We start from the raw sequence: 144,179 nt of genomic DNA on the forward strand, positions 1-144,179 counted from the left end.
AAGCCACATTTTCTCTTTGTGTGCGCAAACTCCTCCAGAACATCTGTCAAATGACTGGCTGACTACTCAGTTCATTGTGTTTCGAGCCCAGGCTACCTTTCTGGGGCTACCGATTCTTGTCAAACCACAAATTCCTATTCCCATGTCACTGTCACAATCAGGGGTTACTAAAATGTCACCTGCTATCCTGTGTAGGCCTTCAAAAAATCACTTGACATTAAAACAGTATGTTCATATTGAAATCACTGATTTGGACACGATGGGACTCAAACCCAAGTCTGAGAATGGTATGTCATTGGGATCAGCTGGGGAGATGTTTTTTTAAGTCCCCAAGTGTGCTCTTAGTTTTTTTTCTTTTTTTAATTTTTTTTTAATGTTTATTTATTTTTGAGACAGAGAGAGACAGAGCATGAATGGGGGAGGGGCAGAGAGAGAGGGAGACACAGAATCGGAAGCAGGCTCCAAGCTCTGAGCCATCAGCCCAGAGCCTGTTGCGGGGCTCGAACTCACGAACCGTAAGATCGTGACCTGAGCTGAAGTCGGACGCTCAACCGACTGAGCCACCCAGGCGCCCCTGCTCTTAGTTTTTAAGAAGGTCCAGGGATGCGTCTGGTGTGCCAAGGCTGGGAACCATTGAAAACATTTCTCCGTGGATCAAGCTGGCAACTTCTAGAAAAAGCCAACAAGGAGTATGGCTCCATCAGATATTGCTGTGACATGCATGAGACCAGGAGGGAGCACCCCCAAATAATTTGACAGCGTTGTAGATAGTGTGGTTTCTTCCTCAGTGGTTTGTTAAGGCCAGACACTGTTCCAAACAGGGTAAGGGAGTTGGTGCGAATAAGGATGGACTGAACCTTATAGTGGGAGAAGACAGGTAAACAGGTTAAAAGTGCTTTAACACATGCTGAGTACCTACTAGGCCCTATGGATACCGAAGACGGACTGGCCAGCTCTGCTTGAAGTCTTCCAGGAAGCTATACAAAACTGGGGACTACTTAAATTGTATCTTAGAAAAAGGAATTCATCTCTTGGAAGCAGCTGGGCAAGAGGCAGGGAAGAACGTCCTGGGAAAAGAATGGAAATGAGGAAGAGTCAGGCCCACCGTTCCAGGAACTGTAAATACTTGCCAGCCTGGGGGTGGGGGCAGGATAGGCGGAAACTAGTGGATGGAGCAGGGGTTAGAAGTGGGTCAGGGGCCCGCCCCCCGAGGAGTCTTGCATGTTAAGTACTTTTTGGGAATCTATTTTATGGAAATGGAAGGCTGCTGAGGAGTTTAGGCAAAGCAGTGACTTGAGGGAGCAATCTGCTGGAGAACCAGTTAGCAGGGCACCAGCAGAGGCAGGGAGAGGGTTGGGGGCTCTGGGGATAGCCCTGGAGGGGAGCTTCAGCAGCCTTTAGACTGATGGGGGTTGATGAAGAGGCTGATGGGATGTCATTGGGAAGGGGAGGGAGAGGTTATAAAAAGACTTCCCAATTCCTGTCTCGGTGGCTGGGCGACAGGAGCTGGGTCCCCAGACAGGAGCAGTCCAGGAGGAGGATCACACTGGGTGGGGACGGTGAAGAGTCCAGCTTTGCGCTGAACTCTGGAAACACCAGCAATTTAAGGGAGGTCGAATCTGACAGGTGCAGCCAGAGGAATGGGAGGAAAACTAGCAGAATGAGAGTCATAGAAGCCCAGAGAGGGGAACACTTCCAGGAAGGAGTCTGGAACCGAGTGAAAAACAGTGAGAAGTGAGTTGAAAGCTGTCAATCGCTCTGGCCTCGGGAAAGACCGAGGTACCTTCAGCAGAGACTGGGTGGACGGCCCGGGCTGGCCAGGGGTCTGGGGAGCCGGGGAGGGAGGCGGTGGGCTCTCTGGAAGACCAGGAGTGCAGATCCCACAGGCGCTCCACGGGGCTGACACCTCTCCTGTGGGTTCCCGAGGAAGGGGCTTGAGCAGGCCTTCGTTCGCAACGCCTTAGAGATGTCTTCTGAAATTATAATTGGGTTTAAGTTACTCTGCGTACAATTTGATTACAATGGTGAATAGGGATTAGGAGTGAGTGAACGATAATCGGAAGAGTGACACCGACGAGGAAGAAAATATTGCCCGCGGCACTTGTCAAATTGCACCCCTTTGGAGGCCAGAGGGAGGGGGCGGAGGGCCGCTGAGCGCGGTGATTCGCTGACCCTGCACCACACCCACCCGCCCGCGCGCGCCCCGCAGCCTTCGGGACTGGCCCCCGCCCGCCGGGGGGGCGTGGCCACATTCCGCCCGCCCCGTCACCCGCGGCCACGTGATCTGTCAGTTCGCGGAGATGGAGGAAAATGGCCGCCGGGTTCGTTGAGGGCGAAGCGCTGAAAGCCGCCGTCTCTCCCTTTCCCGTCCTCTGACAGCGCCCGCGGCAAAGCGGGTCCTTTCCGTTCGAGCTGTAGGCGCGGTCCTCGGGCCGCGTTATGAGACGGTCAGTGCGGTGGTCGGCTTCGCGGGATGACTGGGGCGAGCAGGTGGGGGCGAGGCCCAGCGGGGAGGGGGCGAGGCCGGGTGTCTCGCCGGGCGACGCCGTGTGCGGAGGGCCCGCGGCCTGGTGAGGAGGGGGCGAGGCCGGGTGTGGAGGGGCCCGCGGCCGGGTGAGGAGGGAGGTGGGTGGGGAGGGGGTGAGGCCGAGCGCGGAGGGCCCGCGGCCGGGCGTGGGGGAGGGGGGAGGGGGGAAGGGGGAGGGGGAGGGCCTGTGAGGAAGGGCCGCGGCCGGGCGGGGAGAGGGCCGGGCCGGGGGTGGGGGGTCGCGGCTGGGAGCCGGGGTGGGGGCGGGGGGGGGGGCTCGGGGTCCGGCTAGCTGGAGCGCCGGGAAGGTCTGGGACTTGGTGGTCCGCGGTGGTCAGTCCGCCGACCGGCGGAGAGGTGCTTGGCTGGGGGCGGGGAACCTGAGTGAAACCATTGTTTTTCTTTTGTCCAGCTGGCACGGCCTCCACTGGGGGACCCGCCGTCGCTGGTACCGTTACCGCAGGCGTTCCAGATTTCTCTCCCCGGCCTTCCAAGGGCGGGGTGGTTGGTTTTCTTCCCTTGCTTTCTTACCGGGCTTCATCGCTCCATTGTCCTGTGTGGGCCTTTATCTGCCTGGCAGAATATCGGCAAGCCATTGATTGCGACGCGTCTGGGACTTATTTCTAGGGAAGCGATTTCCTTGGCAGCCAGCAATATTGGGTTATTTTTCTTTCAAGTCGTTGTTGACACAGGGGTTTAAACCGATGAGCAATGTTTTCTTATTAATAACCGTTTACGGAAGCGTCTCTGCCGGCCGCTAGGGGCGCTGGCTAAAAATGTGGTTTTCCTAGCCTTACCGCTGGCCTGGGGTGTGGCTCTGGAATCACCCCTTCCGATTATGGGGGGCGGGGGTGATTCTGACGTCTTGGCATTGCCCATACTTGGGCAACACGGAGGACCAAACGTCTAAAAAATTAAAGCACCTTAGGGGAGTTGATGGAGAGTCAAGGTTGATAAATTCTGCGGGCAAGACTGCGTTCTTTGTTCTGGAGCTTTAGTAGCACGGACACGCTCATGAAAATCATTCTGGGGTGCTTGTTAAAATGTCGGTTCTGGGCCCACCCCAGATCTACCCAATGGGATTCTCTGGGGGAGAAGCCAAGGAATACGTGCATCTGGCCCACTTACCAAGTCACTCCGGTGGACGCAAGGATGAGAATCCTTGTTGGGCATTCTTTGTGTGAATGATTTCCAGATCTGTTTTTCCCAATGCCGGGTGGATTATCCAACCCAGCTCTTCTTGGAGCACCTCAAATTCAGCCTGCCAAGGCACCCCAGGGCGGGAGTGGTGAGGAGGGAGGGGGGCACTACCCTGCAGAGAGAACTCCTGACCCCCCCCCCCCCCCCCCACTTCGAGTTCCCTCTTCCCTCTTTTTGTTAATGGCTGCACCCTCCTCCAGCCACCTATGCTTGGCATCTAATCATCTTTGAGTTTTCAAAGATTTCAAAAAAAAAAATCTCCAGTCGCATGGTTTCTTTGATCTTACATCCAGAATCTCTCTTCTCAATATTTTGGTAGGTGAAAAGGTCAAATATGGAGGATCTTACGTTGCTCAAGCTCATATCTGTCCTTTCTTCGTCATCCCCACCGCCCGTCCCCTCTCCCCTGGGTTGTTTTGGTGGTTCCCTGGCTGGGGAGTTCTCATTTTTTGTGTTTTTCTAGTCGGGGTCACGTACACCGCTGGGAGATTACCTTCCCCAGGACCATGCCAGCGTGCCACCTCCCTCTTCCTGCCTTTGCTCAAAAACTGTCAGTTTCTCAGCTTTATCTGCCACTATTTAGGGCTGTTTTGAAGGCAAGGGCTGGAGACTTACTCTTTTACCTCAGGGAAAAGGAGATTTATGGGACTTAATGGGAATCAGCAAGAAGTCAGCATCCAAGGCAGCTTCACCTTCTGCCCCTCTCCCCGGGGGCCACGTTTGTCTTCTTCCTTATGAGGAGTCGTTTTCTCTGTTCTTATCTGTTCGGTTCTCTCTCTGCTGACTGGCGGTCTCAAAACTGTATCGTTTTGAAAATGGCCCATAATAACTGAGTCTTTGTCTCTAATTCCCAGTTCTCAAGGGAGGAATCTCGTTGGCCTGGCTTATGTTTTTGAGCATTCGCAGGTCCCAGATCACGTGCCCATCCTTGGTTATGTTGACGGTAGAAAACGGGGCTGTTGAGGGAAGCAGAGCCTGTGGGCAGCAACGACCTACGGAGGAGGCACGTCTGGTATACCTGTGCATGCACCCGGTTTGACAGCTGTCTGGGATGTTGCTGCCTGCACTGCTCCTGTGGCAGGTTCTGGGGAGATGAGAACGAAGGAGAGACAGCCCTCATCTTTGAAGAAGTTAGGATCTAACCAGCCACCCTCACTTTCCAGTCTTAGCTCTCACTTTTACTTAAAACTACCCCCCCCCCCCCGCCATGCTATTCATTGTTTCTCGGGTATACACTACACGGTCACTTGGCTGTCCGTGTTTATCTTCACATGACAGTACCAGGGTCAGGCTGTGCGTGCCAGGCCAGTTCCTGACAGCCAGGGGCTGCTTTTCTCTTTCTCGGCCCCAATTTTATGGGCATTGTGTTAGATACCAGGTGGTTCTTGCAAGAACTTGGAGTTTAGAGCTGTGGACAAGGATAGGTAAAATGGTATATAAGCAGTGAGAGTTTAGGTGTATGCACAGAGTGTGGAGTCGGAGAGTCAGGGCACTGGCCCAACTCAGAGTGGGCAGCCAGCCAGTGGAGGCTTCCAGAAAAAGATAACGTTAGAGCCACGTCCAGAAGACGAGTAGAAACTGTCTGGGCATATCTGTGGAGGATGGGCTTTCTAAACTCAGGGGGATATGGGTGCGGAGGCCTAGCAAAAAGACAGTGTGGGGCGGTCAGATTAGTAGATTAGTCTGCCTGGACCTGGGAGTGGGGAAGCAGGTTTGGGTAGAGGGTGGGAGGGATGGGTCTGGAAGGGGAGACAGAGGTGGGGCTGGAATGGTCAGATGTGGCCAGACTGTGAAGGATCTACCTGTCTTCACCATCATAATCCAGGAATGCGTGTATGAGTTCTCACTGCTCTGCACAGAGCAGAGTTTTCCATAGGAATCGTAGAATTGAATAGTGAATATTTACAATGGCGTTTAAAGGCTTCAGGGGCTTCAATTCCTTGAATGACTCGTGAGTAATAAAACCACCATCTTTTGTTCTCCCGGCATGAATTTATGGGGAACTAACAGAAGGATTTTAAAAAGGAAGTTATTTTAGATCCCTCTTGCTTCGCTGTGGCAGTTTGGTTGAGGTGGGGGAAGACTGGAGACAGGAGACTTAAGTTGGGGGACTCTCACATTGATCCAGGTGAGAGATGGTGCAGTAGGAGTTTTTAGGACAAGTGCCTAGATTATAACAGTTTTCTCTTTTCTGAAAACAGTGCCAATACTATGTGACCTTGTAACCCCCTCCCAACCCTGTGACCATAGTTAATTGGTTCTGGTTGGCACTTGATCCAAGCTGGGACTTTTGAATCTGGGAACAAACCACCATCTGCTTTCTCTGATTTGAGAACCTGATTTGGGCCTAGATAGCTCTTGGCAGCCATTTTTCCACTTGTGTAGAAAAAGTTGGTCTGTAATAGAGAATGAGAATTTTCCTGGCATTTGAGGTCCAGGGACACCCACCTTTCCCACAGTGTGCTTATGGGAAATAAATCAGTATCCTTAAAATAAATCTCCTGTTTGGCTGAAGCTGGGTTAAATTTGTGTCTTGTACCCTCAGGAGTCTTGATTAGCATATACGGTGAAGGCCCTGAACTAGGGCACTGAGAGTGGGGTTGGCCGATCTCAGATGTTGGGAAGTACATTAGACTGAAAATGGTAACTGTTGCACACTGAAGAGAGCAGTCAGTGCTTTGAAAGGGTGGATGTGAGGATAGTGTTCAAAATGGAGGGAGTAAGTTGAGCAAAAGGGAGGGGTGTGTGGAGCAGGACGCAGGTGGGGGCAACTCTGAGTGCTTCAGCTTGGCTGGGCTGTGGGGTTGAGGGGGGTTTTAGCCTTGATCCTAGAAGATGTGAGAACAAATGGAGGCGTTGGATGTTGGTGATGACTTCAAAAAATTTCTCTCACTGGTTTGCAGTGATAAAAGTATCATATTCTAGGGGGATGTAGTGTACGGCCTGGGGAGTACAGTCAGTAGAGTCGATAGTATTGTAATAACTTTGTGTAGTGACAGATGGAGATAACAAGGTACACTTGAAACTAATAGGATATTGTATGTCAATTATACTTCCTGGAGAGGGGATAAGCATTAGGAAATAAGGTTTCTAAAGAAAATAAAATTTACATTAATGCCATCACCATTTGATCTGTTTCATTTCAGTACTTTAAAATGTATATATTTAAAATAGTTGAGATGTTGTATAGTTTTTTTGTTTTTTTTGTTGTAGTTTTTTTTCTGCCGCTAAATATATCACGAACATTTTCTTCGTTAGTATATTTTTTTGGAAACATGTCGACGACTCTATCTGATTCCACTGTGTGACCATATCATAATTTATGTAATCTCCCATATCTGAGTTTTTGTTCTTATGAATAAAATTGTGTTGTATTTAAAATCTTTGTCCATGTTTTTTGTGTTTTTAGAATTGATTCTGAGGAGTGAAGTTACTTAACTTTGAGGATTTTTTAAAAAATAAGGTATTATTGAGGTACAGTTCACACCAATATTATTTACCTTTTTAGTGTCCAGTTTTGAATTTTGACACATGCATATAATCATGTGACTACCACCACAATCAGAATATAGAATAGTCCAAGAACTCCCCAAATGCTCTTGTACCCCAATGTAGTCACCTCATTCTTCCCCCTTAGACTCTGACAGCCTCTGTTCTATTTTCTGTCCATATAGTTTTCCTTTTTCAGAATGTCATATAAATGGAATCATATAGTGGAATAGTTTGTCTTCTGGTCCCCAAAGATAGACTTCCATCCCACATGCAAAACACATCAACCTATCCCAAGGGCCCCCAAAGTCTCAGTTCAGCTTTAACTCAGAGTCCCAAAACTCATTTGAATTTCAGCTCTCAGGTTCTAAATCTCATCATAGAAATCAGGTATGAGTAAAGCTCGGGGTAGAGCCATCCTGGGGCATGATTCCTGTCCGTCTGTGAACGCGTGAAACTCGAGAAGTCAGGAGCTATAAAGTACGATGAGGGGACAAGCGTGGAATACCAGTAATTGACATTGTTCAAGAGGGGGGGGAATGGAAGGAAAAAAGACATCACTAGTCCCAGGTAATGGTATTCTCTTAGAGAAAAAGTTTGTAATTTCGGTGAACTGATTTATCGATTTTCTTTTTTTGAGAACCATGCTTTTAGTGTCATATCAAAGAAATCTTTGTTTAATCCAGAATAGTCTATATTATCTTCTAGAAGTTTTGTGTTTTTTAGATATTTAGGTCAATTTTAGTGTATGCATTTTGTGTAAGGTATGGGTTGAGATTTGTTTATTTGTATTTGGATGTCCAACTGGATACAACATCATGCCTACTTTTTTTGCATTTACATTCTAGTAATGGTAGATGGACAATAAACACAAAAGATGTCGTATTTCCAATGGTGGTAAGGGCCACTGAGAAATTAAGGAGGGCAAGGAGGTGGGAATGTGGGGACCCCTGTGGAGTATGTGTGAGGTTGTTACTATTTCACATCACATGGTCAGATTAGACTTTCCTAACAAGGTGATTGAAGGAAGTGAGGGAGGGAGCCATGTGCGTTTCGGTGGAAGAGATTTAGGCAGACAGAATCCCTGGGGTGGCACAGCACTTGAACTCTTCAGGGAATGAAATGGATAAGGGAGAGTGGTAGGAGATGAGGTCACTTAGAGTCATGGAGACCAAGGTAACACCCGTGATTTGAGTTCCTGGCGAAGCCATTGGAAGGCTTTGAGCAAAGAAGGATGTAATCTGACTCAGTGCTCTGCCAGGTGTGGTTCTTCAGTCAGCAGCAGCGGCTGCCGGGACCTTGTTAAAGATACAGACTCAGGGGCTGCACCCACACCTACCAAGTCAGACTCTGGGGGCGAGGCCCAGGCATCTGTGTTTTACAGACTGTCTAGGTGATGCCGATGCACGTTATGCGTTAAGAAGCTCTGGTCAGACTTATGTTTTCAGAAGATCGCTGTGGTTGCCTCGCGGAGGATCGATTGTGAGGAAGGCGAGTGGAAGGAAGGGGAACAGTTAGGATCTAGATGAGAAGTCACAGTGGCTTGGACCAGGGTGGTTGTGGTGGAGGTGGTGAGTAGTGGTTGGATGTGAAATATGTTTTATAGGTAGAGCCAAAAGGATTTGCTAATAGATTGAATGTGGAGTGGAGAGGGTGAGACAAGGCAGAGAGAATTCCATGGAGGAACAGAGCTGAAGCTGCCATTTCCTGAGGTGGAGGAGAAGTGGAGCACTTCCTTTTGTGTAGGGGAGGTGATGAGGACGGCTGGGGGGATGAGTGTGGAGTTTGGGACTTGGATGAGTTAAGCCCGAGTTGTGTGTGAGTCTTGGCAAGGGAGGGGTGGGCGTTTTGACAGCTGGGCTGTGGGGCCTTCGCTCCTGCAGGTGGAGGTCTACTTGTACAAATGTAAGGTGAAGAATGATAATATAGTTAGTAGTAAATTAGTTTTTTTTCCCCCTCAGTCACATCTGTGCTTTCCTAATCAATATGTGTGTTTTATCTAATCTGCTTTTGACAGGTTTTGCAATAAAGAGAACTACAACTTTTCGTGAAAATGTCAGTTCTGATATCACAGAGTGTAATAAATTATGTAGAAGAGGAAAACATTCCTGCCCTGAAAGCTCTTCTAGAAAAATGCAAAGATGTAGATGAGAGAAATGAGGTAAGACCAAGTTTCTGAAATTAAAATCCTTGAACAAACATTGGTTGACTACCGACTACTGTGTACAAGGCGTTGTGCCAAGGAAAAAATGTAAGAAATAGGAAGTTCTTAACCTTGGTAAGATTGTTAAAAGTACTTGAAGCGCCAACTCCCTATTTCTTTCTCTCCCCAGCCCCTGGCAGCTACTCCTCTACTTCTGTTTCTAGGAACTTGACTGCTCTTTGTACCTCATATAAGTGGAATCATACAGAATTTGTCTTTTTGTGACTGGTTTATTTCACTTAGCATAATATCCTTAAGGTGCAATCATGTTTTAGCGTGTGACAACATTTCTTTCCTTTTTAAAGCTGAGTAACATTCAGTTGTACGTATATACCACATTTTGTTTATGCATTTATGTATTGATGGAATTTTGGGATTTTTCTTCCTCCTGGCTATTGCCTAAATAGCGCTGCTATGAACATGAATATGCAAATATTATAAATGTTTTTAAAGCTGTTGAATCAACAGTTATTAGTTTATGACTATGATTATTTTTGACATAGGGTACCTAAATTTCATTAAATGTTAGCTCTCATGAGGAAATCTTAACAAAAAAATTTTGTTACTGCAATAACCTTGTGATAGTTAGTGTTTTTATTGAATCAGCTCATGCTGAGGGGCACCTGGGTAGCTCATTTGATTAAGTGTCTGACTTTGGCTCAGGTCATGATCTTGAAGTTTGTGAGTTCGAGCCCCACGTTGGGTTCTGTGCTGACATCTCAGAGCCTGGAGCCTGTTTCAGATTTTGTGTCCCCCTCTCTCTCTGTCCCTCCCCTGCTTGTGCTGTCTCTCTCTCTCTCTCAAAAATAAATAAACATTGCAAAATAATGATAAATAAAAGAATAATGCTGATACTTATCTTGATTTACAGGTAAAGGACTTAATCCCTCAGTTTCCTATCCAAGATATTACCTGATAGAACCCAAATTTGAACTCTGTTCTATTTGATTTCAGATCATAATCTGTTTATGCTCTGTTGCCATTCTTTGAGTTTTCAGAATAAGTTCATCCAATGATGTACCGATACATACAGTGTTTCTATATTGAACACAGTATGTTTTGGGTAGGTGACTCCTCTGTGATTGTGCATTGTCAATAATTGTTCTAAACAGATAAGAGAAAATTTATAATTGGAGATTGTTCACCGTTATGAAAGAATTACTTAGGGACACCTGGGTGGCTCAGTCGGTTAAGCGTCCAACTCTTGATTTTGGTTCAGGTCATGATCTTGCAGTTTGGGGGTTCGAGCCCCATGTTGGGCTCCACACTGAGTGTGCAGAGCCCTCTTGGGATCTCTCTCTCTGCCTCTCCCTCTGCCCCTCCCTCACTCTTGTCTCTCTCTCAAAATAAATAAATAAACTTAAAAATATATTTAAAAAATAAAAAGAATTACTTACAAAAGTGGTCATTTTAATTAGTATATATTAACATACTTGGAATAATAAAATGATTATAGTTTAAAAATAGTAAGTATTACTTCATAGACATTTTCTATGGGAATACTGAAAAAATAGCCTCACATGCAAGGACAAATATAGCACATCAATGAGCACAAAATTTTATTAATCTAATTCGTGTAAAGAATTAAGCATATTTGGTATAGAGCTTAAGTTGACATCATGCATGAGGTAGCATTTAACTGATATTAGTAGTATTTATATCTAGTGTAGTATTGTATCCATTCAAATTTGAGTTTTAAAATAATGATTTGAAACAACCTGGATTGTTAAACTATGGCTCAGCGTGAGTGATGGAGACAAAGTAGCTTTCTCAAGTCCTTTTATTGTATTTTGCTTCTACAAGTGTTTATAAAATTTAAATTTTATAGAATTCTATAAAGTTGTGTGGATTTCCTCTCTTCTTTGTTGCCCCTGAAAGTATGTAATTACCTTATGTTAATGTGTTTTGGTTATCAGTTTTGAAAAGGTCTCAAATCAATAAAATACAGTTAAGCCACTGGCTCTTGATCTCAGTTCAGGTCTTGATCTCAAGGTCATGAGTTCTAGCCTCATGTTGGGCTCCATACTGGGTTGTAGAACCTACTTTAAAAACAAAAAGCAAGAAGAACTTAGCCTGTGTGGGATGCCTGGGCGGCTCAGTCGGTTAAGCATCTGCCTCCTGATTTTGGCTCAGGTCATGATCTTGTGGTTTGTGAGTTCAAGCCCAGTGTTGGGCTCTGTGCTGATGGCGTGGAGCCTGCTTGGGATTCTGTCTGTCTGTCTCTCTCCTCTCCCTCACCACCCCCCCCCCCAAATAAATAAACCTTAAAATAAAATAAAATAATGTGGGGGAAATTTCTGTATTTAGCATACAATTGGCTGCCATCAGTAAATGCTAATTTCCTGCCACCTTTTCTTTCTGCTTTATTTGTAAACTAGATAAATCTCAGCCTGTGAACATTCTCAATGATGGCAGGTCTTCGCCCTTTGTAAAGTAGTGATGGGCTTTTATTTTTAGAAAAGAACAGAAAGTTTCTCTGAGGTCTTCTTGGTATAAGATTTTAGTGCTGAGGTGGGACAGTATTCTCCAAGAAAATGAAGTGGGACTGTCAATTCAAGGAGTGGATTTTGTTATGTGCTTAGAAATAGGCTCTGAGGCAAATTTCAAAGGAGAATTTAAAAATGTTTTAGTTTCATTACAATTATTGGAAGAAGTATATATTCTCCCAAGATGTGCTTTAAAGGGCACTGGTTATTGAGGTCTGGTACACCTAAATAAATTCAAGTAGGACTACCTAGGATTTGGGAACAACAAAAAGGGATCCTGAGTAGGAAGTGTTTTTGCACTGTAGTCTTCTGGGGAGCTGAGATAAAGTATGGTGACCTGTCGGGGGAACGTCCCTTGGTGCAGCGTTCTGTTCTAATGTGTTCCGGCTTGAGGTCATCGTAAGTGGAGTAAGGGTTATGTGAACAGGTGATCCTGTGTAGTTTGGAAAGCAGTGGGCTTGGGGTTTGCTGGGATGCGTGGGATTAGGTATGGAAAGGGCCTTTAGTGATTCGTTTGAAAATAGAAGGATAAAGTCACGGCTGTTTTAAGTTACTCTCTCTCCACAACTGTAGTTAGAAGATTGGTTAAGCAAGAACTAATAGAATAAACGAACGTTTTGTTATAAGGCCCAGCTTATAAGGTCACTTTTCTTCTATCTTTTAGAATGTAATAACTTCACGGCAACCTTTTTGGTAAATTATTTATCTTTTTGAGTGGTGTAGTTGTCAAAGGTGTATCAGTTAAGGATCGCTTTGGACTGCGTGCGACAGCTCCTACAACCATGTCTCCATCAACTTGAGGTCTTATTTTTCTCATGCGATGATCAGCCGGAGGAACCATTCCAAGGTTGATATGACGGCTTCAGGAGATCTTCCCAGGCTCCTTCTGCCCTTCTGTCCACTTCTCACTGTGTGCTGGTCACTGCGCGTTGGCCGTCACAACGCCGGCATTGTGTCTTGTGAGGCAAGAAGCCCAGAGACAGGCCGGCCGAGCTTGTCTGGTTCCCGGGCCGGCCTGGGCCACTTAGCCGGGGCAGTGTCCTGGGATCATTCCGGCTGCAAGCCAGGCTGAACTACGTGGGCATTTTGTTTTTGGTTTTGTTTTTAAGCTGAGCACGTTGCCGCCCCTAACACAATCCCGTCACTCGATATTGGGAGACAACTAATAGTTTCTGCAAGAGAAACTGACGACTATTCAAGTCTTTCGTCTGGCGTGTTTCTAGTTAATCACATTTATATCATCTTTCGTGTTTGTGTTATAGGTATTTTTACACATCTACGTTATTTTTCCCCCTCATATGCTAGAAGCACCTGTCTCTGTGAACTATCTGACGTGACTGTGACCCCCAAAAGTAAACAAAAAACGTCTGAATCTCTGGAGTTACTAATCTGAAAATTCTGATGTAAAATTCATATATCCTTAGGGCCACAGATTCAGGGTTAATTGGCTTTAATTTATATATTATACCAATGACTTTGTTGTCTCACTTTTTATCCTGGTTGATTAGAAGGGAGAAGGGTGCTGCAGAAAGTTGGTCAAAGAGGTTAGAGCTGACAGAGGCAAGCTGGGTGTGATAATTGATGTCTGTAGTTGTGACTCAGAATTGTAAACATGATGTGTAAAGGTAATCTGTTTAATAAGTAGTAAGTAATGTGTGCATTGCTTTATAAATTAATGGCTATCATACAATATATAATCAAATTTAATGTTTAAAGGATAAACTTTTTCACCTGGAAAATCTATTTGTGGATAATACCTCATTCCCTAATGACTTTGGTTGAATGACATGTAATTTAGTATCCGTTGTTCTGTAAGAATGTCTGTGTTCAATGCACTTTACGTGTGTGCTTTGTTTAAACCAATATTTGTGTTTAACTCTTATGTTCTTCTTATAATAGCATCTGTTGCATTTTTGCCAATTATTGTAATTATTCGCTTGTTTTTTAAAAAAATGAGAGAGAGAGAGAGAACAAGCAGGGGAGGGGCAGAGACAGAGAGGGAGACAATCCTAAGCAGGCTCTGCACCCCCAGCACAGAGCCCAATGCGGGCTCGAACTCATGGAACCGTGAGACTGACTTGAGCCAAAACCAGGAGTCAAATGCCTAGCTGACTGAGCCACTAGGTGTCTCAGGTGTCTGCCAATCACCCAGGCGCCCCCCAATCACCCAGGCGCCCCCCCAGTCACCCAGGCGCCCCCCAATCACCCAAGCGCCCCCCCAGTCACCCAGGCGCCCCACCAGTCACCCAGGCGCCCCCCCAGTCACACAGGCGCTCCCCAATCACCCAGGCGCATCCCCCCAATCACCCGCCTGACCCATCCCCCATCCCCTCCACTCCTGTAACTATCAGATTGTTGTCTATAGTTAAGAGTCTGTTTCCTGGTTTGCCTCTCTTTTTTTGGGGGGGGGGGGATATAGTATTAAATAAAAGAACAGACATGCTTCTTACTCTCGTGGAGTTTAGAGCCTTTAAGAGAAAGGATAATAATCAGGTGTTAATCCCACAAATGTAAGTAATTACAAACAAGGATTAGTATAGTAAAGGAAAACTAGAGGAGTTGGTAAGGCTTCCCTGAGGGGTTGATGTTTGACCCAAGAGCTGATGTGACCTTATAAGCTGGGCCTTATAACAAAACATTTGTTTATTCTATTAGTTCTTGCTTAACCAATCTTCTAACTACAGTTGTGGAGAGAGAGTAACTTAGAAACAGCCGCGACTTTATTCTTGGTAGTTAATTGGGTGGGACTGAGGGAAAACTTTGTGTGAGGGTCCAGAGGTGGGAAAGAGCCTACGGGTTTGTTGGTGAGGAGGGAATGGCCCAGAATAGGTTTTGAGGTAGTCCTGCCACAGCCACTGTCAGTATTTTGGTTCTGATCCAAAAGAGCAACAGGAAACCACTGAGGATTTTAAGCAGAGAAATGATGTCATATCAGCATTTTAAAAATCACGGCTATTCCCCCACCCCCCACTGATATACACATAATAAATAGATGCTTAGATAAATATTTATCTACTTGAACTTAATTTTCGGTGTAAATCTTTTCTCGTATACCTTAAGTATGTGGTAACACCTTTAGTACCGTCACCGTTAGCCCAGAGCCGCTAACCTGTTTCACACCGTGGCCCTTACAGAAGGTGCCAGTGTGTGCGTTGCCCTTGCTGTAGGTGAGTCTTGCTGCTGGAGGCGAACCCATCCCCGGATCTGGCTGCCCGGGCCCTGCCACGCTGTCTCAGGGCTCAGGAAGTACTGTCCCTTATTACTGTGTCTTATTCTAGGCACACAGGCTGGGCAACTGTGGTGTAATGAGCAGAAGCTTTAGTTTAATGAATTAAGATTAGAAGGGAGGTCTTAAAAAAACTGTTTATGTATATTATATATATAGCACCTAGATTGTTTTTATTATTTTACTTTCCTCCCCTTTGCCCTTGACAAACATCTTAAATATATTAAAACCACATTCTGTATCATATTCTATCTGCTATAGTTAGAGAATTTGGTTACCATAAATATGCTAAGAGTTTTTTAAAAAATGTTTATTTTTGAGAGAGAGAGAGAGAGAGAGAGAGAGAGAGAGAGACCGCGTGAGTGAGGGAGGGGCAGAGAAAGAGAGGGAGACACAGAATCTGAAATAGGGTCCAGGTGCTGAGCTGTCAGCACAGAGCCCGACACGGGGCTCGAACTCGGGAACTGTGAGATCATGACCCAGGCCAAAGTTGGATGCTTAACTAATTGAGCCACTCATGTGCCCCAAATGCTAAGATTTTTATATACATTGTGGTGATTACTTTTCAGAGCCTAGTATTATTCATGTTGACTTATTTGTTTTTTAAGTTTATTTATTTTGAGAGAGAAAGCACAAGTGAGGGGCAGAGAGAGAGAGAGGAAGAGAGAAAGAGACAGAGAGAGAGAGAGAAAGAATCCCAAGCAGGCTCCACTGTCAGTGCAGAGCCCATTGTGGGGCTCGGACTCACGAACCATGGGATCATGATCTGAGCCAAGGTCAGACGCTTAACTGACTGAGCCACCCAGGTTCCCCTCATGTTTATTTATTTTGAATGAAATTTAGCATCAAAGTAGACTACTAATGCTGTAGTAAAAAAAACCGTTTTGTTTTCTCTTTGACTTTTATATTATTAGTCAACTGGAAACTTAAGATTTCAAAGGTGTTTGTAAACTTAGGAAATTCTGTAAACAATGTTTGACATACCATTGTGATACGCAGGGTATATTTAACTGTGGCATTTCAGTTAAAGTACAGCATCTTGAAAAGCTCTCTGTGTCTTTTATATTCTCTAGTGTGGCCAGACTCCACTGATGATAGCTGCTGAACAAGGCAACTTGGAAATAGTGAAAGAATTAATTAAGAATGGAGCTAATTGCAATCTGGAAGATTTGGTATATATTAAAATAATCTACTTCTTTGTTGTTCTTGTCTTTTCCATAACTTTGCTCTTTGTTTTTGAGAAGGGATTCAGAATTAGTAGGTTACGGTTGTGCTTTCAGATCTGTCTTAACTTTGCCTCCTATCCCACCCAAGTCTGCTTTTTAAAGGGGTGATACAGGAGAGGAATTTTTATTTTCAGTGAAAGGTCTCAGCACTTCCTGTTTTTTATACCCAGATGGCACTGGCTGAATAGGGAGCACATATACCTGGGCGCTTGTAGCCTTTATTTGAAAACAAAGCACAGTAGTTCTTTATCACATAGTTTCTAAATCCATCATATGGGATTGCGTTAGTTTAATAGCCTGTGAGTGTGCTCTTAAATCTGATGACAAGCTCTTTAATTTCAACTTCTAGCAATGGTTGCTAGCCACAAGGATTAGCTGTGAAGTTTTGATAGTCATCTTTCCTTTTTCCACGAAACCTCAGAGTGTGATTAGAAGGCCAGTGACAAGACCAAGCAGCTGTGAGAGCACTTGACACACTGCGGTCATGCAGGCAGACGGATAACTTCTTGACAGAGCTTATGCTGCGGTGTTGTTTTAGACTAGTTCACAGTGGGGTCACATCATGTCAATTTGGTATGATCATTTGGTATGTGAAGTCGAACTTATTTTTCCTCACTTTGGATTTTTGTTTTTTGGTTTTGAAATGGTAACATTTGTGACTGTGTGTTCCAGGATAACTGGACAGCACTGATCTCGGCATCAAAGGAAGGGCACGTGCACATTGTGGAGGAACTGCTGAAATGTGGGGTCAACTTGGAGCACCGCGACATGGTATGTATGAGGGCTATGGTACGTTTCATTAGCCGGAGTCTTATTAACAGTAGTAGATATGTCTGGGACCTTGGCTTCTCGTGCAGGAGGTGCTATTATAATAACGTTCTTAGGGTCTGGGGCTGGGCACTGAAATGACTCTCAGGAATGTGTTAAAGCCCAGGTGATACAATGAACCTCTTTTAGAGTGTTCTTAGTTATTGTTATTCTTGGTTTATTTCAGAGTTTAAAATTCTGAAATATTATTAAAAACAACTCATTGACTTTCAATGTAACAATGTTTTGAAACAAATGTGAAAGAATTGTTTCCTTTAAAGAGGAACTTCAAGAGGGACAGTATAGTCTTATAAATATTTTTAGTTCAAAGTGATAATTTCCAGAATAATATTTATAAATTTATTTTAAAAATGTAATTGTGTTCGGCCATGCCATCTGTACACATTACAAGTTTAACAAGATGTGATTCTTTATTATCTGAGCTCTTACTGGATCTTGGCCTCTGCTTAAAGCATAAAGATGAAGAAAGAGATCATTTCTAGCCTATTTATCCTGCAAAATGTTAAGCCTTTTCCAAAGTTAGCTTTAGTAGTGGAAGAGAGGAAGGAATTGATCTGCCGCGGTGTCTAAAACGTGCATTACTTTGCTGGCAATGTGAAGTGCAGGTGGTCTGAGTTTTTAACAAACCGCAGCGTTCTGCTGTCTTACGCTTACTATGATAATTTACATGGTGTGTTTACTTCCATAAGCTTAGTTGTATTCTCACGCTTAATGAAGTGGGTGGGATACTTATTTTTATATAAAGATACAGAACCATTTTTATCCTGCTTATTTCTGAAAAGGACTTGAAGTATATTGCTCTAAAAGTTTAGGGAGAGAGGGGTGCCTGGGTGGCTCAGTCGGTTGGGCGGCCGACTTCGGCTCAGGTCATGATCTCGCGGTTCGTGAGTTCGAGCCCCGCGTCGGGCTCTGTGCTGACAGCTCGGAGCCTGGAGCCTTTTTCAGATTCTGTGTCTCCCTCTCTCTGACCCTCCCCCGTTCATGCTCTGTCTCTCTCTGTCTCAAAAATAAATAAACGTTAAAAAAGAAAATTTAAAAGTTTAGGGAGAGAATTCCATGATGTCAGTAACCCAGGCAGAGAATGGGTATGGCAGGCAGGAATAAAGTGTGGTCTTCTCATCTTACTGACATATAAAGTAGAAGGGAAACTTATGGAGTTTCCTAGTTCTCAATATCTTGTTAAAGGCACCAAACCTGTTTATCACATGGATTAATATTAGGTTCCCATTCTGTGCCTGGTCCCTTTATACTCGTTAGCTTCTCTATGGTGAGTTGACTTCTCAGAACAATCCCATGGGCTGGGAATTCCTTTTGTTCTCAATGGATATAGTTCAGGAAATTGAAACTGGAAGAAGTGCCCTGTGCCCAAAGAAGTCAGGCCAAGGTTTGAACCCAGGTCTGCCTTACTCCAAAGGCTTTCTCCTCTATCGCTGCTCCCCTGTTTATTAGCAGGGAGTGAGGAGCTATAGAGTACATGTTACTGAATGTGTCAAACTTAGCAAGATTGCACAAAATTATCTTAAGCTTTTTTAGTTCTCCATATTTTTTATTTCCCCTAAGTAATCACCACAACTTGTTTTAACATATCTAAAGGGTCTTTGCGTTTGGCTTTCAAATGCCAAAAGTTGGGAAAACTGAGGACCGTGTCTCCCTGAGTAGTTAGTATCGAGGGACCGAAACGTGACAGGATCGGGTGGGTGGCAGTAGCTGAGCCATGAGGGAAGGCAGAGTCCTTGGGACTTGTGTAAGGAGAGGAGGGCGACCGCCAGGCGCTGCTGGGGTTCAGGAAGAACTCCGGGGTGTAACATCTGGGAATCTAGTGAGGGTTTTTCCTTGAGAGGACCTTTGTGGGCACTGAACTACAGCTACTGCTGTAGGTATTCGGTTCTGATCTTTTCATTTGCAAATTTGGGTATCGTTCTCTCAGGATTAAATGTTAATCTCCTAGATGCTTGCATAGGGTGACATTATACAAATTAAAATGAGAGCATGATGTTCAAACAGTTCTGGGAAGGCATTTTAAAGATTGAAATATTGGTATATGTGAAACTTGACTAAATATTCAGCTCTATAATTTGAGCTAAATTGTCAGCCTTTCCTTGTCTTTTATGACCTTGACACTTTGGAAGATCACTCCTGTGGCATCTTTAGAATCTCCCTCAACTTAGATTTGTCTGATGCTTCTCATGATTAGGTTGAGATTATACTTTGCTGGGGAAGGATACCATAGAGACGATGTTCCCTTCTCCGCGCATCTAGGTACATGCTAGCAGAGTTTGTCACTGGTGAAGTTGACCTTGGTCTCTTGGTTAAGGTAGTGTCTGCCAGATTTCTTCATTGTAAGGTTACTATTTTCCCCTTTGTAATTGCTAAATATGTTGGAGAAGATACTGCTTTTGATTAAACTTTCACTCATTTGTTTTAACATCTATCAGTATATCTTGCATGCAGCAGTTATTAATGTGGTGTTATAATGGTGATTTTCCTACTCCCCTCATTCTCTGTACATTGATCAATTGGAATTCTTCCGTAAGGAAGAGTTCTTTCTCTCCCCTGCACACCCCACCCCCCCCACCCCCCACGTATCTGTATGTAGTTACATATCTATGGATATATATGGTCTGATGAATATTTATTTATTTATTTTTAAGTGTTTATTTATTTTGAAAGAGAGAGAGCGCAAGCTGGGGAGGAGACGAGAGAGAGAGAATCCCAAGGGGGCTCGAACCCACAGACTGAGATCATTAGCTGAGCTGAAATCAAGAGCTGGACGCGCCTAACCGACTGAGCAACCCAGGCGCCCCTGATGAATATTTATTTTGTTCTCCGGTTTATAATTCGGTTCTGTACGTGTTTTCCTGGTCAGGTTGTTCCAACTTTGGCCATGGAAGCTTCTATACCCTTTTAACATGTGCTGTCGTTATTTTCTGGCATCACAAGATGCTTCAGGCTCAGGTTCATCTTGTATTTTTCCTGGCTTATTTTCCTGATTATTAGCCCTGGAATCAATCAGTTTTCCATGGAAGCCTGTTTTCTTTTATTGGAAAATGGTATTGAGAAACCAATATCTTGGTGTTAGGTATGCTTGTTATTACTGGGGTGTCACTGCTTATAGTCCTTCTCAATGGATAGACATAGAAGATAGATGTCTTTATGCTAATTCTTGCATATACATGCATCTATTTCTAGATCTATTTGGGTGTGGGGGGGGGGGATGTATCTTTTTTTTAAAGAGACCAGGTTAATACTGCCAACCAAATTCATTATAGACTTTTCCCTTTCCTTAATTTGTAACCCTTCTCTGATAATGAGAAATCTGGCCCTATTATCTGCACAACGTATTCACTTATTTGTTCAACTCTAGGATACAAATTAAAGTAGCTACAGAATTTCTAATCGATACTCTGAGAGAAAGAGGTTTGCCTACTTAGTACAGTGTCTGTGCATAGTTCTTTCTGTCTTTAACAGTACAGTATTCAGTCAAAACATTGCTTTCCAAAGTTACCTACAGTTAGCTTCTAAGTAGTTATGTGATTATGTGATTCATTTGTAATACAGTTAGATTCATTTGGCCCAGTCTGTATTCTATTTTTTCTCTCCACGTTCTGGTTGATTTTTGAAAAATTTGCATACAGTACAATTCCCTCTTGTGCTGTACAGTTCTACGGGTCTGGACAAGTGCATCATGTGTACGTCTACCGCCACATTTTAAACAGAGCCGTTTCACCGCTAACAGTGCCCCTATGCTGCCCCTTTATAATTCCCCTCCACCCCCTCCTCAGCCCCTGGCCACTGCTGATCTGTTTTCCCTTTTACAATTGTGCCTTTTCTAGATTAGGGCAAGTATTTTTTTTAATCTCCTTTTTAGTGATGATGAAAGAGAATCAGAGAAGGATTAAGTGATTTATATTCTCAAAACCAAATGTGGATTTAAATGCCAGTTCAAAGACAAAACGTTCATTTCTTGGTATAATTTGATTACATTGGTCTCTTTTACTGAATTGTGTTCTAGCTGAAGAGAAAATTGCTTAAAATAAAAAACAGTAGAAAAGAAATTGCTCCTGTAGTTTAGAAAATAGAAAGTTATCATGCTGGTAATTCATACTTGATGACTTCGCCCCTGGATATCATGATCTACAGATCATTACCTTAGCGTCCTGTCTTTTTTAGGAAGAGGTGCCGTAATGATCTGGGATTTATAGGTTGTGTTTATTGTTAAGTTTTTATTTATTTATTCTGAAAGAGAGAGAGAGAGAGTGAGTGTGTGCGTGCACACGAGCAGAGGAGGAGCAGAGAGAGAGGGAGAGAGAGAATTCCAAGCAGGCTCCACACTGTCAGCATAGAGTCTGATGTGGGCTCGATTTCATGAACCATGAGATCATGACCTGAGCTGAAATCAAGAGTCAGACACTCAACTGACTGAGCCACCCAGGCACCCCGATAGTATGTGTTTAAATGCAGGAGCCAAATATGATTGCTGGAATTCCTCTCTAGAAAAACTCTAGGCTCCTACAAGGAGAATATATAGGGACATATAAAGTGTTCTGAAGCAAAATTTTTAAGGAGCCAAAACAAAACTTGGAAATGTGAAAGAATTCAACATGAATATTCTCTATTTCAGTTTCCATGATAGAGTCAAAAATTGGAGTAATAATTTCTGGAATTAAGAGATTTGACTTATTTCTGATACTATTGTATATTTCTCCGGGGAGCTTGGGAGTTTCAAACTACATAGTAGTGCCTTCGTAAAACAATGGTTTTAGAGAAAAATATTCAAAGGAGGCACTTCATTAATGCCATTTTTGTGCTTGGAAGTGATCACGAAAGTTTTCTTTCCACCCGCTTCCCCTCTTTTTTTTCCTTAGGGAGGATGGACCGCTCTCATGTGGGCATGTTACAAAGGCCGCACCGAAGTGGTCGACTTGCTGCTTTCTCATGGCGCCAATCCGAGCGTCACTGGTTTGGTGAGCATTAGCAAAAACGTCACTGTGACACAAGTGGGAAGTTCTCTTAGGGAACACTTAAGACTGATTACGTTTTAGACTTCATATTCAATGGAAATGATCTAGATCTTACTAAAGATAATAATGCAGGATGTGATTTCAAAGCACAATGAGAATTTATTTCTCAAGCTAAGCTTGTCTTTCAGTTCTTGTCAACAAAAAGGCAACTCTTAGAGCTTAAATGTTAATTTAGGATTTCAAAATCCTTAAGTCATATTACCTGTTTTCTGTGGGTATGCATTCTTAATCTAAACTTATTTAAAGGAAAGGGGTGTTTATATATGTGTGTGTGTGTGTGTGTGTGTGTGTGTGTGTGTGTGTGTGTATAAATCTATCTATCTCCATACCATTTTTCTATACATTTCTTTAAATGGTAATACATGCATCACTACTCTACTTGAGACTGGGTCTCAGACTGCAGATTGAGAAATTGTCTATATTTTGTATTATATACATGTATGTCACATCATGTACTCTTTTTTTTTTTTTTTTCATCATGTACTCTTTAACTATCTTGTGATTTTGTCAATTATACCTGAATAAAGCTGAAAAAAAGAGAAACTTATTCAAGTTAATGGAAGGATTATATAAGAATAGTTTCACATCTCTCTTACTAGTCTTGCCTGTTGGCTAGAAATCACATTAAATGTATTAATCTGTAAAAATAAATATGTTCATAATATGTATTTAAGGTTGAGTGCATTTTATTTGATGATTATGTTTTATGACTGTTTTTTAAGTAGAGAATGATCTGTAACTTGATTTTTTAAAATTATTACTTTGTATCACTCCCTTTGTTATTTACTTTTCTTAGCAAACGTGTGTTGTAAATATCCACCTAAAAGATTTTTCTTTCCCCCCTCCCTTGCCCGCTCCCTCCTCATCTTTTTTTCTGTCTACTTACATCCCCACCTACCTGTCTCCCAGCAGTACAGTGTTTACCCCATTATTTGGGCAGCAGGGAGAGGCCATGCGGATATAGTGCATCTTTTACTGCAAAATGGCGCTAAAGTCAACTGCTCGGATAAGGTAGGTCAGCAAGACCTTTCCGGGTTCCGGTCCGTGTTATGTCCGCGCAGCATGTCTGAGTATAGGTTTCTTTATATGATCGCATGAGATTGCGCTGATGAATCTTCTCATTGTGTTTATGAATGTGTTTTATATAGTCAGGTATGTCACAGGCAGATCCCTTGTAACTACTACCTTCTGAGTGTCCCTCCATTGATTTTTTTTTACATCACATTCATCATTCTCTGGAAAACAGATAGGGATGATTCCCTGTTTTCATTATTTGAAATTTTCTATTGTGACTTCAGTTCTGTCTGCTTCCGTGTTGTTGCCAGAGTGGTTTTTCTAAAAGTCAGGTTTAGTTTTCTCTCTCTCTCATGCTTAAAATGCTGAAGACACCGATCCCTGGTGTGATGTGGGAAGATAGGCCTTGTCCTCTCTCTGCCTTCTGAGCCCTGTAGCTGCCTTGCCTGCACGAGGCCAAAGGATGTGGGTGCCTCAGTTCTTGTGTTCTTGGTCCTTCCATGCCTTTGCATGTGCCCTTTGAGCGTGGGGAGCCCTCTCCTCCTGTGCTTTACTTTCTGTTCATCCTTCACATCTGCTCATTTGCCATCCACTTCAGAAAGCTTCCCAGAATTTTGTTCTGTTCATTTTTTAAATCCTTAATCGTCATCGCAAACATTTAACAAGTATTTATTTAATTAGAACTTGATACATTGTGGCTAACCGTATTCTTTTCAAATTAATAACAGTTCAGTGAAATACAGGAAAATAGTATTAATCAGACATTTTTGATAATTGGAATACATTTTGAGCATAAATTTAAGTCAGATAGTATTGCTTAGCCTGAGGGGAATGTCAGAAATTGTCCTTTTCTTAATCTGGATGGTACTTGTTTGGGTGCACACGTATGTAAAAAAAAATCGTCAAGTAGTACAATTTAAGATTGATGTATTTTATACACTTTATGCAGGTTGTGCTCATTTTTTAAAAAGTATTATCTAAAATTATAGCTTAACAAGGACCGTAAAGAGACTATGGCAAATACTTACAATATGGCACTTAAAAATCTTGTATTTGGGGTGTGTGCCTGGGTGGCTCATTCGGTTAAGCATCCAACTTTGTCTTGGGGCATGATCTCATGGTTTGTGGGTTTGAGCCCTGTGTTGGGCTCTGTACTGACAGCTCAGAGCCTGGAGTCTGCTTTGGATTCTGTGCCTCTCCTCTCTCTGCCCCTTACCCCGCTTGTGTGCTTATTTATTTTTGAGAGACAGAACATGGGGGGGGGAGGGCAGAGAGAGAGAGGGAGACAGAATCGGAAGCAGGCTCCAGGCTCTGAGCTGTCGGCACAGAGCCTGACATGGGGCTCAAACCCACAAACTGCGAGATCATGACCTGAGCCGAAGTTGGACACTCAACCGATTGAGCCACCCAGGCGCCCCATTGATGTTTTCTGATTGACACTTGAATGTGATGGTGAAAGCTTTAATTTCTCCTTCTGACCTATTGAAAAATGCTTTATGGGACCTGGCATTCAAAGCCCCTCCAAAATCAGGTATTATGCTACCTAGTCTGTCAGTCTAACATTTTGAGAAAATGTTTAGTACCTACTGTGTGCAGTGCCCCATATAGGTACTAAACACAGAAAATATAAAAACAAAGTTCCTCAGTCATATTTGCTACATTTCAAGTGCTCAATAGCCGTATGAGACTAGTGGCTACTGTATTGGCCAGTGCAGAATTATAGAGCATTTCCATCAGCACAGAAAGTTTTGGACAGAGCTGTTATAGAAAGCAGGCGTTTATTACATGTTTATTTTAATCTCTGGTCTCATGTAGTTAAAGATCACTGTGGATATTCATGTGTCTCTTGATTGGCAGGCTCCCCAAAGATACAGCATTGTTTTTATGCATAATATATATTCTCTGATGTCTTTTGAATCACGTTCCAGCAGAAGGTGCTTTTAATACATGCAGTTTCTAGGCTAGAGTTTATTTTATCAAGTTCAGAGGCTGATTTGGGATTGGTGGCTTAGAGCACGGACTGAAGCCAAGCTTGTTTGGGTCCTGCGTCTTACTGTACCTCTTAGTAGCTTTGTGACTTTAAGCCAAAACTTCTCTGGGCCTCAGAAGTACTTAGAATCGTTTGTCATTTGGTTGTTACTATTTTTGCCCGTAGTCATACTGTTGAACTTTAAATTGTATTTCACAAGATACAGGAAGCACTGAAAGCTTGTTGAAAATTAGAGGCTGTATGACATTATGGTGGAAAAATTGTCACTAATTATGAAAGTTAAAGTTGAGTAAAAGAAATTTCATACAGTGGTTAATCATCTCTTCAGGAGAGAGAAAGTGGGAAAAATAAGATTTATCTAGGATTAAAATGATAATTTCTATAAACAGTAATTTAAGAATACTCAAAGTATGATTTGTATCAAAATTCATGTTGAGAATTTGTCTCTTTTACTACAGATCTGAAAATAATTTTAAATTTATTATTATTATTATTATTATTATTATTTTAGTATGGAACTACTCCTCTGGTTTGGGCTGCACGGAAGGGTCATTTAGAATGTGTAAAACATTTATTGGCCATGGGAGCTGATGTTGATCAAGAAGGAGCTGTAAGTATCTTTTCTGTTTGGTCCCTCGTGTGTGTTTTCAGTTTGAAGGGAGAGAATATTTTTTCTAAGTATATGCCTAGAAAATTTTCCCTACAGTTCTTAAATAATAGGTAGACAAACAAGCATTTTTTTCTATTATCCTGACAAATATATTGTAGATATGATATGTTATAAATATATGCCCTTAAGGAACCATTGCTAATGCATGTAAATTTTGGGAGGCTAAAACTGTAAAGAACATCTTTCAGTAGTCTTACTCTTGATTGAATTCATATTGAAATACTCTTTAAGTCAAATAGTTTGAAATACTATTAATTGTGGAAAAAAGTTATGTTCTGTTAAAATACCTTTTCCTTAAAAATTTAAAATAATGTTGTAAGTTTTTGGATAATCTTGAGCTGTGGCTTGTTTTCCTTCTCTAGTAGATTTAAAAATGTCAGAAATTGGTGGTCAAAACCTAGAACGCCTAAACGCTGGTTCAATACATTATTCCGACTAGCAGGTATTAATTCCTTACTGAGCACCTGCTGTGCATGCAGCCCTGTGCCAAATGTGCTGGAGATACTGGAGAGGCCTGACAAATTTCTTTTCCCTTGAAATTTTGAGAATATAGTTAAAGGAAATTATATTTATGCGTAAGAAATGATTAATACAGACTATTATTTGCAAAATGCAGTATTATGTGAGATGGATCATGGAGTATTCTGAGGAGACATACCACCAAATCTCTGGCTGCAGTGTAACAAAAGTGAACTCTGTATCACACTTGACTTCTTGACATGATATCAGCCGTTCCTCCTATTTTCCATATTGGCAGATGCTGCTACTTGCTGATCTTTTTAGTGCTGTGTCAAGAAAGAGTGTGATTCTTACATGAAATTCATACCTTTCACTCTCCTTTTTTCTGCACAGTTTATCAAGTGGAAGAGTGGCTATTTCTATGATTTTTGACTTAAAGAATTTTAAAAGGCTATTTTATTTTATTTTATTTTATTTTTTTTCAACGTTTATTTATTTTTGGGACAGAGAGAGACAGAGCATGAACGGGGGAGGGGCAGAGAGAGAGGGAGACACAGAATCGGAAACAGGCTCCAGGCTCTGAGCCATCAGCCCAGAGCCCGACGCGGGGCTCGAACTCACGGACCGCGAGATCGTGACCTGAGTTGAAGTCGGACGCTTAACCGACTGCGCCACCCAGGCGCCCCTGGGCTATTCTATTTTAATATGTGAAAGAACTATGACTTAGTTTTAGGGGCTGGTCTAATAACTGAAATATTTCTATAAGCAAATTACATGACGTCTCAATATAGATCAATTTCTCAAGAAACAATTTTAATACTTTTGGTAACGGGTCAGTTTCTTCTATCAGGTAATTTATTGTTATAAACTATAGGTGCAGCTTTTAAAAGAACCACTAAAAATAAGACCATTTTTGAAAAATGTGGTTCCTAGGTCACTGTGAAAGGAGAATGTATTACACTTTATTGAAATATCCTGTAGCTATCAGTTCATTGTTTTCAATGAATTTCACTTCAGTTTTTCGTATAGGTTTTATTATAAACAATTCTTTGTTTGAAGCCCAATTAACCTTATTTTGGATTATTTAATTTAGAATGTGCTTAATTTTGAATCATCCCATCTCATCTCATTATATAGTGAGAGGGTCTGTTCATTGTCAGCAAATCCAATGTCAGATTATCATTTGAAGAATTGAATGTCATAACAGTCCTCTTGACTCAAGAGAATTAATGTATCTTCAAAAACAGAAAATGTGCTTCCTGACCAATTTTGGTATGTGATTGGTTATTTATATTGGCATTTTATTATCAGAAATAACTGTTAATGATAGACTATCTTTTTGAAAATACCAGTTTTATGATTGTTGCATAAGTCATGTTTTCTAGAATGTACTGATTTCTTGGGCTTGTTTTTATTTTGTTTTAGAATTCAATGACTGCACTGATTGTGGCAGTAAAAGGAGGCTACACTCAGTCAGTGAAGGAAATTTTGAAAAGAAATCCAAATGTAAATTTAACAGATAAGGATGGAAATACAGCTTTGATGATTGCATCAAAGGAGGGTCATACGGAGATTGTACAGGATCTGCTCGATGCTGGAACATACGTGAACATACCTGATAGGGTAGGTTACCTATTTCAGATTGGTCGTCTAGTGGTAACATGATGGAAGATTACCTTAGCTTCTCACACCTTTCAGGATTCTTCGTGTATGTCATGCTTTTGTTTTAAGATAAATTTTATTTCTGCCTTTAGAACTGAGGAGTTAACAACTATTCAATCTTTGTGGAAGGTGTTCTTTTTGATCTTTGTCAAATAATATTGTTACTGAAAATATCACATGTACGGTAACTGTCCTTGATGTATATTACTGTCGTGTTGTTCATGGCTGGTGTTACTTCCCCAAGTTTTCAGGTACCACCTTTACACTTAGAATTTTCAAAATTGTACTTTTGTTCTACCCTCTTCTCAGAACTCTACACTTGTATATCCAACTCTGCTTGAACTCTGCTTGAATGTCTGCTGGGCTTTTAAGACTTAGGGCAAAGCAGATGACTTGTTTGTTTGGTTCATCCCAAGCCTGCTTTTCCTCCTGCCTCCAGCTCAGGAAATGGTGTCCCCGTTCCCCCCCCCCCCCCACTGTTGTTAAAGCCCCAAGTTCTCCACAGTAGCCTTGGCTTCTCTTCCTCACCTGCCACATCTGATTCTTCAGCGAGTCCCCTTGGTTCTACCTGCAGAGCGCATCCTGTATGTGTCTGCTTCCTTTCATTCCCCCTCGTACCTCCCGAGTCTCAGCCACCGTCTTCCCTTGTTACAGCAACAGCACCTTAACCGGGTTCTCTTTTGTCTCTAATGTATTCTCCGTGCTGTGCTCAGAGTGACCTCTAAAGCAACAAATCTCATGTGTACTCCTTTATTTAAAGCCATCCACGGCTTCTCTTGCACTTAGGATAAATGTTACTTCTTTGGTTTGTGAACACCATAAGACATTGTCCTTGCCTGACTCTCTGTCCTCGTTTCGCAACACTTTAACCCTGTTTTAATAGGTTGCAGGCATATTAACGTTCTTCCCTTTCTTGAACACGCGATCTTGTTGTTGCTCTGGGACCTCTGCACCAGCTATGCTCTGTTGGGAATGCTGATCATCATGATCACTGTGTAGCTGTCTCCTCCTTGTCATTCCGACCTCAGCTTAACTATGAGTTCCTCAGAAAGATCTTCTCCAGTGACCCAATCCAAAGTAGCTGTCCAGTCACTTTCTATCATATCACTGTTATTTTAATTTATTTGCATAGCATTTGTCTGATTGTTTGTTTGTGTGTATTGTCTGTTGTCTGTTTGTCTCCTCTAGCCTGTCAGTTCTTCTAGAGCTGGGACCTTGTTTGTCTTGTTTCCCAGTACCTAGAACAGTACATGGCACACAGTAAGCAATGAAATATTACAACGTTTTATTAATTTACTAGTCTGGAACCGTATTAATGCTGACATTCTCACCTAAAGTTGGTTTGCCTTGGGTTTGTTTCTGCTTTTAATGTTGTAAAGATACTACTACACAGGGCGCTAAAGTCGGTAATCCTCAAGGACCTGCATCTTGATTTGGCCCATTGAGGCCCACTAAGGATTGAGATGAGCCCCAGCCCATAGACTCACCCAACTCAAATCCCTGCAACTGATACGTAATTTAGAGTAAAAAAAAAAAACAAAAAAAAAAACTCTGCCCATTGCCAAAATAGCCATTTTACATTTGAAGTAGTAGAAGGGTAGAATTAATACTGATCGTGGCTTGGTGAATATAATTTCAGGGCAAAGAGATGTCTTTATGAGGTAATGAACTTCATCTAAGCCTCATCATGGGGAATGAGTCAGTCTTAGGCACTGTTAGTCTGTAATGCCAAATTGCCTAGAATGTAGATACTGGTCTGGGAACCGGCCTCTCCCTTAATTAAATGTGGTCGGTTATAGACCCACTGATGGCCCTCGCCCTACGAATCCCTTTTTTACAACCCATGACTTTTGTCACATAGAATTACTCCAACAATTTTGTATTATGTCATTTCTAAGTGTTCATTCGGTTCGTTGACAGCTATGGTGTCATTTTATTTAATTTACACTTAGAATGGGAGGTCTTCCTCAAAGAGAATGGCTTATCGTTCTGGGTGACTTGTCTTTCTCAACTTTTGTCCTGGAATTTCAGAGTCCTCATTTTGAGGTATAACCTTCTCTTGCTCTCAGGGCCCTTAATGTTAGGTGTTAATATTAGTTAACTAAAATTTTTCTCTTGAGTTACTCTTTTATCCAAGAAATTTTCAGAGCAATATCTGTTAGTATGCGATGAACCTTAACTTCAAAGCAGTGTTTATTTGTTCTCGTCAGTTTGCCTTTTTTTTTTGTCTTTTCAGAGTGGAGATACCGTGTTGATTGGTGCTGTCAGAGGTGGTCATGTAGAAATCGTTCGAGCACTTCTCCAGAAATATGCTGATATAGACATTAGAGGACAGGTGTGTGTGTGTGTGTGTGTGTGTGTGTGTGTGTGTGTGTGTTATCTCTGCTGCTACCTCTGAGCATAATTAGTTGTACGTGTCGACTGATCCTAATGTCATTCTTCTAATTTTTCTATGAAGATAAACATCTAGACCCTACGATATTTAATGGATGCCTATATTGTTTCACTGCCATTCTTACAGAATTTCTCCATTAACGTCATATTAGATGACATTAGAGCATGTTAGAAGCTCATATTTTTCAAACACGCCTCTTTTATTAATGTGTAAATATATTCAATCCTGAAATTAGTAGTTTACGAGACAGTTGCTGGTACTTTGAATGCATGTAATTTATTTATTCTGTTTAGTACTTTCCCTCTGTTCTGCCTTTTCCCTCCATATGTTGTTCTTCTATTCTTGCTGTTTCTCTTCTCCTTCCCTGTTCTGTTTGCCTTTCCTAGGACCACTTGATAGTGCCTGTGCACTTTGCTTAAGCCATTGCTCACAGAGCTACAAATTACAAATTACTAATGCTAGGTAAAAGCTCCCCTAAAGTTGTGAATTTAGCCAATATTTTAAGAGATTTAGGTTAAAAAAATCTGTACTTAACCCATTTTGTTGTTGGACAGTCTACACTTCTGCTCAGTTTTTCCTTGTATCCAAACCCATTAAAAAATGTTTATTTATTTACTTATTTTGAGAGAGAAAGAGAGAAGGGAGGGAGGGAGAGAGGGAGGGAGGGAAGGAGGGAGGGAGGGAGAGAGAGAGAGAGAGAGAGAGAGAGAGAGAGAGGATCCCAAGCAGGCTCCACACTGTCAACGCAGAGCCTGACTTGGAGCTTGATCTCTCAAACCGTGAGATCATGATCTGAGCCGAAATCAAGAGTCTGACGCTTAACCAACTGAGCCACCTGGGTGCCCCCAAATCCATTAAAATTTTTTTTTTACCATTTGTTTTTGAGAGACAGAGCATGAGTGGGTGAGAGGCAGAGAGAGAGAGGGAAACACAGAATCCGAAGCAGGCTCCAGGCTCTGAGCTGTCAGCACAGAGCCCAATGTGGGGCTTGAACCCACAAACTGTGAGATCATGACCTGAGCCGAAGTCAGACCCTTAACTGAGCCACCCAAGCGCCCCTCCATTTTTAAATCAAACTAATAAATACCATGCCAAATGCTGTGAGGGACTTAACATGGAATCCTTGGCTGTAAGAAACACCATATTTTAGGGAGGTTTTACTTTGTTTTGTTTATGTTTTTGTGTTTTGCATAAACATATAAAGTGATGCCTTTTGATAGAAGATGGTACATGATTGATTGCTTAATGAAAGGTTCAAGTGTAAGAGTCTTGAGTTGGGGAAAGAGGGCATTAAGGCTTTTGAGAGCAGGTAGAATTTGAGTAAGATTTGAAAGATGAGTTGGATTTAGATAGGTAGAGAAAAGGAAGACTGGTATTTCAGGCAAGGACAGTGGAATAATAGGATGAGAAAATTCAAGAAAATGAGCAAGTGAAAGACTACTTCTTAGCTGCTGAACAGATAAGTGTCGATATTCTTTCCTGTTTGTTGGTAAGATCTATTAATGCTTTCTGGCAGAAATGTTAAAAATGATGTTTTATGTTTACAAGTAGCAGTTTCCCAATATTGTATCTTATATGAAGTGATGATTTTTTTCTATTTTGTAGGACAACAAAACTGCTTTATATTGGGCTGTAGAGAAAGGAAATGCGACGATGGTGAGAGATATCTTACAGTGCAATCCTGACACTGAAATATGCACAAAGGTATCAAGACCCAGTGCAGAATGTCAGTGCTGCTGATTTTTTTCAGTCATTGGTGTTTGATGTTAGAATTATGCTGATTTTACTGGCAATAGTCTATATCAAATTAGGCAGTAATTTTGTATCCTTTCGGAAGTTGTGTATTCACAGGAAAATACAGTGTGTAATTCGTTACTTTTTAATTAAACACTTTCAGAAAATACAATATCAGCTATTCACAAATTGTAGACAGGTCATTTCCTCAATCCTTTTATGCTCTTGTTTGGAATGCAGATCATATTTCCTTTTAAAAGACCAAGGTGGGTGGTTCTTGGTTCCCCAAACCAGTTGCTTTAGTCTATTTTACTTAAATCATGTGAAAAATATAAAACTTGATAAGACTTTAGTGACTGTATTTGGCTTTATGTGTAATAGTTTTCCATGGGGAAATATATCTGGAATTCTGGATCGAGGTGGCAGGCCTTCCTAGTGAATAAACACACTTTGGAGTTACTACCCTTATACTTCTATTTTATCTGCTGCGGATTGGGACCCAGCCTCTTTCTGTCCTGATTTTGGTAACATCATTGCCCTAGGACAGAAAGTTTCCTGGGTTACCTTTTGATTTATGGGTGGCTCCTAGATAATCTTTTTTTTTTTGGACCTATGTGACGACCACTGTGACCTTATGTGGGTTCTGACCAAGCTTCTGTTTTCCTAATTCAACGCTGAGCTATGTATGGTCTCTTCTTATTTCCCTCGATTTGATTTTGAAAAAAATCATGAACTTTTTTGAGGTTTTCCAGACGCATGCTGTTTGTATCGAATTGTTATCCCTGTTACACACGAGTCCTTAGGTGCATAGAGATCTGAAGTGATGCTGGTAAAGATTTCTGGAAAATCTAGACACTGGCGGGCCTGGACACTGGCTGAGCTGTGGGTCAGTTGGGAAGATGGTGAGAACGGGACGTAGTCTCTGGCGGTGCTGCCCAGATGTCAGTGGTGGAGCCTGGGGTACGGCCACATCAGCGAGGGGCAGGGCACTGTCGCCAGAAATGGCTGACGAGTCACTGGGCCATATTCCCATTCTCGGCTGAGTGACACCAGATGATTTCGATACAAATGATTGGTGGTGAAAGGCAGTTTTCTTACTAGTTTCTATGGCTACGTTTTTTTGAGGGCATTGGCGATATGGTCTGGTACCACAGTCAGACAGTTGAATTCTTACATGTGCATTTACATGACTTTAAACACGTAGGAGTAACGCTGTTAATCTGGCAAAACTTCTTATCTGTGCCTGCAGGATGGTGAAACACCGCTTATAAAGGCCACCAAGATGAGAAATATCGAGGTAGTGGAGCTGTTGCTAGATAAAGGAGCTAAAGTATCGGCCGTGGATAAGGTAAGACATCTGCGCAGAGAACGCTCTTTGGAAGGCTGTTGCTAGCCTGACCTAAATAGTTGCTGGACTTAGAGGGGGGCTGGTTTCATTTTGCGGAGGGAGAGGTTACTTGCTAGGGATATCTCTTTGGGGTTTTGGTGCCGTGATCTCTTCTTGGCTGTTCTGATAGTGTGCTGCAGAGTGGGCAGACCTAGTGTGCTGTTAAAGAGGCCGCTTCAGATTTTCCTTCCGTTGCTCATGCCGGTTCTGGTGAGCCGCCGCCGACCACCATCCGAGGAGGACGTCATCCGATGTAGAGCCTGGTTGCGGATAAACAGGAGGAAAGAATTTAAGGGGCTGGAGAAAATAGACTCAGAGCAGGCTGGCATTTATGTCCACTAACAGGAGGTAACAGGTGCTGCTGCGTCCTCACCATAATTCTTTTAGAGAAATGTTCGTAGTTTTTTAAAGTTTATTTATTTATTTTGAGAGAGTGAGAGGCAGAGAGAGAGGGAGAGAGAGAATCCCAAGCAGGCTCCACACTGTCAGCACAGAGCCCGATGCAGGGCTCAATTCCACAAACCGTGAGATCATGACCTGAACTGAAATCAGGAGTCAGACACTTAACTGACTAAGCCATCCAGGCGCCCCCATAGTTTGTTTCCTTTTACTCTTTACTTATTTTTGAGAGAGAGAGAGAGAGAGAGAGAGAGAGAGAGAGACAGAGTGCGAGTGGGGAAGGAACAGAGAAAGAGGGAGACAGAGAATCCAAAGCAGGCTCCAGGCTCTGAGCTGTCAGTGCTGCACCTGATGCGGAGCTTGAACTCATGAACCGCAAGTTCATGACCTGAGCTGAAGTCGGATGCTTCACCGACTGAGCCACCCAGGTGCCCTCATCAAGTGCCCCCATAGTAAATTTAACTTGAAATTGCTTAATACTTTATATAGAATTAATCCCCAGTTTGAGTTTGTTTTCATTTTAAATGGAGTTCTTTTCTACTTTCAACTGATTCCCTCCCATAAAACGAGTGAATTGATTTCTGTACAAAGTAAGAGATATTATAAATTTTTCCATCTAAATGTATGATATGATTTGGGCTCTCCTAATCCATAATAGACTGAAGTTTATCTTCCTATTATTCATGAGACAATTAAACAAACAAAAAAAAAACACAGAATCAATATGTATTAGTATTTTATTTTATCAAGAAAACACCACTGTTTCAGGAAAAACATAACAAAAAATCTTCCCACCCATCATTACCACATTTATATAATGTCATATAAAAGGAAGGAAACTTTAATGTTGAAAATTAGGAATGACAGAAAGTCAAAGAAGAGATTTTGAAATTGAATATATTTAGGTTTATAGAAAACTTCCTGTATTGGCTGTTTTTCTCATTCTGCTGTTACTTGTTTCTGGCTCTGATTCCCTAATTTACAATAAGGAACCCACTGGATTAAGTGCCCTTTAAGATTCCACATGGCCTCATTAATTCTGTAACATGCCATTTATAAATATTTGTTGCATACTCACTAATAGATTGCCTGAAGTTCTCGGTCTCGACATCCTTGTGTGTGTGCCCTGCCTCGAGTCAGCACACACTTGTGACAGGCACACGTGATACTTGGGGCGGTTGTTCACTCATTCAGCACACACTTACTGAGGATGGGTAAGGTGGTGTTGTGCTAGAATTTGGAATACAAACCTGTAAAAGTCTTGATCCTGGCTCTTCGTAGAGGATTTCATAAAGATACACTAAGAATGAAGACTAATGCTATTTCCACCTAGCCTATCAGAGATCTCAGTTTTTCTTCTGCACATTGGCTGTGGGTGTTAATATCTTCCCTGTCTTCCCTGAATTTTCAGAAACCTTGTGTCTGGCAGAAGTGACACAAATGATATTTCTACCTTCTCACAGATTTGGGGATAAGAAATGGGGTTCAGGTGGGGAAATAAAATGATGAAATCTGATGCAGATGTGTTTGGTTTGAGGGCTGATAAGACATTCAGGACGCCATGACCAGTAGGCATTGGGAAGTATAGGACTAGAATTTGGGCAAGAAATCAAGACTAGTGGTCAGAATTTGGCAGTTAGTTACCAAGAGATAAGAATTGCATGGGTGTGACTAAGGTCATCAATGGGAAGAAAGATCAAAGCTGAGGTCAAAACTTTACTTACGGAGTGTGTCACATCCTACTTAGTTTTATAGTTTGGATATTTATCTGATTTTTCCTGTTACGTTGTCAGCTGTTTAAGGTCAGGGGACCTTAAACATTTTGTCTTCCAACCCCCCAAGTGCCCAGCTGGTGCCTTACTTACATGGAGTGAGTTCAGAACATAGTTATTGTGCCATGTGTTTAGGATGTAGAAAGAGAATCTAGAAATGGAAGAAGGAGACCCAAAGCAGAAGATGAAAGTCAAAATCAAGACAAGGTTGTGCCATAGAAGCTATAGGAAGAATACTGCAGGTCATTTTCATTTAGTGTTTCTAGAGAGATCAGGGTTGACGAGAACTGAGAATGTCATTTGTTAACTGGATCAACGTCTTTAAGAGATGGTGTTTGTGAAGTAAAAAGTGGGAGAACACATCACGGACCTAAGGTTTTTGTTTTGTTTTGTTTGTTTGTTTTTACACATTTTCATGAGTGTTGGATGTGAGTACAAATGTGATTAGAGATTCTAATATGGGAAGAAGGTAGGTTGATGGGCTGATGTAGGGAGGAGAGCAGGAGAGGTTGCACTGGCCGGAGAAGGGCGCACAGAGTATGGTAGGGCTCCAAGGGAGAGAACTGCAGGACAGGGTTGAGGGCTTAACATGATGGAGGCTGGTTGGCAGAGGGCATGGGAGCAGGTGAGATCACTCGTGTTAGATGGGGTATCAGTATAGGCTGTGAAGCTTTCTAGACAAATGCAGAAGAAAGTTGTGCGATAGGGTAGAAATTAGTTGAGGAAAGTGAAGGACGTTGTGGACAAATAAATGTTTGGATGAAGGCTGGCAGCGGATCGGCGAAGAGAGCCTGTTGCTTCTCTCTCAGTGGGTTGAGGGGAGGGGAGAAGAATGACTTCGTTCTCCAGGGCTGTGGGAGAAAGGCTACCCAAGAAGAGCTAGGTAGGGAGCTAGAGAAAGAAATTACAGAGAAGGTAGAGATAAAAATTCAGATTTATTCACTCTGAAAAACAGGAGAAGTTCAGATTTTTCATTATTTTACAAAACATGAAAATTGTTACTCTGTATGTGTTACATGGAAAATACATGAAAGTTCAAGTTTCCTGCCTATTTTACAGAAAGGAGACACGCCTTTGCATATTGCTATCCGTGGGAGGAGTCGCAAACTGGCAGAACTTCTTTTAAGAAATCCCAAAGATGGAAGGTTACTTTATAGGCCCAACAAAGCAGGCGAGACTCCCTACAACATTGACTGTAGCCATCAAAAAAGTATTTTAACTCAGATATTCGGAGCCCGTAAGTATTGGGTTTTGTTCCTGACTGAGCTTTGAAAAAATGAATGTTACGTGAAAGTTAAGGGGCCCATAGCAGTTTGGCATTTATCACTTCACTGGAGATTGTGAAAGTTGAGGAAGCTGTTATTTTGCTGTGGAAAAATACTCCTTTCTGCCTAAAGCTCTTCTGCATTGTCCTGCAGTGTCTACATCGAGTACATCCAGAGTCAGCAGTCAACGTTTAAGACCTCTGAAAGTCTAGCCTGCTTTTCTAAAAATCTCCCTGTTCTCCTAGGCGCACTTCGTGTTTTTACCAAAACATGCCCTGTTTTCCGTGCAGCCTGACCGCTTAGAGTTCCCCGTGTTTGCTCGTGTTCTGCCTGCCACAGGTCTGTCCTCTCCATTCCCAGGAACGTCCCTTACCTGTCAGTCTTCTTTCTCCAAGGCTCCTGTCATTTCTCCCCTTCTCAGTGATGTTTTAACTGATCTGCCTCACCAGGCAAAGTTTTTCCTAGTTTGAATACTTAGGCATTTTTATGTTTCCTTTTTTAATACTTATTATACCTGGCCTTTTATTTTATTAGAATTTTCTCCCTTCAGATTCCAAGTTCTTCAGGATAGGAACTATCTCTTCTTATCTTTATGTCCTCTGTAACATCTAGCATAATGCTTTGAATATTGTACTAAAATAGTTTTTGATTGAAAAGAATGTACATGCACATATAATCATTCATATGTGGTGTTTTGAAATATGGAACAATTTTCTACTAGAATTAAGAGAAACAAGCAGGAGATAGTAGAATCCCACCACCTTCTAGTTGAGCTTCTTACTTAGATACTATTTTTACGTATGATTCTATTGTATTATTGAGTTCTTGTATTTTAAAATACTTTAAAAAAATATTTTTATTTATTTTGAGAGAGAGAGAGAGAGAGAGAGAGAGAGAGACAGAACACAAACAGTGAGGGGCAGAGAGAGAGACAGAGAATCTGAAGCAGGCTCCAGGCTCTGAGCTGTCAGCACAGAGCCCAACGTGGGGCTTGAGCCCACGGACCGTGAGATCATGACGTGAGTGAAGTCAGACGCTTAACTGACTAAGCCACCCAGGCGCCCCTAAAATATTGTTTTCTAATTATAATAATGCACACACATTAAATTTCCAGAATAAAGACACAAATATAGTAGAAAGTATAAATTTCCCATTGTCCCCTATCTCTTAATTCATAACTGTTTGAATGACTTAACAGGATTTTCTATACATTTCTAAAAATGTTTTATGCTACATATACAGCCTTAAAAAGTAATAATTGGGTCATACCATATTATAAAAGTTTTAAATAATTAACTATATTTAAAAGCTAATGTATATATATTAAAAGCTACAGTAAACATCTTTGTACACATATCCATTAACTTTTATTTTTAGGATTATTTTCTTAGAATAAATGCCCAGAAGTAGAATTGGCAAGTCAGTGGAGGCTCACAGTGTTGGTAGACTTTTCATATGGTTTATAACAATTTCTTCTGCCTCAGGCCATATCGTGCAGTTCCCCATAACCTTGCGAATGCTAGATATCTCCAGCCTCCTTAATCTATGCTAATCAGATCAATGAGAGAAAAGAATCTCCTGTAATTTGCATTATAAAATTATTAGTGAGATTGAGATCTTTTCTTATGTTCATAGGCCATTCGTAGTTTTGCCATTTTCCTCTTTGTATCCTTTGCCTACTTTCCTCTTGAGTTTTTGATAGTTTTTAAAAATTGGTTTTAAGTGTCTTTGTATGATATAGATATTGACCCTGGGTCCATCCTATATGTTGCACCCCTCTCCCAGCTTCTTCCTTGTTTATAGTGATGGGGTTTTTATTCCTCGTCTAACAGTTACGCAGTTTTGTAGTGTATTTGTCAGTCTTTTCCTGCAGTTCTGGCCTCAGTATTATATTGAGAAAGGCCTTTTCCATGCACTGATTTAAAACATTTTTACCCTATATTTTCTTCTAGCATTTTTATGGTTTCACCTTTTGCATTTAATATTTTAATATTTCAAAAACTTACTTTTATGAGGTATGAGATGTATAGAGTTTTCATTTTATTTTTTAAAAAATAGATGGCTCATGCACTGTTGGTTTGAATGCAAACTGGCGCAGCCGCTCTGGAAAACAGTGTGGAGGTTCTTCAAAAAATTAAAAATAGATCTACCCTATGACCCAGCAATAGCACTGCTAGGAATTTACCCAAGGGATACAGGAGTGCTGATGCAGAGGGGCACTTGTACCCCAATATTTATAGCAGCACTTTCAACAATAGCCAAATTATGGAAAGAGCCTAAATGTCCATCAACTGACGAATGGATACAGAAGATGTGGTTTATATGTACAATGGAATACTACTTGGCAATGAGAAAGAAGGAAATCCTGCCATTTACAGCAACATGGATGGAACTGTAGGGTATTATGCTAAGTGAAATAAGTCAGTCACAGAAAGACAGATCCCATATGTTTTCACTCATGTGGAACTTGAGAAACTTAACAGAAGACCATGGGGGAAGGAAGGGGGAAAAAAAAGTTACAAACAGAGAGGGAGGGAGGCAAACCATAAGAGACTCTTAAATACTGAGAACAAACTGAGGGTGGATGGGGGGGTGGGGGAGAGGGGAAAGTGGGTGATGGGCGTGGAGGAGGGCACTTGTTGGGATGAGTGCTGGGTGTTGTATGGAAGCCAATTTGACAATAAATTATATAAAAAAGTAAAAATAAATAAAAAATAAAAAATAGATGGTTCGCCTCTCCCAGCATCACTTGCTAATTCCTCCCTCGTCCACTGGTTTGAAATGCCACTTAGCTCTACGGTGCTCTAATTGTTATAGCTTTGTCGTGTATTTTTTATTCTCCAGAAACAACTACTCTTTCTCTGGTAGTCTTTTAATATTTTTTCTTAGCTATACTTACGTGTTCTGACTTTTCAATTTTTCAAAAATTTCTGTGGGATTTTGATTGGAATTGTCTCAAAGTGATAAATTAATTTGGTGAGAATTGCTGTCTTGAAGTCATCGAACCTTTCTGCCTGGAGCCATACGATGTCTCTCTTTCTCGGATTACTGTTTTCTTCAGTGACTTTTAATAGCTTCTTTCTATAGGTATTGCACATATTAAATTTATTCCTATGTGCTAGTTTGTGTTTTAATCATTTTATTGATTCTAAAATGTACATTGTTCCCCATTTTAACATCTCTGAAATTGAAATGTGTCTTACAATTGATGGATGAGAGAGCATTGTGTCATAATTTGGCAACACGTTTTTCTTTCTTAGTTGTACATGATAATGCATCTTTTTTTTTTCAATATATGAAATTTATTGTCAAATTGGTTTCCATACAACACCCAGTGCTCATCCCAAAAGGTGCCCTCCTCAATACCCATCACCCACCCTTCCCTCCCTCCCACCCCCCATCAACCCTCAGATGATGCATCTTACAGTAAGCAGGTAGGTATCTTAAGTTCAATGAAATACGGTATTTAAGAATTAATACCTTTGAACCTATTACACAGGTCTAACCATTTAAAATAAGGCTTTTTTCCTAATGAAATCAATAATCGATAAATGAGACTTAATGTTGCTTTCTAGTGGTAGTGTCTGTTTTTAATGTAAGGAAATGGTGTGTTTATAATTACAGGACACTTGTCTCCTACTGAGACCGACGGTGACATGCTCGGTTACGACTTGTATAGCAGTGCCCTGGCAGACATTCTCAGTGAGCCAACCATGCAGCCGCCCATCTGTGTGGGGCTGTATGCACAGTGGGGAAGTGGCAAATCCTTCTTACTCAAGAAACTAGAAGGTAAAGGGCATGCTTGTACAAAGTCTGTATGTATAGTGAGGTTTCCTTCGGTGTTTTTCCTGAAGTAAAGACAAAATAGATTTTTATGTATGGGTGTGTGTGTCACACAGTTTACTACATTGAACATTTTATTGTCCTCCAGTTGATCCTGCACACAATCATCTGATTTCTCTTCCTAAAACAAAATCCGGTTGTGTTATAATACGCTTAAGACCCCTTGGTAGCAGATTTTCTGCATGTGCTATTTATTGTTATTTTTATTTTTATTAAGTAAGCTCCATGCCCCACTTGGGGCTTGAACTCACGACCCCGAGATCAAGAGTTGCCTGTTTCCCCCACTGAGCCAGCCAGGCAGGCGTCTGTGCATGTGGTATTTATAATCGTCCTATTCAGAGCCCCTCTTAAACTTGTCAGTTAGCATGGCACACCCACCAGCACTGCCTCTCGTGGGGCCCCGTGCTGTGGGCACAGTCACAAGGGCTGTTGCTCTTGCAAGAACAGCCTAGACACTTTTCCTGGGTTGTTCCCTCTGTTAGGAGCTTCATAGACAACCCCCCGCCGGCCCCCACCAGCCTTTTGATTGGCAAAATCTTACTCATTCCTCAAGGGCAGGTTTCAGTATTACCTATTAATTTTTTACCAGGTTTTGTGGAAGGAATGACTTGTTTAGGGCTCATTTGGGCTCCGCACACACCTTGAAGAGCAGTGATTCTTAAATGTGATTGGAGGGAGAAGGGGTGAGGAGGAGAGAGGAAGGGTCATGATGTGTAGTTTGAAGACACATAGCAAAGTAATGTTTTTCAGTTTTGGGTGTGGAAATAATACCTTGTTGCTTATGTAATACAAACCACAAAAAATAAATATCAACAACATCTTGACAAATGGGAATATATGAAAGGATGTGTGCACCCTCAGCGTGCAGCAGGAGAGCAGGTGAGACCAGGGTGGGTGTGCCCCTAGGGAAGGAGGCTTGGAGGCTTATCTGAGGAGAACTTTGACTAAAATGGTTAAGTAGCAGCACTCTATATAGGGGTTTAGTAAGTGCCCGATATATGTCTATACTGAAAATGTGAACATTTCAAATTCAGTTTGAAGTTGTATTTCTTAAAAAACTTGGAGGGAAAGAAAAAAACTACACCTGAAGCAAATATCACACTGCATGTTGACTAACTGGATTTAAATAAAAACCTGGAGGAAAAAAAAGTTGCGTTTCTTAAACAAAACAGGACTGAGGCTTTCTTATTTCTCTTTCAGATGAAATGAAGACTTTTGCCGGACAACAGATTGAGCCTCTTTTTCAGTTTTCATGGCTTATAGTATTTCTGACTTTGCTGCTCTGTGGAGGGCTCGGTTTACTGTTTGCTTTTACAGTTGACCTGAATCTTGGGATAGCAATATCATTGAGCTTCTTGGCTCTCTTATATATATTTTTTAGTAAGTTTTTGCTTTTTGTTTTTTTTCCAAAAATAGAGACAATGTCAAGACTCACTGTTTTATTTCAAAGAGTATCTGTATCTCTTAAATATATCTATATTTATAAAATATAAATATTATCTATAGTTCTTAAATATTATCCATATCCCTCCTCTAAGTGATTTTCATAATTAAGTGAGAAAAGGGATCTTTTTGCTATTTTAGAAGTTGGCCTAGAGGAACATTGTCCACCACCTGGCTGGAGTAGTTGTAAACGCTGGTGGAGTGCTCGTTAATATTGAAACAGAACTATAATTTGTTATACTCGCTTTTTAATATGTTAATGAATTACTGTATTTAAGTCTTTTTTGAAAGTGCGTCTTCATAGCCATCACTGCCATGCTCTCAGGCATTTTGATCGTGACTGTGATCTTTATTTTATCTAAAAACAAAGTAAATAAAATGTAGTCCTGTTCTTGGGGGATATCATCAGTTGTAAAAGAGGAAATAGATTCCCTGTCAGAGGAGCTGGTGGTGTAAAAAAATGATAAACCCCAAGTCATGTACATTTGAGTCTGAACTAAGTGATATGTTTCTGTTTAAGGCATTATCTTTCTGATTGTGTTTCTTATGTCATATTTGAGTGAGTTTACTTTTCCGTTTTCCACGTACCTTCTCTATGTCGGTTACTCGGTTGAGGACTCCTTTGAGGAGGCTAGGAGATAGCCTGGCACCAGGGAAAGTCATGTACGCCTACCTCCCGTTGCTTGATATTTGACAGTTTGAGAAAAAGAGGCTGCTTGAGTAATGACTGTCAAATAATTTCTTAATCGTTTACTTTTCAGTCGTCATTTACTTTGGTGGCCGGAGGGAAGGAGAGAGTTGGAATTGGGCCTGGGTCCTCAGCACCAGATTGGCGAGACACATTGGCTACTTGGAGCTGCTCCTCAAGTTGATGTTTGTGAACCCGCCTGAGCTGCCGGAGCAAACCACGAGAGCTTTACCTGTGAGGTGAGTTGGTCCCGTGATGAAAGTAGCTTTGGATAAGATGAAGCAAAAATGAAGTGTTTGAGCAAAAATGCCTCATTTCTGGGCGTACGTTCCAAAAAACATTGGTTTCATGAATTTTTTATGTGAGAAATAAAACAACATGTCCTGGTTGAGTGGATTTGAGAGACACTTCATGTCGTACCTTCCTCTTGTACATAAAAGGATTGGAGACCTTTTATCCTAAAAAAATCTGGTTAACTTTGATTTAGCAAATTTTATCAGAGCATAAACCTTTTCCCTACCCCCCCCTCCCCACCGTTTATGACACCTTTTCCATCCTTTGGGGACACTTTGAAGAGAGTACAGGACCTAGGATGGGTCCTGGCATCCCCTTGCTTTAGCACGTAACCTTGGCAACACAGCATGCTCTCTGAGCAGCTCTTTTCTCGCCTGTAGAAATATATTGACTTGCCTGTCTAAAGTTATTACTATCAAATAGGAAATGCATGAGAGAATAGTTCAGAAATGGTGGAAAACATGTATGTCAAGAATAAAGGAAAAGTGGAAGGCTCCAGGGGAACGTCAAGTGAAAAACAAAGTACAGAATTGAAAGCCAAAGGAATTCAATAGGAATCAGCAGAATATTTAAATGTATATAAAATGATTAAGAATTTTAAAATTATTTTAAGATAAAATGTGTAATCTAAGAGGAAAATAATTAGGCCAACCCAGATGAAACATTGAAGCTATGAATATAAGAGACAAAAATAAAGACAAAAACTTATGTGTAATTAGCATATATGATTAGGTATTAGGAGAAGGATTTATAGATGAAAAGGTAAAATTAAAAAGTTAAGAAAACATACAGAGTAGAATGAAATAATTGGGGGAAACATTTTTTACAGAAAATATATTTTAAATTAATGAGATGGTATTTTTTTTTAAAGTCTGAACAATTAAAATAGCATAAAACAAGGTCACACAGTATAGTACAGTGGGGTCTTAGATTGTATTTGAAAGCACTGCTTATCTACTGTGTTGAGATGGACATTTAATTTAGGGATGGCAGGGGAGAAAGGAACAGATACAGAAATCATATCCACCCAGAGGGTCAGGAGGCAAACAACTCAGTTATTTCAAAGAACAACTGTGAAAAGCATATTTTACAACTTATTTTTAAATCCCTGGTAAACGTTTAAGCTGTAAATAAAACATTCTAAAACTTGAGTTTCGAAATGGCATTTAATTCTTAACAGCTGTAGGATTCTCTCCACTTTCTGATCTCTCTGTTGGCGCTTAGCACACTTTGTGTGGGCAGCTCTTTTGGCTGCGTCCTTTTCAGTCAGCGTGCCCGCGACCTGTTGAGACAGACGTCTGATGCTTTGTCGGAACTCTGTCGCCTCTTGCTACCCTGCTGCTTTCAGTGAGAATTAACGTCCTATAACTCTGCTACATGTAGCTTTGGTTATTGTCTTTTCCTGGGACAAGTATGTAAGATGTTAGAAGTGGTCGATCCCTAATTACAAGTCCTTTTTCCTCTCAGAACTTTATTTTATTAAAAAATTTTTTTGTAATGTTTATTTTTTATTTATTTTTGAGAGAGAAGAAAGAGAGAGAGAGAGAGAGAGACAGAGTGAGAACGGGGGAGGGGCAGAGAGAGAGGGAGACACAGAATCCGAAGCAGGCTCCAGGCTCCGAGCTGTCAGCACAGAGCCGGATGTGGGGCTCGAACTCATGAACCAGGAGGTCATGACCTGAGCCGAAGTCGGACGCTTAACCGACTGAGCCACCCAGGCGCCCCCCTCCTCAGAATTTTAAACAGTATTTTAAAAGGGACATTAAGAAAATGTAGGGTAAGTGATACAGAGATGATGTATGTGGAAATTATTTGTTTCTTTAGATACCCGAGTAACAGTTTATTCCCCTTTTCCCCCCAAGGTTTTTGTTTACAGATTACAACAGGCTGTCCAGTGTAGGCGGAGAAACATCGATGGCTGAAATGATCGCGACTCTGTCGGATGCTTGTGAGAGAGAGTTTGGCTTTTTGGCAACCAGGCTCTTTCGAGTATTCAAGACTGAAGATACACAGGGTAGGACGTCCCTCCTACATCTTTGTGTGTGTGTCGGGGTTGAGGATGGGATGAGTGTTCAGGGCATTTCCGTGAAAACATGAATGAACATCAGAAATCCCTATGCCATGACTGTAATGGTTAGGACTTTCTAGACACTTGGTGTGTAAATAATTGTTAAAACCGTCTGTTGTCTTGCAGGCAAAAAGAAATGGAAAAAAACGTGTTGCCTCCCATCTTTTGTCATCTTCCTTTTTATCTTTGGCTGCATTATTGCTGGAATTACTCTCCTGGCTATCTTCAGAGTTGACCCAAAACATCTGACGGTGAATGCCGTCCTCATATCTATTGCGTCGATAGTGGGGTTGGCCCTCGTGCTGAACTGTCGTACGTGGTGGCAGGTGCTGGACTCTCTCCTGAATTCTCAAAGGAAACGCCTCCATAATGCTGCCTCCAAACTGCACAAGCTGAAAAGTGAAGGATTCATGAAGGTAAAGCACTCGTGGGTCATTAGAAGGTAATTGTAGTGTGAGTGTGCTCCCCTAACCATGATGGTGGGGCTTTAGGGAGTGGGCTCTCTAAGGGTCACAGTGGTGCACTTGTTTTTAGTGTTATTCCTGATTTGCCCTATGGAAATGTACATTTAAAGTGGAAAAAATGAAAACAATACAGATTTTTATAAAATAGACTTTTATAAGATACTCCTAGGAGTTAGGAGATTGCTCTACAGGTCACCTGCCTAATAGTAACAAGTGTCCTGCCTGATGATATGGGCTCCCCAGAGCCCGGTAGAGGAAGCAAGCACCACTAAAACATAGAAAATAAAGGGGCGCCTGGGTGGCTCAGTCAGTTCAGTGTCTGACTTCAGCTTAGGTCATGATCTCATGGTTCATGAGTTCAAGCCCCACACCGGGCTCTGTGCTGTCAGCGCAGAGCCTGCTCGGGATCCTCTGTCCCCTGCCTCTCTCTGCCCCTCCCTGGCTCATGTGCTTGCACGAATTCTCTCTCTCAAAAAGAAATTAAAAAAAAATTCACGTATGTATGTATTTATTTATTTATTTTTGAGGGAGAATGTGTGCATGCACCAGTCGGGGAGGGGCAGAGAGAGAGAGGGAGACACAGAATCTGAAACAGGCTCTGGGCTCTGAGCTGTCAGCACAGAGCCCCACGCGGGGCTCGAACCCACAAACTGTGAGATCATGACCTGAGCCGAAGTTGGACGCTCAACCGACTGAGCCACCCAGGTTCCCTGATTAAAAAAAAAATTTTTTTAATAAAATAATTAAACAAATAAAATAGGGCCATACTTTTAGAACCAAAAGGGACTTTGTACAATGTCTGTAGCCCCTTCCTGTCATCAAGGTCACTTGCTATCAGGAGCCAAGTGTAGTGTGTGAATCCTTTGAATTTGCATTCAGTTCCTAGCCTTTTGGCTTTCAGAGCATGTGATCTTGGCAAGTAAGTCACTCAACCCAGTTTGTCCTTTTAAAGTGGATGTGACCATGTCCCTTGTAAGAGTGAAATGCTCTAATTTATGTAAAGTCACTTGATGAATTGTGAGGCACTCGCTGCAGTTTCATTGGAGCCACAACTGGCAGCGAGGACCTGGGATTTCTTTTCTTCCTGTCAGATGAGTTTCTATCAGTGTTTTTAAGAAATGTGCTTAAATTTCTCGTATCTTCAGTGCTTCTATCCTTTCTTTCCTGCAGGTTCTTAAGTGTGAAGTGGAATTGATGGCCAGGATGGCGAAGACCATCGACAGCTTCACTCAGAACCAGACGAGGCTGGTGGTCATCATCGACGGACTAGATGCCTGTGAGCAGGACAAAGTGCTCCAGATGCTGGATACTGTATGTCGTGGTCATCTTCAAACTCCTGATTGTCACATACGTAGCGGCTGAATGACTTCGTGAATTTCTCAAATGGAATTTGAATAGTACCTTTTCTTTTGTAAAAACAACCTTTTTTTTAGTGTAGAAGCATAGCCAGTCAGTGCTTCATCACAAACAGATTTAAACAACTTTGGCCTAATGGCTGTGTGAGACAATGAAGAGAGTAGCTGTGAAGTCCATGGTGTCACTCCAGTTGTGGTTAGAATCAGAGACAACAGTAGGGAGTTCTGTGGGCTTGTAGTTTATGTTAAACTCCATAACTTGTAGTTTATGTTAAAGTAGGGCACATCGGTGGCTCTGTGAGGTGCATGACTGCGGAGAGAGCCAGTGTGGCCAGCACCTCATGTGTTTTCACAACTGTTTCTCATGTATGTTGATCTTTCCTTTTATGTAGACCATAAATATTTTAAAATAGGACAGGGTTAATTATTTTCTTTGAAGGTTTTATCACGGTCAGATGGTGAGAAATTGTCAGATGGTAAAAAATCACATTAAGACTTCAATGAAATTTGTTTTCGTATGGAATAATATTTTAATAAACAATTAGTATTTAAAAATATAGTCACTAAAGGATAGATTTGGAAGAGACTTTTTGTTACTTTGGATAGTATGAAATTTATGTCATAAATACACATTTCTTCTACCACAGGTCCGAGTTCTGTTTTCAAAAGGCCCATTCATTGCCATTTTTGCAAGTGATCCACATATTATTATAAAAGCAATTAACCAGAACCTGAATAGCGTGCTTCGTGACTCAAACATAAATGGACACGACTATATGCGCAATATAGTTCATTTACCCATTTTCCTTAATAGTCGTGGACTGAGCAATGCAAGAAAATTTCTTGTAACTTCAACAACAAATGGGGACATTCCGTGCCCAGATACTGCAGGTAAAGATCAAGTTCCTCAGGTGCTTCGGGTTTGAAGTAGTTATGTAGTTTTTGTGGTGACTCGCCTTTTACCTTGAAAAGTATTGTTAGTATTTCACTTCTCTTTCAATATCACGTACAACAGAATTCTGGTACAAATGATGCTCTCTCAACAAATTCTTTAAGGGATACAGGAAGATGCTGACAGAAGAGTTTCACAAAACAGCCTTGGAGAGATGACTAAACTTGGTAGCAAGACAGCCCTTAATAGACGGGTAAGATGCCATTTGTTTTGAGCCAAATGTTTGTACTGCTGTTGTTCAAATAGAACTAGGGTGATGCTGCTTAAATTATCTTCTGTAGATAGTGCATTCAGCTCGGCAGATACATTGGATTATTGAGTTTCCTTTCGGCTTCAGGTGTTTTTGAGGAAATGCCTGACCCTGGAGCCCATCACAGCTGTGCAGCGTGCAGCAGCCCCTGTCCTCTCCTAACCTGTCCCCAGCTGCCCTTCCGGACCTCTGGCCCGCGGAATCAGGATCTCTCAGTGAGATTTGAAAGCTCCTCAGATGATCTCCTCCAGGGTTTCATTCCACGTCAGGCTGTGTCCGTCCTGGGTGCTTGTTGCCACCATCGCTGTCCGGGAGGAAGCGCCCCGTGCTCCTCCTCTTGGCCTTCCTCCTTCCCAAGGGTCTGTGACATGTGACCCTTTCTTTCCACCCACGTAGTGATTTTGTGTCCTGTCCAGCCACCTTGGGTTTCCCCTCGAACGCTCTTGTTTTCCCTGTCCTGCCCCATTTCTAGAACCCTCTTTTGTACAGATCGAGGGAGTATCACAGGAAGATGTCCGCTTGCAGTAACTTACAGCGATAGTGCCGCTGAAGGACGGCTGAGTTGGGCTAGCGCTGGCACCGTTTTCTTTTTCTGAAGAGAAAAATCCAAATCCACAATTTGGGACATTTTATAGAAAAAATGTGTCTTCGGTGGTATTTTGATGTTTTGATTTCATGTCTCTCCCCTACACAAGTATGAATACAAAATGAACATGAATGACAATTGATAGCACCAAATTAAGAGGAGGGTATAGTTTAGCATTTTGAATTTGTCTCCTGGGAGCCCATCACCCGTCTGGGCTCCGTGTGCTCGCATCCACCATTGCCTTGTTTCCTGACCTCAGAGGAGGGCTCGCTTCTGTTGTGCCCGTTCCTCCTCGGATTAGAAGGGATTCTCTACCCCACTCTGCCCACCTTGGTGCCTCTAATTCTTACGCAGATGTGAAGGTAGTTGTCACACGTTTAAACGTTACCTCAACATGAAAATGCTGAATCCTTAAAACTAGACAGAAGGTTGTTTGCTTTATTATTTCCGGGTTCCTACAGGAACTCTGAGTAAGATGGAACTTCTGTAAGAGTTTGATTGGATTCTCTTTGCATAATTCTGCTTATTGCAATCTTTAAGGCATTTGATTTTCTGTAACTGTACAACCATAAATCAAAATACATCTGAAGCTAACACACAGCATTTGATGCACTTGCTGCTGCTATTACTTTATAACTGTCCTGTGAAGATTCTGCCTCAGAATAATAATAATAATGCCTATTATTACTGTACACGCTTCCCCTTTGGATTATTTCTGTTGTCATCATACACATATACTAACTTCTTGAAAGGCCTTAAGTTCTCAGACAAGTATTGGTTCATTCTCCTCGTGATATACTCCTTCAGGATACTTACCGAAGAAGGCAGATGCAGAGGACCATCACTCGGCAGATGTCCTTCGATCTTACGAAACTGCTGGTTACTGAGGACTGGTTCAGTGATATAAGTCCTCAGACTATGAGAAGATTGCTTAATATTGTTTCTGTGACAGGTAACTTTTCTTCCTGTCTTCTGGTAGGTAATAAGCTTTAACACATCAGCAGAGCAATTCAGTTTCAGAAACAGAAGGGTGTACTGTGTTCATACGTTTACACCGTTGTCTAGCACTTTCGTTTGCATGGAGTGTACCTAATAAAACCTATATTAATTTTGACAGTGAAAATCAATCATTAGTTGGGCACTGTTATTTTTAAAACTTGATTTAAAAAATTTTTTATTTCACCTTAATTTTTCTCTTTGTACGAAGGTAATTTTATGCTAATTTGTATGACTGAATATAATCAACTTATGATTTAAATGTTGACATTCAGATTTTGTATGCTGCTCTTCTGTTTTATTTTCAATGGTATTTTCTTTTTTATTGTGTTAAATATAATACATATAACAATTTACTGTCCTGACCATTTTTGTGGGTACACTTTGGTGGTGGTACATACATTCATGTTTTTGGGCAGCCATCCCCTCCATCCATCTTCGTAATTGTTTTCATTTTCCAAAACTGAAACTCTATACCTGTTATATAATTGCCCACTTTCCTCCCTCCCCCAGCTCCTTGCGGCCACTATTCTACTTTGTCTCTACAGAATTTGACTACCTGAAGTACCTCATATATGTGGAATCATACAGTATTTGTCTTTTTGTGATTGGCTTATTTCACTTAATACAACGCCTTTAAGGTTCACCATGTTGTCGCATGTAGCACGTAGAGTCCTTTTTAAGACTGAATAATATTCCATTGTATGTCTATACCACATCTTGGCGTATCCATTCACCTGTTGATGGACATGTAGGTTGCTTCCATGTTTCCATGTTTTAGCTATTGTGAATAATGCTCTTATGAACATGAACATATCGTAATATTTTTTGAGACCCTGCCTTCAGTTCTTTTGGATATATACCCAGAAGTAGAATTGCTGGGTCACATGGTATTTCTATGTTAATTTTTTGAGGAAACTTCATTTTGTTTTCATGGCTGTACCATTTTACATTCCCACCAACAGTGCACAAAGGTTCCAATTTTTCTACATCCTTGCTAGCACTTGTTTCTTTCTATCGTTTTTTTTTTTTTTGATAGTAGCCATCCTAATACATGAGAAGTAGTATCTCATTGTAGTTTGGATTTGCATTTCCCTAATTAACAATGTTGAACATTTTTGCATATGCTTGTTGGCCATTCCTATATCTTCTTCAGAGAAATGTTTATTCAAGTCCTTTGTCCATTTTGAATTGGGTTGTTCGGGTTTTTTATTGTAGAGTTTTAGGAGTTCTCTGTATATTGTAGATATTGATCTATTGATCCCTTATCAGATATGTGTTTTTTAATTATTTTCTTCCATTCTGTGGGTTGTATTTTCCTCTGTGGATGGTGTCCTTTCACGTACAAAATTTAAAAATTTTCATGAAGATCAGTTTGTCTGCTTTTTGTTTGCATGCCTTTGGTGTCACATTCACGAAATCACTGCCAAATCCAATGTTGAGAAGTTTTTGACCTATGTTTTCTTTTAAGTGTTTTATTGTTTTAAGTTACATTGATCCCTTTTGAGTTAATTTTTATATATGGTGTTAGGTAGAGGGTTCAGCTTCATTCTTTTGCATGTTTTCATAGCACCATTTATTGAAAAGACTGTCCTTTCCCCACCTAATGGTCTTGGCACCCTTGTCAAAAATCACTTGACCATACATATGAGGATTTATTTCTGGGCTATTCTATTTTATTCTACTGGTCTGTATGCCTGTCTTTATGCCAGTCCACATTGTTTTCATTACTGTAGCTTTGTAGTAAGATTTGAAATAAGGAAGTGTGAGTCCTCCAGTTTCATATTTCTTTTTAAGGATTGTTTTGGTTCTACAGTGTCTCTTGAGATTCCATATGAATTTTAGGATGGATTTTTCTATTTCTGCAAAAAAAAAAGTCATTGGAGTTTTGACAGCGATTGCATTGAATCTGTAGATGACTTTGGGTAATGTTGCTATTTTAACAAAATTAAGTCTTCCAATCCATGAACATGGGATGTCTTAATTATAATTTAAAATGTTGAAATTCAGATTTTACATATGTCTATTGTTTTAGTTTTCAAATGACATTTTATTTTAAATGTTTATTTTGAGAGAGAGAGAGAGAGAGAGAGAGAGAGAGAGAGAGAGAGTATGTGCATGTGCACATGCAAGTGGGAGAGGGGCAGAGAGAGAGAGGGAGAGAGAATCCCAAGCAGGTTCCATGCTGTCAGTACAGAGCCTGATGTGGAGCTCCGTCCCACGAACTGTGAGATCATGACCTAAGCCAAAATCAAGAGTCAGATGCCTAACTGATGAGCCACCCAGGTGCCCCCAGGTGATATTTTAAATAAAAAATACTGACAATAAAATTGAAGATTATTGCCCTGTGACTGAATTCTTTGCAAGGAATTCTGCTCTTCACCATGTTAATGCTTACATGTAAATGTAAATACTTATAATTTAGTTTGTAAGTATGTATTTCTTTCTTGGCATGACATTGAGTAGTACTTGGTAATATTGGCTAGTGTTCACTCTGTTACGATAGTTACACTGGAATTTGCTTTTATGCTAAGGTTGGGGTACATGCTCTGAACTAAATTGCAAGTGAGATTGTGTCTAATATATGTACAATAATTTTGGTAATTAAATCCCTTTAAGTGAGGTCTCAAACCTTATTAAGTTGATTATGTTCTACAATGGAAATGTTCTAGTGTATTATCGATAATATTTATGTACTTATTTAACAAATATATGGTGAGTGTCTAGATATGCCAGATATTGGCCTGGGTATTATGGAGATAAGCAGCAAACAAGGTAAAGTTCTTGACTTATTGGCGAAGACAGAAAGATATAAAAAGTCACGTAACAATAAGTGCCATCAAAACCTCATCTTCCCTTACCATTTAGCTTTGGAATACCCCTGGTGCAGTCATTGCTTCTTTGCTTTTCAATCTAAACCAGTTCCTTTGGTGATCTCATGGAGTCCCAAAGGTTTATATACCATCTACATATGATTCTCAAACGTGTATCTTCATCCTTGTTGCTTTCCAGTTGCCTACTTGATATCTAGTGGTGTCTTATATTCGTCTGATACTTAATATGTCCAAAATTGAACTTTTGATCATCTGCCCCAAACTTAATCTGCCCATAGACTCCCATCTCAGTTAATCCAACTCTTTTTCCAGTTCCTTGGGCCAAAAAAAACCCCTTGATATGTTTTTTCTATATACTACCTCCGATCTGTAGTATGTTCTTTAGCTCTATTTTCATACTAAATCCAGAATCTGACCACTTCTCACCATTTGTAACATACTACCCTTATCCAACACATCATTATGTCTCATCTGTATTAATTGTAGCAGTAGCCTAACTCATCTCCCTGCTGCTACTTTTTCCTCTGTGGTCTATTCTCCATGTGGCGGCCACAGTGACCTTTTGAAATAGAAACCAATCATCTTGTTTCCCTGCTAAGAACTCTATTATGTTTCCATTTTGTTGAAAATAAAAATCTTAAGTCCTTACAGTTTCTTACAAGGCCCTTTTGATCTCTCTCTCTCCACCTCTTTCCCGACCTCTGACCTTATCTTCTACTCTCCTGTTCCATCCCTAACAGACCTCTTTGCCGTTCCCTGAAAATGTCAGGCATGCTCCTGCCTAAGGGCTTCTGCTTCTGCCTGTAATGATCTTTCTTTGGAGAGATGCATCATGGGCTTTCTCGTCTTGTCTTAACTCTTTGCTTAAATGTCAGCTTTTCAACAAGACCTTCCTTTTTCGTCTTAGATAAAATTACACTTCTTCTTTCTTTGACACTCCTTGCTTTATTAATTTACCCCATAGAACCGATCACCTTTTAATACACTATATCATATACCTACCAACTTAGACGGTTCTTTAGAGGATGAGGTCCATCATGGATGGGTTCATTGATGTTCTGTTGTCTGATTGTTGAGGCTGACACATAGTTCTGAAAGGTTTTCCCTTACAGGTATGTGGTCAAAGCAGTATATAGCACTGGTGGCAAATGACACAGCAAAAATTACTTTAGGATTAAACAGAATTGTGTTTAATCCCTAGGAGTTTTCCAGTACAGCTCTTTGGATTACAGAAGCCATATAAATACTAGGTTGAAATTTGTGGTGTAAATTAAATTGCAGTGTTTAAAGATTTAAATTATTTCTGAATATGCTAAATGTTTTGCTTAGTATAATATTACACATCTATGAATTTAAAAAACTGTTTCCATACTTTTTAAAGGGCGATTACTGAGAGCCAATCAGATTAGTTTCAACTGGGACAGGCTTGCTAGCTGGATCAATCTTACTGAGCAGTGGCCATACCGAACTTCATGGCTCATATTATATTTGGAAGAGACTGAAGGGATTCCAGATCAAATGACACTGAAAACCATCTATGAAAGGTACGTTGTCCGACCTCTTTATGTTTCACTTTATCTTAGATTAACTTGACTTTTCAGAAAAAAGTTAATGCAAATAAAACAAAATGAATACAAAATAATATACATGAAATGTATACTTCTGGATTCAACTAACCATTCTCATTAATTCCATTATAATTTTGGAGTTGTATTAGCACAGGTATATATCTCATGTAAAATTTATAACTTAGGTAGTTGAGTATATTCTTCCCTTTGCAGTGTAACTTACACAGTAAAAAAAGTTTAATAGTCCTATTAGTTTTATGTATTTATACATATGAAATGCCAACTGTGAAATGTTATTATTTGTTTCCATTTTATTTTTTATTCTAAGAGTCTTCATTGAATATTAAGGAGGTTCCATTTTCAAATCATTAGTGCAGGTATTTTCAGTTTTGGGTCTGGAGAGTTTTTGAAACTGTGAATACAGGCTGGAAAACATTCTTTGCGTTAAACAATAAAGGAATTTATTGTTCCTTTATAGTCAGTCATTTGAAGTACTTCTGAAGTTTTTACTTCTGATAAGAAATTGATTAATTTTTTCTTGAAAGACGTGAAGTTTAGGCTCAGTGAAATGTCAGGCATGTAAAGATATAAGAGTTGACAATTTCTTGTCAGATTCACAAATGAAATTGTAATTGCTATTTGTTCACTAGAACATACCTTCAGAGTTTCCAAGAGCTGCTCAAGTAAGCTATCTGTTAGAAAAAAGGTGGTAGAAAGAAACTATACAGTTTCACACATCTTGGTATAACTGAAACGATTATTTTCAATATAATTGAAACACTAACGAAGCATTTAGTGTATGGTTCATATATTAAAACTTTTAAGATTACAAAAAATTTTTCTTGAAGTATTGTCAGCATGCAGTTAGTCTTCCTTTGTTTTTCACCCCCATTGTTCACGTAGATATTTTATTTAATGTTTTCTGAGGTAAATAACTAGCTTTAGGCTTACGGAGGATGGCTGTAGTGTTAGTGTACAGATTTGAGGTCTTCCTGCTTTTGCTGTTTAATTTACACTAAATTCAAGTAGTTGTGTAAACCGTGTGCTGTATCAAGTAGGTGTTCCAGTAGGTGGCAGTGACACATAATTACTGCCGGCTGTGGAGAAGTGGCATGGAATCGTATCTGCTCTCTGGTATCTGAGAGAGTATCTTCTTCCCGTAAGACACAAGATTGGTCTTTCCCTTGGTTGTGCAGTAAAACGTTGTTTTATTTCGTGAGTAAGTTTTGCATCGTAACAGGTGTCGTGTACTGTGTAATGAGTGTTGGCTAGATGAGCACGGTTATTGTTAAACAACGAAAATTTAACTTTGGAAACTCTCTAACTTCTTACTAACAACTCATCCCGATGTAATGGGGTTTATTTTTCACATGGTGTATTTTTCACCCAAAGCGCCAGTTAGCGTGGACAGGTAGTCCTTTGGGACCTCGTCTTATCCTTGAGCAATGGTGATTATTTGTGTGTCAATAAAAATGTGTCTGAGGAAAGAATAAGCCTTCATTTAGGGACTAGAAACAGGGTTCTTAGAGCCTGTCTGAATCGGTATCGTTCCTGGAGCATGTATTGGGTTTCGGGAAGTTTGAACCTGTGGCCGCAGGAGAGCTGCTTGTGTCACAGGGCCCTCGTGGAAGGAGGAGAGACTGCTCATCGTGAGCATTTTCTCCTTTTGGTGTCTGTGTCTCCAGCCTTCCTTCCTCAAGTGCCGGGTTCTCCGCCAGGAGCCTTAGTGCTCGCGACGCTCTGTGAAGCTCAGGTGGCTGGGCGGCTCCACGTCCTCAACAGGGAAGATGGTGGTTCGGAAAGTTTAACGTCCCAAAGTCGCTTAGCTCGTGAGTAGCAGAGGCATTTCAGTCCAGGCCTCTCAGAGTCCACAGAGCGCTTCGGTGCCCGCCACTGTTCTAAACACTTTGCGTTTTGACGCCTTTTATTCTCACAGTCTGTGGAGCAGTGTTATTGTTCGTGTTGTGCACATGAGAAAATTGAAGCCCAGAGAAGGCAAGTCACGTAGCGAATGTCTCACAGCCACCGAGTGGTAGAGCCGGGTCCCTGGCTCCAGAGCCACGTGCGAAGGGTACTGCCCCGCACAACACGGTAGGGTCATCTGTGTTTTCTTCAGCTGCAGCGTTGTCTGGAGTATGGAAGGCGCTGACATCTTATGATGAAGATGAAGTGTCTCGAGTTTTTACATCTCTGTGTTCTCCATTTCTTTCTAGAATTTCACAAGATACGAATACTCTATTTAACACATGAGATGGTTGATACAAATCGTCTCATTTACTGCAGTGACAACGGATCTATTAAGCAGGCATTGCTGTAATACATTATTTTTTTTCTACAAGTTTCCTTTACCTTCGTAAAAACAGTTGTTACATTTTTCAGCACCCCACCCCCAGTAAAAGAGTAAATATAGTTCATGTCAGTTTTTGGTTTGGGTACAGAAGAGGACTCAAGTCAGTCTCTTTGTCTTCCTTTAGTTGAGTATATTGCTTAGAAGTACACTGTATCTCAGGATTACAGAAACACTGATCAACTTTTCACATTTGAAGGGCTGCGGGCTTGAAGCCCCCAGCCACTGGGTCCTCTGCGTGTCCTGTGACGGAGGTAGGGAGTGGTTAAAGTCTGGGTCCCCGGGAGACGGAAGCACGAGGGTTGTGCAAATGAATAAAAGGTCTTTAAAGCCCTCAGAAATTTATCTTTCGGTTCAATCCAACAAAAATATATTAAGTGTTCATTATTTGTGGGTCCTGCTTCTGGATGCCGGAGGTACAGTTGTGAACAAGTACCCGTATATTTACTTTCAATCCAGCAGTCATTTACTCTGAATGTACACCTCCACAAACAAGAAGTTGTGCAACTTAAGTGTGCATTTATATAAGAACATTGGGGGGGCCCCTCGGTGGCTCAGTCGGTGAAGCGTCCGACTTCAGCTCAGGTCATGATCTCACGGTTTGTGAGTTCGAGCCCCATGTCGGGCTCTGTGCTGACAGCCAGAGCCTCGAGACTGCTTTGGATTCTGTGTCTCCCTCTCTCTCTCTCTGCCCTTCCCCCACTTGTGTTTTTTTCCCCCTCTTTTTCTCAAAAATAAATAAATAAACATTCACATAAGAACATTGGTTGAAGCACCATGATAGGGTATTTTGTAACTGTAGGAAAGAATGAAGAAAAACTCTGTGATTTACATGGAGGAATTTCTAGGATATAGTAAGTGAAAATAGCAAAGTGTGTAAGAGTGTACAACATGATACTGTTTGTATAAGAAAAGAGGGATAAGTGCCCCTTACCCGTTTATCCCATCCCCCCTCCCACAACCCCTCCCGTAACCCTCAGTTTGTTCTCCATATTTATGAGTCTCTTCTGTTTTGTCCCCCTCCCTGTTTTTATATTATTTTTGTTTCCCTTCCCTTATGTTCATCTGTTTTGTCTCTTAAAGTCCTCATATGAGTGAAGTCATAGAATTTTTGTCTTTCTCTGACTAATTTCACTTAGCATAATACCCTCCAGGTCCATCCACGTAGTTGCAAATGGCAAGGTTTTATTCTTTTTGATTGCCGAGTAATACTCCATTGCATATATATATACCATATCTTCTTTATCCATTCATCCATCAGTGGACATTTGGGCTCTTTCCATACTTTGGCTATTGTTGATCGTGCTGCTATAAACATGGGGGTGCATGTGTCCCTTCGAAACAGCACACCTGTATCCCGTGGATAAATGCCTAGTAGTGCAATTGCTGGGTCGTAGGGGAGTTCTATTTTTAGTTTTTTGAAGAACCTCCTCCATACTGTTTTCCAGAGTGGCCGCACCAGCTTGCATTCCCACAAAGAAATGTTTTTGATGGAGTATTTTTCATCATATAATAAAAATAACTTGGAGTGAGTTTTTGTAGGGGGAATATTTTGTTCAAGTAAATATATATCTCCAATTCTATATTGGAGATGTAATGAGATAATTAGAACTTTGTTTTGCTATTAAATTAATCCGTTATTTTAGACTTCAGCACTAGATGGGCCTGCCATCCATTAATGGGCTGGATTCAGGGGGATTTTTAGATTTTTGTTTTGTTTTGTTTTTAGAAAAAAGTGTGTTTTATATGCCTACAAACACAAAGAATATTTTGTAGCTAGTCTAAGGAAAAGAGAAAAAGACAATGTAGTAAGAATCTTCGAGATTCATTAAGGAGTTGACTTAATAATTGACTTAAGATGATTTGGAATGAAAAACTGTAGGAAGACAATTTGATTAACATATTGAAAGATCATATATTGGAATATGGTAGAATAATCTAGCTGACTATTTCTAGTTGCCCATAGTTGAGTTCTTTGATTCCATTGCTTGTCATTTGAATAATAAAAAGTTTTATTTACAGCAGACAAAAGCAGCAGTATATAATTGATATTCATTTATTTTATTAAAGAAATCTGATTTGATAAAAACAATCAGAAAATAGTATTTTTAACGCTAGTAGTAAAATTTATTTTTTAATCCATAAAAAGCCTCATTTATTTTTATAGCAATTTGATGACACATCTGCTTGCTTTATTCAGCTGAAAAAGAAAATGTTGGTTCTTGGTGTTTGGTAAAATTGCTTTGTTAAATTATTTTCTAAATTGTTCAACTTTTAACAAATGACATTTGATACTAACACTAGAAAGCAATTTCAGCTAATTAAGTAGATCCCTCTATAAACCATTGGAACATTAAGATGACATACTGTTCATTCAAGATTATTTTAATTGGTACAATTATTGTAATTTTCTTGCAATTATGTGTTGAGCTAAAAGCTTTTGTCTAGATCATTTGAGGGTTTTTTTTGTTAACATACATTTAGGAAGAAGAAAGGGAGTAAAATAAAAACTATAGATAAAGATTTTCTGTCTACTTTTTATTACAACGTTTTAGACAACCATTGAAATATGTTAGTATAAAACTTTATTTCTGGTGTTTTTCAGTAAGCATTTTAAGCAATGAGAGAAGTTTTTAAAAGATCAATTTAAGTAGTTTTCATGAAGATAATGTTTAAAATTTTTGTTTTGACACTACTCACGCAATCTTTTACTCAGGATGATATGGTCAGAATAGTTTTGCGATAAGGATAATGCCATACTCTTAATTATTTAAATCAAGTTTTGAGAGAGCCTTAGAATGGTAGCCATGTTCCATTCATTGGAATAGCTATTTGCTGAATAGGCACTGTACGCATCTAGCTTATACCTTTATGCTCAATTCAGCATCTTTAAATTATTCAGGTAGTGGTATTTCTGTACTTGACATTTTTCATAATAAAATCTCATATCTTATGATGTTCATACCTGATACTCAGCCAAAATTTTCCTAAGTTTAACTTGCTCATTTCTGGTTATCTCCTGCCTCCCTTAGCTCTCACTGACCTCTTTCCTCTTTCTTTTATATTATTTGTTGTCCCTCCTCCATCATGTGACCCAGATTATGCACACGTCTATTTCCGTCGCATGTGGATTTAAGTCGTGAATTTCAATAGCATGAAAAACTGGGTAATAGTTTAGATTTGTGAAGAAGTTGTCTCATCTCCTTTGTAGTACAAAGTACATCCTTTGTACTGGTGATATTTCTCCTAATTTTGATTTTGAGATACTAGGAATATTTATGCCAAACACTGTTTCATGCATGGTACTTTTGGTGCTTTTTATATATAGTGTAGAATCTTAATGAAATTCTATCTTTTTGATATGATGTGACTTCTCTGCATGTGTTGATGTTGTCACCATTCAACATTTATTAAATTACTGTCTTGTATATAATTTTTGTTTCCATCTTTTTTCTCAAAACACACTTTCCCTGAATATGTATCACGTAAATACCTTATTCAGGGTAGTTCTTGTTGAGAAGGGAAAAGCTGAGCAAAGACTTGAAGGAAGCAGGACAATTAGCCAACTAGATATCTAGGGAAAGCATTTCTGGGCAGAAGGAACAGTGTGGACAAAGGTTGTAAGACCAGAGAGTACCTGGAATGTTTCCGTAACAGCAAGGACAAGGGATTTGGTGTGGCTAGAGAGGATTCAGTAAAGCGACGGGGTGGGAGGTGAGGTCAGGAAGGTGTGGAACATGGAAGATCATTGTAAAGGTTTTGGCTTTTACCCTAAGTAAAATGGAGATCCATTGCAGGGGTTTGAAAAAATTGTATCCCTACCCTGTATGCTCTAAGGTGCCTATTATTTGGCTGTATCAGTGTAACTTGGCGTAAGTTAGGGAATCCTGTTGACCTAAGGGAGCGTATTTTGAGAATCCTGTGTTGCGAAGGGGATGGGAGTGGATCTTGGTGGGAACATTAGGGTAAATGAAAAGTTGTGCGGAGTAGGTGGGGATCCCACAGTAAAGATGAAATGAATGATAGAGAATGGCACTTAACAGCGCGCCATGAAAATGAGAAAGCTAAGAAATGAACAACACGTGTAGACAGTCTGTTGCAGTGTAGTGAAGAAAACTGGTTATTTCTAAACATCTCCATTAATTTATGACTAATTTCCCTGTATGTCTTTCCTGTTGTAATAATTTCTTGTTTCTTAAGATGATTTTATTCTTTATTTTCTAGTAAAATGTTGGATTTAGAAGCCTACTTTTTGGATCATTTTTTAAATTACCTTCTTTCCTTTGAACTTGCCAGCTGCATGGTTTGTCCCCCAACCCCCACATTTAAGCCCCTGGTTGAGAGTGAATGAAAGGTGGTTTCTGTAGCATTGGCCGATAGGTCAGTGGTGTAGAGGGCAACTAATGAGTTGCTTGTACAGTAATATTAATTTGATTTATGAGTACTATAAGATGGAAATGATGGTCATTGCGTGTCAACTTGGGCTCTACGGATAAAGAAAAATAATTGGTCAAAATTCAATGTACAAGCATCAAGTTTATCTGGAGTTCTGAACAGGCCTAGCCTGGCTCTCCAGCCCATTCTCATGCTTTATCCCTCTTGCTTTTTACCTTTCCACCTGCACTTCTCTGTGGCCCATCCTTCCTCCCCCAACCTTATTCTTCTGGTCACATCTTAAATGCCACAGCCTCAAGAATCCTTTTGTGACCGGCATACCCCATTCTCCAAGATTTTACTAGATGTGTTCCATATATACTGGTATGTTCCTTCATAGCACTTAACATAGTTACCTTTCTATAAATATTTGCATTTCTCCTTAATATTTGTTTCCTGAACTAGACTGTAAACTCCACGACTGTAACTTCCTTAAACCTTGCTGAATTCCTCGCTTTAGACGTTCTTGGTATGGAGTAGGCAGTAGTGATTATTTCTGAGAGAATAAAGAAATATGATGATGACATTTGGATCGAGCAAAGTATGGATTAGGGGAAGGTGGTAAATGAGAAGCCACATTTTATCTCGAAGAGAATACTATTCATAAAGACACCTGATCTTTGGTTCCAAATGTGGGTAAAATGTTTCCTTTGTTATTATACTAGTAGTTCCCTGGGTTAGGCACATAGTAAGTTCTCAGTACATAGCAATTGAACGGTAATTACATATTTCAGTCAGCACCTAGTAGTTTCCACCTTTTGTTGGGTGATACAACAGAATCAAAACAATGTATTTCATAGTCATTTCCTTGTAAGTGTGAGTTCACCACATTTCTAAGGTTTCTTGCATTTATAATCCTTTTATGAATGCCATGGTTTGGAATTACTTCATATTGGCCCACCTTTAGACAGGCCCCTCCCACTTCAGCTCCTACCAACAGGCTATTGTCGGTGTTGTTAAAAAGGCCTTATGAGTTAGCTGGACTCCCAATTTTGTTATGCTAAACATTTTGATCAGGTTCATTCATTGACAAATATTTATAGAGTCTTTTATGTATTGGGCATATGCTAATAAAAGTACTGGTTAGTATTACTTGAGTCTTCAGTATATGCCACACGTTGGATTAAGCAGTTTGCATGGATTTTTTAATTTAATGCTAACTCTGGGAGGCAAAGAGTGGGAGTTACTTGGGATCACACAGCTACTACTGCTGGAGCTTCCCCAGACCTATTTCTGGAAGCCAGGAGATGATCTGTAACTACATAGCAAGGCAGCACATCTGAGAGAATTACAAATACAGAACTATACTAATTTTATTTTTATTTCCAGATGTATTTTATTCATTTTCAAATGAGTATTTAGAATTATTTATTATGTGTCAATGGGAATATTATTATGTATCAACGGGCAGATAGGAAATTTTCCAGAGGATTGAATTTCTGCCCTATTAAAAAAAATGCGGACTCGGGGCGCCTGGCTGGCGCAGTCGGTTAAGCGTCCGACTTCAGCCAGGTCACGATCTCGCGGTCTGGGAGTTCGAGCCCCGCGTCAGGCTCTGGGCTGATGGCTCAGAGCCTGGAGCCTGTTTCCAATTCTGTGTCTCCCTCTCTCTCTGCCCCTCCCCCTTTCATGCTCTGTCTCTCTCTGTCCCAAAAATAAATAAATGTTGAAAAAATATATATATAAAAAAAAAATGCAGACTCTTACCAACTTATGTAAAACCCCAAATAAATGCTTTATTCAGTTCTAATTGTGTCTAGTAACTGCAATAGGTTCTGTAGGGAATGCTTAAAAAAATCAGTTGTGATATTTGACACTTAAACAGCTGGTACCTCTGTTTTTTAAGCCTTTATATCATTTTTATATGCATTAGGTGGCTGCAATTTTTTTAGGTAGCTTTTCAATAGCTTTTCATTTGCTTTAAATAGGATAAAATTGATTTAAAAAATATTTTCTCATTTAAACTCATGATGCCATGTTCAGTAATTTTATGGAAATAAAATAAAAACAAAAAGACCAAAGAAAGAATTTTAAATGTTCCAAAGTTGTGCGTTTCTAACTCCAACATGAAAAAAGTATATTAACTAAGGTTGTTTGAAATCTGAAATAAAAAACTCAACTTCTCTAAAGTATATGTTTTGATATGTAAAACAAAAATATTACTTATGCAGGTAATAATTATATTAACATAATTTATATTATAATACGGTACGAGTATTATGCACATTTACATTTTAAAAAACCCAAGTCTGATTACTGAAGGATTCACATTTGCCACCAGACTGTCTATTTGTCTATCATCTATATGAAGTTATTTTTTTCAACAGACGTTTATGATTTTAGAATTTCAAGTCAAAATATTTTTAAGACTCTTTGAAATAGGAGAATAAACAACAAAAGTGCTGGGTAACCGAAACAGGTAAAGGGAGTGGCCGCTGTAGAGCTCTGCCGCCAGCAGCTCCTGGCAGCAATATCCGGGAAGTCCACAAGGGGGGAGTATTTCACTAGAGACATTATTAGCATGTTCAGCCAAGAAATAAGCCCTACTTCATTTTGCTCTTCCCTTTCCAGAGCAGGAAAACAAGGAAAGCACTTAAGTTTAAATATGAATATCTGACACTTGAAAGTTTAATTTCCATGCCTGTTTTTTAAAAATGGCTTCACAGGACGTTCGTAAGTACCGAGACTCTTGATCACAGGCAAATGAGTGGTTATCTCATTTTATGGCATAGTCTTTATTAAGTTTAGTACTACCTTTTCCTCCTCAAATTTTTTTTTATTTTTTTTATTTTTTTCAACGTTTATTTATTTTTGGGACAGAGAGAGACAGAGCATGAACGGGGGAGGGGCAGAGAGAGAGGGAGACACAGAATCGGAAACAGGCTCCAGGCTCCGAGCCATCAGCCCAGAGCCTGACGCCGGGCTCGAACTCACGGACTGCGAGATCGTGACCTGGCTGAAGTCGGACGCTTAACCGACTGCGCCACCCAGGCGCCCCTCCTCAAATTCTTTTAAATGAGCTTTTGGGAAAAGGGTGGGTATGAAAAAAGGGGAGTATTTGAAAGATATAAATAAATAAAATTGGTCTTTATAAAGATTTCTATTAGATTAAAAGTATTAAATTCTAAACATTGTAGAACTTGGGTTCTATTCTTATTAAACATTAAAGCTTTAAGATAGCTTATCTAATAAAGGTTTTGTTTTTTTAAAAAAAATTTTTTTAACGTTTTATTTATTTTTGAGACAGGAAGAGACAGAGTATGAACAGGGGAGGGTCAGAGAGAGGGAGACACAGAATCTGAAACAGGCTCCAGGCTCTGAGCTGTCAGCACAGAGCCCGACGCGGGGCTCGAACTCACGGGCGGTGAGATCATGATCTGAGCCGAAGCCGGACGCTTAACCGACTGAGCCACCCAGGCGCCCCTAAAGGTTTTGTTTTAATCTGAGGCATATTCATAGACAAGCTTTGATTTCAGAACCTTCATTCTGTATACCTCCTTTTCAGAGTTTTATTTCAAAACATTTGCTTCCTCTAGATGGTTAACGGAAGAATCTTTAAGAATTCCAAAAGGAAACAATAATAGGAACATCTCTTACTGTTTGGTAGCACCTCCCAATATTAGTAGTGTTCCTCAAGCAGCTATGAAAATCGGATCTCATTTACTTTTATCAGAATATTTTTTTTAAACATCTTAGTACAAACTCTTGATATGGGACAATGGGCTTTACATTTTTATGATAGATAGTATTTTCATATTGAGTCAGTTGCAATTATTTTGCCTCTCTTAACCTCTTTACCGAAGTCTTCTGTTATTACCCTAGCTTGAAACTATTGTTTTATCATCTGAATTAGTATTATCTGATCACTTGTGTGGCAGCAACTGGGTAGGCATTGGGCTGTAGTACGTGGTTTCTCAGGCTTCCCCCCTCCCCCCCCCCCCCCCCCCCCCCCCGTGGAAACCTTTTTGCAAATTAAATCTTATGCACAGCACAACCCCGGTAAATAAAGCAGAATGAATATAAATTAATTGACTCAAATTAGAATGTTTCCTAATAAATTCAGTTAGAAAAATGAGCTGTTCTGAAGAACATATTAAAATTGAAACATGTAGGGGCGCCTGGGTGGCTCAGTCGGTTGGGCGTCCGACTTCGGCTCAGGTCATGATCTCGAGGTCTGTGAGTTCGGGCCCCACGTCAGGCTCTGTGCTGACAGCTCAGAGCCTGGAGCCTGCTTCCGATTCTGTGTCTCCCTCTCTCTCTGCCCCTCCCCTGCTCATGCTCTGTCTCTCTCTCTCTCTGTCAAAATAAATAAACATTAAAATTTTTTTTTTTTAATTGAAACATGTGGATGATCCCTGCATGCTTACCTTGGCATAAACCTCTCCTTGTTTCTGTACTTAGTTTTGGTAATATAATATCAAGAAAATTCTGAATCCCAGGTAGATTCAAATGTTACCAATTTTTAAACGTGCTTTGCAGTGGCAGGATGTTTTCAATTAATTTGGCTTCATCGGTCGGTCACCAGGCTTATGTGACAGCTGCTCACATTTCTTCTAATTGGTTGAAGTGCTGGGTGCTGCTTCTCTGACAAGGTCCTGTCACCTGAGTCATGTCATAAACTAGCACTGATTTCTGAACTGTTTATCACGCTCTGACTTGGGCACATCAGGTGGAGTAGTGCACTCGCTTGCCTAACTTTATGAAGAGGAAAGTGCTGGACTGGATTAACTAAAAAAAAAAAAAAAAAAAGGAATTTATATCTGCACCTGAAAATGGAGGAAAAACCTTATTTCAAAGTCTGCAAAAAATTAAAACAAAAAATCAGGATGACCTGAGGCTTATATGTTGGTCTTCTTCAATGCATTAAAATTTAATATGTAACAGTGTTCTATCTTATTATATTTTAAGGAGTTAAAAATATGTAAATCATTACTTAAGAACTCTGAACCCTGTCTGTGGCCCCCAGTTTGAGCCAGTGCAGGGAACGGGGCACAGGCTTTTGAATCAGGCCGGATGGGCACCAGCTGTGCCACTTACATCGGAGGTGACGTCAGGCCCGTTGCTTCACATCTCTGAGCCTCGGTTTCCTCATGTTAAAAGTTGAAATGGTACCTCATGGAATGTTTGGGAGATGGAAATTAGGTAAACTAGAGAAAACACCTGGCTCAGAGAATGGCAGGCTGTAGATGTTCGTATACAAATACTAGTACTTTAAAAAATTTTCTTCTCAATTCCTTATAACCTTCGCATGTATTTTTGCTGTCAGATTACATGTAAGAACACACGTAATTTACATGTGTGTTCTTCACAGCATCTTACACAACACACAGAAATGAAGGCGGTGCCTTATCTGTAATGTACATGAGCCAGTGCAGATACCTCTTTGAGCTTTTGTATTTTACCCTTCCTGTTTGTCGATCCTTTCTCATCCCTGTAGTTACCAAACTTGCAACCTTAAAGCCAAGTTAAGTTATGCTTCCGGTGTCATTTTTACACCAAAACCAAGGGAGCTCAGATGTGGAAGGGACGGCATAGGCCCGGCTTTCCTTCATTACTTTGAGAGAGAGAACATCTCCCAGGTGGTGGGTGTGGGAAGCATCCACAGGGCTGTCCACAAGATGGAAGAGATCTACTTCAGCCCTCTGAAATAAGGAAACTGGAATTGAGAGAGGTGACAGGACTTGGCCCAAATCACACAGTTACCCAGTGACCCAGCCTTTCAAGTAAATTAATTTTTTTTTTTTTTTTTTTAGTATTTATCTTAGTGTGAGAGAGAGAGACAGCAACAGAGCATGAGCGGAGGAGGGGCAGACACAGAGGGAGACACAGAATCCAAAGCAGGCTCTAGGCACTGAGCCGTCAGCAGAGCCCGACGCGGGGCTCGAATTCACGAACCAGGAGGTCATGACCTGAGCCGAAGTCGGACGCTCAACCGCTCAACGGACTGAGCCACCCAGGGGTCGCTTAAGTTAATTTTGTTACACCTTTTAAATAGTTCATCTCGTTACTTTTACTTGTCAGACATTATAGCCTTATTCTGACTTAACCTGAGCTGGTGAAGTCTGGATTTAAGGAAAGGTGCCACAGTAAGTACCCTGTTCTATCCTTTCAGAGCCCAGCCGGGATGCAGTGTAGGTCTGTATTCCCAGAAATGACAGCCTGTAATGGAAAGCATCTAACACATAAATAGGTAGTAAGTTTATACAGTAGCTTCAAAGGGAGACGTTTACCCCAGACGTTGGTTATACTATTTCCTTGGCTGTTGAACGCACTGCTGTTCATCACTGGATCGAATGGAATCCTCGCTGGAGAGTATTAAGCTGCGTTTCTTTTCGAGTGTAAATGCTTCTGTGTCAAAATAATTCAATGCTTTAAAAAAAAAGGGATAAGGAGATTTTTTAAATTCCACTATAATTAATGTACAGTGTTACATTAGCCACAGGTGTACAATTTAGTGATTCCACAACTCTCAGTGCTCATAAGTGTGCCCTTATCCCAAGGATATTTTTATGGTCATAAAATTTTCCTTTATTTCTAGTCCTAGTTCATTTTTCAGTTTCTGACTACATTTGCTATTCAAGCTCAAAGAAAGAAGCGAGGATGGCCGCAACATATGAACAAGACGTGGCCAGCAGCACCGACTTGTAAAGAAGTAACTTGGATAAGGGGGAGCTGTGTCACGTGAGGTCCTGGGTGTGGTGGCATCTCTGCCACCAAGGTCGTGTCTTGTGCTGTCCATGTGAGTCCTAGCTGAAGTCCAGCTGCAGTTATGCAAATTGCGGTCTTAATGATAGTCTACTGAGTTCGCATATTGAGCACTTAAAAAAATTTTTTTAAATGTTTATTTATTTTTGAGACAATGCGAGAGACAGAGTGCAAGCGGCGGAGGGGCAGACAGAGGGAGACACAGAATCCGAAGCGGGCTCCATCCAGGCCCTGAGCTGTCAGCACAGAGCCCGACGCGGGACTCGAACTCATGAACCATGAGATCACAACCTGAGCCGAAGTCGGATGCTCAGCCGACTGAGCCGCTCAGGCGCCCCTAAAATTTTTTTTAAATTACGTTACTACATGTTTCTTCCAGTGTAAAAAAGTAATCTTGGGCCTTAATATTCTGACCAGATAGGAAATACACACTGTCTTGAAAATATATACGCCTTCGGTGGGAAATAATCTTTTTAAAATGTAGAGGAAGCTGTTCTGCTAAGCAAAAGAGTAACATTGTTTAGCTCTCCCAGTGATTTATTTGGAAATTTAGACAAGTACTTTCACGGTTAGCATTATATAATCCTAACTGGATCGTCCTTAAACACATAAGTCAAACACATTAAATGCTTGAAACCAGAAACTAACAAACCTGAAGGCTTGGCATGATTACGTATTGACCGTGCCACATACACAAGTGCTTTGTTGTTTTCTAGTGCGGTTACTGAATAGGATGCCTTTAAAATGCAGCATTACTTTTGTAAGCTTTGAAAAGTAGGTGCTAATGAGAACATTGGACCCCGCACTGTTGTTTTGAGAATGGGCTCTGACCACTGCATGCAGGCGCCCCTTTTCCCTTTGCTCCGCTGAGTGTACTGGGCTCAACACAGCCTTGTGCTTGTGGGCAGTTGTAGTTCCTGTTACTTTGCTACTTTTGTTACTTTAGCTACAGACGCCCTAGGCTAGTGGCCTTTCCAATATGATATGAAAGGTGACTCCTGGAATTGTTATCATGGTACTTTTATAAGAATCGTAGGAGTGATTGAAATTTAAGCGATGCAGCAAAGGCAGTACCTCAGAGGGAAATGTATAGCCGTAAATGCCGATGTTAAGGAGGAAGAAAGACCTTCATAGCTTAACTTTATACCTTGATTAACTAGGAAAAAAAGAACACATTTTTAAGGTTTCAAAGCTAGCAGAAGGAAGGAAAAAATAAAGGTTAGAGCCGAGATAAACAAAAGATTAGAATAACTATAGAATTGACCAAACCAAAAGTTGTTTCTTTGAAAAAGATCGACAAAATTGACAAACCTTCTACTACACTGACAAAGGAAAAAAGAACACACAAATAACTAAAATCAGAAAGTGACGGTACTACCACCAATCATACAAGAATAAAAAGAATTGCAAGAGAATATTCAGTAGGTGCAGAAAAGGCATTTGACAAAATCCAGCATCCTTTCACAATAGAAACACATAGAAAACTGGGAATACAAAGGAGCTTACCCAACATGAAAAGGCGTTTGTAAAAAAACCCACTGCTAACCTCATTCTCCATGGCGAAACACTGCAAGTTTCCCCACTAAGACAGAACGTGATAAGGACCCCTGCTGCTGTGGGTTGCATGTGTCTCTCCCAAGTTCATATGTTGAAACCCTATTCCTCAATGTGATCATATTGGAGGTGGGGGCTCTGGGATGTAAATAGGTTCAGATGAGGTCATGAGGGTAGAGTCCTGGGATTAGTGTCCTTACAAGAAGAGACAGTTAGCTGCAAACCAGGGAGAGGGTTCTCATCAGAACCTGACTGTGCTGGCACCATGATCTCAGACTTCCATATTCCAAGAACTGTAAGAAATAAATGTTTTTTAAATCACCCAGTCTATGATATTTTGGTATAGCAGCCTGCAGCTGACTCAGACACCCACTTTCACTACCACTGTTCACTATTACACTGGAAGATCTAGTGAGTGCAATTGGACAAAAAGCAGGAGGAAAAAGATCCAAATTGGAAAGGAAGAAATAACACTATCTCCAATCGCAAATGATGTGATCCTGTATATAGAAAATCTCAAGGAATCCACAAGAAAGCTGCTAGAGCTAACAAGTTCAACAAAGTTGCAGGCTACAGATCAACACAATATCATTTGTGTTTCTGTACCTCTGCAGTGAACTATCTGAAAGGAAATTAAGAAAGCAATTCTAGGGGTACCTGGGGGCTCACTTGGTTAAGCATCCAACTCTTGATCTCAGCTCAGTTCTTGGTCTCAGGGTCTGTGAGTTCAAGCCCTGTGTTGGACACCACACTGGGTGTGGAGCCTACTAAAAAAGAAGAAGCAGCAGAAGCAGAAGAAGAAGAAGAAGAAAGCAATTAAATTTACTATTGCATCTAAAAGAATAAAATACCCAGAAATAATTAAGAAAAATATTTTTAATGTTTATTTATTTTTGGGAGACAGAGACAGACCATGAGCAGGGGAGGGGCAGAGAGAGAGGGAGACACAGAATCCGAAGCGGGCTCCAGGCTCTGAGCTGTCCGCACAGAGCCCGTCGCGGGGCTTGAGCTCACGGACCGCTAGATCATGACCTGAGCCAGAGTTGGACACTTAACCAACTGAGCCACCCGGGCGCCCCTGCCCCCCACCCCCAGGAATAAATTTAACCAACAAGGTTAAAGGCTTGTACAATGAAAACTATGAATTGCTAAATTAAAGAAGATCTAAAAAAATCTAAATGGAAATATATCTCATGTTCATCAGTGGGAAGACTGAATATTAAGATGTCAGAACTACGCAAAGTGATCTACAGATTTAATACAATCCCTACCAAAAATAGCCTTGTTTTGCAGAAATGGAAACCTGATTCTCAGATTCACATGAAATTGCAAAGCATCCCAAATAGCCAAAACAATCTTGAAAAGATTCTTCTTGAAAAAGAAGAAAGTTGGAGGACTCACACTTCTCAATTTCAAAACTTACTACAGACCTACGGTGATCAAAACAATGAGGCACTGGCCTAAGAATGGGGAGATAGACCAATGAAATAAAATTGAACATTCAGAAATAAACTGATACATCTGTGGGCTGCTTGAGCTTTGACGAGGGTGCCAAGCCCATTTCATGGGGGAAAGAATGGTTTCTTCCACAAATGGTGCTGGGACGACTAGATCTCTACGTGCCAAAGAATGAAGTTGGACCCCCATTTCACACCACGTATGAAAATGAACTCTTAAGTGGATCAACCTACTCTTTTCCAAGCGTAAATCTCTTTTCAATATCAGAAAGTGTAATTACAGTGAAAATTATTACAGAAGAATAGAGCTCTTTGGGAACAATGTATTTTTTTCTTTGTATTCGTTCTACAAATATTTATTAAGCAAAAGTGATGTGACACTATTCTGCTCTAGGCTCTGGAGATACAATAGTGAACAAAACTGAACCTCTTCCAAGCTTTAAAGGAACTTACGGTCTAGAGGGGGAATAGACATCAACAAAATAATTCCACTAATGATTATCAAATTCCGGTTGGGATATGTGGTGTGCAGGAAAGTAAATGTGCTACGAGGGTCTGCTCTTGGGAAAGACTTGCTTGAAGAGGCGGGGAGTTGGGTCGAGACAAAGGGGGAGTAGGAATTAGCGGGGTCAAGACCGAACAAGAGAGCGTAGTTAGCTCCTGAGGCGTTCTGGGTTTTCAGTGGTCTTTCCACACATGTGGACTTCACTTCATCTTTTGTTTCACACCCATTGGCAGTGGTGCTGAGGAGCTGTTTTCTGTCTGTGTTCCATCTCCATCCCGGAATCTCAAAAGTGCTCTGTGCATAGAGTGTTATTTAATAAATGGGCATTCACTGATCGAATGTATTTGAGCCCAGTAGGGGTTGAATTTGTCTTAAGGTAATAAAATTGTGAGGCAGTTAAGAGTGTTCTCTAAGTTTTTGAAGGAATTTTGTCTTCTTTTTAACCTTGTAGGATTAAATAATGACATTATCAGGCAGCTACTTTTAGATAAAGTGTGACAAATCATGCCTTCTTCATAAATTATGCTTTTAGAACCTGTTTATATTTTGATTCAAAATAGAAATTTTTTTTTCCCCCATGTAATTTAAGACCTCATTTTGAATGCAAGCGATTTGAATGGCTTATGTAATTTCTGCCAGGGAATTAATACGGACTTTCTATAAACCACTGTCATTTGTAATCAGAATGCCTTTAACTTACATTGCTGTTGGCGTTAACAAGTATTGCTAGATTGGTAGCATAGAAAGAAATTGCATTTAAACTTACCAGGAGCTCATTGATGCCTGAGGCTTTATAATGCTTTCTGTGGGCCATTTAACTGCTGGCAACTTTAATTCACATGATTCATAATACTGGAAATTCAAATTCACTCTTAATTGAAAAGTGAAGTTACTTAAATTCTTTAAATACTAACCTTTGGAAAAATATCTGAAAAATAAAGACACATATGATTTTAGTGGCCCATTGCCAAAAGATTATCATTTACATAAATATCTCTTTCAGTGGAAGAGTTTAACGTATTGAGCTCAAAAGGTTAGAATCGAGACTTCAATCTGGAAACCAGCAGTAGACTGTTGGCTTGTGAACAGCAGTATTGTTCATCATATTGAGAACACTGTTCACATTCAAGTTTAAGCAGAGCTGGCATTAAAATTCAGTTAATTTGTTTCATGTGACTTGTCAGCTGTGTGTTTTTATCTAAATCTTTCTAGCTTCCCTTCTTAGTATTTTATATTCCACTCCTGAAACAGATGAACTACCTTTTTAACTGTTTAAACTCTGAAATCTTGGCCACTTCTGCAAATGAGTCTTTGCAACCATTCTCCTAGGTTTTTCATTTCATTTAAAATATATCACTGATCAGTTTGAATGCCATTTTAATTTATTAAAAAGTAATCCCATCAGAGGGTTCTTCTGTTTTGTGCAGGTGTGCGTGAGTCCGTGCAAGAGACTCCCTGAGGCTCATTAACACAAAATCCTTGTCCTTGTGTCCTCACCGGCACCCTGTCTTTTCTTGTTTGCTAATTTTGTTCCCTGGGCTTTCCCTCGGATGGCTTTTAATATTTGGCTACTAGCCCAGGATTGGGTCTGAGCAGTAAAGAAATAGAAAATAAAACCTTTTTGAAACAGGAAAAACCTGTACTAACTTTTTTCTAGTGTATGTAATTTATTTAAAAATTATCATTTACTTCTTCTTTTCTTTGCAAGCTAAGGACGGTGGTATTCCATAATAAATGTGGGGTTGAGAGCTGGTCAACTTCTCTTGCCCAGTTGCGTGGCTTTGGTCAGGCTGGCTCATTTGTCTGAGGCTCGCTCTGCTGTGTGTAAAATGGTAACTCCTTTAACCTTCACCAAAAGGTCCTCATCCACATGTGAAGAGCCTGAAAAACCTGCTTTCTTTCCTGTTCCCTAGCCCGAGTCCTGCCTGTGGCCAAAGGCGTTCTGATTCTGACCTCACACTTGTTTAGTCATTTTGTAACTGCAAATTTTTTTGTCCTTAAAATTTTTTTATGATGTGTAATGTGATATTTATTTTTATGAATAGATTTTAAGTTACATGTAGAATTTTCCTTTCTAATAGTGACATTAATGACCTTTTCCATTTGTTTCTTGTTTAAGGATATCAAAGAATATTCCAACAACTAAAGATGTTGAGCCACTGCTTGAAATAGATGGAGATATAAGAAACTTTGAAGTGTTCTTGTCTTCAAGGACCCCAGTTCTTGTGGCTCGAGACGTAAAAACCTTTTTGCCATGCACTGTAAACCTAGACCCCAAACTACGGGAAATTATTGCAGGTGGGTATTGGTAGTAAGTTTAATTTTTCTTATCTGAAGTCCTCAAAATGTTTCCCATTTCTAACTTAGCGATGTAAGTTTCTCTTGCTCCATGAGATACCAGGAAATACTGAACCAAGCACTACACAGGAGAATTTGTGGAATTGAGGATTAAGAATCTTGACATTCCTTAGAAAATGTTAAGTAATGTTATTTATTAAATTCATTTTATTCTAATATTTTTCATGAGAACCCACACACCTGACTTAACTGCTTGAGAGTCAAATTTTGAGATATAGTCACCATTTTAAGATGTCAGCCCATTATGGGGCGCCTGGGTAGCTCAGTCGGTTAGGCATCTGACTTCGACTCAGGGCATGATCTCACGGTTTGTGAGTTCGAGCCCCGCGTCGGGCTCTGTGCTGACAGCTCAGAGCCTGGAGCCTGCTTCGGACTCCGTGTCGTCTTCTCTCTCTGCCCCTCCCCCACTTGTGCTCTGTTTCTCTCTGTCTCTAAAAATAAATAAATGTAAAAAAAAAAAAAACTAAGATGTCAGCCCATTGTAATTTTTCTGTGACCAAGCTTAATATAGGAGTCTTTATCCGAGGGGGCAAAATATGGTTATCTAAATTTTAACTTAAATTTGTGGACTGGAAATTGAGGATAGTGACGTTGAAGTTTTGGAATAATTTCACTTGTCCTTGAGGCACCACTACATGCACATGCACACACACAAAATCTTTATTGAGACACGTTATCTTTGGTGTGGCACTGCTGACCCGCCTTTGAGTTTTCCGGGAGTTATGAAGAGAGAGCCTGAAACTACTTGTACATTCTTTTTTTAGGTACTAGTTATAAGGCTGATGTCAAGGTGTGTTGTGTGGCCATGGAATTGGTTGTGGTTGTTCAGAGATGGATGAGTCATATACTTTGCAAGCCCACAGCTTAGCGATCATTGTATTTATTAATATCAGACAGGTGTGAATTATTAATAGTAACACTTAATGGATCATAAACAATTGTTAGAATAGCACAAGTACCTTAAAAAGTCAAAGAAAAAATTATTGCTCTGGTAACTGAAGAGAAGAATCCAGATGGTGACTTTTCAAATGGTGACAAAAGCTTTAATGCAAACTAGTTGGGTTTTTCCTCTCTGGAATGACTATGGACAAGGTTTTCCGAGCCAAGATTTCCTGTCTCCTTTAAGCCAGTTGGAATTCTTGGCAAGTGAAAAAAGCATGTCTCTGTCTGGTAACCGAAGAAGGAGGTGATAGTTGGACTAATTACTAAAGTCCTGTTTCCTTTTGCCTTCTGGGGTATCATTTAATCTTTTAGATGTTCGTGCTGCGAGGGACCAGATTAATATCGGCGGACTTGCATACCCCCCGCTGCCTTTACACGAAGCTCCTCCAAGGCCACCGTCAGGCTACAGTCAGCCTCCGTCTGTCTGTTCTTCTTCTACTTCCTTCAACGGACCGTTTGGAGGTGGGGTCGTGTCTCCCCAGCCTCACAGCAGCTATTACAGTGGGATGACGGGACCCCAGCATCCATTCTACAACAGGGTAAGAGAGTGCTGGGAATCCTCAATTTTAAGAACTTGTTTGGGGGAAATATCAGAAGTTTTCTGCTGTGGATCCTATTATTGTTTTGAAATGGCACTTTAGCTTTAAAATAGGAAAAATGTTAAGATGGAATTTAAAGTACATGATTTTTTAAAAATCAAAAGAATTTTTCACTTGGACGGGTTCTAGATCTCAATGGAGTCTGAATGTTAGAGATGCTTTTTGTTTTTATAAGAAAGTGAACTCCACAGGGTCATCAGTGACTGTCCTGTGCTACGAAGGGAGCTGTTTCTCTATTTGTTCATAAAGAAATGTTGCATTTGTTATGTTTGGTGTAATTACATTGGCATTTAAAAACAATGGTGAACTTGAATTTCCACAGTAGTTTAGTAAACCCATATTTAATGTGTGTTACAGCTTTTAAGCGTGAGATAATGATGGCAGATGCTGCTTGTAGGATTCAGATGTTATTGCCAAATAACAGCCCGGTGGCCCATTTCTAAAGTTATATTTCAAGTTTTGGCAGTCATGTATAATTGTTTACTTAGTATAAATATGATAATTTTCTACTTAAAAAGATGAAAGCACAAGTATCAGTGGTATACAGACCCTGTCAAGGTTAGTAGCCCAAGCTACACCCACCATAATGATCTTAAATACTAATATTTCCTACTGGAAAATGGAGCATTGAACCCTCCTTGTGTACTTTCTGGAACCATACTCTAAGGTCCGTTACAGTTTCTTATTTTTGTTGTCTCCCTCTTTAGTTTAATCTGAGAAAAACATAGAGGCTAGTATTCATAGGAGCCAACAACTGCATGCCTAAATAAATTTCACGTGAGCTAGGAAGAAAGTGAAGTTTAGAATAAATGTGGCAAAGAAGGAGTTCCAGAATTTAAATTAAAATTTCAGTTTTTGAAACATGTTGGCCATCTAAGTACAGTTGACCCTTGAACAACACGGGTTTGAGCTGTGTGAATCCACTTATACCAAGAGGGTTTTTGGTGTTTTGTTTTGTTTTGTTTTTTGATAAATACAGTACAGTACTGTAAATGTATCTTCTCTTCCTTATGACTTTTTTCTCTAGCTTACTTTATTATAAGAAAACAGTATATAATGCATACAACATGCAAAATATGTGTTATTTGATTGTTCTGGTCACCAGTAGGCTATTAGTAGTTAAGTTTTGGGGAAGTCAAAAGTTATGCATAGACTTTTGACTACTCAGAGGGTCAGCACTCCTAACCCCTGTGTTGTTCACGCTCAACTGTAATTAGGGGCACTATTCACAGAGGTCCTGTGAATAATGTTATTCTACTCTTTCATTCAGACAGGGAGAAAAAGGTAGATCAGTAGAATTTTATAATGTAGTCCATATTTACAAAAGTTAACTGTGGGGTAACAGTGTTGAAATGCAGGTTTTTTATTTAGCAGTCTTAAAATCTGCTGTAGTTTCACATAAAATGGCTCATTGATCGGTCGATGACAGTTGAGGTTTTGAAACCAAAAAATTTATTTATTTTTTTAATTTACCATGCCATCTAGGCTGATGTGATGCTTTAATAGCATTTTATCATTTTAAAAACACTTAAAATTTTCTCATGTTTTTAGATGTAGTTATTATTTGTTCTAGTTATCTGAGGTTTCCAGTCTAAAAGTTAAAAGCAGAACAATTTTCTTAAATGGCAGCAGTTAAAAGGTAGGGGAGGATGTTATTTCAGTGTAATGAAGCTTAATGAGTTTTAATCTTTATGTTTAGCCCATATAATTTGCTGTCTCCTGTTTATGTGAAGTTGGCTACAAATAAAGGCAGTAGTTACAAATCTCACTAAACAATGGATTCCCCATTAATAAACACACCTTATTTAAGAGATAAACTCTAAACTATAGGATATAAAGTAAGCTCTAGGAGTAATATTCTTGGAATCCATGCTAGGTGTTCTTGTATACGTTGAGACTTTTTTTTTGGTCTTACTTAAAGCTCATCTTTTTTTGTAAAGAACAGTATTCTATTAAAAGTCCATTCTGCTTTTTTAAGGAGATTGTGAGTTAATATTTGTAAATCACTTAGAAACTGACATATGGAAGCCCGTAAAAATGTTAAAAAGAGACTCTTGTGTCAGATTGTAAGGTGCAAAACTTCAGTTGCTTACAAACCTTATATTAAATCAACAATATGAAATTTTAAATACTGGTCTTAACTTTGGGTTTAATATCTGACAGACTGTGAGTAAGGTACTTTTTCTTTTGTTTTGTCACTTGCATTATTCAAAATTTGGAGTTGTGTTTTGTTGGTTAGTTTCATTTGATAAATCTCATCACACTTTGATTTCTGTAATTGTTTATCCCCTTCTTTTGTTACGTGTTTTTTCCATAGCCATTCTTTGCCCCCTACCTTTACACGCCAAGGTATTACCCTGGCGGCTCCCAACACCTCATCTCACGTCCATCAGTAAAAACGAATTTGCCCAGAGATCAAAGCAATGGCCTAGTAAGTATAAAAAAGGGTAACTAAAGTATTAATCTAATAAGACACATAGACAGCACTAGTAGTTTGGTTATTTCCTTTCTGTAGCAAAAGAATGCAACTTATTTAATAAATAGCGTTAAGACACATAAGCTATTACTAACATAAAATGTGTTTTGTTTTTATTTCTGGTAAATGTCTATGGAAGGAAAATGACTAGCAGCCTCAGTGAATAAATGTTGAGTTGTTTACAACCAGAGTTTCTGGCTTATGATGCAGTGTTTGTTACCAAAACTTTAAAAACTAAACCTTTACATCTGCTCATTTCTAATATCTTTTTAAGAAAACGTACATACATGGTATCTGTATATATATATGCACATGTACACGTATATATGCTAGCCCCATGGTATAAAAGTTCAAGGATATATTGGAGGAGCATTTTAATCTAATGGCAGAAATTAAATAGGATAGGGAATTATTCAAATGTGTGATTGAATCCAATCCAAAACAAAATACATTGTAAATTACCAGGTGTTCCTAATGGTCAGTTTAACAATGGAAAAAAAAAAAAGAGATTTCCCGTTAACATATTTTTATAAGTGAGAAGATAAAAGCTGTAGAACTTCAACTGTTTATTTAAAATTTAAGTGTCGCCGAGGGACGCTCCAATCACGCGCAGGTTTCGGTGTTGTCTGTGGTCGTGTTAGTGCCATGTTCATTCATCACCCTACGGCTCGGCCCCCCTCACCTTTCACCCACACTCTTGTTTTGTGTTGTTAGGAGGTTATCAAGGAGGATGCTGCTGAGGGGCTTCCTTCACCCACAGACTCCTTGAGGGTAACGGCGTAGCCTTGTGCTGGGAACACGGGCCTGTCATCGCTTCTGCAGCAGGAACGACTGTCTTAGTTGTGGTGACAGCAGTTCCCTAACTCTGCCTCTGTGCTGTGATGGCTGCTCTTGTAGAGTAGCTGAATACTAATAATGAGAGCTCACGGATTCATTTAAAAGCTAATGCTTAACTTTACCCTCTATTCACTCAACTCTTTTTCCCCTTTTTCAATGACACCGGGATGGGCTTTGTTTTTTACAGCAGCCACCAGGAGCAGTCAGTTGGTGGTATTTGTTCCTTGGTATTGAGCTGTTTTCACCTTTGACTGGTGGTGTTCTTCGGCCTGCAGTTGGTACTGCACGCATGGAACACTTCTGAAAGTTTCCCAAATCCCCCTTGAGGGCACAAAAGCACATTATCAGCTAGATGGTGTAGACCAAAACGGATCTGTAGTGTCTCATTCTTAATCTAGGTGTCCACAGTTTGTGAAACCTTAGCGTGAATGTACTATTTTTCTTTATCTGTATATTTATTAAAATAAAATTTTTAGATAAGCAGGTGGTTCATTATATAACTGGAATTTTTTAAACCTTTTTTTGGCTAACGCCTTAAGGCGAGTTTCTTTTAAAAAACTGTATAGGAAATCATTTCATATATTTATCATTCATTCAAGACTTTGTATTTAATAAGAGATTTGTTTAATGTGATGAGCCTGAAAATCTTCATTTACTCAGTGTGGAATTTAGGAACCCACTCTGTATTTTAATGTCTACTGATTAATTTACAGAACGTTATGCCCGTGTAAACATGATCAGTTTAAGCTAGAGCTCTGCTAAAATGCGGCGTGACGGTTAGAATTAATGTGGGGAAATACTACATCCTGAGCTTACCCACAATTTTTAACTTAAAACATGCATTTGGGTAGGCAATAGTTCTTTAATTTTCTTTGAGTTTTTCTTTGAGAAACTTTGAGTTTCTCGGAGTTTCTCTAAGAGAAAGAACCATCTTGGTGTTTTCACTGAGGAGCTGATGATTCTTTTTAAGTCATTAATGTTTCAGCGAAGTGTTTGAGTGACTCCAATTATCCAGGAATAATAGACACAATAAACCACTATAATTCTGTTTGGGTGTTGGGGGAATCTTTTATCCGTGGATCATTGCCACTGTATGCAAGAATGACTTTTAGTTTAGTCAGAGAGCCTTTCATACATACCTTCGTGCATGTAATGCAATTCTCTAAGCTAAAATTCCTTAGCAAACTTTTGATGAAAATCAGATACTGTAAAGAATTTGATGGTCTTAATGACACAGACATGCTGAAATAGTCGCTATTCCCATGCTTGAGTGTGTGGACAAAGACTTATAATTAAAAGATATCTGTAGTTTCTTTCAGGGACCAGTGAAGGAGCATCAAGCAAATTGGAAATGGGTTTTTGGGGAAGGGGAAATAATGCAATTCTTGCGATGTGTTTAGAAACCCAATAACAAAGCAGAAAGGTGCTCTGCCTACATTAGTGCCTTTGTTTAGTAAAATAACCATACTATTTGCTGTTCTTTTAACATTAAAAGGTAGTTTTGTGATTGGCCTAGTGAATAATAAATGCTTATCACGCTTTTTTTGCTTTTAAGAAATTAACAATGACAATGGCATGTAAAATTTGTTTGGTAGAAGACTAGTAAAAGTAGACACGTAGTTCAAAGCCAAATTAAAAGCAGTGGTGGAAATGTGGAGAAGTATCTGTACGTGGGAACCTTGTCTGGGATCTTTAGAGCTGAATCAACATAGCAGTAGTTAATGTAAAAAATAGCTAGCTCTTCATGGCTCATATGGCTTTCCAGTCCTGTAGTAGAAAATGGTAGATTTCTGAGATAACAGGCCTGTGGATTGAGTCCGTCTGCTCATTCAGCTGTCCCCCTGTATGCAGGAGGTGATGACAAGAGGCGCTTATAGATAAGTCAGGAGCTACACAAACATCTTGGGACAAATTGTCTTGTCATTACGGACACAGAATGATGAGTAAAAATAAATATAGAATACCACCAATAAAGCAAGACTGTAAGAGTTAACCAACTGGGATTTTCAGTATAAGTGGTCCCATCTTTTTTTACCGTAAGGAATTTTGATAAACCTTCATAAAGTAGAGCCTTATGAAAACAATTGGGTTTTCTCACTTAATTAAAGGAACACTGTAATGATTATAGCTTGCTTGCGAAGGACAGCCAAGGACTTACCAGGCAGGTTATTGGTATGTCCAAGTGTTTCACAAAAGTGAAGATGTAAAATACAAGACTCTATGCTAACTTTAAAAAATAATTTTATACTAGAGAAAATATATGCCAAATCTTATAAAACTGGGCAAAAAATTAACATTGGACCCAAGATATATGTTCCCCAGAATATCACAGCTAGAAAGGAGCTTTTAAGGCAGAGAAGTTCTTTTCAGAAATGAAATATTAATCAGGACTCTGGTTCCTAAAACCAGTAAAAGCAGAACTCTGGTCCCCACCTTGGACTTACCCTGCCTCTTGAGGATCCTCAGGAACTCTAGTACCTGTGGCCTCGTTCGGCTTCGTGGTACAGAAGAACGTTCGAGACTGGGTCTGGGAGATTTCCCTGAGGTTTACTGGAGGGGAGCGCCAGATAGATGTATGACGAGGATCCATGTGGCCTGTGTCACAACCCAGTCCTCAGACACGCTGCCTTCTTTGCTCCTGTTAATACTAAGCATGACTTAGCCAGGTATTTGATCTTAAGTCAAATAGACCCTGGTGGTTAGCTCTTTGCCTTGGACAAACTACTTAACATCTTGGATACCCAACTTCCTCATCTGGAAAATGCAGGCCTACCCCATAGGTTTGACTTAAGGATTACTCAGCCTTAGCATACTTTAAGTACTTAGTGATTATTATTACTACACCAAAGGCAAATTTCATGGAGCTTTAAAGACTCAGAAACTAAAACTGTTCCATGTTAAATTAAATGACCTGTGTCTCAATAGTGGGAGCAGTGTACAAATACACCATTCAGTGTAGATTAACTCAGTCTTTTATCTGTTGATGCTTCTGTGGCCCGAAAGGTGTCCATCAGTTTGTTTTCTTAGAATTTAGAAGGATTTCTGGGTTGAGTGCTCTGAATACTTTTAGATTTTGACAGCCTTCTAGGGAATTTACTCGGTGCCTTTACTTTCTCTCGGTCCGATTCCCACTAGGAAATAGTGGCATCCGAGCATCCTGGGACCATGAAGGGAAGGACCCAATAGGGGAGGGCTTATCTCCTGCCAGGCCTCCTCGGGGCATTTTGTTGCGGTATTTCAGGTTGCTCATAGGAGTATTCAGTCTTTTTATTTAAGGCATGCTGCTCGTGGTGGAAGCTGTATTTCACTGAAAAGCAGTCCTTCGAAAGAAGGAATGGTACAGCCTCTCTTTACCCTTTTATCCTTCCTTGAATTATTTAGCGCGGACTACTACCAATGCCTGTGTGATCACTCACTGGCTGCACAAACTTGAGCATCTCCCAGGCACTATTCTAGTGGGATGCAGCAGTGAAGAAAACTGATGGAACTCCTACCCGCATCGAGCTTCTAGGTTTGAAGGCTGCCGCAGGAATTATCAGGACTCTGAGGTCATTCCTTCTCAGCCTTCTCTGCCACAGGGTTTACTCGATACCTTTAGACAGCTTTATTTAGATCACTTTTATACCACATTGCAAAGGCATGAAGATAAATAGTACAAAGTACAATTGCGAAGAGCTTCAGAACCGCAAAGGCAGTGTCGAGAACAGTATCCTTATTTCCAGCGTGCTGTTAGAGGTTGATGAAAATGGTGGAATTAATACAGGCGTTAAAAATGAAGGTCTTGGTTTTCATTAAACTGGATCCAGTTGGAGTAACTCAGTAAAAAGTAAAAAAAGATGGGGCTTGATAGTAGATAATTTTTATTTCCACCACTGGCTTAGAACTTAAACCTGTTTTCAAACAAGTATATGTCCAAATCAAGCTGTCTCTCATTGTTCAGGAGCAGACTTGGACAAGAAAGCTAAGGACGCCGTGGGTAAGGAGTGGGCATGTCTTAGGTTTTACGTAGAGTGCAGGCACCTGTCCCCTCTCAGTGGCTTCTGTCGGGGTCATTCCTGCTTTGTAAAGTGATTTAGAAGTGCATTTTTATTCCGTTCCAGTATGGAAAAGTATTCACTTATTTTTCCTTTAATAATATAGTGAAAAATTGCATTCACCTCAGGCTCGAAAGTCTTTGTGCCAGACTTCGACCCAAGAAAACTTTCTTTCCCTAAGCGATTAATAAACTGCCACAAAATTGGTGGAGATATTTCCACAGAAATATACTGCAGTAATGATATCATTGAAACTCTGGTGTACAGTTAGAGGTTAAAACATGAAATCGTGTTCATTGCAGGTTTTGGTACTTTTTTTAAAAGGCTGCCCTTAAAATGTAGTGTTAATCTGTCAACTTTGACCTCATTATTTCTCATGCAATCTGAAGAGTGAGTTATGTTTTCCAGCTAGGTCAACAACAGCTTTCTTTTGTGTTTTGGCTATCTTATACTAAGCTAATTTCATTAGCATTCCTTTTTTCAAGTCTCCATGTGTGTGTATATATATATATATATATATATATGCGCAATATATATATATGCGCAATATATATATACATATATATGTTATATAATATATAATACATTTATATGTAATTAACATATATAGTAACTTTCTGAAAATCCTGTTTATAAGGTAGATATGTAAATTAGAAGAAAAGATTCCCATTAGGTGTTGCAGATACTGAATGTGTTAAAAGGACAACATTGACATCAGGCTAGCAGGGCCCTGCCCTTTATTAAAACAATGTTGTAAGTTAACTTTGAATCAGTATTGTCAGTCATCTGTAGATTATTTTCACTATTTAACAATTTTTACCACCACCCTAGTGGGTATAGAAGAATAATCAGTAACAGTGGCATCGGCTTTCAATGGAAGTTTTAAAAAATCTACATCACTGAAATCGTTCTGTTAATCACAGTATGCAGATACTTTCTGCCTTACGTTTAGGATTTCTTGAGCCATAAGGCTCTTAAGGCTTTCTTTTCAAATGGTATTTTAGTGCATCGATCATGTGCCAGATGCCCAGTGAAACAAACCCCAAATCTGAAAAGTAGATTTCTGAACATTAAGCATAGTGTGGCTAGATAATATTTCATTTTATGAGGTGCTCACGTGAATTCCAAGTGCTTAAATCTTATTAGTAAAGTGGTTCTCTTCAGTTGCAGTTTTTAATTAGAATATCTAAATATTAATTTTATACTGGTAGGTGGTAGGAATATTGACTTTTCACAGCAAATTTTATTTACCTGGTTCTCCTGTTGAATGTATGGCCCATGATTTATTCTTTTAATAGAAAGACTATATGTTCTGAGAGTACAGTTTTAATGTTACCAAGAGCATGTTAATGACATCACACTAACCTGTGTGTGTGCGTGTGTGCGCGTGTGTGCAACTGCGCATGTGTGTTCCTTGCCTGGTGCTGCTGCAGAGGTGTCTGAGGGGTGACAAGCGTGCTGCCTGTGTTTATTACATGTGCCTATTTGATGTTTTACTTAAGCTCGTGTCCTTCATTCTGTTTTATTCCTTCCTTAAAGCCGTGTGACTCTGGGTTTAACAAACAAAGACAGGTACAGAAACTTTCAGTGAAATCTTCCTACTCACTTTTCTTATTAGACTATTAGAAGCAGCCATTGGCACCTCGCGCTGGGCTGTTGATACACCTGTGCTTATTTCGGTGCCCGAGTTTATTTTAATAGCCGCTTTTAGCCTTTGCATGGCTCTCATTCTGGCTAATCACTTCTAAGCTTATTTGATAAATTTACCAAAACGATAGTGTTTCAGAGTGTAGTTTTAATCTACTTACAATATAAGATAATATAGTTGCATCAAGGCAATTTCGGTCTGTTTTGTTAGCTTTACTTTTCCCTAAAGAAATTCTGACTTGTGTGCATTTTGAAGTTTACATTTAACAGTTTAAACAAACTAACATCTTTTGTATTCAAATATCTGCATTAGAAATTTTTTAAAAATAAATTGTGATATATGTTGAAATGATCTGTTCTAGACTGATAGCTGATATATTTCAAATAAGAATGCATGATAAACTTTAGAATATTACCATTCTGTATTTTGTCAAAGTAATATAATTAGTTTTCTATTCATTTACCTGTTGAATTATTAAGTACTCTTTTTCCTTATCACTTTGGTACTCTTTGTCCTTTTATGAGGTTTCCATCCAAAAATCATTATTTTGATTACTAAGACTCATTTGGTTTCAAAATAATTGTATTATATGTGATTATTTTAAATGTATGTTTATTTATTTGGAGAGAGAGCGCATATGCCTGTACCTGTGCGGTGGGGAGGGTCAGAGAGAGAGGGAAAGAGAGAATCTCAAGCAGGCTCTGCACGGTTAGCATGGAGCCCCACATGGGGCTCGATCTCACAAACCTGTGAGATCATGACCTGAACAGAAATTAAGGGTTGGATCCTTAACTGACTGAGCACCCACACGCCCCTATATGTGATTATTTTAGAAAAGACCTGGCAGGTAATTACCATTTCTCCAATGTAACATATTTTAATTTATTGATAATTTACTCCTCATCTTGAAAAAGTCCTACCTACATATAACCAGGAGTCAGACTCTGGCTTTGGGATCTTATGATCATGTGTGTGTTTATCTTTTCTTATAAAGCTTCTAAAAGTCATTCAGAGAGTATATATTTTCTGCATCATCCCCAGTGATACAGAAATTATGTTTTAAAATAATTGATAATGGGGCGCCTGGGTGGCGCAGTCGGTTAAGCGTCCGACTTCAGCCAGGTCACGATCTCGCGGTCCGTGAGTTCGAGCCCCGCGTCAGGCTCTGGGCTGATGGCTCGGAGCCTGGAGCCTGTTTCCGATTCTGTGTCTCCCTCTCTCTCTGCCCCTCCCCCGTTCATGCTCTGTCTCTCTCTGTCCCAAAAATAAATAAAAAACGTTGAAAAAAAATTTAAAAAAAAAATAAAATAATTGATAAAATGCAAACGTTTTAAAGGTGCATAAAAGTAAAATTATGTGGAACTTTGTTTTTTCGAAGGACAACAGTGGTATCTATCAGCATTGCTCTATCGCTGAGCTCCCAGATTCTCTGTGGAAATAAGATACTCTAAAAGTTTACGTTTCCCCCCGAGCTGACAGAGTTAATTTGTTCCATGTCTATGATACTTTTCCTTTTTAGCATAGTCAGAAATAGAGTTTTTGGGGGATTAAAAAAACCTTTTTACTTTAAAATAATTTTAGACTTAAAGAAAAGGTATAAAAATAGTATTCCCTTCGTGTTAACATCTTTCATGACTGTAGCATACTGTTTAAGAGCAGAAGTTAAAATCGGTACGATACTGTTAACTACCTACAGACTTTGAATTTCACCGGTTTTCCACTAATGTCGTTGTTCTGGCCCAAGAGCCAATCTAGTTGTGTTTGTTTATATTTCTCCTTAGAGTTCTCTGATCTGTGACAGTTCCTTGGTCCTTCCTTGTCTTTCATGACCTTGATTATCGCTTCTGAAGAATACCGGTCAGGTCTTTTACAGACTGTCCCTCTGTTTGGGTTTGTCAGCTGGAGGTTATATGTCTCTGGTAAGAGACCCACACGGGTGGTGCCATGCCCTTCTCAGCGCATCCTGTTAGAGGGTCTGTGCTGGGCCGGAGTCTTACTGCTGCTAATGCTAACCTTAATCACTTGGGTAAGGCGGCCTCTGCCAGGTCTCAACACTGTAAAGTTGTATTTTCCCCTTTTTAACGAATAAATATCTTGGGAGAGATACTTTGATACTCTGCAAATATCCTGTTTCTACTTATACTTTTGCCCATTAAGTTCAGTACACATGGATGCATCTTAGATACAACCACTCTTGTTGTGGTGCTTTCTTAATGGTAACTTTCTGTTTCTTTCTTCTATAATTATTAATTCAATTCTATTAGGAAAAGCTGTCTTTTTATTCCTCAATTATTTACTCAGTTACTTATTTTCACTTAATTATTTCACTTACTCAGTTGTTCCTTTATGGCAGTATGGACTCATTCTATACAGAATAAGTTATAATCCATTATGATAATTATTTTGTTGATCAAGCTGTGACTTTTGAACCAAGAATATGTAAAGCATAAATGCATCCAGAGAGAAGAGACAGGTTGAGGAATAAAAATGTTTGGAAGGCAGCAATGAAGACCATTTAAAAGATGAATATCATTCTCCAGTAAAAACAATGAAGTGCCTACGCACGCCGTGACACGGATGAACCTTGAAAACATGATCCTAACTGAAGGAAGCCAGACACAAAGGGTCACATGTTGTGTGGCTCCATTTATATAAAAAGTCCCGGATAGGCAGGTCTAGAGACAGAAAGATTAGTAGTTGACAGGGGTTGGGAATGGATGTTGAAGGGTGGAGAATGACTACTAACGGGTACAGGGATTTCTTTTTAGGGATATGAAAATGTCGCAAAATGGATTGTGGTAATGGTTTTACAACTATGCAAGTATACTAAAAACCACTGAATCATCCACTTTTAAAGGGAGAATTGTAGGGTATGTGAATTATATCTCGATAAAGCTGTTTAAAAGGAAAGGAAGATAAAACCAATATGGTTATTAAGAATTCATAAAAAGCATTTTAAATTTCTATAGTAGATACTGGATAATTAGCATGTTGAATATTGGCTATACTCATCCAGGCAGAAAATAGAACTATGTATAGAGATAGGAAAACCAAATTATGGAAATACTAGTGTTTTGCTGTTAGTATTTTTTGAAGCAGTTGTACCTCGGACCGTATAATATATGCATGTTTCAAATTTACATTTAATTAAAAACGAACTCTGAGTAAACATGTTTGGTGCAGTATATTCCAAGTCATTAACTTCCAAACTTTTATGGGTCCGTCTCATACTTGTTAACTTGCAGAGATTCCCTAACTGTCATAAAATTAATACTCCAACTCCCTGTTCAATACGGTCTCATTCCCTAGCTATATTTATATATAATAAAGCTACGTGCTGTGTATATGCTGTTTGTGTGTATGTGCTCTCACATTACAAATTACGTTTAGCAACCGGGTAATAGGCAGTTTTGGCTGTGTTATCGTGTATTTTTGTCCTGATAACGGTAAAAGAGGCAGTAGAAAATATGTTTACACATCCTTGAGGATAGGATATTATTAAGTTAGATTGAGTGGTATACAGGGCAGATCATTTGAATGTTGTCTTTATCTGCTATACTAGTTGGTTTGTCTTTTCTTTATTGTGGTTATAGTTTCTTTAAATTTTTTTCTTTTTAAAAATTTTTTTAAATGTTTATTTATTACCAAGAGACAGAGAAAGAGCATGAGCATAGGAGGGGCAGAGACAGGAGGAGACACAGAATGCGAAGCAGGCTCCAGGCTCTGAGCTGTCAGCACAGAGCCCGACTCGGGGCTTGAACTCTCAAACTGAGAGATCATGACCTGAGCTGAAGTCGGACGCTTAACCGACTGAGCCACCCAGGTGCCCCCTAGTTTCTTTAAATTCTTCAAAAATAGTCCGTTGGAACAAGGGAAATAGGAAGTTGTAAGACCTGATAAGTTAGGGTTCTGGTACAAATCTGCTACTAACTAGCTATTTGTTCTATGACTTTGAAGTCAAAACTTAACCTGTTTAGACCTCAATGTCCACACCTATAATTGAGGAGATCCATATATAATTGACCACAGGGCAAACACTTCTTTAGTACGTCACCACATTCAGAAGTTGTTTTTCTTCTAAGTAAGTACTAGAATTATTTATTATTGTGATTTTTCTTTTAAATGAAACCACATTTTAATGGATTGTATTTACTTTTACCTGTGGTAAGAAGTAATATTTCTGTTTTATATTTACGTGCTTATTGTATAGATTCTTAAAGGGAAATTTTAAATTCCTTGGATATAAAATCTGGTCAAGGTGTGAAAACTTCAGCTCTCATAGACTATCAAGCTAGTATGTAGAGACATTTAAAGCTGTTCAGTATAGGCATTTAAAAAATTATTTCATACATTTACCTTTTGTATTTTTATAATACAGTCATCTGAATTTTCCCTCTTTGTTCCTTTTTTTTCCTTTCCTTTTTTTTAACCCCCTGTCCTTCCTGTGATTAAGGGCTGTACCCTACTTTTCTGCGGTCAGGCTGTAAACATTTGAGAAGTTGGCCTAGGCTTCATTCACGGAATGCTCTATCTTCATAGAAAAGTCGTTTTGATCAGGCTTTATTTGCTAGAATACAAGCCGCTCATTAAACTAGAACAGTAGCTAAATCTGTTCCCTAATGGCATTTTCCCATACTACACATATTTGTTGTTTTTAACCTTCGTTTGAAAATTTGTTATTAATTGGAGTACTTCTTAGTGTAACTTCATGAGAGTTTCTCTGTCATGCGCTACATGCATCTGGCATGAAATGCTATTCACACATGTATTTTTCCATGGCTTATCTAGGGGTCAGGCCCAGCCTCAGGAGCAGTGGTATCACTGAATTCAATGAATGTGGATGCGGTATGTGAGAAACTGAAGCAAATAGAGGGGCTGGACCAGAGTATGCTGCCTCAGTATTGTGCAACAATCAAAAAGGTGATGTGCACCCTGACCTGCTGACTCGAAGCAGGACTGAGGGTGTGGGGACGGGCTCTGTGGACAATGAACTTTTCAGTTCCAGCAGCTCAAAGATGGATTCTCTGTTGCAATGGGAAAGCTCCAAATGGAAACGTGATTCTCGCTCTTTTGTATCCTAAAATTGCCCTACTGGTCCTTAGTTTATAGGTGGATAAAAGACAGTAGCTGTATTACAGTGTTATTGTTTAAATTTTTTTTAATGTTTATTTTTAAGAGAGAGAGAGAGAGAGAGAGACAGACACAGAGCACAAGCAGGGGAGGGGCAGAGAGAGAGGGAGACACAGAATCCGAAGCAGGCTCCAGGCTCCGAGCTGTCAGCACAGAGCCTGATGTGGGGCTCGAACGCACTAACTGTGAGATCATGACCTGATTTGAAGTCAGATGCTTAACCAGCTGAGCCACCCAGGCGCCCCACAATGTTATTTTTTAAATGACCGAATATAAGTAAAAATGCCTTGATGAGAAATACAAAGCTCTGAGGAACTTCACATTTAGATAAACAGTAACTCATGTCTCCAATATGCAACACAGAACATTTAAAGGCTTTTTCTGTTATATTTTCTTTGTATTATTTGTGACTTAATAATTATCAGAGTAAACCACACTTGCTTCATTTTCCCCAAGTTCTCACTTTTATGTGTTAATAGGACTTAGGAGTATGTCCCATTTGATGAACCCTCATAGGTTTGGTGTGCGAGGCTCACATGCATGAGGAAGTTTATTCCTCCTGTGTCCTATTCTTCCTACTCTCCCAGCCACCGCAAAGGTGGACAGTGACGCCTGGGATTCGGGGGAGGCTTCCCATATTATACAAGCCTGCGTCCCTGTTAGAGTGGATATTTGCACTAAGCTGTGCTTTTTTCTTTTACTATAGTAGAGTAGAACATCAGTTACAAGCCTCTACTTTAAAGAATGGCATCTAAAAAAGTTTTGTAAAGAATGACGAGCATGTAAAATGAGATACCATTTTACTAATCTTAACTTACGTTTAGTCGGAAAGGTTCCAGATGATGTCAGTTTCCTTACAGATCTAGTTAGTGCTGATCCCTATTTGCAAAAGCATCAAGCATTGCCTTTCCAAGGTACAAACCTGACTCTCTCCTCCGGGCCACTTGGGTAGTATCAGGAAAGGATGAGGCCTCCAACTTGAATCGTGGGCAATTTTGTTTCCATCTTGACAGCATTTGCTTTCCACTCAGCTCTTTACTGACAGCCCTGGCTTCTGAGGCCCATCTTAGCCCTGGTTTTTTTTTTTTTTTTTTTTTTTTTAAGTTTTTTTTTTTTTTTTCAACGTTTATTTATTTTTGGGACAGAGAGAGACAGAGCATGAACGGGGGAGGGGCAGAGAGAGAGGGAGACACAGAATCGGAAACAGGCTCCAGGCTCCGAGCCATCAGCCCAGAGCCCGACGCGGGGCTCGAACTCCCGGACCGCGAGATCGTGACCTGGCTGAAGTCGGACGCTTAACCGACTGCGCAACCCAGGCGCCCCGAGCCCTGGTTTTTTAAGTGCTGCGAACTGCTTTGCATTTCTGCAGCAGGACCTCTGTCATGGGCTTGCTCTGTGCACTTGTGTCTTCACAATTAACTTGAGTGAACAGAGGAGGGGCAGAGAGAGGGAGAGAGGATCCCAAGCAGGCTCTGCACTGTCAGCACAGAGCCCCATGCTGGGCTCGATCCCACGAACCGTGAGATCATGACCTGAGCTGCGATCAGGAGTGTGACTGCGTCACCCAGGCGCCCTCATTCTGTCAGTTTTAAACACAAGTACTCCATAATTTTACCACAGTTAATAAAACCAGGCTTTGTATTTTGTAAAATCAGCCAAGGTACCTATTATTAATAAAGAAAATTTCATCCGTTCTTTGGGGGAAACTAGAATTCTAGAGACCCAATGTGATACAGTCATTTTTTGTGAATTCAATAAATTGGGAAATTAGTGGGTGGACATTCTTCATGGCTGAAGTTATCTAACATAGCTGATAAACAGGCTTGTCAGAACTTACCTCACTTGGAACTTAGTCTGTGACTGACACACTAACAAGGACAGATGACTCTGCCCCTCCCAGAAGCCTCGGTTCGTGTTCATATGTTACAAGATTAGAAGAGACGAACTAACAGTTGTGTTTATTGCTCATGACAGGGTGTAGGTAGTTTGGCAGATAGTTGGGAGGGTTAGGTCTCGGGTTGGTCCCTGAAGAGTGATTTGTATTACTTGCATGTTAAGACACTTGGAAAAAATACGGAGTGGTGGATATTGATCAAAGTCAGCTTGTGTATTGTATTATTACATAGGCTAATAACCTTTTTTAGGTCAGTGTTTTCTAGTCTGTAATGACTTTTTTTAGTGCTAATGGAAAGGTACTTTTTAATCGCTACTGTTTCAGAATATCTCATATTTTCTTTGTTTTTCTACTTGCATTTGTTTTCATTCAGGCAAACATAAATGGCCGTGTGTTAGCTCAGTGTAACATTGATGAGCTGAAGAAAGAGATGAATATGAATTTTGGGGACTGGCATCTTTTTAGAAGCACGGTAAGATATCTTATATTTATGGAATTATTTACAGTAGTGTATAAGGCAAGCGCTGATCAGCACTGGCCTAAACTGCTGTTTTTCTGTATTCTCGTAGGCAGAATATCCACAGCAGTGTGTGGTAACCTTTGTCTTTTGGACATTTCACTTGGAAATTTGGGGAAGAGGCAACCTGCCAATTCTCCACGCTTTCACTGACGAAGCCTTTTTTCTTTGACCTGCCTCTAGCCAGGCTCTCTGTGCCTCTAGGCCTCAGCCTCGGTGTCTGTCCTTGCCAGGCCTGCATCGCCCAGTTTTAGCAAGGATCACGTGAAGTCAGTTTAGAAAGGACTCCCACCTGTGCTATCTGATAGCCTTTGGTACTCGATCAACCCCCTCGTTCCCCATCACCCCCTAGATGATATCTGATCACCCTGGCCTGCCTTTCGGAGAATCCTGTCAAGTTAGTTTGGCCAGAATTCCCTTGACCTTGATGTTTCCTCTTAGAGATTTTCCACCCACCGACCCCCACCCCACTCCTCGCTTGTCCACACTGCTTTCTGGATTGGGCTCAGTGCTGTCTTGAGCTCTCTTTTCCCCAGTTGCAATAGTTGCTGATTAGAATCTGCTTTCACCATATCAGCCACTCTCTGGCTCTGGTTCTCTTTGACACACTACAGTTGTATTCTGTTTTGTTAAATGTTAACAAAATATAAACTGAATTTTGAACTAAAGTAATAATAACATCAGAGTCAAGTTAAATTTTAAACTAAAGTAATAATAACACAATGGCCAGATTAGCGCATGATGTACACATGATGATTTTGTCACTACTTCTTTTAGTGTAATTGAAGTGAAAGATAAGCAGATATATTTCAAATCCATTAGGAACTCACAAGAAGTCTGCCTTTTCATTTTCATTATAGTAACTTTATAGTGTTTTATTTTTTTTTTTTAATAATTTTTAAAGCTTCTAAACTGTGATTTGTCAGTGTGGATATTGATGTTCTTTTTCCTTCCGTTAAGGTACTAGAAATGAGAAGTGCAGAAAACCAAGCGGTCCCCGAAGACTCGCGTTTACTTAGTGAGAACAGCAGCGGCCCGGTTCCCCATGGCGAGTCTGCTCGGCGCTCCTCCCACAACGAACTGCCTCATACTGAGCTTTCCAGTCAGACCCCCTACACACTGAACTTCAGCTTTGAGGAACTGAATACCCTTGGCCTAGATGAAGGTGCCCCACGTCACAGTAATCTAAGTTGGCAGGTATTTATTAAATGTCATTTTTCACATTACTGAAGAGGGAGGGCGATATTTAATTCACTGAGAATATCTTGGTGCGTTGATGTAGTCATTCGGAAAATACTTAATGAGTACCTCAGTGAACAAGACAGAGGGCTCCCTATTTTCAAGAAACTGTACTTTTCTGGAGGGGACAGTCAGTAAAATAAAGAAAAAATAAGATCATTTTGGAAATGGGTAAGAACTGTTAAAACAGTGCACTAGGGTAACAGCATAGAGAGTAAATGGGAACCGGGCTACTTTGGTTGGGCTGGTCGATAGAGTTCAGGCTTCACTTGCTATTTTCCTGTGAAAGTCAGTAGTCAGGGGCTAAGATACATCTCTATTGGAAAATCGCCACATATTACCCCTTTGAACAGCATAATTTGGTTTTCAGTACATATGCCCAGTGTGTAGGGATCCTCATTTTCTTTCTATCATCTGAGGTGAGCAATGGGTGAGTTCCACTTTCTGGTGTTCTTAGCAGAGAGAGGCCAGGTGAGAATCAGGAATAAAGAGGACAGTGAGAGACACATGAGATGGAGTGAGGAGAAGATAAGAAAAAGAAACTAGGGGAAAACAGAGCAGGATGCAGAAGAGAGGACAGGCCAGGGAGGAAAAGCAGTAAACAGCCACCACAAGAAACCGTTCTGAGAGGGAGTGAGTAGTATTTAGGAAAAGCGGTACCTGGTAGGTCTGCCATTTTTAAGAGGGTTTGGTTTAGTCTGGTAGTAAACACATTTTGTTGTTGTTGTTGTTGTTGTTGCTGCTGCTGCTGCTGCTGCTGCTGCTGTTATCTTTTAATATATACCGGAACCTTTTTCTTTATGTTGGGAAACCATCTTATAATCGGGTAGTGACTGAGATAAAAATTCCCTTCTTTTATGAGAAGATGTGTTCACACTTGACCCTTTTGTCCCTGTGTTTCTACCAACAGTGCTTCCTTTCTTTTCCCTGGAATTCCTTTTAGCATTCCTTGAGAAATCCTCATTCTCTGCTTTTCCATACTTGGCATTTCCTACCGTGACCTGGAAACCCATGGCCTTCCCATTAATGCGGCGGCTCTCAAACTTTGCCGTAATCTCAGAGTCGCTTTGCACTTTTCAGAATTACCCAAGACCCGGGATAGCTTTTGTTTATGTGACTTGTATCTGTCAGTATTTACCATATTAGAAATAAAAACGGAGAAACTTTAGAAATATTTATGAATTAATTTAAAAATAAACACATTACATGTTAACATAAATAACATTTTCATGAGAAATGACAATATTTCCCAATAAAGCAAACTTTAGTGGAAATGGGATTGTTTTGCAAATCTCTTTAATGCCTGGCTCAGCAGAAGGCAACCAGACCGCCATATCTGCTTCTGCATTAAATCCCTTGTGGCCTCACGTGTCATGGAGCCTCTGGAAGGCCCGCTGGACACTGTTGTGGGACCGAGAGTGAGAGGCAGCTGGCATCGTCATGGGACGTTCTTTTGGGAGTTGTTTAGACCTCATGGATTCCTGAAGCCTTGTGGACACAGTGCATGTGAGAGCGGAGAAGGGTGCTCTCCTTATGGTCTCAATCCAGTGGCAGGGGCCCTTCTCAAGGAGATGGGTCATTTTCTCCCTGTGGAAGACTCCTCTCCTTGTTTCTGCTTCATGGCTCCAGCCTTTGCTCTTGTCCCTTCTAAGACTTCCTTGATTCTCTTTCTTCAGTTTCCCTCCTCTTTTTCCTAATCTGTAGTCTTTACTCCTCATTTATTAGCTTTTCTGAGATCTAAAGCAATTCTAATCCTAAAACTTCACATTGGAAATCAAACTTTTAAAAATACCTCATTTCTCTGTTTACTGGGATCTGACTGTTGGCCTCATGGCTTCCATTTCTGTTCATTTGGATCCTGTATTTGTCTTTTCTATTGCACTCTATGCTTTAATCCTTTAAAATTATTATTGTTATTGCTTGGCATTTACAGTACATTTTCTTAACTGAAATTTGGCAGTAACTTTACGTCATACAAATTAGGTAAATGTTCTTTTTTTTTTAATTTCAAGGGTATTTAGCAAATAATTCTTATTTTCCTATTAAAAATTTTTTTTTAATTCCAGTTAGCTAGCATTCAGTGTAATATTAGTTACAGGTGTACAATATAGTGACTCAACACTTTCATACAACACTTGGTGCTCATCAGAGAAAGTTTCTTTTTAAGATACATTGAAGACTTGAGTATTTTGTTCTTGAGATCTATGTTAACCCTAATCTTCTTTGTCTTCCCTAAGAGGAATTTTTATGTTATATCAATGAAGGTGATTTTTACCTTAAATAAAAGTTAAAAGTTTGATGTTCTAAAAACAAATGCTAAGATTATTTGCTAATATAACCTTTAATTATACTTTAGAAGATTAATAATAAACTAATTTTATTAAAATTATATAAAGCTTTCTAATAACAGTAAAATTATCCATAAGTTCCCAGCTTTTATTAAACTGTGTTATGTACAATTCTTTTAAAGGAATTTGGTATTTTGAGGACACTAAAAATTCTGCGTGTACATATATATTTCCTAAGTTGATATTTATGCCTTTTTATTTATTTTTTTTTGCTTACTTGAATTCTTAAATTTATTTTTTTCTGTCTTCACAGTCACAAACTCGCAGAACCCCAAGTCTTTCGAGTCTCAATTCCCAGGATTCCAGTATTGAAATTTCAAAGCTTACTGATAAGGTGCAGGCCGAGTATAGAGATGCCTATAGAGAATATATTGCTCAGATGTCTCAGTTAGAAGGGGGTACAGGTTCTACAACAATTAGTGGCAGATCTTCTCCACATAGCACATATTATCTGGGTCAGAGCTCATCAGGGGGCTCCATTCATTCTAATCTAGAACCAGAAAAAGGGAAGGATAGTGAACCAAAGCAAGATGATGGAAGGAAGTCATTTTTAATGAAGAGGGGAGATGTTATAGATTATTCTTCGTCAGGGGTTTCCACCAATGATGCCTCACCCCTGGATCCTATCACTGAAGAAGATGAGAAATCTGACCAGTCTGGCAGTAAGCTACTCCCAGGCAAGAAGTCCTCAGAAAGGTCGAGTCTCTTCCAGACAGATTTGAAGCTTAAGGGAGGTGGACTGCGCTACCAGAAACTTCCAAGTGATGAAGATGAATCTGGGACAGAAGAATCAGATAATACTCCATTGCTCAAAGATGATAAAGATAAAAAAGTTGAAGGGAAGGTAGAGAGAGTATCAAAGTCTCCAGAACACACTGCAGAGCCGATTAGAACCTTCATTAAAGCGAAAGAATACTTGTCAGATGCTCTCCTTGACAAAAAGGACTCGTCCGATTCAGGAGTCAGATCCAGCGAAAGTTCTCCCAATCACTCTCTTCACAATGAAGGGGCTGATGATTCCCAGCTTGAAAAGGCGAATCTCATCGAGCTTGAAGATGACAGCCACAGTGGAAAACGGGGAATACCGCACAGCTTGAGTGGCCTGCAAGATCCAATCATAGCTCGGATGTCCATTTGTTCCGAAGACAAGAAAAGCCCTTCCGAATGTAGCTTGATAGCCAGCAGCCCTGAAGAAAACTGGCCAGCGTGTCAGAAACCCTACAATCTGAACCGAACACCCAGTACTGTCACTCTGAACAACAACAGTGCACCAGCTAACAGATCTAATCAGAGTTTTGATGAAATGGAAGGAATGAGGGAGACTTCCCAAGTCATTCTGAGGCCCGGTTCTAGTTCCAACCCAACTGCTATTCAGAATGAAAACCTAAAAAGCGTGACGCATAAGCGAAGCCAGCGTTCAAGTTACACAAGACTCTCCAAGGATTCTTCAGAGCTCCATGCAGTGGCCTCCTCTGATACCACAGGCTTTGGAGAGGAAAGAGAAAGCATTCTTTAAGAAAAACAAGCGAAAGCAGAGTAGGATTACTGTACCCCTGTGACAAAGTTGACCCGTTTTTATAGTGAATCCATCCATGTATGTCATCTTTGTACGTTTCACTCACAAATAATTAACGCATGGGAAGGTCTTTGGTGAAAGAAACATACACTATACCACAGAGGAAAGTGTAAGAAAGGGTGGTTCCTCACTCACCGTCCACTGTCTTTGTAATTAGAAGCTTAAAAACCCACCGTTGTTATTGAACCTTTCATTGGCACACAGCCCCATAAAATTTCTCGAGACAAGATCTCAGTATAAAGATAGGTTGGAAATATTTTATTAGACACAAAGGGTGTGGTTTGCCAAAGAAAATGAAAGCTAGAGACTCCTTTTCTACAGCATCCCCTCATCAAACATTCAAAGGAAGACATGACGTTAGATGAACCAGAAGCAACTTTTGCTCTTAGAGGGTAAGAGACAAGAATTTATAGGTTATGGAGTAGCCCAGAGACTAAAGGTAAATGCTCTATAAATTGAGAACCGGTGTTCTATATGATAGATAAATGGTTTAACAAGGGCTTTAAAAATTAATAAGAAGATGATGAACAGTGCTCAAAATGGAGCCCCAGTGACGAGACCTTTATGAGCTGCTAGGAGAGTGGCCTGCGGGGAGGGGCCAGGAACCTCCCTAGGACCCGGACCCTCTCCTCCAAATCCCAGACCTGGCTACAAGCACCATCCACCTGCTTGAGGACTCATGCTGGTCTTTTCTGTGACTCTTTTCAGTTGTGTGCCCAATTTTTCGTAGCCTAGCGGTGAGAGGGAGAAACATGAATTCTTTCTCTGGAGAATCAGGGAGGCATGGGTAATATAGAGGCACTAGTAAATATTCATGGAACGAGAGAATGAGGAAATACTTAGGTCAGAAAGGTCGGTGTCACTTGACAGATGACAAGGAAATATTTAATTAGGTAAAACTAAATTGTTGCCTTCTCTCCAGGCAGAGTGTAGATTAAGTATCTACTTCATCTATTCCTAAATTAGCATGCTAATCCCGGGGAGCAGGGGGAGGACCAGAAGAAAGGATACACTTCTTTAAAAAGTTTAAAAACGTAACAAGACAAGGGTAAAAAGCAGATAAAACCGGTGAGATTTTCCATTTATTGTTAGTGGGGTTAAGAGAATGATCACATTTAAGTATCGTACAAGAAATGGACCTTGTCATCATGCATTGAGTATTTTTGTTGTTGTTTTAACATAGCTTATTTATGTAGAATTAATTTTGGCAGTATATCCGCAGTCACAGATAAGATCATAGATCGTAGGTGTGCCATTGCCCAAATTTAGTGTTGCATTTGTGATGGTTTTCACTGAATAGATTTTTATTAATATACTGAATAAATTACTTAGTTGACCAGTCACTGCACTAAATAGTTGCTGTTTTGGGGTGTTATGGCCTTGATGTGTTAGTATAACCTAACATTTTCTTAAGGTGTTCATTTCGCATGACTTTAACAAATGTTTTTAACCAGTTTTTAAAAGGCAGGATGTTATTGACATTATATATTGAAATGTTAACATTTTAGTATTAATAGTGCTTATTGGTTTGCAATATTGTATAATTCGTAATTATTTCAGAGGCGACATTTTGTTCTTTTTCCGGTGAGTAAATGCAGCCTAAGATCACTGTAGTACGTTCTTTACGCTGTTTGTGAAGTTACTACTAGAGTGTTAAGTGTACCACTAGATTTAGAAAACAATAAAAAAGATTGCATGTTATTCTGACTCATGAATTTTTATTCACTACAGTGATGATTCACATTTTGATTACAAACGAAAGAGTAATTTGTGTGTCTGTTTTGTCGTATGTGTGCGAAGTCTGTGAAAGGCGTTCAGGTTCATGGAGCAGTCGCACATCTGGCAGACACCTGCTGAGCTCCCCACGAGTCTTCTGGAGAGAGCGTGGCTCCTAGGTCCCTGTGCCTGAACGGTGCTTTACTGAAGCATTGCTGCCCAGTAGCACAACTGTGTGCTGTGCGTTTCTGTAGCTGGAAGAACTGGGTTGTCCACATCCTGGGAAGATGTCAATTTCATTGTTCTGTGACCATTATGGAAAAGTTTTCTTTTTCATACTCTTAACAGAAATTGACAAACCAGATGGGTTATTGAGTCATACCATCATTCCTTTGAATCTGTGTCTCTGTGTGTGTGTGTGTGTGTGTGTGTGTGTGTGTGTATCTATTTATAAGATACAGCTCAGTCTGATTCTCACAAATGTGAAGCTCTGCTTTAAGCTGGGTGGAAAATGATAAGAAAATTGGTGTTTTGATCTTGCTCGTCCCTTCGATTCTGCATCATTTAGACTTTTACCATATTTCATAAACCACTCTACCTTCACTTTAAGCCACAGATAGTTCTGTTCACGTAGCAGAACGTGAAGGCAGACCATTCACCTTGGACGTGTGGAGTGGTATGCGGGGGCATAGCCCTCCTCCATAGCAGGAGACTGGAAATGGAAGCAAACTATTGCTTTCTCTCAATATACTTCTTACAGTGCTGAGTGTTTAAGGGTCAGCTCCCAAATTCTGGGAGATTGAAGCGTTTGGAACTGAACCAGCATTTCCAAAATTGACAGGAAAATCTGTTTTTGTGTTCTCTTTTACTTATGTGAGTTTTAGATAGCAGTCAATACTTTTAGTGGACTGGCCAAATAATTTTAGAAATTTATTTGCTAAAATTCTCAACTTGAGAACTCTTTTAGATCATTTGCATGTCACAGTGCTGCAGTAAAATATATTTGTAATCATGATTTTTTTTTTCTTACAAATACTAACCGTTAGGAAATATTGTTTGAATGAAATTATTTTTCTGGCTAAAATACTAAACTTAAAAGGTTTTAAGACTTCATAGTTTTTGGTTACACCAGGAATTCTCAGCCTATTTAGAAGTATCTTACAATTTTAAAATCTCTGAATTCCTGGCTCACTCTTGAGGTAATCAACAGACCTACCCAGAAAAGGGAGAACTAGAGAGAACTGTTTCCCTTTACTTTATGGATGAGTGACACTGAGGGAAAAGCAGGTGAAAGGGAAGGTGCGATAAAATCAACTTCTTTGGCAAACACTTGGGACTGAACATCTCCGCTCCTTTACTTCCCACCTGCCCTTCTACACGTATGCTGACATCTGGCAGGAGGGGAGAAACGGGGAAACTTTCTTGCCTGGGGTAGGGCTGAGGGCTGGCTAACCTGGGGTGGGCTATTTGAAATGATTGCATTTTTAATTTCCAGGTTGTGGTGCCCCCTACGTTTCCCTACCCCGTAATTTCAAGCATAGGCCATCATTGTGCAAATTAATTGAAATGTAGAAATTTATATATAACAGTGAGCCCACACTGGATGATCTTTTAATGGTTCATCACTTCAGAAAGGTTGAGAATCCTTGGTTGAGACTGATTAACTAGAAAGAGAAGCTAAAATCTTACATGATTTTAAACCCTTTCATGTCTAGGAAGAAAACGCTGCCCTTGAGATAGATACATCTTCAGAGGATCCAATTTAAACTAAGGTATGTAAAAAATTAGTTTTCAAATTCAACTAGTTTTAAGCCAGCGGTTGCAAACAATTCTCACCAGTTAGAGAATTTATATTCTTCCTGCTTTAAGAAACTGAGTTAAGTAAGACACATTTAAAGCCATCGCTGGAAAGCATCCGCTGTCCCCTACGAGGCCAAAGCTTTTTAAAGTAAAACTCCTAGTAAAGCACAGCCTTGGTTTACACCATCACGAGTGTGCTGTGCCCAGGTTCACATGGTGGCTGAAAGATCTCATTAACACGGCCCTAGTCTCACTTGGGTGGAGAGGACTTCCTAATGGAACTTGGGTGGCTTTTATGATTAGCTCCATCCTGAATTTCCAGTTACAGTGAGGCATTAAGAAAACAAAGAATTTATAAGAATAAAAGGGTGCATGGAGAAGGAGGAGATTATTTCCAGACTTGTATCAGAAGTCAGTAATCGCTTCTCGGCCTTTTGGCTAAGATCAAGTGTAGAAGTCAGTAAAAATGTCAATGATTTGATCTCACTGGAGTGAAGACAAAAGTTGGAAAAAACATGAATTACATAATATTGTACGCTAAAGGCAGTGCGATTGCTTTAAAGCACACAAACTGTTCTTAATGTGCCTGTGGAGTATGATCAGCGGTCATTTGTTTACCAAGAACACACTTAGGTCCTGCATTTTCGGAGGCTAAATCTAGTTTTTGTAGTGCCCTTTACGCTAGCGACAGACACCAGGAGTCCTTTCTCAGTTTTGCCGAGATTTAACAAAACGTGAAATAATACTTCAACTGAATAATTGAAACTGGAATAAATGAAAATTTACTTTTAAAAAAGAATATGGCACTGTATGCTCCATATTCAAATCAAGAACCTGTTTGAAGTAAGTAAGATTGCCTCGATTTCCCGCTATCATTTTCTAATCCTAACATGGAATTTGTACTGATTTACCTTGTTTTCTTTCAAGGCAACAGGGGCTCTAGATCTTAAGTGTCCTGCCCGTAGAGCCTATCTCGTGGCAATTCGGGTAGCTTCTCACAGTCGGCTCCTCGCCAAACATAAGGGGTAACGAAGACGCTACCGATTACCACTCAGTAATCCTGCTACCCGCTCGCTGGAGAAGAGAGACTGGCTCACCTCCACCAGTTTTCTTTGTGGCTAGCAGTTGTAAAATTTGAATTCGTTTCAATGAAGTGTTCCATTTATGCAATTTTAGATAAAAGCCCAAACGTGTAGCAAAAAGCATGTGAATGGATTCAACATAACCTGACAGTTCATGTCTCGTAGCATCTTCTTGGTCAAGTAGCTAGTAAAAGTTAGATTGTTATTTTCAAAATTATAGCTCCTGACACTAGTACCTTTTTAGCTATGTTTCTGAGAATTCACACGCAGCGTATTGTTACGGTTAATGCATATTAAACTCTTTGTGTTTTTTAAAAAATTATTTTCTTTTTGAGTTCTTTGTGTTTTTCTTCCTCTACTTTTTACCTGAGTTCTTTTCACTCTTTTTTTTTTTGTCTTAAGTCGTTTTTGTTGTTGTTGCTGTTGTGTTTACATTGTTCTATATTCATCCTATTTTACCAAAAAGCGTTCCTTAAAGCAACAGATCGGGAAAGACCCTCATTACCTTTTAGACCAAACCTTGGATTTCAGACAGCCAGTGGACATTCAGTCAGCACTTGTGAAGTGAGTGAATAAAGTCTACCGTAAACTGGGAGAGTGCCCACACATCCTACACTGTGTCTTAAAAATACTGAATTGGGGGGCGCCTGGGTGGCTTAGTTGGTTAAGCGTCCGACTTTCGGCTCAGGTCATGATCTTACGGTTCGTGAGTTTGAGCCCCGAGTCGGGCTCTGTGCTGTCAGCACAGAGCCTGCTTCGGATCCTCTGTCTCCCTCTCTCCGCCCCTCCCCCCCAAAAAATAAATAAACATAAAAAAATAATTAAAAAACTGAATTGGAATGCTTTTATGCCGCGTCTTGTGCTGCGGTCCTTGCAGCCCCCACCCACTCTCCCCTCCCTTTATGCCGCCCGCTACCCGTCTGGCCCCTAAGCTTTTCTGTTTGTGACTCTGGGAGTCTGCCAGGACGTTTTCACCAGGCTCTGTTAAAGACTCCCAGGGAAGGATCTCCACAGCCCATCTTGATAAGCGCCACCCCTTTACGGTGCTAGGCCGCAGTTCCATGTGGATGTATTTTTAATCCTCTCAAGCCCTTTGTTTAGCCCTTGGTGGAGATGCCCATCGTGTAAATTAACACAATTGCGGAGTCAGATTAAAATGCTTCATTCTACATTTTACTTTAGGACGTTGGAAATATTTTCAGGTGTAACTTAGCACGCGCATGTTTTCTCTGAGCCCCGTGGGACCACATCATTATAATGAGGACCTTCCTCTGAGAGCCATCTCAGAGACTCTGGTATGTAGGCTTACCCACTACAGCTTGGTCTTCCAGCCTTTCTTTCGGGAGGATTCTTTACTGTGTTCCCCGGCCACCCGTCATCGCTGTCTGCCGTGTCTCTGTCTCGGGTGGGCCTGAGTGTGACCAACAATGAGCATGTTATTCTGGGATCCTATCCTGAATACTTTATACACGAGCCGGCCATCATGTGTTGGAAGATTTCTTCAGGAAAGTAGGGGCTAACCGCTATAACAACCCCCAAATCTCATTGAGGTTTATTTCTTCTTACTCCCGTGACAGTTCACTGTCATCTAAGTTGGCATAGAGCCTCGGAGACTCACGCCCCTTCATCTGTGGCGTCGCCAGGTGCCAAGGCTTCAGAGTCCTCTGTCCATCCCCCGCGTTCCTTGGACACACGAGAGCAGAGAGGGAGGAGGACCGCACACCAGCAGTGAGCTCCATCCAGCCAGGAGGTGATGTAGATGCACCTCCGTTGGCCTTCCTAAGTCATGTGGCAGCACTCAGCCACAAGGGAGGCTGGGAGTTAGGTGAACTGTTTCTGCTCTGCACAAAGAGCCAACATTTTGGCGAGCACGTGGGAGGCTTTTCTACTTCGGCACTTGATGTGGATTATCTGTGGCAGATTAGATACTGTGACTCATCTTGTTTTCAACGTTAACAGCAGTTAGTTCTTTTTGTTGACATCTCTTTTAAAATTTACTTTGTATGTGGTTTTCCTTCTGGTAGAGAAGTCTGTTAAAATTATAACACCTCACCTAGAAGGATTTTAGGGGAGGTTGGTTTTCAGTTAGCCAGTTCTTTCTGTGCATCCAATAAATTTAACAGATTTCTAACGTGGAGCAAATTGCAGGGAGAATTAAGCAAGGTTACAAATGGGAAGAGAATAATGTTTCACCTTCCCTAGAATTCTTTTCTATCCAAAGACTCTCAGATCATCCAGAATCTGCCCAACTTTCTGTTGCTATGGATTCTTTGAACTTTCTTCCTCCTGGCACAGAGCCAACAGCACCCCCTGGCTGCTTTTCCTTGTACTTGAGATGTGGAAGGATGTGGTGCTGGAAGGTTCCCGCCCCCCCGGGGTGAGGCCTGGTAGTTGCAAGAAGCTAGACCCCTGTTAGCGACCACTCCTAATTGGGGAAATAGAGCTCCCACCCTTAGAAGTCAGTGGAAAATTAGACTTTAGGCCCATAATTTTGTTCTTGAACTCTTCTGTAGTCTAACTCTCTTGACCACTTTCCAGTTTTTTCCCATCAGTATTTCATCGATTCTAAGATGCACTTTTTTTCACGGTGTGACCTTTCTGAAACATCTTCACAACCAACAGCATCAATGGCAGCATCGCTCCTTAACATTTCCTAAGGTAACGACACCTCCTTCGGTTGATGAGGTCTTGATTGGTTGATAAAACATGATATTATTTTAATATATGGCACGGTCACGTTGAATTGCACTTTAAGCAATAGCAATGAGCTGGTGATGATTTGTATGTCACCGACGTCCGCAAGTCACCATTTTATGTTGACTATTTGTGTTATCAGTCATTGCTCATCCTGTATTCATTTTGGATACTTAAAGTATTGTTATGCATTTATTATAATAAAATAACTTACAGTTATTGAACACACATTATGCGCCTGACAATGTTCTAAGAGGCTTATATGTATGAACTGATTTCATCCTCACAACGACTTCATAAAGTAATTACTAATATCCTCAATTTGCAGATGAGAAACTGAGTGACAGAGAGACAAAGGTCACATAGCAGTGAAGTGATGGGGTCAGGTTCCAAGCCCCGGCAAGGTGGTTCTAGAATGCCCATTCTTCATGCTATATTTATTTTATTGTTCTTTAGCTGGTTCGGGATGGGTCAATTCTTACATTTTTCAAGAGAGATCTTAATTTTAGCTTTATTTGCTGCACCATCATCATTGTCTATTTGTTTTTAAAATAGGGTTTGGGGTCTCTCTGTTTTGTTTTAGAAAGATGGAGATCTAAAAATAGTCTATAGCCCTGTAAATTACATTTATAGAGAAAAAAAATTTTTAACATCAAACACCTTTGTTCCTACTAATGATTTTGGAACAATGTCGGAGTTTTGGTTAAAAATTTATTGACTTTAAAAACATCCTTTATTCCAGTATTATTGATGGATTAGACCACTACATTAAAGTTTGCACATAACGTTGAAAATGATTCATTTTCTTTGCAGTCTTATTGTTATTTGGCTTTCTTATACTTGCTCTTCTGTATGTCTACTGTCAGTATTCTGTACTAGATTATATCCTAAATACTGCAATATGTATTTTTCTTTATATCCTATTATTGAACAGAATTAATGCTTAATAAATGTTAATAGATAAGTAATATATATCTACTTAAAAATCATTATTACTGCAGTAGAGTTTTTTAATGATTCTGGTCACTGCCTCCTTTTTTTTTTTTTTAATTAATTATTTTTGAGAGGGGAGGGGTGGAGAGATGGAGAGAGAGAATCCCAGGGCTGACCCAGGGCTCAGATTCATAAACCATAAGATCATGACCTCCAACTGAAGTCGGATGCTTAACCTGCTGAGCCACCCAGGTGCCTCCTAAGAAGAGAAGAAAGGAAAATAGGCAATGCTGGGCTCTTTGTGCTTCATGATATCAATGAGTCATGAGACGAGGCAAGAAACCAATAGACACGCCAGTAATGTTGGGCGGGCACTGGTTTGAGGTGGTGGTCAGGTGACACTCTAGTTGTGGGTAACTGTCTGCCTAATAACTTGAGCGCTTCCTTGAGCCAGATACTGTTAAAAGTACTTCCCGTGGGCCAACTCCTTAAGTTCTAACCTGCTGATGGACTAGATACTATTATTATCCCTAGTTTACAAACATGGAGACTGAAATGCAGGAAGTTATCACTTTTACATAAACTTATGTGCATTATATTTTTATAACAGTTCCTTCCTTAAAACACTGGCATTATTATTATTATCTTTGTTTTTTTTTTAATTATTTTTTTAATGTTTATTTATTTTTGAGACAGAGAGAGACAGAGCATGAACGGGGGAGGGTCAGAGAGAGGGAGACACAGAATCGGAAGCAGGCTCCAGGCTCTGAGCCGTCAGCACAGAGCCCGACGCGGGGCTCGAACTCACGGACCGCGAGATCGTGACCTGAGCCGAAGTCGGCCGCTTAACCGACTGAGCCACCCAGGCGCCCCATCTTTGTTTTTGAGAAAACTGAAGATTTGGGGGTTTGAGACCCACCCCCAGGGTCACCCAGCAAGTAAACAGAAAACACCAACCCTGCTTTTCTGACACATCTGGTGATTTTCCCGTCACACACCACACTGCCTGCTTCTCTTCCCCCAGTGCCCATCACTGTGCCCCGCGTGGGTCTGTGATGTTTCCGTCGTCCATACTCCCTCGTCGGAGAAAACGGTAGTGGAGAGGAGTAAACGTGTCTGAGTCTTCACGCTCGGCTAAACGAACCCCAGGTTTTCCACAGAAGCTCTGTGTCCTTCCTCCCTACCGTTCCCGGAACCACGGCAGCCTGGGTGCTAGGCAGTCACGTGCTCCAGATCTGCAGGCCACCCCGGACCTTGCGACCCTCGCGTGACTCAGCACGCATCCCCCATCTGGCCACACCGCCCTCACTGACGGGATCTCCTGAGCTGAACGCTGTCCGTTTAGCATGAACAACCAGCGTGCACTATTTAAATTTGTTCTGCCTGTGTGTGAGAGCAGCCACACACATCCGAGCACACACGTGTGCTTGTATTAAAATTCTGCCTTGCGGGATAGCTGGTTTGATCGTGCCCATTGCTGAATTGGTGGGTTGGTTGGACAATCCATCACAGGTGAAGAAACAGAACTGAGTCGCAAGACTTGAATTACGGGCCTGCCTCTGCTACTTAGTTATCAGATGGCCATTTACTTGTCCGCCTTAGTTGCTTCATCTACCAAAAATATAAATGGTGGAGGAAAGAGGACTTCTTCCCTTTGTTAACTGGTGTCACCTCCCCAGAGCTTATTATGTGTTGGTCACTTGCAAACATCAGTTCTCTGATCTTTGCAATATCGAGGGACGGAAATTTTCCCTATGTTACAAACAGGGGAACTAAAGCTGAGAGAAGTTAAAAACCTTGCGCGGCGTCTTGTGACATGTGAGAGCAGAAATTGGAGCTCTGGTCTGACACCAAAGCCAATGCATGTACCCCGGCCATCCCTCCGCCTGTCCAGGGATGTGCGTGCAGGCAAGTCGCAGACATTCAGCACACAGGGTGCAAACGCTGTGGCCGTTCAGTCCAGCCCCCTTGTGTTTACTGATGGGGAAATTATACAGCGGTCGTATCATTACAAGCATTTCTGTTCTGCGCAGAATGGCTTGCTTGCATTCACTTTCAGCTTCGTTTATCTCTGTCTTAGCTCAGCTGCTATCCCTAAGCTCCGAAGACTGGGTGGCTTACAAACAACAGAAATTTGTATGTCAGTTCTGAGGCTGAAGTCCAAGATCACGGTGCCAGCCCGGTCAGGTTCTGGTAGAGCCCCCTTCCGGCCTGCAGATGGTGACTGCGCTTTGTATCCTCTTATGGTAGAGAGTCAGGAGGAAACGACCTCTCGTGACTTTTACGAGGGCACAAATCCCATCATATGGGTCTTGAGGGGACGCGTTCCGTTCGTGAAGTCTTCCACTGGATCGTCTTCTGGCTAACGGAGCCCACTTTTTGTCGTTAGCCCCCTTAAGTGCTAACCAGTGTTCACCACGAGTAGAAGCTCCCAGCTTCCTGCCACTCAGGTCCTGCCGACTTCCTGTGTGCTGGAAATGCTGGTGCTCTCTCTGCTGCTAGGGGGGCCGAGTACCACGCCTCTGCACCTGCAACGGAAGGTCAGCCTTTCTGTCTGGGCTAATGGGTTTACCTGCCACCCCCGGAGGGAAGAAGCGTGGCCCCAGGGGTGTGGGCTGCAGCCAGACTTGGCTTTACCATTGGGTCAGGAAAACGGCTCAGTCTGGACCCGCTCACCCATCAGGATCCCTCCTGCAGCTGGCCCCTCGTTGCTGGAAACAAGGTGATCTTTCCTCCGGGACCTGTAGGCACTATTCCGGCTTCAAAGCAGCCAATGTATCTTCCAGAAGTAGATCTCCAACCCCTCGTGCCTCCCAGGAGGCTGGGGGATGGGGCTGAAAGTTCCCTGCTTCTAATCACGGCTTGGTCTTTCTGGTGACCAGCCCCATTCGGAAGCCATCCGGGAGCCTACGGAAAGTCACCTCATTAGCACAAGATGCTCCTCTCCCCCGGGAAATTCCGGGGGACTTACAATCTCTGTCAGGAACCTGGGTCAAAGATCACATATATATGTTTCTCATTATAAATAAAGCAAGTATCAATGTAACCACAATTTCTAAGAAATAGAAACTGCCAATATCTTTGAAGTTTTTTGTGTGTCTCTTCTGGAAGTACCCCAAAAGTACTATTCCTTTGCTTGAAGTATCCTCTCCTCGCTTTACCACTTACATATGTCTCGTGGGACAATATTACCTGCTTTGGATCTCACAGAACTAAAATCACGCAGGGGCGCCTGGATGGCTCAGTCGGTTAAGTGTCCGACTTCAGCTCAGGTCTCGATCTCTCAGTCTGTGGGTTCGAGCCCCGCGTCGGGCTCTGTGCTGACAGCCCAGAGCCTGCTTTGGCTTCTGCGTCTCCCTCTCTCTCTGCCCCTCCCCTACTTGTGCTCTGTCTCTCCAAAATAAATAAATGTTAAAAAAAAAATTTTAAAGACATAAAATCACGCATAGTATTTATGTATGTGACTTGCTCATGTATGACTATTTTGATCTCCTATTAATAAAATCATCATTGGTATTTACCCTTGACTTGCTTTCTTCATTGAACACTGTGGGGTTTATCCCTGCTGCTGTCCATAGTTATAATTCACTAATTGTTGTTAAAGAACAGTATTCTATTACATAAATACTTATAACTTACCTAATTATCTTATTGGATATTGGATTGTTTCCAGTTTTTATTGCAGTGTTTGTGCAAATGCGTTTTACACATCTCCTGCCATACACATGCAAGAGTCTGGGCTTTTTATGTGCAAATTTCTGTGTTTGAGTTATTAAAAAAAACACATGTATCTTTGTAATCAGAAATTACTGCAAACAGAAAAGACTCTTCTAGGTTTATTATATCTCTAAACCTCCCCGGGGTAAGTCTATGTCTAGACTAGTGACGATCAGGAAATCTTAACGAGGATATCAGGAGCTGAGAGCAAATGACAGTGAGTGACAGCACAAGAACCTGCTGTTTGGAAACAGACCAACACTGGGACCTTTCCTCTTGGAATAATGCAAGGGGAAAATAGCTGTGAGCCAAGTCGTTGTCCTTGTGATAGGTGTGACCGGGAGAACGTGTGTGTGCCCCACGAGCCCCGCAATGCCAGACCTCCACGTCCCCCAGCATCAGAGGAACAGTGCACCCACATGTGGGCGGTCCCCTCCCGTGCGGGCGGGCTAACACAGAACTCGGAACTGTCCCCCAAACCAACTCTCCCTGCCGTGTTTTCCTCCTTGACATTGGTGCCATAATTATCCCCTTACTCGGGCTCAGAAATTGAGTTATCTTTGCCTCCTGTCTCTCCCACTCCCTCACCCCATCCGTCACCAAGCTCTTAGCTGTTCTCTGTAGTGGCTCTCCAGACTGTCCCTTTAGGGTCCCTTCACCTTGACTCTAGCCCCCACCATCCCCTGCTTCCCACACCTTCCCTTCGTCATTACAGTCCGCACACAAGTACCAATGGAGCCTCCGAAAACACAGAGTTCATCGTTTCCTGCTCAGCAGTGGCGATGCCTCTCCCGCCGCGCCAAATATCCAGTTCCCGTGAGCTCCCATGAACGCTCAAGGCCCTTCAAAATACGGCCCCGCGCTACTCCTGTGCAAATCAGTCTGTAAGCTAAGAGTTGGCCACTTTCCTGGGTTTTCCTGAGTATTGCAAAGATCTTCACGAAACTAAATTCACAGACGGTCCTTATTTTTGTGGGTTTGTCCTCTCTCTCTCTTCGTCCCATGTTCAGGTGCCTCCTCTTTTCTTCCTCACATGCCAAAATGCCCTACCTTCTCGACACAATATCTTCTACTGAAGTGCAATTGTCTGGGGTTTCCCTTGAAGCTTAGACACTTTTCACAACCCAAGGGCATGTTCATTTGTGCCATCGTGCACGCGGCCACGACCATAGGCCAGGCGCTGGGACAAGCGTCAAACTCGCAACTTGGCGTTTAGCAAGTTAACAGAGTTTATTACTGAAGGAGCTGCAATAAATGGAAAAATGATTGAATCTCAAAAATTTTTGATAAATTTAATGAATGATAGATGACTCAGATGAGTGCTGAGCTTAGCCACATACAGAAGCATAAAGCTCTCCAAAGAGACCTGAAAAGATTTAAGTCTAACACCGTTACTTTGTAGATTAAAAAATCAGACTCGGCGTGTATTCCAGCGCGTCGGGACTTGTTTTGACTTGCAGCAGCATTAATCTCAACATTGTCTAAACTAATCTTGTTCTAGTGGGCTTAACACATAGAGGAATTCATTACAATGCATTGGCCTAAAAAGAAGGGGCCATTAGTTGGAGTGAAGAAAATCAACGAACATGTGAAGTCAAGTTTTCATGTAAAATGTAAATACATAAAAAGAGATCTGATTGGGCATAAATGACATCAAAAGCGAGAGTGTGACCCTGAAAATTAAACCAGGTATAGATGATGTCAATGACCACCCAAGTGAACAGTCCGTGACATGGTCACGATAGAGGTAAGGGCTGTGATTCTAGCCCGGGGGACACGTGCTGGGAAAGGAGTTAACTTCTGAGAGCAACTCACATGTTCTGAAGGACAACTTGAACACAAGGTAAGACTTTAAAAAAAATCTGTGCCATGCATTTGAATGACAGGAGAAAGCAAGGGCTTAACATTTGTTCTGGTCTTTCAAAGGAAACGGGACAAAAATAGCATGGATTTGAGGAAAACAGTAATTGGTGATGAGAGATGGTGTTTTCTCCATGACCCAGAAACAAAATGTCAAAGTTTGCACTGGAAAATTACAACATTCCCGATATCCCCCCGAAGTACACATGTCAAATCGCAAGGAAAGAGCACGTTGCTTTGTCTCTCTGCCATCCGTGGGATGGTTCAAACCCGAGGTCAACAGTCCATCCATCCCGACACACACACACACACACACACACACACACTGAGGGTCGGTGGGATGCTTCACAAAGCGGAGAGTTGAACACGATCTGTTGGCTTCACTACATGCAGGACCCAGCTGGACAGTTTCTTACCAAAGTCTGTCACCAAATTTCTCTGACTTTAGCCTTTCCCTGGATGTTTGTGGAAGGCTGGTTACGTGAGGGTATTAGCGAGTATCACACAAAAAACTGGATTTGTGGTCCGATGCGTTTTGAAAATCCAATCAAATAGGTTCCTTTGTTCCATAATTTATTAAAAGTTGCAACGTATATTTGGAAACTTCCGGAAGAGGGAATGGTGTGCAATCTCTTCCAACTATATCCTGCCCCAAACTCTTTTTCCCTCGAGGAGGGTGCAGGACAGTACTCTATAGAACATCCCATAAAGAGCCTTGCTTAATCGAGGCCTTTCCTGCAAATGACTTTTGGAAATTTCAATAAAGCAAATCTGTCACTGAGCCTATTCAAAAAATTATGCTGTTCCCGTGGAAATGATTTCCACCCAAGGCTCGTCTTTAGCGCATAAGACGTTTGTTTGGGTGAGTCTAGTCCTTCGATACCAGGTAAGAACAGAATGATCACGGGCAGCTCTTTCCTCCTCTGTATCCTGACATGTCAGCCTGCAAGGACAGGAGCCCAGGAAGGGGGGGTGACGCAGTGAGTGAATTCAACACATACTGAAGTCTCGAAAGCAGAGAGACAAGCTGTATCCCAGAGAAGAGAGCTGGTGTGTGTGTGGGGGGCGGTGGGGGGGGGGGGACAGGGAAGGGGAGGGTAAAAGGCGCTCCCAAGTCCTCAAAGCCCAGGGTCGCCCCCTAGAGGTGGAGGTTGAAAGGGGATGCAAAGCAGAAGGCTGGCTGACCGTCTTCCCGTCACCATTGAAAGCCCTCCCCTCCTCCTTTCAATCTCCAGAATATTTTCCTGGGAAATGTTCAAGCCAAGTGATTTCCAATTCTTTGCTACCAATAAAATGGAAGCTAGATGTAACCGGGTTGTCATGGTATAGAATACTAAAAATAAAGTTTGAGAGTGAATTGCTATGCAATTTCTAGCATTGAACTTGGAAGAGGTTGAAAGAATCAGTGACATTGCTCTATCAAAACCGCTTCCAATTCTATCTACTTATTTATGTGAGTGAGGTTTCTTGGCACTTAAATCTATACAAATACAAACAGGGATTAAAATTCATGTTGAACTCTGGCTCGTTCTATACAATAGTAATCTTCATCTGTGGAGACTTAAAATAACTGAAAACTGGTTTTATCCATCGTGTTTAGAGATATATTTTCTGTAAAATATTATCTTAATGTTTATAAAGATTCTTAAGCATTGAGGAATGTTTTTGTAATAACTGGAAACAAAAGCCCTTAGAATTGCAATATGTGAGTGCATACACACATTCTTTTTGCAGGAAGGCATAATAGGGTGAGAAATGATTTTCAAATGCAAACGTATATTAGGATAAAACTTTGGGGGGAAGTGGAATAGAGACACTAGTCCAAGGAGAAAAAGAAACAATGTGAGAATTTTGACTCCTGAAGAAGATCTCATCTTGTATTTAAACACGTGTGATCATGGCTGTCAAACAGTGTTGATATTGCAGTGGATGGATGTACTTAAGAGAATAATGAAATAATTTTGTGTGAAATTTTCTTTTACAGCCATTTGAACACATAACAAAAATTTTAGATGCCAACTTAAAAAAATGTGGGCAGATATATGATTTTTCAAAGTCCTTGAAGGAGATTATTTGAAGCTTATTTTCTTTAAAACTGCCCGACGTGGGGCTTGAACCCATGAACCGCGAGATCATGACCTGAGCTGAAATCAAGAGTCGGATGCCTGACTGAACCACCCAGGTGCCCCCGAAGCTTATAATTCTTAAACAGCGTGATGCCTTACCTTGTCAGCCCATGTGCAGGTTACCAATTGCTAAGTAGGAAATCACCCCAAACTGAATGCCACAAACAGTATTCATATGTTATATCATATATGTGTGTGTGTATATATATATATATGACATTCTTCTTACAGTTGTGGGGTTGACTGGGCTCAGTCAGGTGTCCTTACTCAGGGTCTTGCATGCAGTTGTGGTCAGATGGTGGCGGGGTCTGGAGGCATCTCACAGGGTTTCTCACTCACATGTCTGGTGGGTGACAGATGTCGCGTCAGCTGGGATGGCAGTCACTACCAGGATGGCAATACCTACACCTGGTCTCTCTCCGCTGCTTGGGCTTCTTCACAAAATGGCAGGTACGTTCCAAGGGTGAATGTCCTGAGACTGAGAGAGGACGGGAGAAAGAGAGAGAGACAGAGACAGAGACAGAGAACCAGGCCGGAGTTGTATGACCTTCCGTGAACGAGACGTGAATGAGCCTTGCGATTCACAGAGCTTCTCTTCTTTTGCGTTCACAAACTCCAGCCCAGGTTCAAGGGCAGAAGACGGACCCCACCCCTTGTCGCTGGAGTGGCAAGATTCTAGAAGAGCACGTGGGACCAGAATATTTTTGCAGCCATTCGAAGAACACACAAAGTACCACACAGATCACTATAGGGACCAGGAAGACAAATACTGTCCCATGACACCATCATGGCAGAAGACGGACATGGAAGAACAACTCTGCTGGGTGCACCGTAGCCTGATTTTAGGGAACTGATCTTCCTCCAGGGCGGGAGGATTCTAGATCGCGTGCTGGAGCTGAACGGATCCGTCGCTTTGCTTCTGGTGACGCTGATGGCCACTTAGTGCAGGGACCCGCCCGTACCTCCCGGGGAGTGGAGGCACCGGGTGAACCCTGCCTCCTGCCGCTCTTCCGCGGCCTCAACCTCAGCTCTGTGTTCCTCGAGGCTCCCGTGAGGGTAGCGTGGGGCCGGAACCTGTCTTGGGTGAAACTATTTGAAGTCAAGTAGATATTCTCCTTCAACACTGAAGCCTTCAGCGTACTTTCCGTGTGGGATCGCGTCCATTTGTCCCCCCGGAATGATTTTCACTTGGTTGGAACATGTCAGTTAAAATTTACACCCTCACTATAGTGAAAAAAAGATGTAAAAAATAGAAATGGCTTTCTTTTCAGACACTGTCACCATCTTTCTCTTGCATATGGCTTCCAGCAAGAGGTTTGTGTGTTTTTTTTTTTTTTTTCCTTCCTTCTATTTCACTGATGATTTGGCTATGGAATCTCAGAAAACTTGGGCCCTTGCCTATAACTAAGAATGTAAAGGCCTTACACTGAAAATGTGGAAGTGTATAAAAAATCTTCAATATATATACTATTTTCAGATTGCATATCAACATAACATTTAGGATTCAAGTCGCCTATCTTTATCTGTGTAGATGCCACATCAGAACTACCACCTTCCTATGTATAAACGGGTGGAAATGGCCCAAGAGCCGCTTTCAACACTTCCAGAACTTTGATCTCTTTCTCTGCTTAACTACTTGAAGGGTGTCACTTTCTATGATGGGACTGGAGAACGCTATCCATTGTGTGTGTTTCCGGTAATTAAAATATTTCCTCCTAGACAAGCTGCGTCCGTAGTGTAGCCGGGCGGGGGAAGCGCTTCTCAATTTTATCCTCGGCGATGACACGTCGCCATTCCGTGGGTTGTTAGAATAATCATTTCAAGTCCAAAACGATTTAGCAGTATGGTTTTAGGTCTAGTTACCTAATCTTTCAGATATGCCAAAATTCTCTCTGCCATTGTGGAAGTGGAGATATTATTTACCTCGTTGGCCCAAGGTTCTATTTCGGACTGGGTGTTCAATCAGCTGGGAGTGATAGTTGGGAAAAGGGAAACGATCTGACGAGGGATGATGTTCTATGATGCGTGGTTACTTAATATGCTTTTTTTTTCCCTTTGGTTAAGAAGCCAAGTTAATTGCGGTCTGGTTAATAAGTTTGAAATATATTGGCTATAACTAAGAAAGACACACATAAACCATTGACATCTAGACATCTCAGCAGCTGGAGAAAATGCCAGCATAATTCCTAAATTGAGAGTTTTAGTGACAAAGCAAGATATGCCTGGAGGAGTCACACAGCCAAAATTATCCCTGCCATTTCCACCAAATGTTTCCAAAGAGCTTCTAAAATGGTGCCTGCGGTAAGGAGTTAGCCATTTCCCACTTGTAGGACCTACGGAGGATTATAGCTTCTGCTCAGGTTTTGAAGTCTCTTGATTTGCACCGGCAGCACAGGACTCGGGACACCCAGGCTGGCTCTGATCCCGCCCCACCCCAAAGCCCAAAGTGTCTACTGAAAAGAGCTTGTGTCGCCAACTTCCAAGATGGCCTCAGTAATCGCCCACTCCTGGTGCCCACACCCCACACCCCACGCCCTTGTGGTCCCTCCCATTGTACCAGGGTTGGTCTGAATGACCCACCGTGGTGCTATGTCACTTCTGAGCTTTTGCCCTGGACACTCTCTCTCTGTCTCACTCTGGGGGAAGCTGGCTGACATGTTGTGAGCAACCCTCTGGAGAAGCCCATGTGTCAAGGAACTTGAGACCTTCGGCCAACAGCTGGTGAGGAACAGAGGCCAGCAGCAACCACGTGAGCGAGTCCGAAGCTGATTCCCCAACCTGGGCAAGCCTTGAGGTGAGAAACTTTGAGTCAGAGCCACCCAAGTAAGCCATTCCTGATTCCTCACCCTCAGAAACTGTGCAAGGTCCTACACATTTGTTGTCTTAAGCTACTAAGTTTGGGGGTACTTCGTTATACAGCAGTGTAGGACTAACACATAACTAAAGTTCTATTTTATCACTTCTTTAAAAAAAATTTTTTTTTAAAATTTTTTTTTTTTTTTTTTTTTTTTTTCAACGTTTATTTATTTTTGGGACAGAGAGAGACAGAGCATGAACGGGGGAGGGGCAGAGAGAGAGGGAGACACAGAATCGGAAACAGGCTCCAGGCTCTGAGCCATCAGCCCAGAGCCTGACGCGGGGCTCGAACTCACGGACCGCGAGATCGTGACCTGGCTGAAGTCGGACGCTTAACCGACTGCGCCACCCAGGCGCCCCTAAAAAAAATTTTTTAATGTTTATTTTGGAGAGAGAGACAGTGTGAGCAGGGGTGGGGGTGCAGCTCGAGAGAGGAAGACACAGAATCTGAAGCAGACTCCAGGCTCTGAGCTGTTAGCATAGAGCCCAACGTGGGGTTGGACCCACGAACTGTGAGATCATGACCTCACAGCCGAAGTTGGATGCTTAACCGACTGAGCCACCCAGGAGCCCCTAAAATTCTATTTTAAATCCAAGACTTGGTGAGAGCCCGCGGTGTCTCTCCTCTGAGCGGCGTGGATTTCGAGTCGTACAGGAGAGGCCACGGGGTGCCAGAGCCCGGTGCACCCGTCAGGGTCCAGTCCCAAACTTTAGCGGAAAGAATAAAACTGTTAACTAGGTATAAAGTACTAACTCAGTAACCGAAAAAAGCAAAAGCAAAGAACAGTCAGGCATCACAGAGGTGGTCACCGCAGGAAGCATTTCCACGCTTGGGCCGAGGACACAAAGCGGGCGGCTGGAATTATTAACCCTCAGAAGCTCTAAGAAGGGGGTGACCCTCACTGGTGTGGGGGCCTCTGAGCTGGAGGAGGGTGCCCTGGGCCTGGCCCCCGGATCCCCTGAGGACCAGGTGCTGCTCGCTGGGGCTGGAATCAGTGCGGGGAGGGCAGGGGTGGGGTGGGGTGGGGGGTCGGCCAGCTCTCCAGGTGTTGAGAAGCTGCAAACAGCCTCCAGGTGCTGCGGGAAGGCTGAGTGCTGGGCGTGGCTTCCGCGAGTCCCGCCGCCCCACACCTGCGGGTGCCCTCTCTCGTCCCCTCCCCGCCTGCAGGTGCCCTTTCCCACCCCTACTGGCCACCCAGAGGCCGCCGCGCCGCAGAGCAACCGGACCCCCAAAGCTGAGCCTGGTGGGGCGGGCTCGGAGCCCAGAGACAGTAACTTCAACCCTGGCTCACCTTGCAGCCTTTCCTTGCTTGATTTCTCTTCCTAGCACTTACCTCCCTCTCACATGACGGAATTTACCTGTATACGGTCCGTGTCTCACTGCTGGAACTCGGGCCGGGGGTCCCCGTCTGTCTGGTTCGCTGGGTCCGCGGCACTTAGAACGATGTCTGGCACACAGGTGGCACTCGATAAATGTGCAATAACCGAGTTAATGAACGTAGCCCCTTTGGCACATCGGAGATCGTTCCCCGGAAAGAAGCGTCTCCTGTGTTAGCAGGACGCAGTGTGGTCCTCACAGACCGTAGAGCCCTGGATGAAAATGAGCACATGTCCTGCTGCGTAGCCCTGTCCCTGTGTGGTTTGGGGTTGCTTCCTCATCAGATGGAATTCTCGGGGGCAGCCCTCCAGGGCTCATGCGTACTTCGGGATGATTCTTAGAAGTCACCGTCAGCTACAAAACCAGGGCCTCACACGCTTGTTCAGAAATTGCTTTCCCAGTCAAGACAGTTTTAAATTGGATTGACTCAACCAGTATGGATTACCTTTAAATTTGGGGTTTTTTGCGCCTTCAAATATTTCACTTTAGGGGCCCAGAGTTTCAGTTAAGCGTTTTTGGAGTATCTTTTTCCCCTGGTAGGCTTTGGCGAATTCCGGTAAAATTAGAACCTTAAGAAGGGCCTTTCCCTTTTCCTGTCTTGATAGAGCTTCCGGAGGACTTTCCGAGACATAAAAGTTTGAAGGAATGCGTGAGTTTTTAAGAACTTTCTTCCGGAACCGATGGAACTTCTTTAGAAGACTGTATGTTTAAAACACACCTTACAGCATTGTTTCTAGGTGGAAACTTACTTAAAACCAGGACCATATTCTACAAGGAAGGCGTAATCACACATGCGGAAATACACATACTGTTCTCCTCTGCTCATGACCGTGGGGAGGACAGACGGGCCCCCGGGGCATTTCTGGGCCTCGTGGACTTTTTCTCTGCCGCCTGTCGTGAGACTCATGACAGGTGTCCTGCACGCAGAGCGGTGTCTCTGAAAGGCAGCTGAGCCAGGTGACGGAGGAGAGTTCATTTGCGCCACAGGTCAAGGTAGATCTCGAGGGAGGGAACACGGAAGTCGAGCCACGTGGCAGGAGGGCAGAGACTTTGGAGAAGGGAAGGGCCCTGTGCCACAGTAAGCATAGCACGGGGTCTCTGTGACCCGCGGCTCCAAACACAGAGGACATTTCCAGACATTTCCAGAGCATTTCCAAACACAGAGGTCGGTCCTGTGCCCATCACTCAGCGGGGACGCTAGCGGCATTTGGCCGTGCCTGTGTCGTGTGCCTCACTCCCCTTTCCTTTGGACTATTTGAAAGCAAATACGAGACACCTCACGTGGAAATACGTCAGTACGCATCTTAAAGGACAGGGTCATTCTCCTATTTCACACCGACCCAACCAATCCTTTAACATCATCCCATGCCCCGCATTCATTCGCATTTCTCCAATTGTCTGAAACTGTTGCCTGTTGAGAGTTGAGGAAGCTGAACGAGATTCACTCATTGCGCTTGGCTGTTCCATTTCCTATGTCGTCTTCCTTGAGGACAGCTCTTCCCCCGTCCTCCCCACGAGCTCTGCTTTAATATCATTGCCGTGTAGACAAAGCCGGGTCAGTCGTCCTGAGGAAGTCCCCATTCTGGGCTTCTGCCGCTTCCTTGTGATATAATTTCACTTGCTCCCCAACCCCCCACCCCCGTTTCCATAGACAAGAAGGTTAGATCTGAAGGCTTTGTTTTACTTCAGATTGGGTTATTAGAAATAAATGTTTTCCTACAAGTGTTTCACGAGTGATGCTGTGTCCCTCTGACTGCACGCCAGGAAGCATCTCCTGGTCCCTCGTCTGGATTTTTAGTGACTGACCCAGGGGTTCAAGCAATCATTTCCTCATAAACAGCCAGATCATTTCATTATCGAATCCCCCATCAATCTTTCACCTAATGATTCCACTCAACATTGATGACCGTTGCCTGAATCAGCAACTATGTGATACGTCGCAGTCCTTGCGTTCCCTGGGACTTGGGGGCTGCAAAATGGTTTGTTAATTTTGTCTTTTACAGTTTTCTGACATACAACTCGTACTGGGAAGGCAGGGTGAACGCTTTTTAATTTCCCTTTAATTATCAATTTTTAAAATGAGTTGGTACCCTAGAATCTTCCATTGGGACCCAAAGAGTTTTAGTCTATTTTTGTCATCTCTTTATTTTTGTCTATCTTTATCATTTTTACTTCCTGTCTTGGACTGGGCATCAGTCCTTTCTCCAAGGAATGTTGCTTACTTCTTGTGGTTAATGGTATCGGAGAACACAAACTGATTTTAAGGGGGTGCTTATTACTACCAAGTTATCATAGCTTCTAGGCATTTTCAGTGGAATGCTAGAAAAATATTTTTTAAGAGAAGTGAGTTTCAATTGATATTGTCAGTTCAAATATAAGAGTTCTGGGCTTTTACTTCTTTAACTTTTATTTGTATCTAATCTCTCTGACACTGAAAGAGATTAAGTATAATTACTTCTTTGCTTATCTTATATATTTACCGGTTTAAAGATAACAATATCAAGATTATTACTAACAATATGACAACTAAGTGAACTTTATGGTTTCTTTGCAGCTCTTTTTAAAAAAATGTTTACTTGAGAGAGAGAGAGAGTTCGAGCAGAGGAGAGGGGCAGAGGGAGAGAGGGAATCCCAAGCAGGGTCCACTCCCAGTGTGGAGTCCCACATGGGGCTCGATCCCACGGCCCTGGGATCATGATCTGAGCCGAAATCAAGAGTTGGACTCTCAACCGACTGAGCCACCCAGGAGCCCCCTCTTTGCAGCTCTTTCTGTCCTTAGAACATCTCCACTGGGCATGTCGAGTAAAACTTCTGTGTCCTAAAGTCAGCTGGGATAATTCTTTTCTTGATATGGGTATACCACCAACCTGAGATATGACTAGGTACACCTGTTCTACTTTTAAAGTTGTGTATATTGCTTTTTTCTTTGATTAAAAACATTTCCATTACAATCAAAACTATATGACAAGATACATTTAGAAACATCACATTTCTCCCCCCTCCTCCATCAACAGCCATTTCAATTGGTTTTTGGTGTATCTTCTATTTCTCTACAAATGTAAACAAACACGAATCTCTACGTGTATAGTATGCCTTTCTTCTGACACAACAGCCTGTTCCCCACATGGCTCTGTGTGATGCTCTCTCCACTGGGCGTTATACCCTGGAAAGCACACAGCTCTCCCTGTCACGACGCTGCTCATGAATGTGCGGTAGAACTTCCAGCCAGCCCCCTGCTGGTGGGCGTTTGTTTCCAATCATTTACTATTAAAAAAAAAAATACCAGGGGCCCCTGGGTGGCTCAGTCGGTTAAGCGGCGGACTTCGGCTCAGGTCATGACCTCACGGTTTGTGGGTTCGAGCCCCAAGTCGGGCTCTGTGCTGACGGCTCGGAGCCTGGAGCCTGCTTCGGATTCTGTGTCTCCCTCTCTCTCTCTCTGCCCCTCCCCTGCTCACGCTCTCTCTCTCAAAAACAAATAAGCATTAAAAAAAATTAAAAAAATAATAATGCCACGTGTTAACTTGAGGCATAAACTAGTTCCTATTTTGCAAGTGTAACTTTGGGATAGATCCCTTGGGTGGGACAGCTGGGTGAAACTGTCAATGCACCCAGAATCTTGTGGGCTGGTGTCCAGTTCCCCTGCACATTTTATCGTGAACGATGGACAAGACCGTTCCCCTCACCCCCGGTCTTAACAGAGTGCATGGTCATTTTTGCACTTTTGTCCATCTGCTGGGTGAGAACTGGTATCTCATGTGGTTTCTTTCCACTTGCTGTTATCTCCCTACGAATGGAACGGACCATCTATTTGTATGTGTAAAGGCCACTGTATTACCTGTGAACTCTTTCCCTTGTGTTGAAGGACTTCTTCTTTTTCAGATTTAGGACATATGTGTGTGTGGCCCATTGGCTTGACTAAAGGCTTGTGTGATGCTTAGGCATGTCTAATGTTCAAGTTCGAGTTGCCTCTTGGCTGTGATGCACACCCTTCCATTGCCATGACCTTCGGTAGAGACTGCCTTATGTGTTGGACTTTTCCATTCCATCCTTGATTTCATCTCTTTGAGAACTCTATCTCTCAGTGCTGTGTTCTGGGTTATTTCCTCAGCTCCATCTCTGAGTTCATGAATTCTCTCTCTAGTAGCTTACACATTTTTGTGTGTGTGGTAAAAATACACATAACGTAAAAGTTGCCATCGTAATTGTTTTTCAGCGTGTCGTTCAGAGGTATTAAGTACATTCGCACGGCCATCTGTCTCCAGAACCCTCTCATCCTGCAAAGCTCCTCCTTCCTTCTCCCCTCCCCCAGCCCCTGGCAGTCACCCCTCTACTTTCTGTCTCTGTGATTTTGACACTCTAAGTACCGCATATAAATGGAATCACATAGCATTTGTCTTTCTGTGACTGGCTTATTTCTCTTAGCATAATATCCTCAAGGTTCATCTTAGAGCAGATGTTGGAATTTCCTTTCTTCTTGAGGCTAGTGTTTCACTGTATGTAGACACCACATGCGGCTTATCCGCTCAGTCTGCTGACGGACACGTGGGTTGCTTCCGTGTTTTAACTACCGTGAATAATGCAGCCATGAAAACGGACACAAAAAGTCTCCTCGAGACCCTGCCTCAATTCTTTTGGGTACATACCCAGAAGTGGAGCTGCTGGAACATATGGGAAATCTATTTTTCAATTTTCTTGAGGCGGCGCCATGCTTACTGTTTTCCACAGCGGCTGTATTATTTTACATTCTCACGAACGGCGTACAAGAGTTCCAACTTCTCCACGTCCTCCCAGCACTTGCTATTTCCTGCTTTTTTTTTCTCTTTGTGATAGTAGCCATCCTAATGGGTATGAGATGTCATTATGGTTTTGATTTGCATTTCCCTGATGATTAGGGATGTGGGGCATCTTCTCGTGCTTTACTGGCCATACCTAGATCTTCTCTGGAGATATGCTTTTCAACTCTTTTGCCGATTTTTGAATTGTTTCTCTTTGTGTTGTTGAGTTTTAGGAGTCCTCCGTATATGCTGGCTATTAATCCCTTATCCAACGTATGATTTGCAGAGATTTTCTCCCATTCTGTAGGTTGCCTTTTCACTCTCTTGATGGTGTCCAGTGAGGCACGGTTGTAAATTTTCACAAAGTCCAATTTGCCCACTTTTATTTTTGTTGTTGTTTTATTTATATTTTGTTGCCTGTGCCATGTCCTATCCAAAAAATCATTGCCAATTCCAAAGTTGTGAGGCTTATGCCATATGTTTTCTTCTAAGACTTTTATAGGTTTAGCCATTACATGGAGGTCTTGGATGCATTTTGAGTTAGCTTTTGTCTATGGTGTTAGAGAAGGGTCCAACTTTGCTCTTTTGCATGTGGATGTCCGGTGTGTTGAAAAGACCAGCCCTTCTCTATGGTGGGGTCTTGGCATCCTTGTCGAAAATCCTTTGACCATGTATGTGAGGGTTTATTTCTGGGTTCTCTAGTCTGTTCCATTGGTCAATACGTTTGTCCCTCTACCAGAACCACACTGTTTTGACGGCTGTAGCTTTGTAATAAGTTTTGAAACCAGGAACTGTAAGTTCTCCAACTTTGTTCCTCTTTCTCAAGAAAGCTTTTGCTGTTCAGGGTCCCTTAAGATTCCATCTAAATTGTAGGATGGATTTTTCTATTTCTGTAAAAGATATCACTGAGGTCTTCACGGGGATTGCCCTGAATCTGTAGTTTGGGTGGTATTGAAATGTTAACAATATTCAAGCCTCCATTTCATTGAGCGTGGGATGCCTTTTCGCTTATATACGTCTTCTTTAATTTCTTTTTGCCGTGTTTTATAGTTTTCATTGTGCAAGTCTTCCGCATCCTTGGCTAAATTAATTCCTAGGTATTTTATTCATTTTGATGCTATTGTAAATGGAATTGTTTTCTTAATTTCCTTTTCAGATTGTTCATTGTTAGCATGTAGAAAAGCTCCAGTAGTTTTTAATCTGGGTTTTAACCTTCCATTGAGTTTTCAATTTCGGTTAACTGTACCTTGCGATTTTCTTATGTTTTTAATTCGTTCTTCTATTTCTTTTCTCGAATCATTTTAGTTATCCTCACCTTTGAGCCTATATAGTTCTTTGGTTTCTAATCTTTCTCTTCATTGTATCTACTGAATCTTTCCTTCACCGAAAACTGGTTTTCAGTAGCATCTAAAGTTTTGAATTGTAAACTTACTTTCAGCAAGCCATGAAACAGGAGGATTTTGTGTGGTTAGTCTTGAGGGCTTCTCTCTCTGGAGAACTTTTGCCCTTGCTCCTGCCAAACACCCCAGGGGCATCACCAGCCAGGAACCATTTTTATGTTAATTTATCAGCATTAGAATTTTGCAGACTGTCTGGGTCCCATGGATTTAAATCTCCACTCCCTGCGAGGGCAGACCCGTGGCTCTAAATTTTCAAGGGAGATGTTTCTTTCCCCTCCTGACCTCAGGCTGACAGGCTTCCCCAAGATCGTCCAGGATGAGTAATTTAGTCTACACACTGACATGGCAGGCCTTCAAGAGTGGTTTCCCTGCCAATGTCCTGCTTCCCGTGGGAGTGAAACCTCGCCTCCGATTCCTGTTGGGTCAGTGCCCCCCGTGCCGGGCTTGGTACCCCCACTCAGGAACTGCCACCGGACGCGGCCTGATTTTTAATAGCAAATGATTGGAGACAAGCCAACCGCGCCAGTGTTCAGCTCTCTGTCCACACGTCTCTGCAGATTTCCCCCGGTTCTTGCCGTCGGGGGGGCAGTGAGGGGCGGTTCTCCTCCAAGTGACTACTCCCATGGTCAGCACTAAACCAAATACCTGTTGGGCTTCTGGACAAATCTTGCCTCTGTCTCAGATCACCTTTATGAGGAAATAGACGTTTGAGGCCTTAGCAGAACCAGCACCCGGGAAAGACAGAGCCTGGAGACTCCCTTTCAGTAGCAAAGGGCATTAGGAATCAGAAGGGCGTGTGGTGAGTCAGGCTGACACGGATTTGGATTGCCCTGGAGCTGTGCACGCACAACGTGGAAACCCCATAAATAATTATCCTTGAACAACAACAAAAAAGCTCCAGGAAACAGGTGTTTAGTGACTATTGGTTACTATTTCCTAGTAACATCTACATCGTTGTCCTCAGAAGTCTTCCCCATTTGAGTAAAACACTGGACCGAGTCTGTCCACTGACTGCCGCATGCCCTTGGTCACTCCCTTGGTGTCTCTGAGGACAGCTTCTGTAGAATGGAGAGACCACATGTTTGCCTAACTTCGAAGATTTATCCGTGGCTTTGAGAACTAAAATGTAAACTGACCCACACATTTATCGTTTGAGGTTAGTGTGACCTTGATTCCAAAACCAGATAAGGACAGCACAAGAAAAGAAACCACAGGCTCCATTGTATTCTAGAACATTCCAAGTACAATACTGGCTAACAGAATCCGACAGTGTAAGAAGTAATCATATGTCATGTTCAAGTAGGATTTATTACAGAATAAATGCAAGGCCGATTCACATCGGAAAAATCAGTGTTAAGACTCTAAAGGAAAATAGTATCAATAAATAGAATACATATATTTTACCAAATTCAATCCCGAATTGTGAGTCAAAATCCCCCCAAAACAAAACAAAAAACAGCTAACAATTAAAGGGTTCTTCCTAAAATTGATCAAGACTACATAACACCACAAAATCCTAGAGCCGGGTCATGCATCATGGAGAAAGTCTGACTTGTTTTCATTAAGATCTGGAATAAAACAAGGATGCTCCCTCTCCCCTCCTAGTCCTTTCACGCAATATTGGAGGTCGTGGTTGAGGTTATTCAGAAGAAATAAAAACACATTTAAAGATTTAAGGAAAAGAAGCGAAAACACGCCGGCTTTCATTCGACTTCACAACTCACTTTTCTCCACAATCCAGTTGTAGTCTCTCTGCTCCCGGGAGGTCAAGTCTGATACTTTTATTAACATCCAAGACAGCACCTAGTGGCAGTGGATACTAATCTGCAAAAGGGGATCCTAAGTTACGAAGTAGGTAAGAAGACGAAATAAGAAAACACGGTGGAAACGACTGTACACATGCTAGAGAGGCTCTCTTTCCTGATAATCCGTTTTCAAAAGGCAGTTTCTCCGTGCCGTTCCCCCCCCCGCCCCAAGCTCCAGCTATCGCCCCTCGGCCTCCCAGCGCCCCGAAAGCCCCGCTCGCGAGCCGCCTTCCTGGCGCCGGCCAGCAGGTGGCGCCCGACCTCCACCGGCCGGACCCGGACGAGTGGCCGCAGCTGCGCCGCCGAAAGCCTCCTCCGAAAGGTGCCGCTTTTCCTGGACGGTGCTGCTACTCTGGGTCGTCGTCCAAACGTTGCAAACGGTCCCCGGCTTCCAGGGACCGCGCAGGTGCTCGAGAGCCCCACCCCGGCCGCACGGCTTCCTCTGGAAAGCCGGCGAGCCCTTGCACAGGACCTGCCGTCCGGGTCTGGTCCTCTCGCCGGTCCGAGCGGACCACGAGAGGCTGGGGCGACCGGGAGCCGGCGTCCGCGCCCCCACCCTGTCGTCCCCAGAGGACAGGATGGGGTCGGAGCGGGAGCGGGGGGGGGGGCAGCGACCCGTCCTCGTGCTTCCCGCCCCCGCCCTGAGCGGAGCGGCTCGTCGTGCGGGGCGCTGGGCGGGCCGGCGACAGGTGGCCGGACATCATCAGGTGGCAGGTCCGAAGGGCGGCCTGCGCCGGCACGCCCCGCCCCGCCCAGGTGTGGCGGGCAGAGCCGGCGTCCCCGTCGGTACGATTATCAACAACAACGACGGCCCCGGTCAAAGCACGTGCTCACCTGCGGCGCGGACGCCGGGCGGGGCGCGGGTGGCGTCGGAGGCTGCCCCGCCCGGGTCCCCGGCGCCCCCCCCCCCCCCCCCCCCCCCCCCCCGGGAGGAAGCGGGGTCGGGCGCGACCGCCGCAGAGGACGCGGGAGCCGGGCGAGGTTGGGCCGAGAGCCCGAGGCCGCCCCTCCGCACCTGGCCCCGCGCTCTCCGTGACGGATTCCAGGTCAGGGCCGGAAACGCCACCGCCGCCAGCGCAGACAAGGTGGCGCCACCCAAACACCTGCTGGGCTGGGCCTGAGAAAGTGGCCCCAGGTGAGACACCCATCCCCACCCGCCCGTCCTCCCCACCTTCCTTCTCCGCTCCCGTCCACCTCGGGCCGGCCTTCCAGAACCTCCCACCCCACCCTCACATACCTCAGGAAGTGTCTTCCTTCCAGTTTGGGAATTTTTGCATACGTACGAATTTTAAGTATCTGTCCGCGTCAACTACCTGTTTTAAAGCAGGAGCCAGAAGCTGCCAGGTGAGGGCTACATGGAAACAGCGCGCTGGTACTTTTTCTGTGACTTAAAAGGCCTTGCTCCCCTCCCTCCCTCTTTTCCTTCCCAGGGCAGTCCAGGGGTGCAGTCAAGGGTGAAGGGCGATTTAACGGCCACCTGTCTTGGAAAGTGGGCTCCGCCCAGGCCCTGTCTCCAGGAGCCTGGGCGAGCTCCAGGTGGAGAAGGTACAGGGGAAGCTTGGGGAGGCCGGGAGCGCCCGGAGCCATACTGCGGCTTGAGTTCCTACAGGCAAACAGTCACTGGGAGCAAGCAGTTAGCACCCAGGGGTCTTTTCGCCCTTCCCCTGACTCTTTTAAGTCATGTCCCGAACTACAAGCAGTTTCATATACTCCAAAAGTGTCTGAACACCTACTCAGCCAAGTAGTCCTTCCAGACTCATTTATTGTGAATGCTCTAACTCCTAGGAGTCACCGCCACAGCAACTCCTTGGTTTGAAACTCAGCCCCAAGGCACAGAACTACTATTTCCTTGCAGGACTAAGACTTCTGTTCACAGCCTCCCCAGCCCGGTCAGCTCTCTTAAAACACATTAGCGCTTTGCCCCCAAAGTGCTCGCACCGGAGCACACATCTGATAAGAAGGAGTTTCTTCTGCACACAAGTCCCAAGGCTTAGGGGGTGGTGGCAGTGATGGTTAAATCGAGTGGAGACAGAGAGAGATCTTAAAAACCATTCAGAATTCAGGTATTGACTTCAGACATGTTTATTATCATCTTATACAGTCTACATAAATTTGAACTTGTATTTATTTGGGTTCAGTTATAACATAGCATAATAAAAATCAAAGCACTGGTCCTCTGAAATAAAGCAGGCAATCACCATTCAATAAACACACGATTTATTTTGTATAAAAGGGTTAAGTTTACAACTAAACTTTTATAAAAAGTTTAGCATGAATAAGTACATCATTACACTTTGTATGCAGAAATATACATCTCTGCCACTATACAAGAAAACTCTAATTAAAGAGTTCACAAGGTTTCACTCAATATATATATATATATATATTTATATATAAATATATACACAGCATTCAGTAGGCTTGCGTCAAAAAGGTAATTTCTGACCAAAAGACTTCATTTAAGTAACTGAATACTGGATCCTTCTGGTATTCACGCTCCACCTTTGAAAAAAGGCAAAGTCTGCTTAAATTGGGAAATTCCTTGTGATTTTAAACGTTTTCGCTCCCCATGGTGGGAATAGTATATAAAGAAAACCTTCCAACTGCAGAAAGGGCATTTAAAAGTCTTTTTCATAAATAACTAATATCACAGTCCAGGTCAGAGAACACCCTGGGGAAGATGATCATTCTTAGTTCTCCTTCCATTTTTTAAAAAGGTCCATTCAACTTGTTGTTCTCCTTGTGAAATGGTTGAAAAATAAGTTCAGCGCGTTAAAAGATCCTGCGGACTTGTTGTTGTTGTGCAAAGAAAAGAAAAGTCATGACCACCTGCAAAAGATTGGGGGAGAGGCGTGTTTTAGGAGAACGGAACCTAAGGGCAGAGGCGGGCAGACTGGCGCCACGAGGAAGCCGCAGTTTGAACATTTAACCACCAAACACTCAAAGATTGGGCAAACCCTGGCGTCCAGATGCAACACACACACTCGGCCTCCACAGCGAAAATTAAACATTAAAACAGCAGAGACTCCGGGGAGAAACTTCCCAACGCAATCTCCTAGTTGGATCTCCAACAGCAGTGCTCACGGGCGCCAGACTGCTTCTTGTAACAATTATTTGATTGAAAACAGCCCTTTAGTTAACAGATAGGGAAGTCGGAATCCCACATCACAGGGTCTGAGGCGCAGGCAGGCAGCGCTGGGCTGGCCGAGTCTCAGGAGGGCCGAAGTTTTAGGGAAGGAGGATCTCTACGGAATTTGTGGTGATAAGATTAATTACGTGGAGGTTAGTACCTCATAGTACCAGAGCACCAGTACGAGAAAGCCAGGCGTTCCGTGTGTGGCAGAAGCCAGTACGCATTTTCCCCAGCCGCCTTCACACTTAAGTTACTGGTATTTTGTTTTGTTTTTTGCGTTTAAAAGGAAAATGTTCTGTGATCTGGAGTAATCAGAGCTAGAAGCTCCTTCATAGCTCGTAGGCACAGGCAGTGTGCTACGTGCAATACGACTTAAGTACACATTCATTTACAAAATCCCCAATTTTGCAGATACACAAATGAAAACACACACTCTCTCTCTCTCTCTCTCTCTCTCGCTCTCGCTCTCGCTCTCTCGCTGCTCTCGCTCTCTCCAAGAGGCGGTGTCCGGACGGGAGGCACAAGCTAACACTCACCGTTTATTCAGCCACAGAGCGCTTTGCTGTCATTTGACATTAACTCAGACGGGAATTCAGACGCCTGCGAGAGAAAGGGGATAAACGGCGATGTTAGACAATCTTAAGGAGAAAGGGCTTTTTTTTTTTTTAAAGTAATCCATAGAACAGTAAGTTTCATTAAACACGTTTTATGCTACAATCCGAATCAAAGACAGATGCATTAACGTGTCAGAACTTATCAGCAATTTCACGCACCGCTCGATCTATAGCAGATTTGCTTTTTTTTTTTTAATTTTTTTTTTTTAGTTAATTAGCTCATCGGTAAGTCACGGACTGCGGCCGTCTCGACAATGGGTCTGCGAGTGGCAGCCCAGGCGATGACTGGGGTGCGCGGCAGCGGGCGGGGGCACCGGGAGCAGGTCTTACCTGCAAGGACAGGATGCTGATGTCCGTGTTGAGGGTGGTCAGCGGCGTCCTGGACGCCTGGCTCTGTCCAGGTCGCTGGTGGTGCAGGCTGACAATAGTGGGGTGCGAGTCCAGGGCGATCTGCAGGTCCAAGATGTAGTCGATGACGTGCTGCAGGATTTCCATCTTGCTCACCTTCTTGTTCTGGGGGATGCTGGGCACCAGCTCCTTGAGCTTGGAGTAGCAGTCGTTCATGTTGTACAGCAGGCTCATCGGGTCGTCCACCGGGGTTTTGCTCCGGGAGATGCCCAGGCTGTGGTCCGAAAGGCTGTTTTTCCTAACGGACCTCACCGGACTGAAGGCTTTCATGCTGACCGCGCGGGGAAGGAGAGACCGGGAGGGAGCGGGCTGCCCAGGAGCTCAGGCCGCCGCCGCCTGCGGAGCTTCCTGCGCTGGGCACCAGGCTCGGCTCAGAATGAAGCCGGGAGCCTGGCGGGGCGGCTTTTATCGGCACTCGCCGGGGGCACACGATCCGGGTTCCTTGCGTTCCCATTGGTGGAAGCCGGCGCGTCCATCAGGCCGCGCGGGCGCCCCCATTGGCGGGCGCGGGCGCGGGGCGAGCGCTCGGTCCTTCCGCGTTCGCAGCCAATCCCCGCGGTGTGGGCGGGGCGGGCGCGAGCCCAGCTGGGGTGGTAAATAGAGTACAGTAAGCGCGGGGCAGGAGGGGAGCAGAGGGCCGCGGAGGAGGGGAGGACGGAGGAGGCCAGGGGGAGGAGGGGAAGGGGGGACCCCAGGAGTCCAAATGTGCATCTTTATTCTAATTCCAGGGGTGAGGCAGTACCCTCGCTCTAGGGTGTCCCTTGACGGAGCCTTCCACACCCTGGAGGTTTCAGCAGCCCTAAAACCACAGCGACACCGGCAGGCTCTGCACAGCAGAGGGAAAGTCACCGTTCACTGCGACCCGCGGAATGTCATCGGATAGAAAGCACTGCTGAAGAAAGTGAAAACGCAAATAAGTTTGCCATTGACGAGAGACGTGCGTAGAGTTCGGTCTCCAGATGAGGCTAAGCTATGTCAAAACAAAACAAAACAAAGCAGAGCAAAACAAAAAGCACCCACGCGCGCCCTCCACGACAGGTTTAGTGTGGGATCGTGCAACTCGGAGCAACACGGGAGGCGTTATTGTAAACTCAGTAAAATGAGTACTTCTTGGAAACCGTGCTGATCGCTATGGAGCTCTGAGAGGCAGGACACTTTCGGGGTTCCTTTTCTAGAACAGGCAGGGCTATTATAATGATCCTATTAATCGGAAATCATTAGGAACATTTGCATAGCGAAGCTGTATTTACATACACTGCCCTTGAGAGGCTGCCGGTCTGTGCCTTGCAGTGTGGGTGGCAAACTAATGTGATTAATTATGCACAAATCCTGATTTCTCGTGCCACATTCCAGCACTGATAGTATTTTTTAAGTTTTGCGAAAGGGAGGTGGCTCTCCCGTTGACCGAAGTCTTCCCACTTAAAAAAAAATTGTTATGTATGAGGTTTGAAATCCTTTCAGCCCTAGGACTGGATGCAGCTTCAGGTTTTTGGGTTGTTTTTTTTTTTTTTCCCTTTTTTCCCTCTGTAAATCTGTAGGAAGTTCTTCCTGCAGTCTAAAGTTTGCAGCTTATTTAAATACCTTCCAGTTAATTCACACATAATTCTGATTTAACTGAGGACTACAGTAAGTCAGCTGTGTTTTGAAAATCCCATTTCCCTAAGAATACAAGACAGCAGAAAACCCGAGAAAAATGTAATATTTGTAAGTCCCCTGTTTACTTTTTCCCTCAATCTTCACCTTCTTTGCGTTTAAGAAAAAGGAAGGGGGCAGATCAGAAAAGAAGCAAAGCTTAGTAGTGGGGAAGCTGCATTTTCCCCTTGAATTAATCATTAATTTCTCGGCTAGTGGGCCAGCCTGTCTCTTGGACGCCCGCCCGAGCCATGTGCCTGCCCCAGGGTATCTCTTCGGCCGGGCGGTTTGGTGGTGGGTGCTGAGGTGGATGTCGCTTTCAGAAAACCAAGTCACTTTACTTTGGAGCATGGAGGTGGACGCCGCCGAGAAATCTGCTGAGGGCCTGGCCCCGGAGAGCTGCCTACGACTGCGCTCCGGACAGCGTTCGCTTAACCACCTCTCCTCCGATATTAAGTCTGGAAATGATTTAATGCCGAGCCCCCCCACGGTGCGGGCCTTTTGATGTACTTTGTGTGCCTGTGTTTCTGTCACATACGTGCCACAGTGGAACAGATTTTGTTTTGACACTATTTTGGTTCATGATGTTATACTTTGACTATTTTACAATAATAGCCAATGTAAACAAACATCTTTGGGATTCTCAAATTATTACTTGTGATTCTTGGACATTGCGGCTCTGTGATACTGACGCATTCCTAGCTTTTTCCAAGGACACCGTATGTTAACATCCGTGCCAGCCTGATTATCCCAACAGCCAGGCTCTGGGCTGGTTCGTGATGAGCGTTGTACGCTATTACTTTACACACTCGCCGAGTTGATGAAGGCAGTGTCTTCTCCCAGGATCATTTCTGTACCCTGATGTAGTAAAACTGCTAAATATGGTGAAAGTTTCGTGGTTTCTTTCTTCAGCTGCCATGGCAGCGTCCAGTCGGCCCGATCGCGTTGAATTCGACCGGCACGCCCCCCCGTTCCACGTCCATTTAAAGATCATTTTAAGGGGATTACGAGGCTGAAGAAGTTAATGATTTAAAAAAAAAAAAAAAAGGGCCCGGGTTCCTCGTACGTGGGTCTCAGCAAGCCCAATGCGAAATTACCTTCAAAATGATGTTTCCGTGGGGAGAAAGGGGTGTGGGAGCATTTTCGGGGTGGGTTACAAGGCACTGAAAAAATCTGTCCATTGGTGTCTCTGTGGGTTTATATGGGAGGCCTGTGAAGTTCAAATGGTCCCAGCTGCAGAAAGGGCCCTGGACTTGCTCGATCCGTGGGTGGTGGGAAGGTGCGAAGGGCTTCCGGTGGGGGTGGAGACACCGTCCCCTCGGCTCACTCGCTGGGACGCCCCCCACTTAAAGCCACACGCCTACCCTGGACGCTCCCCTAGCCGGGCTCCAGGGCTCACTCACTCAGTCTCCATCCCGGCCCGGCCGGCGGCTCCCGGCGCGTCCGGCCCCTCGCCGTAATCGGAAGCAGCTCCGGGCCGGGCGCGCCGGGCCTCCGGGCCGCCTTTGCAATCCCCGCGTGATGCAACGGGGGGCGGGAGGAGCCTGCGGGGGGCGGAGGGGGGGGTGGGCAAGGCCCTCCCTGCACATCTGGCGCAATTGGGAGCGCTCGCCTTTCTTCCCCCTGGTTTTGTTCTCACAGCTGTGTCCATTCCGCCCGTGACCCCCCGAGTGATCCCTGACAGGTGATGAATTGGCGGCGGCGGCGGCGGCGGCGGCGGCGCGCGGGCCAGGCCGCGGCGGGGCCGGAGCCGGAGCCCCGGAGCAGACTCTCTGGCGCCAGGCGCGTGACACCGCCCATTCACGCCGCCCTGCAGCCTTGTCCTCGCGGCGCCGCTCAGGCGGCTGCCATGGCAACCGCGCCGTCACTCAGCGCGCGCGCCCAGCTGATCAATGCCTGCGAGGCCCGGCCGTCCCAGGCTCGCCCCGGCCGGGCCGCCCGGCCCGCGCGCACCTGCAGCCGCCGCACGTCTTAAGTTTCGAGCGATTTGGGGGACGGCGAGGGGACCGAGGAGAGCAGGAAGGGGCGGGGGCGGGGGCGGGGGTGGGAGTCGGGGGAGAAGAAGAAGGAAAAAAAAAAAAAAAAAGCCGGGAGAGGGAGAAGAAAGAACTCTTCCTTTTGCCGAAAGAGGCATAGCGTGGCTTAGGGGTTGCGAAAGCAAGAGGTTTTGCTTTATTTCATTTGTTTTTGCAACCGAGGCGTTCGGGGTGGGGCTGGCGCGAGGGAGGAGCGGATGGGGAGAAGGTGACGGTCTCCGCGGACGGCGAGATTTATTTATTCCTCTGGATCTTCGCGGGGATGACTTTGGTGCTGGACTCCTAAAAATACCTTGGAATGACCCCCTCCCCGCCCCCGCTGTCTCCCCCACCCCCACCCCCGCCCCCCGTCGCCCCTGCTTCCCTCCTCGGAACCCTTGGAGGCTGCGCTGGGAGCCGTCAGATTTTTCCAGAACAGCACCCCCCAACCCTCCGCCCCGGGGTCCGCGGCTCCGAGCCGCGCGCGCCAGCAGACCCGCGTCTGCGCCCTCATTACCACTACAAAGCGGGGCCGACTGAGCCTCTTTCCAAAGCTGCGTTCTCAACTGGGAGCATCTAGAGGCCAGAAACTTCCAAGCCAGCCCGCGGACGCAGACGCCTGCTCGGTCCCGGCTTTATCTCTAGGGAAAGTTCCATTTTAAGAGCCAGATGCCAACATTCCGGGACAGTTGACGGCATCCGGGTCCCTCAAGGGGGCTCATCTGCAGTTCGGTGTTAGTAGCAATTATTTATCGTCTGTCCTGGAGAGGAGCTCCTGGGCAAGCATGTCCTCTGCTGGCCCTGAAACGGGCTGGGGTTGGGGGCACGACTGTTCCCGACGTGTTCTCTGGTTTAGCAGAGTTTGTTGTGGTTTTCGAGGAAACAGCATTTGGATTACATAAGGATTCAAGTTTTTGCTTTACTTGTTTATTTAATACCTTGGCAAGAGGGAGCCCTTACCCTGAAACCAGATAACCGAATTTGGGTTTAAGACAGCCTTACAGGAGGGGGGCCACGGGAGGGGAGGAAAAGGAGTCAAGCCACAAAAAACAAACAAGAGGATGTTTATTTTTCTCTCTTTGGGTATTTTTGAAGACTCGCCTAGCCTCTTCTCCTTCTTGTCGCTCACAGCTAATGAATTGCATTAACAAAGCGCTTCGGCTCCCACGATGGCTTTAACAGTCATCCCCGCCCGCCGCGATTCCGGCCCTAATAATTCCTTCTAGGATCCGGCGCGCGGTCCTGTTTGCCCAGAGAGCCCAAGAGCACCAGGAAAAACGCCGTGCTAAATCCAATTGCTTTCCACCGTCTGATCTCCTTGTAGGGAGATCACCTTTAGCTCCGTTAAAAAAAAAAAAAAAAAGAGTTTGGGAAATTTGGCGGAGGGACCTATTTAGCCACCAGCACAGCAAATATTTAGTTACAGATGCTGTGAAGTACCCCGATGTGTGGCTGCGTTTGGCGTTCACAAAGGACTGTCCTGTGGCTTTTTGTTCCGGTCACCAAATTAAAAAAGAAAATTAACTTGAGCAAGAGATAAGGTCTTAGAAAACAATCCCGGGCCGCCCGCGAGCTGGCGGGCGCGGGGCTGGCGTCGCCGAGTCTGCGCCACCCCGAGGCGCGCGTCGCGGGGCCCGGCCCCCGCGGGGAGGCCGGGTCACCGCGGGGATCCCCGGCCGCCGCGCCTCCTCCGCGCGCCCGAGCGCAGCGGCGTCCGTGGGAACCCGCAGCGGCCCTCTCCAGCCAGCGACAAGGGCGGGCTTGTCCGGAATCAAGCAACATCTTAATATTATAATACGGCACCAAAAGCAACACCCGAGCCCCGGCTTGCGGGTCCCTAACAAGAAACACATTGTGCGCTCCCTACCCCCACCCCACCCCCTTGTTGGCCGAAGCCACGTTTGCGCGCCAAGTCCATGACTTCAGTGGGGAGGAACCCGTCCACCCCGCACCACGTGCGCGTCCCCCTCCCGCCGCCTCCCCGCTGCGCCCGGAGGTCCCGGCCCGCCGCCGCCGCCGCCGCCGCCGCCGCCGCCGCCGGGGGCCGGGGCGGGGGCCAGGCGCAGGCCCTTCGCGACCCGGGAGGCCAGTGCTGTCCATCGCCTGAGGCCCTGGTGGCATCCAGAAGGCGCCAGCTCGGGTGATTCTGGTCACTGCCCTCTCGGGTTGCTGGTGGAGACTTGTGTTGATAAAATAGCTCGCCCTTCTCTTCCCTACCTACCCAAGTCCTTGTGGCTTTCACTCCCAGATTCTGCTTCCGACACCCCACCCCGCAGGTCCATTTACAGACCTCCTCCTTTTTGGTTGGACTGACCTCCAGCAAAGGGTTTGGAAGCCCCCCAACACTGCCACTGGCTGCGGGGAGGCCACAGGCCTTAGGGCTACATCCTCTGGGAGGTGAGTGCTGGGGACCCGAGGGCGGGCGAGGACCTGCAGACTCCGGAGGAGCAAGCCCTGGGCCCTCCTCATCAGCTCTTGGGGGTCCACCCATCTTCCCAGCACCACTGACCCAGGCGCCAGGGGCCTCAGCCGTCTCAGGGCTGGAGTTGGCCGTTCTCCGGACCCTGGAAGGAGGGTGAATTAAGTCCTACATTTTATGTAACCATGCCTGCCTTTCTCCCAGGCTGAAGAACACAGAGACATTCCATTTCAGAGAAAAAAGGACCACACAATGGCCCTCTTTGAGGGGAGGTTAAACATTCACATTGGGGAAAAATAGCTAATCCTTTACTAGCCCAGCTCACCTATTTTGCTCTTTATCTCCAGCCTGTGAGTTAGGAAAGGCAGATGTCCGTTTTACAGAGGAAGAAACCGAGGCACAGATGAATGACGGATGTGGGCCCACACTCCCAGGACATCACCCTGTGACAAGGCAGAGGTGTGTGACCTTGACCCCAGGTGGGATACTTTTTTTACCTTGAATTTTGTCGCAGTCCTGGACGATCAGGTGCCCACAGCTAGGAATTTGTAAAAAACACTTTGTTCTCAGGCCTTTCTGAGAAATTTACTCTGAGAGACCGAGCTCGACCCTTTATTAACAACTGATGAGGACTTTTCCTTTTTTTTTCTTTTTTTTAAAATATGAAATTTATTGTCAAATTCAACACCCAGTGCTCATGCCAACAGGTGCCCTCCTCAATACCCATCACCCACTTTCCCCTCCCTCCCACCCCCCATCAACCCTCAGTTCTCAGTTTTTAAGAGTCTCTTATGTTTTGCCTCCCTCCCTCTCTAACCTTTTTTTTTTTTTCCTTCCCCTCCCCCTTGGTCTTCTGTTAAGTTTCTCAGGATCCACATAAGAGTGAAAACATATGGTATCTATCTTTCTCTGTAGGACTTATTTCACTTAGCATAACATTCTCCAGTTCCATCCACGGTGCTACAAAAGGCCAGATTTCATTCTTTCTCATTGCCACGTAGTGTTCCATTGTCATGAGGACTTTTCAAACCTTACTGTATGTAGTGCATTCTGAGAAGCTTCTGGTAAACAACAGCCTCTCAAGTCAACCCCATGGTTAGTGAAGTTTGCCTACTAGGCAAGAGTGAGCCGTCTTGGACATCTTGAGGACCACCACATTTGTTTTCATTAAACTCCAGAGGACAAGAAAGTCTGTTACATTTACCCACATTTTTACCTGTTTACTTTGTTCTTTCTTCCTTCTTGATGTTCCAATATTCTCTCTCTCATCAGTTCTTTTCTGTTTCAAGAGTGTCCTGTAGACATTTTTTTCAGGGTAAGTCTGTTGGTGACAAGTGCTCTTAGATGTCCTGCATCTGAGAGGTCTTGCTTGCCCTTTGGTTCCTGGAGGATATTTTGGTTGTATCTGAACTTCTGGGTGGATAGTTCTTGTTTTTCAGCATTTGCCAAGTGCTACTTCTTTCTGGCTGTTAGGGTTTCTGATGAGAAATCCGCTGTTGTTCAACTTGCTTTTTCTTCTGCAAATAAGGCGGTATTTGTCTCTGTTTCCTTTGTCCTTAGTTTCCAGAAGTGTGCTTATGATGTATCTTGGCTTGGATTTCTTTGTGGTTTTCCAGTTTGGGGTTCTCTCAGTTTCTTGAATCTGTAAGTTTAAATCTTCTGCCAAATTTGGAAACGTTTTGGCCATTATTTCTTCAGATATTTTTTTCAGCCCCAGTTTCCTGAGATCCTGATGACATAAATGTTAGGTCTTCTGTTATAGTCCCTCCAGGGTCTGTAAGACTGTACCGTTTTTGTTTTTGTTTTTGTTTTTGTTTTGTCTGTTTTCTATCTGTTGTTCTGATCGGGTGGTTTCTACTGTTTTATTTTCAAATGTATTGATTCTTTCTTCTGTTCTGTCTATTGCTCATTCAATGAGTTTTTGCTTTGGCTGTTGTATTTTTCAGCTCTAGAGTGTCCATTTGGTTCTTCTTTATATCTTCTATTTCTTTCTTTTTTTTTTTTTTCCAGTTTATTTAGTTTGAGAGAGAGAAGGAGAATGTGCATGTGTGTGAGCAGGGGAAGGGCAGAGAAAGAGGGAGAGAGAGAATCCCAAGCAGGCTGTGTTCAATGTGGAGCCCATTGTGGGGCCCGATCCCATGACAGCAAGATCACCATTTGAGTCACAACAAGAATCAATCAACCGACTGAGCCACCCAGGAGCCCCTACGTCTTGTATTTCTTTGCTGAGATTTTCTTTTTCTCCCTTCCCCCCCCCCCCCCCCCACTTTTTGGGATCATGTTCATAATTGCTTATTGAAAGACTTTTTGGATGACTCAGAAAGGCCTTGAGATGACCCTACCCCAACCATTAACTAACTGCGCCCATGCTGGAAACCCCGAGTGAGACTGTTCACTGGAGCCCAAGCAGATTATGAGAGAAGAAGTTGTCACCTGAAGCCACTAAATTTTGGAGTGGTTTAATACATTGATAACTAAATCGCTACCAAAAGAGAAATTGGGCCGGTCAGGGTGGGGGCGGGGGCAGGGATCAGAGTTTCTAAATATAATTTTGCATATGCATTATAATTGTAATTGCGTATAACTGGGCATTCCCCCCCGCCCTGAAAGTTTTTAACAACAAATTATTTATAGTGCATAAAATAAAATAGGCCCACACCCAACAAAAGTATCTTAATTTTATTTTATTAAAAAAATTTTTTTTAATATATTTATTTATTTTTGAGAGACAGAGACAAAGTGAGAGTGGGGGAGGGGCAAAGAGAGAGAGAGGGAGACACAGGACCGGAAACAGGCTCCAGGCTCTGAGCTGTCGGCACAGAGCCCAACGCGGGGCTTGAACCCACAGACCGTGAGATCATGACCTGAGCCGAGGTCGGACGCCCAACCGACTGAGCCACCCGGGCGCCCCAAAAGTATCTTAATTTTAAAAGAAATGCATGGTGTCTTTGTTTTTTTAATTTTTGTTTATTTTTGAGAGAGAAAGAGAGAGAGACGGAGCATGAACAGGGGAGGGGCAGAGAAAGAGACACACAGAATCCGAGCTGTCAGCACATAGCCTGACGTGGGGCTCGAACCTACAAACTCCCAAGATCATGACCTGAGCCGAAGTCGGACGCCCAACCGGCTGAGCCACCCGGTGCCCTGAAATGCAGTGTCCAGTATACAGTCAGGAATGTAGTGTGAGTCTTTTTTTTTTAACCGATCAGAATCCCTCCCAACTCCCCCCTCAGGTATAGACTTTATAATCACATGTGCTAACTATGTATTTTGGTCCCAGACTGAGTAGGATAAGTGGCCTGACTCTAGGGCCCCGGAGAGCGGGGGAGAGCTGAGCGGGCGGGGAGGGTGGCTGGAAGTGAACCACAGCATCCCTACTGAGGGCGTAAGAATCTGGCGCCTCCAGACATTCCAGAAACCGTGTTATAGAAGAGTCTCAGAAGTATCACTCCTCATCACCAAGATTTCAAGATTTTGACATTTTTTTCTTCACACCACATGAAGACGCTGAGTGCGGAGGGATCATGCTTCCCAGTTAGGACCAGCCTCTTTGTCCCACTGCCTTGTTGATTTAACCTCCAGGGACCCCTGGGACACTGTTTACCCTTCCGAAGACACAACTGGCACCAAGACTCCGAAGCCTGTACCAAGAAGGGGGCTGGGAGCCCCGCAGGCAGTCGCTGTTGGCGGCTGCCCAAAGGCTTCCGTCCTCCCCTGTGACGCTATCCCAGTGTGGCCATTTTTGATCCTGAGAAAGGAGTCAGGAGTGGGTCGATGCAATTACAATTCATTAAGTCCTGCTCTGAAGTCAGGAGCCCATATTCCCAGGGAGGAGCCACTGTGGAGATGCAGAAGAGTAAAATGCTCGCTCACAGCACAATGTTTAGATTCTTCCAGTGGCTGCTGCTGTGTGTGTGTGTGTGTGTGTGTGTGTTAGGGGAGCACCCACAGGGAGGCTGAGGGGGAGCTGAGGGCTCTGAGGGCTCCTATCACTCACCCCTCCCTGAGCCTGAGCCCTTGGCCCTGAGGGGGTGGCTAATTTCTTTATGCTCCCCGAGTGTCTGTACAGCTGCCTGCAGTGTGCCCTCAGGTGAGCTCCTGGGAGGCCGGGGCTCCTCCACCAGTGTGCTGGGGTTTAAATCCGACAGCAGACTGGACAGGAGCATTTCAGCTCTGAACTGTACCCCTCCAAATGTGCTCTGGGAGCCCCAGCATGGGCATACTGAGAAATGCAGTCTGGGGGCGCCTGGGCGGCTCAGTCAGTTATGTGCTGGATTTCAGCTCAGGTCATGACCTCACGGTTTGTGGGTTCGAGCCCCTCGTGGGGCTCTGTGCTGACAGCTCAGAGCCTGGAGCCTGTTTCGGATTCTGTGTCTCCCCCGCTCTCTCTACCCATGCGCACACACTCTCTCTTTCTCTCTCAAAAATAAACAAACATTAAAAAAAAAACCCCAAAAAACCAACATGCAGAGTCTCAGGCTGCAGCCCAGACCTACAAATTGGAACCCGCGTTTTCACAGGAGTCTGGGTGGTCCCTGCCCAGCAAAGCCTGAGACTCAGGGAGCCGACGTGGCAGCCAAGGCCGTGGAAAGAGCCAGCCAGCACAAATGCTCATGCGGCCACCTCTAAAACGGCGTCTTTTCTGAGCAGCACCTTGCACCTGGATCACACAGCCGACTTGGCAACGTTGCCCTCTGGCTCTCACACTGACCGCTAGGGCACGTGGCCTCATTCCCATTTTGCGGACGAAGTGACCGAGTGCAGACGGGAGCCCATAGCCGCGTGGCCCAGGGCTCACCTGGGAGTCAGGGTTGAAGCTCAGGGCGCTTTTCCCTTCGCCGTCGCCCCAGGGCGGCCCAGGGAGGGCCTGCGGAGGAAGAGCAGGTGAGGGGCCTCGAACGGGGAGCAAGCCTGGGTGTCGCGGGTGGAGCCGCCGCTGCTAACAGGGCTGTTGGTGCCAGTTCCCCCCCCTCCGCGGATGCCGGGGTGGGGGTGGGGTGTGGGGGGCCTGGCTGACAGCGCAGGGCCTGGGAATTGCCGGGTTGGAACTCCCACCGAGGGCCTCGACCGCACGTCCTGGTCTGCGTCCTGGGGCGCTCTTCTCTGTGGGCCAAGTGCTTGTATGGCCCGATCTTGCTGAACCCACGTAGGACCCTCAGAGGTGGGGCCCCCTGGCTTTCCCTGCTTACACACCAGGACACTGCCACGTGACCTGTGTGTCCACACAGCCAGGAGATGGGGGTCTAGTATCTCGACCCACATCCGTCTAACTTAAGTGTCTAATCTTTGTGCTGAGTTCCTTCGCGAGGCTTTCTGAAAAGGTGTCAAGTCCATGTAATTATCTCCGGGAGAAATGCTTGCTTTAAAAAAGAAAACATTTACCATGGATGTTTTATGATAGTTTGAAACATGACATTTTGAAATAAAATCTCCTTTTTTTAAAAAAAATTTTTAAATGTTTATTTATTTTTGAGAGACAGAGACAGAGTGTGAGTGGGGGAGGGGTAGAGAGCGAGGGAGACACAGAATCCGAAGCAGGCTCCAGGCCCTGAGCTGCCGGCACAGAGCCTGACGCAGGGCTCAAACTCACGGACCGCGAGATCATGACCTGAGCTGAAGTCAGACGCTCAACCGACTGAGCCACCCAGGCGCCCCTGAAATAAAATATTCCTAACTACCACCCTCACAGTGTCTTCAGGCTCTCTTATGGGATTCTCTGCTCTGGTGTTTGCCCTTGGGGGGGTGGGGGAAGAAGGTCATGCTGTCTGTGGGGACTGAAGGAACGATACTGAAGGCAGAAAGTCCCTGAGCTCGCCCCGTGCAGCAGTGTTCTGAGCAGGAAGCCCCTGCCTCTGTGGCCACCGCATGTGGTGGGAAAACGCCTGGCCCTCCTGATCCATTTCCCCGCTTGAAAATGTGACTGAACGCCACCTCCCTCCAAATGATATTTTGGACATTCAACGCATGCCCCACTCAATACCTGAAAGAACGTAAGTGCTCGGTGAACAAGGTTGCGAGGGAAAGTACGGGGCGTTCATTTAAATTGAAATTTCACATAAATGATGGTACTTTTTTAGTATACATCCTTGTATTTCATGAATGATCACTATGACAGCAGCAACCACACCTCATGACAGAGCTAAGGAATTTGTTAAAAAAAAATAGGGATTTGCATTTATTTTTTATGAAGTTTTGACCCGTCAAGCTAACTGACCGAGAAAAAACATTTTTAACTACGCTTGCAAAATGTGGTGTGTGACCATTAGAGGGCTTATTTATTTATTATTATTTTTTAATGTTTACTTATTTATTAGAGAGAGAGAGGGAGAACGAGAGGGGGAGAGGCAGAGAGAGGGAAGGAGAGAGAATCGCAAGCAGGATCCTTGCTGTTAATGTGGAGTCCGACGTGGGCTCTCATGAACCATGAGATCGTGACCTGAGCCAAAATCCAGAGTCAGACGCTTAACCCAGTGAGTCACCCAGGTGACCAGGTGCCCTAGAGATCTTATTTAGCAGTCCCAACCTCAGGAGTCCCTCATAGACTCGCATGGGTCCACAGGCACCCCACCTCTCTGCACATACGAGTTCATGGTGTCAATTATAAAGTGATTTCCAGGGACGCCTGGGTGGCTCAGTCGGTTAAGCGTCTGACTTTGGCTCAGGTCGTGATCTCAGGGTTCATGGGTTCAAACCCTGTGTTGGGCTCTGTACTGACAGCTCGTAGCCTGGACCCTGCTTTGGATTCTGTGTCTGTGTTTGTCTCTCTCTCCCCCCCTCCCCTGCTCATGCTCTGTCTTTCTCTCTCTCTTCTCAAAAATAAATAAATGTTTAAAAAAATTAAAAAAGTAATTCATTTCCAGGGAAATGCACCCCCCGAGGCCCCTCTTCCACGTGAAGAGACTTGCTCCTCCAGAAATGCCCCAGGGAACATCCACTGATCTAGGGCTGACTGGAGCACAGCACCACACCGTTGGAGACCGTATGGAAGAAACCGTGGAAACGTGTCAGTGATTGAGTGAGTTCAGGCAATGCCAGTGGCTACAACAAACGAGCCCTGAGATGTGGAATCGCTTCCACGCGCAGGAAGTCCGTTTCTCACTCCCAGGCCAGGGTGGGTGTTAGCGGCCGGCAGGCCACTCTGCTCCAAGTGAGGACTCGGGGACACAGGCTCTTTCCATGCACGCGGGTCCACCACGTTGGCCCTGTGCTTCCAGGGTGTCTGGGTTCCTGCCCGAGGATGGGAGGGGGCGTGGAGAAGCCCGTGCAGAACCCCTTGGGTGGTTTTTCTGGTTCAGGCCCGGAGCTGGCTCACAACACGTGCACTCACACTCTGTTGGTTAGAGAGGGTTTCTCAGGCTTTCCAGCCAACGAGGGTCTGTCCTGAGCGGGACGTTCCCTGGCCTCTGCTCCCTCCTCCAGTTGTGACAACCATTGCTCAGAGGCCTCGGGGTGGGGGGTGGGGGGGGGCAAAATCCCCCTGGCTGAGAACCTGGGGGTTGGAACTCAGTTGCACAGACGCCCTGGCCACGCCTAACTCCGGGGAGGCTGGGAGACCTGGTCTGGTTGTGTGACCAGGAAGAAAATAAACTGGTTTGGAGCCTACCAGCCTGCCTCTTTCGCAATGACCTTTAGAGAGCCGGTGCCTTTCCTGCGGTGGGCACACAGGCTGCTGCAGAGCTGTTCCCTCCGGGGGGGGGGGGGGGGGCGGGCGGGGAGGGCGCGCAGGGGGGTGGCAGATGCAGGAACTGGAGAGACCAGCATTTCGGACTTGGGTCAGATGAAGACAATCCAAACGCCACCACTGTGTTGGGCATCACTGGGTATTTATGAAGAGGTGGATGTTTGAGAGAAGGTGCAGCAAAGGAGGAAATGTCCACTTCGGAACATCCCCTTAGGATTCACAAACACTTTTATGCACCTGACTGTGTTCCCAGGCTGCCCCAGAGTGGGAACGGATATGGCCGGCAGCCATGTCTCAGGGAGGGGCTTTGATGGCTTTGTCTTACCGGAGGTCCCTTGAGTTCTGCAGAAGGCAGAGCAGACTGGGGGTAGAAAGGGAAACGTGCAAGTCAGGTATTTGGGTGTCTTGTCAGGGAGAAGAACCGTCATTTGGGAGCCCTGTAGAGAGAATTGTTCCGTCGGCGGCATATTGTGTGTTTATTTAATTTATACTTGAAAGAAAGCAAGAGGAAACATGTAGGAAGGTGTTTTCATAATTCCTTTATTAACGTTTACATGAGTTAATGAACATGCAAACAGATCTGATGAAAACATGTCAGTAATAAAACAACCAGGTTGGTTTTAAAGAAGGATGTGAGCCATCAGATCTGACCTCAGGCTGGAAAAGAGGACAGGTTTTCCAGGCTCAGAAACCGCAGCCAGTGTGAATGGTAGCACAGAGGAAATAGAGCTCAAAGGCATCCGTCTGTCCATCTGCCCGTACAATACATGTTTTCCGAACACCTACTATGCTCCAGATACTCCTTTAGGAACTTAGGAATCATCAGGGAACAAAACCAAGGTGTTGGCCGAGTTCTAACTACACCCTAACGTAAGCAGCCCCAGCTTCAGGGACTCCATTTTAATGCGAGTAAGAAGCTGAGACTCAGAGAGGATAAAACGCCGACTCTGGGGTCACAGAGCCACTAAGTGTTGGGATCAGGGAGCAAAGCTGGGGGTGATAGATATGCTTTCTCTGCTTCTTTTGGTCAAATAGTGAGAAAAATCATCCTCAAGTACAGGAGAGTAACAGAGCCCCCAGGCAACATTTCAAGTCTGCTCAGGAATTGAGTGTCGTGCAGGCAGTGATGGGACCTTGCCATTTTGTTCTTGAAAGCACTGCCAGCCAAAACTTGACTAGAATGATCTAGCAGCTTCTGGAAAACATGGTATTTGTAGACTCTCCCATCCCTAGCTCTTCTA

The 144,179-nt window shown here is 42.7% G+C and overlaps 2 protein-coding genes across 8 annotated transcripts; one reads left to right on the forward strand and one right to left on the reverse strand.

The window, feature by feature from the left end:
• The first annotated feature begins 2,285 nt into the window (after positions 1 to 2,285).
• KIDINS220 (kinase D interacting substrate 220) lies at positions 2,286 to 98,595 on the forward strand. 7 transcript variants are annotated; one of them, XM_030311691.1, is made up of 31 exons: positions 2,286 to 2,490; positions 9,234 to 9,377; positions 16,205 to 16,303; positions 17,030 to 17,128; positions 22,051 to 22,149; positions 23,116 to 23,217; positions 25,722 to 25,820; positions 27,765 to 27,962; positions 30,238 to 30,336; positions 32,002 to 32,100; positions 33,380 to 33,478; positions 36,748 to 36,925; positions 40,578 to 40,742; positions 41,997 to 42,176; positions 43,001 to 43,166; positions 45,084 to 45,235; positions 45,416 to 45,705; positions 46,924 to 47,064; positions 47,756 to 47,999; positions 48,165 to 48,253; positions 49,704 to 49,848; positions 54,108 to 54,270; positions 73,416 to 73,594; positions 74,909 to 75,135; positions 77,513 to 77,626; positions 78,386 to 78,442; positions 84,082 to 84,114; positions 88,979 to 89,110; positions 91,588 to 91,686; positions 92,692 to 92,928; positions 95,572 to 98,595. In XM_030311691.1, exons 2-31 carry the CDS (start codon positions 9,270 to 9,272, stop codon positions 96,832 to 96,834), a joined length of 5,355 nt encoding a protein of 1,784 aa, XP_030167551.1. In that variant the 5' UTR covers positions 2,286 to 2,490; positions 9,234 to 9,269; the 3' UTR covers positions 96,835 to 98,595. The 7 variants fall into 7 exon arrangements, with proteins under 7 accessions (XP_030167551.1, XP_030167550.1, XP_030167552.1 ...); XM_030311690.1 differs by having other exon boundaries at positions 2,286 to 2,447; XM_030311692.1 differs by having other exon boundaries at positions 2,286 to 2,447; positions 23,119 to 23,217.
• Positions 98,596 to 127,094: 28,499 nt separating this feature from the next.
• ID2 (inhibitor of DNA binding 2) lies at positions 127,095 to 129,566 on the reverse strand. The gene is made up of 3 exons (XM_030311698.2): positions 129,114 to 129,566; positions 128,706 to 128,769; positions 127,095 to 127,865 (listed from the first exon to the last, which is right to left on the reverse strand). Exons 1-2 carry the CDS (start codon positions 129,459 to 129,461, stop codon positions 128,713 to 128,715), a joined length of 405 nt encoding a protein of 134 aa, XP_030167558.1. The 5' UTR covers positions 129,462 to 129,566; the 3' UTR covers positions 127,095 to 127,865; positions 128,706 to 128,712.
• Between the last annotated feature and the right edge of the window lie 14,613 nt (positions 129,567 to 144,179).

This window comes from Lynx canadensis, chromosome A3 (assembly GCF_007474595.2).
Source record: "Lynx canadensis isolate LIC74 chromosome A3, mLynCan4.pri.v2, whole genome shotgun sequence".
Lineage (NCBI taxonomy): Eukaryota > Metazoa > Chordata > Mammalia > Carnivora > Felidae > Lynx > Lynx canadensis.

Coding starts and splice junctions, on each gene's coding strand:
- KIDINS220 (XM_030311691.1), top strand. CDS start 9,270: ATGTCAGTTCTGATATCACAGAGTGTAATAAATTATGTAGAAGAGGAA. Junction 27,963..30,237: donor ACGTGAACATACCTGATAGG/GTAGGTTACCTA, acceptor TTGTCTTTTCAG/AGTGGAGATACCGTGTTGAT. Junction 30,337..32,001: donor ATATAGACATTAGAGGACAG/GTGTGTGTGTGT, acceptor TCTATTTTGTAG/GACAACAAAACTGCTTTATA.
- ID2 (XM_030311698.2), bottom strand. CDS start 129,461: ATGAAAGCCTTCAGTCCGGTGAGGTCCGTTAGGAAAAACAGCCTTTCG. Junction 128,770..129,113: donor TCAGCATCCTGTCCTTGCAG/GTAAGACCTGCT, acceptor TTTCTCTCGCAG/GCGTCTGAATTCCCGTCTGA.